The 132,759-nt window shown below is 58.7% G+C and overlaps 42 protein-coding genes and 1 non-coding gene across 43 annotated transcripts in view; 20 read left to right on the top strand and 23 right to left on the bottom strand.

The window, feature by feature from the left end:
• The window catches only part of PLICBS_008033 (uncharacterized protein), a gene marked incomplete at both ends in the record, with an annotated part of 4,425 nt that extends 3,883 nt beyond the window's left edge, over positions 1–542 (bottom strand). Inside the window, 2 exons of the mRNA XM_065601304.1 lie at positions 1–27; positions 84–542. The exon at positions 1–27 is cut by the window's left edge and continues 250 nt beyond it. Of these exons, the coding sequence (XP_065457376.1) occupies positions 1–27; positions 84–542 (486 nt within the window). The remainder of the gene's footprint in view (positions 28–83) is intronic.
• A 1,691-nt stretch (positions 543–2,233) lies between these two features.
• On the bottom strand, positions 2,234–4,046 carry PLICBS_008032 (uncharacterized protein; the record flags this gene model as incomplete). The annotated part of the gene is made up of 4 exons (XM_018324491.2): positions 2,234–2,656; positions 2,726–3,610; positions 3,891–3,986; positions 4,041–4,046. 4 exons carry the CDS (start codon positions 4,044–4,046, stop codon positions 2,234–2,236), a joined length of 1,410 nt encoding a protein of 469 aa, XP_018177670.2.
• Positions 4,047–4,675: 629 nt separating this feature from the next.
• Positions 4,676–7,498, bottom strand: PLICBS_008031 (uncharacterized protein; the record flags this gene model as incomplete). Its single annotated transcript, XM_065601303.1, has 3 exons — positions 4,676–6,877; positions 6,958–7,338; positions 7,391–7,498. 3 exons carry the CDS (start codon positions 7,496–7,498, stop codon positions 4,676–4,678), a joined length of 2,691 nt encoding a protein of 896 aa, XP_065457375.1.
• A 3,186-nt stretch (positions 7,499–10,684) lies between these two features.
• PLICBS_008030 (uncharacterized protein) lies at positions 10,685–11,254 on the top strand (the record flags this gene model as incomplete). Its single annotated transcript, XM_018324492.2, has 2 exons — positions 10,685–10,907; positions 10,965–11,254. 2 exons carry the CDS (start codon positions 10,685–10,687, stop codon positions 11,252–11,254), a joined length of 513 nt encoding a protein of 170 aa, XP_018177671.1.
• Positions 11,255–12,743: 1,489 nt separating this feature from the next.
• On the bottom strand, positions 12,744–14,369 carry PLICBS_008029 (uncharacterized protein; the record flags this gene model as incomplete). Its single annotated transcript, XM_018324493.2, has 1 exon — positions 12,744–14,369. The coding sequence occupies one exon, from the start codon at positions 14,367–14,369 to the stop codon at positions 12,744–12,746; it is 1,626 nt and encodes a 541-aa protein (XP_018177672.1).
• Positions 14,370–15,877: 1,508 nt separating this feature from the next.
• PLICBS_008028 (uncharacterized protein) lies at positions 15,878–17,359 on the top strand (the record flags this gene model as incomplete). Its single annotated transcript, XM_018324494.2, has 1 exon — positions 15,878–17,359. The coding sequence occupies one exon, from the start codon at positions 15,878–15,880 to the stop codon at positions 17,357–17,359; it is 1,482 nt and encodes a 493-aa protein (XP_018177673.2).
• Positions 17,360–19,247: 1,888 nt separating this feature from the next.
• PLICBS_008027 (uncharacterized protein) lies at positions 19,248–20,351 on the bottom strand (the record flags this gene model as incomplete). The annotated part of the gene is made up of 4 exons (XM_018324495.2): positions 19,248–19,496; positions 19,561–19,888; positions 19,950–20,194; positions 20,247–20,351. The coding sequence occupies 4 exons, from the start codon at positions 20,349–20,351 to the stop codon at positions 19,248–19,250; spliced, it is 927 nt and encodes a 308-aa protein (XP_018177674.2).
• A 3,135-nt stretch (positions 20,352–23,486) lies between these two features.
• PLICBS_008026 (uncharacterized protein) lies at positions 23,487–24,809 on the top strand (the record flags this gene model as incomplete). Its single annotated transcript, XM_065601302.1, has 3 exons — positions 23,487–24,087; positions 24,146–24,736; positions 24,805–24,809. 3 exons carry the CDS (start codon positions 23,487–23,489, stop codon positions 24,807–24,809), a joined length of 1,197 nt encoding a protein of 398 aa, XP_065457374.1.
• A 1,514-nt stretch (positions 24,810–26,323) lies between these two features.
• PLICBS_008025 (uncharacterized protein) lies at positions 26,324–26,622 on the bottom strand (the record flags this gene model as incomplete). The annotated part of the gene is made up of 2 exons (XM_065601301.1): positions 26,324–26,427; positions 26,475–26,622. 2 exons carry the CDS (start codon positions 26,620–26,622, stop codon positions 26,324–26,326), a joined length of 252 nt encoding a protein of 83 aa, XP_065457373.1.
• A 1,804-nt stretch (positions 26,623–28,426) lies between these two features.
• PLICBS_008024 (uncharacterized protein) lies at positions 28,427–29,260 on the top strand (the record flags this gene model as incomplete). Its single annotated transcript, XM_018324497.2, has 1 exon — positions 28,427–29,260. The coding sequence occupies one exon, from the start codon at positions 28,427–28,429 to the stop codon at positions 29,258–29,260; it is 834 nt and encodes a 277-aa protein (XP_018177676.2).
• A 1,935-nt stretch (positions 29,261–31,195) lies between these two features.
• Positions 31,196–32,404, top strand: PLICBS_008023 (uncharacterized protein; the record flags this gene model as incomplete). The annotated part of the gene is made up of 3 exons (XM_018324498.2): positions 31,196–31,325; positions 31,394–31,404; positions 31,514–32,404. 3 exons carry the CDS (start codon positions 31,196–31,198, stop codon positions 32,402–32,404), a joined length of 1,032 nt encoding a protein of 343 aa, XP_018177677.2.
• An 896-nt stretch (positions 32,405–33,300) lies between these two features.
• On the bottom strand, positions 33,301–34,200 carry PLICBS_008022 (histone H2A.Z; the record flags this gene model as incomplete). The annotated part of the gene is made up of 3 exons (XM_018324499.2): positions 33,301–33,489; positions 33,564–33,695; positions 34,093–34,200. The coding sequence occupies 3 exons, from the start codon at positions 34,198–34,200 to the stop codon at positions 33,301–33,303; spliced, it is 429 nt and encodes a 142-aa protein (XP_018177678.1).
• Positions 34,201–41,396: 7,196 nt separating this feature from the next.
• PLICBS_008021 (uncharacterized protein) lies at positions 41,397–43,321 on the top strand (the record flags this gene model as incomplete). Its single annotated transcript, XM_018324503.2, has 3 exons — positions 41,397–41,768; positions 41,833–42,400; positions 42,453–43,321. The coding sequence occupies 3 exons, from the start codon at positions 41,397–41,399 to the stop codon at positions 43,319–43,321; spliced, it is 1,809 nt and encodes a 602-aa protein (XP_018177682.2).
• Positions 43,322–47,065: 3,744 nt separating this feature from the next.
• Positions 47,066–48,369, top strand: PLICBS_008020 (uncharacterized protein; the record flags this gene model as incomplete). Its single annotated transcript, XM_018324504.2, has 3 exons — positions 47,066–47,263; positions 47,436–47,657; positions 47,752–48,369. The coding sequence occupies 3 exons, from the start codon at positions 47,066–47,068 to the stop codon at positions 48,367–48,369; spliced, it is 1,038 nt and encodes a 345-aa protein (XP_018177683.2).
• A 2,820-nt stretch (positions 48,370–51,189) lies between these two features.
• On the top strand, positions 51,190–53,294 carry PLICBS_008019 (uncharacterized protein; the record flags this gene model as incomplete). Its single annotated transcript, XM_018324505.2, has 4 exons — positions 51,190–52,212; positions 52,306–52,414; positions 52,509–52,650; positions 52,817–53,294. 4 exons carry the CDS (start codon positions 51,190–51,192, stop codon positions 53,292–53,294), a joined length of 1,752 nt encoding a protein of 583 aa, XP_018177684.2.
• A 364-nt stretch (positions 53,295–53,658) lies between these two features.
• On the bottom strand, positions 53,659–54,886 carry PLICBS_008018 (uncharacterized protein; the record flags this gene model as incomplete). The annotated part of the gene is made up of 3 exons (XM_018324506.2): positions 53,659–54,261; positions 54,444–54,647; positions 54,803–54,886. The coding sequence occupies 3 exons, from the start codon at positions 54,884–54,886 to the stop codon at positions 53,659–53,661; spliced, it is 891 nt and encodes a 296-aa protein (XP_018177685.2).
• A 734-nt stretch (positions 54,887–55,620) lies between these two features.
• PLICBS_008017 (uncharacterized protein) lies at positions 55,621–58,290 on the bottom strand (the record flags this gene model as incomplete). The annotated part of the gene is made up of 1 exon (XM_018324507.2): positions 55,621–58,290. The coding sequence occupies one exon, from the start codon at positions 58,288–58,290 to the stop codon at positions 55,621–55,623; it is 2,670 nt and encodes an 889-aa protein (XP_018177686.2).
• Positions 58,291–60,656: 2,366 nt separating this feature from the next.
• PLICBS_008016 (aromatic prenyltransferase (DMATS family)) lies at positions 60,657–62,267 on the top strand (the record flags this gene model as incomplete). Its single annotated transcript, XM_018324508.2, has 2 exons — positions 60,657–61,915; positions 62,099–62,267. 2 exons carry the CDS (start codon positions 60,657–60,659, stop codon positions 62,265–62,267), a joined length of 1,428 nt encoding a protein of 475 aa, XP_018177687.2.
• Positions 62,268–62,755: 488 nt separating this feature from the next.
• PLICBS_008015 (uncharacterized protein) lies at positions 62,756–63,946 on the bottom strand (the record flags this gene model as incomplete). Its single annotated transcript, XM_065601300.1, has 2 exons — positions 62,756–63,306; positions 63,400–63,946. 2 exons carry the CDS (start codon positions 63,944–63,946, stop codon positions 62,756–62,758), a joined length of 1,098 nt encoding a protein of 365 aa, XP_065457372.1.
• A 1,132-nt stretch (positions 63,947–65,078) lies between these two features.
• Positions 65,079–65,625, top strand: PLICBS_008014 (mitochondrial 37S ribosomal protein uS19m; the record flags this gene model as incomplete). Its single annotated transcript, XM_018324510.2, has 3 exons — positions 65,079–65,121; positions 65,226–65,241; positions 65,322–65,625. The coding sequence occupies 3 exons, from the start codon at positions 65,079–65,081 to the stop codon at positions 65,623–65,625; spliced, it is 363 nt and encodes a 120-aa protein (XP_018177689.2).
• A 370-nt stretch (positions 65,626–65,995) lies between these two features.
• On the bottom strand, positions 65,996–66,782 carry PLICBS_008013 (transcription initiation factor TFIID subunit 10; the record flags this gene model as incomplete). The annotated part of the gene is made up of 2 exons (XM_018324511.2): positions 65,996–66,415; positions 66,522–66,782. The coding sequence occupies 2 exons, from the start codon at positions 66,780–66,782 to the stop codon at positions 65,996–65,998; spliced, it is 681 nt and encodes a 226-aa protein (XP_018177690.2).
• Positions 66,783–67,391: 609 nt separating this feature from the next.
• PLICBS_008012 (endoplasmic reticulum retention protein) lies at positions 67,392–68,212 on the bottom strand (the record flags this gene model as incomplete). The annotated part of the gene is made up of 4 exons (XM_018324512.1): positions 67,392–67,885; positions 67,942–68,008; positions 68,072–68,130; positions 68,185–68,212. The coding sequence occupies 4 exons, from the start codon at positions 68,210–68,212 to the stop codon at positions 67,392–67,394; spliced, it is 648 nt and encodes a 215-aa protein (XP_018177691.1).
• A 7,594-nt stretch (positions 68,213–75,806) lies between these two features.
• On the top strand, positions 75,807–79,822 carry PLICBS_008011 (uncharacterized protein; the record flags this gene model as incomplete). Its single annotated transcript, XM_065601299.1, has 11 exons — positions 75,807–76,041; positions 76,097–76,330; positions 76,393–77,087; positions 77,139–77,301; positions 77,368–77,610; positions 78,036–78,084; positions 78,149–78,213; positions 78,265–78,449; positions 78,504–78,937; positions 78,994–79,074; positions 79,141–79,822. The coding sequence occupies 11 exons, from the start codon at positions 75,807–75,809 to the stop codon at positions 79,820–79,822; spliced, it is 3,066 nt and encodes a 1,021-aa protein (XP_065457371.1).
• Positions 79,823–82,282: 2,460 nt separating this feature from the next.
• PLICBS_008010 (uncharacterized protein) lies at positions 82,283–84,655 on the bottom strand (the record flags this gene model as incomplete). Its single annotated transcript, XM_065601298.1, has 7 exons — positions 82,283–83,321; positions 83,384–83,474; positions 83,551–83,736; positions 83,944–83,989; positions 84,041–84,095; positions 84,170–84,512; positions 84,586–84,655. 7 exons carry the CDS (start codon positions 84,653–84,655, stop codon positions 82,283–82,285), a joined length of 1,830 nt encoding a protein of 609 aa, XP_065457370.1.
• Positions 84,656–85,962: 1,307 nt separating this feature from the next.
• On the top strand, positions 85,963–87,918 carry PLICBS_008009 (uncharacterized protein; the record flags this gene model as incomplete). Its single annotated transcript, XM_018324516.1, has 3 exons — positions 85,963–86,033; positions 86,111–86,379; positions 86,450–87,918. The coding sequence occupies 3 exons, from the start codon at positions 85,963–85,965 to the stop codon at positions 87,916–87,918; spliced, it is 1,809 nt and encodes a 602-aa protein (XP_018177695.1).
• A 1,975-nt stretch (positions 87,919–89,893) lies between these two features.
• PLICBS_008008 (uncharacterized protein) lies at positions 89,894–91,231 on the bottom strand (the record flags this gene model as incomplete). The annotated part of the gene is made up of 3 exons (XM_018324517.1): positions 89,894–90,350; positions 90,419–90,530; positions 90,601–91,231. 3 exons carry the CDS (start codon positions 91,229–91,231, stop codon positions 89,894–89,896), a joined length of 1,200 nt encoding a protein of 399 aa, XP_018177696.1.
• A 1,071-nt stretch (positions 91,232–92,302) lies between these two features.
• PLICBS_008007 (uncharacterized protein) lies at positions 92,303–93,599 on the bottom strand (the record flags this gene model as incomplete). The annotated part of the gene is made up of 2 exons (XM_018324518.1): positions 92,303–93,241; positions 93,309–93,599. The coding sequence occupies 2 exons, from the start codon at positions 93,597–93,599 to the stop codon at positions 92,303–92,305; spliced, it is 1,230 nt and encodes a 409-aa protein (XP_018177697.1).
• Positions 93,600–96,577: 2,978 nt separating this feature from the next.
• On the top strand, positions 96,578–97,759 carry PLICBS_008006 (uncharacterized protein; the record flags this gene model as incomplete). The annotated part of the gene is made up of 1 exon (XM_018324520.1): positions 96,578–97,759. The coding sequence occupies one exon, from the start codon at positions 96,578–96,580 to the stop codon at positions 97,757–97,759; it is 1,182 nt and encodes a 393-aa protein (XP_018177699.1).
• A 353-nt stretch (positions 97,760–98,112) lies between these two features.
• PLICBS_008005 (uncharacterized protein) lies at positions 98,113–99,719 on the bottom strand (the record flags this gene model as incomplete). Its single annotated transcript, XM_018324521.1, has 2 exons — positions 98,113–98,982; positions 99,162–99,719. 2 exons carry the CDS (start codon positions 99,717–99,719, stop codon positions 98,113–98,115), a joined length of 1,428 nt encoding a protein of 475 aa, XP_018177700.1.
• A 1,585-nt stretch (positions 99,720–101,304) lies between these two features.
• Positions 101,305–101,376, top strand: PLICBS_008004. Its single transcript has one exon. It is a non-coding gene; the product is annotated as a tRNA-Asp (tRNA).
• Positions 101,377–101,633: 257 nt separating this feature from the next.
• On the bottom strand, positions 101,634–103,974 carry PLICBS_008003 (meiotic recombination; the record flags this gene model as incomplete). The annotated part of the gene is made up of 4 exons (XM_065601297.1): positions 101,634–102,577; positions 102,629–103,721; positions 103,780–103,907; positions 103,959–103,974. 4 exons carry the CDS (start codon positions 103,972–103,974, stop codon positions 101,634–101,636), a joined length of 2,181 nt encoding a protein of 726 aa, XP_065457369.1.
• Positions 103,975–104,396: 422 nt separating this feature from the next.
• On the bottom strand, positions 104,397–106,163 carry PLICBS_008002 (putative monocarboxylate transporter mch1; the record flags this gene model as incomplete). The annotated part of the gene is made up of 1 exon (XM_065601296.1): positions 104,397–106,163. The coding sequence occupies one exon, from the start codon at positions 106,161–106,163 to the stop codon at positions 104,397–104,399; it is 1,767 nt and encodes a 588-aa protein (XP_065457368.1).
• A 2,222-nt stretch (positions 106,164–108,385) lies between these two features.
• On the top strand, positions 108,386–109,107 carry PLICBS_008001 (uncharacterized protein; the record flags this gene model as incomplete). The annotated part of the gene is made up of 2 exons (XM_018324524.2): positions 108,386–108,850; positions 108,925–109,107. 2 exons carry the CDS (start codon positions 108,386–108,388, stop codon positions 109,105–109,107), a joined length of 648 nt encoding a protein of 215 aa, XP_018177703.2.
• A 930-nt stretch (positions 109,108–110,037) lies between these two features.
• Positions 110,038–111,489, top strand: PLICBS_008000 (uncharacterized protein; the record flags this gene model as incomplete). The annotated part of the gene is made up of 1 exon (XM_018324525.2): positions 110,038–111,489. One exon carries the CDS (start codon positions 110,038–110,040, stop codon positions 111,487–111,489), a length of 1,452 nt encoding a protein of 483 aa, XP_018177704.2.
• A 1,336-nt stretch (positions 111,490–112,825) lies between these two features.
• On the bottom strand, positions 112,826–114,097 carry PLICBS_007999 (uncharacterized protein; the record flags this gene model as incomplete). The annotated part of the gene is made up of 1 exon (XM_018324526.2): positions 112,826–114,097. One exon carries the CDS (start codon positions 114,095–114,097, stop codon positions 112,826–112,828), a length of 1,272 nt encoding a protein of 423 aa, XP_018177705.2.
• Positions 114,098–114,359: 262 nt separating this feature from the next.
• On the top strand, positions 114,360–115,442 carry PLICBS_007998 (uncharacterized protein; the record flags this gene model as incomplete). The annotated part of the gene is made up of 1 exon (XM_018324527.2): positions 114,360–115,442. One exon carries the CDS (start codon positions 114,360–114,362, stop codon positions 115,440–115,442), a length of 1,083 nt encoding a protein of 360 aa, XP_018177706.2.
• Positions 115,443–117,678: 2,236 nt separating this feature from the next.
• PLICBS_007997 (uncharacterized protein) lies at positions 117,679–119,247 on the top strand (the record flags this gene model as incomplete). The annotated part of the gene is made up of 4 exons (XM_018324529.2): positions 117,679–117,783; positions 117,856–117,991; positions 118,043–118,721; positions 118,779–119,247. The coding sequence occupies 4 exons, from the start codon at positions 117,679–117,681 to the stop codon at positions 119,245–119,247; spliced, it is 1,389 nt and encodes a 462-aa protein (XP_018177708.2).
• Positions 119,248–119,367: 120 nt separating this feature from the next.
• Positions 119,368–120,396, bottom strand: PLICBS_007996 (uncharacterized protein; the record flags this gene model as incomplete). Its single annotated transcript, XM_018324530.2, has 1 exon — positions 119,368–120,396. The coding sequence occupies one exon, from the start codon at positions 120,394–120,396 to the stop codon at positions 119,368–119,370; it is 1,029 nt and encodes a 342-aa protein (XP_018177709.2).
• A 629-nt stretch (positions 120,397–121,025) lies between these two features.
• Positions 121,026–122,606, bottom strand: PLICBS_007995 (uncharacterized protein; the record flags this gene model as incomplete). The annotated part of the gene is made up of 1 exon (XM_018324531.2): positions 121,026–122,606. One exon carries the CDS (start codon positions 122,604–122,606, stop codon positions 121,026–121,028), a length of 1,581 nt encoding a protein of 526 aa, XP_018177710.1.
• Positions 122,607–123,583: 977 nt separating this feature from the next.
• Positions 123,584–123,901, bottom strand: PLICBS_007994 (uncharacterized protein; the record flags this gene model as incomplete). Its single annotated transcript, XM_018324532.2, has 1 exon — positions 123,584–123,901. One exon carries the CDS (start codon positions 123,899–123,901, stop codon positions 123,584–123,586), a length of 318 nt encoding a protein of 105 aa, XP_018177711.2.
• Positions 123,902–125,759: 1,858 nt separating this feature from the next.
• On the top strand, positions 125,760–127,771 carry PLICBS_007993 (uncharacterized protein; the record flags this gene model as incomplete). Its single annotated transcript, XM_018324533.2, has 6 exons — positions 125,760–126,106; positions 126,218–126,368; positions 126,436–126,865; positions 126,922–127,026; positions 127,094–127,456; positions 127,536–127,771. The coding sequence occupies 6 exons, from the start codon at positions 125,760–125,762 to the stop codon at positions 127,769–127,771; spliced, it is 1,632 nt and encodes a 543-aa protein (XP_018177712.2).
• A 442-nt stretch (positions 127,772–128,213) lies between these two features.
• Positions 128,214–131,005, top strand: PLICBS_007992 (uncharacterized protein; the record flags this gene model as incomplete). The annotated part of the gene is made up of 2 exons (XM_018324534.2): positions 128,214–129,399; positions 129,456–131,005. 2 exons carry the CDS (start codon positions 128,214–128,216, stop codon positions 131,003–131,005), a joined length of 2,736 nt encoding a protein of 911 aa, XP_018177713.2.
• Positions 131,006–131,123: 118 nt separating this feature from the next.
• PLICBS_007991 (uncharacterized protein) lies at positions 131,124–132,332 on the bottom strand (the record flags this gene model as incomplete). Its single annotated transcript, XM_018324535.2, has 1 exon — positions 131,124–132,332. One exon carries the CDS (start codon positions 132,330–132,332, stop codon positions 131,124–131,126), a length of 1,209 nt encoding a protein of 402 aa, XP_018177714.2.
• Between the last annotated feature and the right edge of the window lie 427 nt (positions 132,333–132,759).

The raw sequence follows: 132,759 nt of genomic DNA, 5'->3' as shown, positions 1-132,759 counted from the left end.
CTTGTGCTCGTAAAAGGTCTTGGCGAACTGTCGGGCGCGGTCAGCATGTCGTTGAACAACGGACGACGAGATTGAACGCATACAGCGCGGCCCATGTACACCAGTCCCGTGGCTACAATGAGGAAGTAGCCCATCTCTGGCTTCTCCTCTCGCGTGTCGTCCATGTACTGCACCACGCGAAGCAAAAGGAAAGGCTCTGCGAGCTTCAATGCCGAAAAGCACAGACGAGGGACGACGCAGACCAGGATCGCCCCTCGGACGGCATGCAGCAACGCCCACACTAAAGGATACTTGCTATCGCCCTTGTTCTTGTTGATGCGCCAATACAAGCGCAGCCGGTCCAGCAGCGGCTCCGAGACCAGCTCATCATCTAGGTCGTAGAGCGACGAAATGGAGAGGTTCCCCCGGTAGCCGCTGGTCATGAGGCGATTGAGCCACCAGAAGAAGAGGCGATTGATGATGCCGCTTGTAGCCTCCGGCCCGGCATGCTGCCACTTTAGCAGGAGAGCCCCGCGCTTGGTGCGTGTCTCCAGGACGAGCATGGCGACCTTGCAGGCTGTTATAGCGGTAAAGACTTGCGCCGTGTTGCGCACTCCATCGCCTAGTAGCCAAAGAGTGCGGCATTGCACGATGTCCAAGGCAATTGAGGCGACGAGGTAAAGGGAGATGAGCGAAGACGGTCGAACAGAGCGGCGGTGGTCTCTAGAGCTCAGTATCGCGAGTGCCAAAGCCGCAACGACACCGAGGCTCGACGCCGCCGTTGCGGCACGTTGCACGGGGGACCACTCATCAGAGTGTCTCGTCCAAAGCACTGCAAGCGACAGCTGGAGAGCCCCAAGCAGGACGCAACATGCCTGGCCTTGTCAGCATTGAGGAGGTTCAAGTTCAAGTCAGACTTTGGTCTTCTCACGAGCTTCAGCACTGCGAGAGACGATTGATGATGCACTTTTGTGCCCTGCCTTGACAACGCTACCAGCCGCGGGGGAATTGCTACAAGAAGCAGGGCCGAAGGTATCATGGAGAGGAAATACTGTTCAAACAACAGCGTCAAGTCAAAGCGCCCACTGCAAGGCCCGGCCGCAGGCCCAAAGGCACTCTCGCAGCCGTCCATACCGGGCGAGAGCGACGCGATTCTACTGATGATGTCGCAAGGTTGAGAGCGGACCGCGATCGCGACGAACGCTCCAGCTGGGAAGAACTTGCAGCAAACTTCCCTCCAATAATTCCGTGCTGGCGCGACGGGAGATTCGATCTTCGTCTGACCGTCAGCAGTTGGTTGGTCGATTTGTCCGGGGCCTTCCCTTTCGGGCTGGCCGCTGTTCTGTAGCCTGTGAATAGCATCGGCGGCGACGGCAAGCCGGCACCGCTGGTGGGGGGCCGGAGCACTTTTGGAGTGCCATGTTGTTGGTTGTCCCGCCGTGCAACTTTGCGTGAGACACGGCATCTGGGAAAATGACACCGAGCGGGAATACATACAATCAGCCATTGAGCTACGTCGTGCAGCTAGGTATGAATATTAGTACCTGCCTGGGCTACCTGGAGAACCCACATCTTGTGAGTGATCCAATTCACGTCCACTAGCAGTCAACGCGATAGGTGAGGAATGATATCGTCCCTGCTGGGGTTGACGAGGGTCGGGTACTGGAAATGCTGTGCAGCGCTGTTTTGGCCGTCCCTACTGCGGTGCAACTACGAAGTAACCTTGGACCAGGGGTAATGTTGCAGAGCTTCCTAGGCCTACAGCTGCCAAAATACAGCCCGCGTGTCAGGCCCTGCGAGGCAATGAGCGGAGTCACCCGGACCCGACCTGTCCACGGGTGGTGCTGAGGTGGCCTGGGAGTTTCCACCTGTTTGTTGGAATCCCCCCCCCTCTCCACGGGACAACAGCGCCCTCGCCCTCGCCCCGCCATCAGTTCGCCCCGATGCTCTAGAAAGAAGCTGTGGAGCGCTGGAACTTACGCCCGTGCATGTTCCCCATGCACTTCGTACACCAACAACATGCCGATTCAGCGGATATTTGACTACGGGAAGTGCAGTCCGTCATTCTCCGACAGGCCACCTGCGATTTTACGTGGCTTGTTTCCGAGCCCAGGTTTCCCGGGAATTGGTACTACTTGACTTATTGTATTAGCTGGCATCTAACGCGTGTACGTACTCGCCTGCTGTCATGTCCGTCCACAATCACACAGCGACACCCTCCACTACCACGGCATAACGCATCAATTCACCACAGTCACCACTTGTCATCGACGCAGCCCCAGAGAAATAGAGGTCGCTCTCGGAGAACTTCCACGTCCGCTATCCCACCGGTCCACAGCGAAGCCTGTTCTAGAGAGGCGTCGACCAAGCGCTGCGCCAGAGGCAGGTGCTTCTCCTGGTACCGTCGGGATGCGTCCATCAGAGCCTCGGCGATGGTCGCGTTGGAAGCGTCTGCCGGCAGCTCTCCCGAGAGTACTCGCGGATTCCATTCCTCATGCAGAAACGTCGTGCAGCCTATGAACCCGCATGACATGGACCCGGCAATGTGCGGCGTCATGGCGTTCGCCGCGTCGCCAAACGTCGTCATGCAGAGACGGGCGTTAACTAGCGCTCCCAGCTTGCCCAGGTGTGACAGTTCCAGGCGCTGGCACCCTCCTGGCGTGTCCGTTTGCATGAGCTGCGAGTAATGGACCCTCGTCAGCGCCTGTCATACGCCCTCACGGCGGTAACGCGACTTGATACTCACCCTCAACAAGGCCTCTACCTTGGCGTTGCGTCCTGGAAAGTAGCCAAGCAGCTCGTCCATGGTCACCTTGCTGGCGCGCCCTAGCTTCCTCTGCTCTGTCTCGGTGCAAAACGCCGCCACGTTGGTCAGCGTGTTGTTTTCGATGGGGAAGATGAGCAGATGCCAGCCCTTTGCCCCGACGAAGCAGTACGACTCGCGGGAAAACCGCTCGCCCACCGTCTCCGCTACCTTGGCCGCGTCTACCTTGCCTCGGAACGCAAGGAAACCCGTGTAGCTCGGCGGGCGGTAGCTGTCCCCCTGAACAAGCTTTCGGCACATCGAGTTGACACCGTCGGCAGCCCACACCGCGTTGGCAGGCTCCCTGGTGCCATCGTCGAAGACAAGCTCGAGTTGCTGCGGACTGATGCGTCGCACATCTACCAGGCGCTTGCCGTATCGAATGTCGGAAGTGCTTCTCCCCTCCGGCAGCGCGTCATCCAGCAGGCCCATGAGCTCGCCTCTGCCCACGCGCCGGTATACCTTGCCCTCTGGCACCTCCACGTTGGCGATGAATCGGTCCTCGACGCCTCCGTGCCACGCACGCATCCACGTGCGCGATGTGTAGCATGTCTCCTCGAGCCGGCGGCCGAGCTCCGGGTTGAGCACTTTGGCTGCGAGCAACGTCTGCGGACCGACGCCATACCCAAACGATGGGCGGAGAGGTAGCACGTCGGCCTCGTACTGAACAATCTCGATGCGGGGGTGTGTTGCTGCTGAGCAGGCGAGCAGCTTTCCTATCGGACCGGAACCGATGATTGCTATCCGAAACTTGCTCGCAATGGCCGCGTCTGTCTGTGAGGAGTCCATGCTGCGTCCGGCAGAGTTGGTAGGGTAAGGCTGATGAGGCTGGCTCAATCGGCAAATCAGGTGGAAAGCGAACATGCACAATTATGTAAGTCAAGACACCAGCTCATGAATGGGTTCTGAAGTGGAAATGAAGTTATATCGTGTACGATCGATACAGTGGCCTGTCCTCTAGACGCTGAACCAGCGGCCAAGAACAGTCTTTGCCGCTTCCACATCAACCTGCTGCGAATCATCAGCCATCCACGTGACGATTCCATCAGGTCGGACGCAAGGCACACAACCCCCGTGTATCTTGAGCTTCCAGCTCAATGTAGTCGACCCGATCCTCATAGCCCCCATCGACTGTCAGCTGCTCCAGCGCGGCGCCGCGGTCGAGGTTGAAAAGCACTCCCTTGCCTGAGTGCATCTTGTCCTCCTACGTGTCAAGCAATGCAAGGTCCGTCTCCCCATTCTGAGCTTCTTCTCGCACCGTCATTCCAAGCCTCCATCCGAGATTCATGGCTTCGCCCAGGCCTAGGTTCAGGCCTTGGCCACCGAGTGGCGCGTGGATGTGCGCTGCGACACCCACCACCGGCACCCGGCCCTTGCGGTAGTTATTCGCCTGCCTGCATCGGTCCGTGAAGGCGGATGCGAGATGGACCTTGGTGATTACCACATCCGAGTGGCCAGATACACGGCCAAATATGGCCTCAAGATGACCCTGTAAAACCTGCTGCGTCCGATTATTGCTGGGAGGTGGGTGTGATAGTGCTGTTTTGTTGTTGTATGATGTATATATGAATGGAGGCCTCTTGCTTACCTATACTAGGCCTCCCGTTTGCCCCTGACTCGCTGGGTACTGATACATCGCGTATCCTACCTTCAACATAGACTTTTAGGGTCACGCACCACAGGGTTCATTGCTTGTCACTGGGCCGAAATACGTTGAACGCAAAATTCCAAAATTATCGTGACCTTCATTACTGTAACACGCCTCGTTGGAAGTAAATTGAAAGCGCCAGGCTGGTGCATAGCCCCGTCGCCTTGCTAAGCCACCGTAGTACATGTATTTATGAAGTTCCAGATCATTTTTGAAGCGTGTCTCTCAACCAGAATCTCAAAGGTTTAATGTTTGTATGCGATATTGAAGGGCTGAGACTCGGCCGCACAATAGTCCTGCAACTTCGAAGCATCGCCATACACACGCAAAGCACGAAAGACGAACTTATATCTCCCGGGAGGCGCGTATTCTCCGCTGTCAAGAGAGCCATCCCACACTATTGTCTGCAAGCCACGGGGAGCAAAACGCATAGGGAAGAGTGGATGCTGACCCAGTGTCTTATAGTTGCCGCCGAGCGGGTCCCTAGTCGCGTTCTTGGGCGCGCAGGTCGTCAGGGGCACGAGGTCGGCTCTCACCAGCTGTGAACCAAGAGCGAGCCTGAATGTGAGCATAGGCAGGAGGTCACGCGTGGTCGTACCCGGGCGCGGCAGCTTGTAGGTGTAGTTGGCTGGGGCGCGGGTAGGGTCCGGGTCCGAATAGCTTTCCATGGTCTCATTGGACCATGACATCCAGCCATATTCCGGTCCCAAAGTGGTTGATGTCTGCAGAGATCCGGACAAGCCTTGATAGGGCAAAGACAGAGCCGTTCCATCAGTGCCGTTGATGACAATGTAACCAGACCAAATGGGAAGGCGCTTATCGTCTATACCCGATGGGGGTCGAGCTGATACGCTAATGACTTTGCGACTTCCGGGCTTGAGATTGACTTGAATATCCGAAAAGACTAACGTAGCGTAGTCTTGGGAGACCTCGGGAGGGAACGGGGTAGCCCAGATACTATTCTTATCGAGGGCGTAGGCTGTTAGTGCCGGGGCATGGGTGATGCTATATGTGACCGCTGAGTGTCCCTTATTCGTAATGATAAAGTTAAGATGATCTGCAAAGTGATCCGTATCGTTAAAGGAAAGGCTCGAGGGGTCTAATAATGTAGTAGCATACGCAGCGTCGTAGGCCTGGATCAGTCCGGCGCCTTGCTGGGGGACCGGGGCTAGGACGCCGGGATAAGCATTCGTGCCATCGAACCAGATTTGGGGCTTCGCAGTAGAAGAAACGAGGTTATTTAGTGACCTTGGTGTCGTCGGTCCGCGGACTTGAAGAATGAGAGCCATGATTGCCCCTGTCAGCGGGGTTGACATGGACGTGCCCTGGGTGTTGTAGTACTCCCCGTCGGTCCAAGTCGAAAAGATGGCGCCTCCTGGTGCACCGACCACTGGCTTTGCATCCATTTCCCAGGTCGGACCCCAGGAAGTGAATGTGCTTAAGTAGCCGCCCTGTTCGGTTCGTTCCTCGTAGCCTAGATAGCGGGTCTTCTTTCTGGGATATTGCATCAGAACGGCCACGTTATGGCCCGCCTTGATGGCGTCTATCCACCTCTTGCCTGTACGGAAAGGTATCTGAGCAGCTGCCGTAACGTTTGCATCCCCAATTTCGTAGGTATAGAGTGGAAAGTCCGCCCACGTAAAATAAAAGAGAATATACCGCGCCCCCTTCGCAGCCAGATTCCTGGCCTTATCCTCGAAGCCACATTGGGCGTTATCTTCGCTGCTTACGAGAATAACGTGATTGCTCAAATCTGGCGTACTGTCCGGAAGGGGAGTGCAGGCGTCTTCCAGATTGATCTCCAAGCTAAGCGGGTATACAGGCATTGGTGCTTTAGAAATGGGTGTCCAGTTATGCTTGCTTGCCGGCCAACTGACAAATACCTTTTCCTGCCCGCCATCAACGTATACCTTGGAGGCGTAACCCAAATGGACGTATTTATCACTTTCAAAGGATGAGACGGCCGTTACCCCCTTGCCATCGGCGGCGGAGGTAGCGTAGAGGGCGCCTTGGCTGCCGTAATTAGCTGCCGCGAGGGTGCACATCACGCCGTGCTCTACGATGCGAGACACCACAACGCTCCAGGGAGTCTCGGACCAACCATGGTTGTCGGCAAGCGAGCATGTGATAATATCGGCGCCGGCCTCAAAGGCCATGTTAAAGGCAGCGATAAGCACGTCATTCGCCGTGTCCCCGTTTTTGCACCCTTCAGTACGATATACGCCGAGCGTGACATCTGGCGCAGCGCCAGTGAAGTGTAGCGCCTCGTCCTTGGCCGCAACGATTCCAGTGATGTGCGTGCCGTGGCCGTTACATGTGGATCTGGGATCAGGATCGGGCTCCGGCATGTTATACCCGTCGTAGTTATCGCCTACCAGATCATAACCGAACGATATGCGGCAGCCCTCGCCGAAACAACCGCCTAGAGCCGGATGCTTCCAGTCGACCTGCGGAGATGAGATTAGCTATGACGTCCCGAGGATACGGAGTTCGCTCGCGTGGCACAGGCCAAAATAAGGCCACTTACACCGGAGTCGATGACGGCTAACTTGATCCCCTTTCCAGTGATACCCTTAGCGCGAAGCTTATCAACTTGCGTCATCACATGCGGCGGCCAAGTATCCGTCTCATTCATGACATCGCGCCTAAGACGATCTCCATCAGCCTCTCCCCCAAAATCCATGTCCTTGAGATTTAAAGGCTTGCCGTTGCCCGTGATGTTAGGACGGCGGTGGATCTCAATAGGCCAAACATTCTTAATGCTTGGTGCGGAAGCAAGTTTAGCGGCTATCTCTCTATGGCCTTCGATATCATGCAGCTGCACAGACACGCCCTTGAAAAGCTTATAGTTGAAATGCATTCGTGTGGTGCCATGGCCGCCCACTGCTTGAACCACGGATGCCGCGTCCTGACCAGGTCAATAATTGTGGTATTCGACCCTCGAGATCAGTGAGACTTACATGGCCGTCCTCTGCTTCAAAGATATAACCGCCCGGGATAAAACGGCGGTCAGCTAGGGCGGCTGACACCGCCGCCAGGAACGACGTTAAGATCGACGCGCGCACCATTTTGAGTGTGCTTCAAAGATATGCGGGTCTCCCAGAAAGGGACCTGGTGAATTGGTGCATGGGCATGGGAACAATACTGAGCATCCCTACTGTTCTTTTCATGAGGAGATCGGCGTTTATATCGTGCATACCGAGTCTCAAGTGGGCTATCATATCGACGGCAGCGACTCCGCACCAACTCATGTTTGACGTTCTCATCGTATGCCCTCGCTCGCTGACTGAGGGCAAGGAGGCGGTTGGGCCTGAAGCAGTTGGTCTTTGGTGCCAATGACAGTTCATCCGGCTCCTCCAGGCTATCGCTTCACTGAGGAAGGTTCTACCAGCCTTCATTTCGCATTGGACGGACCGTACAAATGGGCTAGCTATCTCATTTTTTGTAAAGATGTAACAATAGTCTGTAACATGTGCGTAAACAATCCACCGATACCAAGAATCTACGCCCGCCAGATGCCGTTTTGTACACTTGCGATCAGACAATGTGGAGCAAGCATTCAGCCATTCTCAGACTCCGATGCCGCTCATTTAGCGTCCAGTGAGCCAATGTATTTGCCGGACAGACACCGTTGGACACACCTCGGTGCTCAACCAACAACGCAAAATACCCTTGCCAGCTGGTCCTGGCGGTGTCACGGAAGGTCTGTTCCGAAATCCCTGTCTATGTGGGCTTGAAGCCGCGCGAGGCAGCCCATGGTGTGGCAGCACACGACCTGCACGAGCTGGGCGTGAAGGGAAACTCAGTCTATTGCATATTGGAGTCTGCGGGAGATCTACGGAGTAAGTGGAGGCATTATGCACCGTCAAAACGCTTTACGGGGTAGACTTTAGGACACAACCTGTAAGGCCATTTCCAAGTCCGTTGGTCGGATCTATCAGTATACAACACGAGGTGTGGTATGCCCCGGCTACATCCGCCCAGACCTCAAGGCCGGCAATAGAGCACGGATCATGCCTTGCCTCATCACCAGCGTTGGTGCAGGATAACGGCTCACCAAGCCGTACCTATCATGGGGTAAGTTACTCCGGCATCTCTCGGTGAAAGCCATTGGTGGTTTCTCTTTTGCAACTTCTAGTTATGGAAAGGAACTATTTCCATCGGTTAGTTCGGCAAATAGCTGGCCCCCTTGGGCGTGGACAGAGGGGTGTGCATCTTCGCTCACGAAAATGTACAGTACCGGCTTCCCCGCAAAGCATCCTTGCTTTGCATGAGATTGGGCACATGAGAAGGTTGCTGAGTCTCCTGTCATCGTATATGTTGGGTGCTAGCCCAGACATGGGTAACCGGTGGGCACGGGGGGTGGCATATTCACGGTGCCTTATGAAAGCCCAGAGGAGAGGGGCTGGGGTAGTTGCCCAATGACCATCGAATCTCTTCCAAGCCTGGGTCCGGGCAGCACATCAATGGGGTGGGAGTAACCAACGCTTCGCGAAGCCCTGCACCATGAACGCGAACCATGTCGCGATCCAGTCTGTTTCTATCTTCCAAGAGTGGCATGGCCTACAAGTTAATGCCGTATATATGCGAGACTCCTCTGTTCGTGGGCCTAACAACGTGCTGCTCAGCATGTTATAACTCAATTTTCAACCAGCCAGGGTTTACACTGCGGCCATGCGAAGTGAGGCACAATCCGGCTGTTGTGCAATCATGCTCTCAAAGTTATGTCTCGCCGGTCGACACGCCATACCCCGGTGAATTGCTGCACACACCATTCGCCATTCGAATGTTGTTAGGCGAAGGTGCTTTTACGTCACTAAAACACCGCTGTTGCATACAAGCATGCGAGCCAACGCGCATGGGCGCAGTGTGCACGAGGGCCGTTGAAGCTCCATTCCATTGCCTCCATGTCGTTTGTCCATCAGTTCCAGTCGATTGACTTCAATGTTGCTCCATGGAGGTGAGGGGGATCCCAACATGAAGCTAGTACTGCGGGTTGTCGAACCCTGTGCTATGCGGACCTTGCCGCCGCATAAGAGGCCGGACCTCCTCTGGTTGCGGCGGAGCTGAGAATCACTGCAGCAAGCTGAGCCCAAAGATTTACATGACTATCTGGCATTTCGCCACTTGGCCTGCATCTGCGGGCCACGCCGAATCTACGATCAAAGCGTCGACCGAACGACCTAAACACGGGAAGCCAAGTTTCCAAGCTTGCCAAGGTAGCATCCGAAAGCACAGGCAATTGATCTTATCGAAACCCCGGGCATGAGTACCGGAGCTAGAGTAGCGTCGCTGCAGGGGTTGACGTCAGTGTGCGCCATTCAGCTGGAAGCGCACCTGCCCAGCTCATCCTTGACTTATTGATGCTCCTGCAATTAATAGCATGAGACACATGTAACGCCAGAAACCTGGAAGAGCCACGGAAAAAGACGATGCCGGGACCTCGCTTTGTTTACGGTACCAGCGAACGGTCGCTGGTGTTGCAGGTACTCGGACATGAGAGACTCCAAGTCATGACTCGGGATGCCTACTTGAGAACTACAGGCGGTCTTTGTTGTCTGCCGATAGCGGACCGGGCATCGTACTTTGGTCCAGTGTCTGCGCTTCCCGATTGCCATCCCGCGACCCGGCGCCAGAGTTCGGTAGCGGGTGGAGCTCCACGGCCCCGGACTACCCCGACCGTTTCTTCCATGGCGCCGGAGGAGAATTTCCTATTTCGGCACAACGCTGTGGAACCCCCTGTTCTGGGAGCGCCGCCGTGGCCCCGGTTTGATTGTGGGCTTTTCCAGGATCCGCTTGCAAGTTGATCTGGCGGCAAGGCAGCCTGGTCGGGCAGGCAGGCATGCAGGTTGATGGCGATGCGCATCTGACGGGACAGTACCCACGGACGGGGTACCTGAGGAGATGGGAGGATCTGGGAGGAGAACGAGGTACACAGTTTGCCACACAGGCCCTCGAGGCCCGAAAGTCTGCAGCCATGCCTCGGTCTTAGCGGCAGGACAGCGTCTTGTTTTGGGACGCACGACCTTGTGAAAAGTGGTGCTGATCAACAGTGCACGCGGCCGAGCGGCCGCTGGATTCAGCTGTGGATAGTCATGACTGTATAAGACATCCAGCGAGCAGAAAATCCATTCTGCCTGTTGGTTGATGCTCGCCTCTGTCACCCTCGCCGTCTTCTTGTACGAGTACATCGCGACCCTTTCGAGCTCATCACAACGCCAAACCGTCAAATCAGTCTCAGCTCAAGAGTCAACATGAAGTACACTGCCGTCCTCAGCCTGGCCCTGGCCACTCTCGCCGCCGCCCAGAGCCGCAGCGACCTGCCCAGCTGCGCTCTGCCCTGCCTCGACGATGCCGTCAAGGAGAGCTCGAGCTGCAAGACGGACGACTTTGCTTGCATCTGCAAGAACTTCGACAAGATTCAGGGTGCTGCCACCGGCTGCATCCTGAAGGACTGTGGCCAGGACGTCGCCCTAAGTACGTCGCTTCCTCCCTGCTGTGATCTAGTTATCCTGTACTGACCAGAATGCGCAGACAAGGTGCTCCCCGCTACCCAGGAGCTCTGCAAGAAGGCCCTTGCTGGCGGCAGCGGTTCGTCCGCCGGCTCGTCCGCCGCCCAGACGGACGCGCCCGCGACGTCTGAGGAGTCCAGCAACACGGTTGCGCCGACTGCCACCGTCGCGCCTACAACCAGCGCTGCGCAGCCCACGGAGCCTCCGTCCACCACCACTGCAGCGAACCCTCCCTCGGTCACCGCCGGCGCGGCTGCCGTTGGCCCTGCCATGGGCCTCGCCGTCCTGGCCCTCGGTGTCTTTGCTCTGTAAATTCCTTGACCGGGGATTCATCTCAGCGCCCAAGGGCGTTGCTAGTGGATACGCCTTCAATTGGAGCTCCAGTGGTGCGCCCTGGCACCGCTTCTGAAGGCATTGGCGCGATAAACTAGACAGCTGCTTGAGTGTGCAACGGCAGCAGGTCGCTATAGACCTTGGGGATACAGGATTCTTTGGACAGGAGTGGCGAGCCTTTGACAGGCGCGGCAAGTTTTTTTTACGGCAAAATGCCGCAGATGCGATTCTGCAGGCCGCTATTGCCGGCCACTGTAAATATCTTTTTCTTCTTCTAAACCTGTTTCCTCAAAACTAGAACGTAAGCGCCGGTAAAAACATCGATTCAATCGGTAGTTGAAGATCGCAATTTCCCAAAGTCTTGTTTGCTGTTGGATGCGCCGTCGACGAGACTTGGAGAACAAGACTCGACGCTACTGCGACTTACCCACATCTTTTACTTGGAGACGGCACCACCATGACCGCGGGTCACAAACAGCGGGAGGACAAACTCCCCAAACCCTTTCCCCAGCTTCCCCGGATGCCCAGGAAACACGGGTGCCCGTACGAGGCTGCGTCATCATCCGCCCATCTCCCCTCATCCTGCTCCGGTCAGCTCGGGTCACCGTCTCCACCCCCGGATTCGACAAGACCTGGGATCCTTTGCCCAACGTACGGAATCACATGCTGGCCCGAGGAGTGTTCCACAGGTTGTTCCCGGGGACGCGGTGTGGTTGACGCGGGCCTGGTGGGTAGCGGACGTCGTCCCCGAAGCGGGCTGCAAGCCAGCCACACGGTCGACTCGTCGACGTCGAACCCCCCATTCCCGCGCACCAGAGCTGACGGCGCAGAAGTGGTGGAACCCCTGCAATCTTGACCCTGGTCCCAGGTGCCGATCTGGCGGGGCCTTGCGCTGTGTTGACAGGTTTGTCCCACTCACACTCTCTGGCTTCCGCCGTGGGATTGAACCAAAGACCGAGCCGGCAGCCTATGGCACCTTGTTTTGGGGTACCGCAGAGCCTCGTCGTCGGATCCATCTCTGTGAACGCCGCTTACTTTGCAGTGGAAAGCCCATCACTAGTGCCCAGCTGGAAGTTGGTTCTTGCGCGGTAAATTCCATGCCTTGCTGTTTTGGTTGTACGCAAGGCGCGCTGACGCAACCCGAACGTGGGGTGCGAGCATGTGAAAGCTGGGCAGCGGCATCATCGTGATCTCCCCCGGCGCCCATGGGCAGCCCATGCTCATCCGGCTGTTTCAGTCCCCTGTAGCTTCACAGGGCTTCTTGAGGTGGTTCATTGTGCAATTCAACATCTTCTTCATGTGTGGTATACCTCGTGATGAACACGTCTATGCGTAGTACCGCGGCCGTAAGAGACACAGAGGTCTAGAATTCCCAACCCAAGCAAGATAACGCCCCGAAAATGTTCCATACCATGATCCAACGCCAAACCACATTGTGATGCACCGTCCGAGCAAATGGTCGACCTTCCTAGAGTGCCTGCTCTGGCTGCTTCGGTTCCTCCACTTGCTCATGTTGCCCGTGATTGTCTGATTGACCGGGTTGTTCCATCGGTTTCTGCTCTCCGCCTTGCTCGGGGGCCTTTTTTTCCTCCAGCTTGTCCGACTGTTGCTCCGGCTTCTGCTCTGGCTTCTGCTCTGGCTTCTGTTCCGGCTTCTGTTCCGGCTTCTGTTCCGGCTTCTGTTCCGGCTTCTGTTCCGGCTTCTGTTCCGGCTTCTGCTCCGGTACTGGCTCCAGCTTCTGTTCCAGCGGCTGCTCGGGCTGTTTCGGTAGTTGTGGCAGAGACTCTGGCAGCTTCAGTGGTTGTTCTAGCGGCTGCTGCTGCGGCGGAGCAGGCGGAGGCGGCGGTGGTTGCAACAAGAGCAGCCTCTCCCTGATCTTGTCCTTCTTGCCCTGCTCCGAGAGCTTCTCGAAGTCGGCCACATCCTTATCCCATTGCCTGACGCAGTCGGCGTTCCAATTGCATTCTTCAACCTGGCCAAAGGCAGGGTGGCTGTATCGCCGGTGTCGACTCGGCCAGTTGGATGCGTGATAGTGGTGTTTGACGAGGGCATTTCGAGATCCATGATTGCCTGAGTCTGAATGGCCTGATCCGGCGCAGAAGGCCTCCACTGTTAGGACGAGAACGCGACCGACGACCTTGGATTCCGTCATGCTGTGAAAGTCGTCCCATGTGACCTTGCGCTCTGGCGAGTTGTTGTTCATTTCCGCCATGACGGCCTTGGTGAACGCGGAGGGACCGGTGCCTGTAAGAACTTGGTCAAATGTGAGCTCGACCTTGTTGATTGGAACGCGCTGTTCCTTCGCGACGCCGTTCAGCCAGGCCATGATGTTCTCAATGAGTCGCATCATGACTGGATGCTGGGGGCGCGAAATAATAGTCCATTGGCAGAAGGATTCGGATTTCTGGCCTAGGATAGGGTGATCGCGGAATTGGGGCTCGTCCACCTCGACTCCGACGACGAGGTCGTACTCTAGTTCGTTATGTCGCTCAGGGAAGAAGCGGTGGAACGGCTTGAGCGCCTCGACGTCGATGTCGGTATAAACGCCACCTTCGGCGTATAGGATCATGTATCGCAGAAGGTCGGCCTTTATAATCGGAAGATTGATGCTATGATAAAAGTCGACAATGTCCGGGCGATTGAAGCCGTTTGGTCCATAATGCTCGTTGATGTAGGTCATTTCACTCGCATCTGTAATGACCTCGTATCTCATGTGCGGGTTCTTTTCCAACCAAGTTGTCGCCCTCACAGTCTCCTTGATCCCGAAGAGGAGCGGGTCAATCTTCCAGGTCTGCCATATCTTTTGCGGGAACGAGCTTCCCAGAAGACCCGACGTAGGAGGCAGAGGCGGAGGCGGAGACGCAGGAGGAGGAGCTGTCTCCTGCCGCTGCAGCACAGCGACTGGGCTCGGGACCAATGCGAGAAAGTCGAGATTGAGGAGAATGAGAAGGGTGAGGGCGCAGCCGACATAGAGCGGCAGCACCCTCTTGACGCGTCGTGGGAGCGCCAGGTCGCCGACTTTTGAGGAGAACCTGTCGCCGAGCTTGGTAAACGTTTTTGCTCTCAAGGTCGGCGTCAGCGGCGGCGTATCCATCATGGACCAGAAATAAAGCTGCTGTGCCGCGGGCTTTAATTGACTTTTGCGCAATTGATGCCAACCGGGAGGATAAAATCCACTGGGGGGAAGGAATCCTGGTCTTGCGTTTTGGGTCGCTTCACGATGCGCATGTGAAGGAGACTGGCGTTTGTCGCGCACCGACCAGACCGGGGCTTACAGCAGAATGTTTACACGGGAGAGCTGCGAACCAGCGCAAAGATATGCAGGACGGGATCGTTGGAGGCTCCAGTCACTTCCAGGTTTGGCAGCAGGGGCAGGCAGATCCGGTCTCCAAGCGACAGCCACCCACCGGCCCTGCAATCATACGCCGCCAGCAGTAGCACCAGCAAGCAGCAGCAGCAGTCAGACGTCGACAAAGATCCTGGGTCCTCCCCTCCTCCGCCTTGGAGCCGCCGCCCCAGTGCTGCACGCACGCGATCACGATATGGGGCCAGCCCGCGCTGGGTACTGCCGAGGCTTGGGCAAGGGGAGGAGAGGGTTGGGTGTTGTCACTTGCGTGTGGCCCTGACTCCAGTTCCTTCGCACTAACCCGTACGAGCGGCTAAGGACCGAAGCCCCCCTCTCCAAGACAGGCCCCCGTGGCGTCAAGCGTCAAGGGTCCGTGAAGTCCAAGCACATGGCAGCCACCTGGCGGGAGGACGGACGCGTGACAACTGACTCGAGGGGCGGAAAATCTGTCTGTCGATGCGGCGTCGGCAGCGGGCGGGCGAACCGAGCGCTCGGGAGCCGTGATGGCTGCCCAAACCCTTTGCATTTTGCATCTCGTCGGCGTCTTTCCGGCGGGGATGTCACCACGGACGCACCGTCTGCGAGCCATTTGCCTTTGGCCCGCAGGCAATTGAGTCGGAGAGGAGGGGTGGTGGGTTGTGGCTCTCCACTTCCATGCAATGCCCATCCTTCTCTCCCCATGCCCTGCCATTTGATGGAACAGCGAGCATGCAGCGTCGGCTGGGAGGGCAAGGGGGGTCCCGCGTCAGAGGCAGACACACTCTGCCCATTACCATCCAACGCCCGGTGCCGGACACAGGGAATCCCACACTCGCTCGGACAGCTTCTCGATTCGGTCCCCAATGCCGGCTCATGTGCGTTGCACTGCCGATCTTCCGGCAACCTCACATCCGCGGTGGCTTGCGCTAAGACTCCCCCAGCCCAGGGCAACTGAACTGTGAACGTTCGACCGCACGAGCACTTCGACGGGACCCGCTGGCCCTTGAAAGCCACCTCCACATGTGAAAGACAAACTGCAACCCAAATTGATGATGAGTACTGTGCAATGGCGGCTTGGCCATACGGTACATGCCGTAGGCGCGCACCGGGCGCAGCAGTCCATGTCGCCGGCAGCTGAAATGAGGACCGTCCAGTGTCCACATACACGCATCATCATCACAAAACCTCCCATGGCGCCAGCCAACTGCCGCGCAGCAGGAGTTGCATCTTTTTTAACCCTTTCTCCGTCGTGAGCCGTGAACTCGTCCTCCGGCATCATGGACGACACCATCCGCCAAGAGGCCAAGACCGCCTTTGATCCGGTCGAACTGGACCAGGAGCTCGGGCAGCCCTGGAGACCGGCCGGCACGAGCCGACCCCAGAACCGCATGATCCGCCTCGCCAAGTCGTGGGTTTGGCCGCCGGCGCGGCGGAGAGCCACCTCTGTCCGCCCGACCGCGTACCTGGACGGCCTGCGAGGGTTCGCCGCCCTCATCGTCTACTTCCATCACCACGAACTATGGGTTCACGAGAGGCTCAAGCAAAACGCCATTTTCGAGAACGCATGGGGATACGAAGGCAATTACTACCTCGCGTCCTTTCCGGGCATTCGAATCTTCTTTACCGGGGGCCACTATGCGGTGTCGACATTCTTCGTGCTGTCGGGCTACGTTCTGTCCATCAAGCCGTTGCAGTTGATCGACGCCGACGATATGGTCGCGCTGGGGGACCACCTCGCCTCTGCCTTCTTCCGACGCTGGCTGCGGCTATTCCTGCCGCTCATGATAGTCATGTTTCTATACGCAACATCCTGGCACATTTTCGGGCCCCCGACCGACGGCGCCACCCCGCAAGGCAGCTGGCGATCGGAGATGTGGACACTATATGCCGAGTTCAAGAATTTCAGCTTCTTATACCGGGATGGCGGCATCCCCTGGCTCTCCTACAGCATGCACCTCTGGTCCATTCCGGTTGAGATGAAGGGTTCCATGGTCATATACGCCTCCGCGCTGGCCTTTTCGCGCAGCACGGTGACTGCGCGTCTCTGGTGTCAGCTTGCGCTAATTGGGTACTTCCTGTACATCACGGACGGATGGTACTGCGCCATGTTTGTGGCGGGAATGCTGCTTGGCGACCTGGATCGCCTTGCCAAATCGGACCGGCTGCCTCGGCTTTTATCCCAGCTTCGGCCCTTCAAAACCTTCATCTTCTATCACCTCTTCGCCGTCAGCCTATATCTCGGCGGCATCCCGTGCGAGAACCGCGAGGTCGAGCAGCTCGCCCGCAACCGCGGCTGGTACTATCTCTCGTACCTCAAACCGCAGGCGGTCTTTGACTACAAGTGGTTCTACCTCTTTTGGGCGGCCATCTTCCTCGTGTCATCCGTGGCACACATCAGATGGCTGAAGCGCTTCTTCGAGACGCGCTTCTGCCAATACCTCGGCCGGGTTTCCTATGCACTCTACTTGGTCCACGGCCCAGTGCTGTGGACCGTTGGAGACAGGCTCTATCAGTCAATCGGCCTGACCGCACAAGATCAGGACTCCGCTCTGCCCTGGGCAAAGAAGATGGCGCTTCCGCGAGCGGGCCCCCTTGGGCTCGAAGCGTCGCTGCTTATGGCGCAGATCCTGTTGCTCCCAGTGACGATGTGCCTAGCGGACCTTGGCACCAGGGCGTTTGACACGCCGAGCGTGCAATTTGCGCAGTGGCTTTACCGGAGGACGCTGCCGAATGAGCGCGAAAAGAGGAGCAAGGCGTGATTGCGCTTCAGTGCTTTTACTTTGCCTTTGCGTGCTGGCATCCAGGGGCGTCTTGTTGTGATTGAGGTGTCATGGCAAGTTGTGTAGAAAACCTTGTACCTAGACTTGACAAGTGCCACGAAGCGATTGTTACAACATCCTACACTTAGGTATACATGCAATGAACATATGGGATATTGAACAACCAATTTCACTGCCGCAGGCCCAGATGGGCTATCGCATCCGGCGGGCGGTGGTCGGCGCAAGCGTGACACCAAAGGCCCCATCCAGGATTGCAAGGCGATTCCCCATACAGTGCAAATCTTATTAACCCTGCGCCTCGCCTGACTCTTGCATCGCTTCATGGTTTACTGCAGGCCACCCAGGCGCCAGGTCGTCTCGATCGTGGTGTCGAATGGGCCAGGTGCGCCAACAACTTGAAGGACTCGTACACCCACGCGAGGCGGCGGCAGCCACTTTCGCTGTCCAAACCGCCCTCTACGGACTCTCCGCATGGGGATTATCTTTGACGGTGGTCGGCCCGCTGCCACAATATTCGACACGTGCTCTCGGGCCGCGATAGTGCCACGGCCTCACATATGTCAACCAGCGCCGCCCATTCGTCAAGGTCACAGGACCAAGAGTTCGCGTCAATTGCTTCATCTATTTAGATAGCGCTTATTGGCTACACTTGTTCGCCGGAATGCGACCGCAACTTCTCGTTCGGGACCAAGGTCGCGGCTTGGTCAAGAACCAGGGTAAAGCCCTGGATGGTGACAGTACCTGCAGCGGAGATGGTGTTGGCAGTCGTCTTAGTACACTACTATAGTAGTGATACCTAGTAGCTCTTGCAGACATTCGAGCACATGGCCATATAAGACAAGATGGGGTAAGGGCGCGCGTTGCTGTAAAACAAGTTGATGTTGGATACATGGCCACTCAGGGGTCAATGCTCTCGCCCCTGCAACGTCTGGAAGCCTACGTAGGGATGCTCAGGCCGGGCCACTAGTCCCGACTATACGCCCGATTAATACTACGAAAAGCATCTGTTTCGGTGTAATGCTACGTGCGCTGCAAATATGCTCCTGGTCCTTTTCGCGTCCCCTTGAAACGACGAATTGAAGGCAGTCGGCAGGCAGGCGTCTATAAATTCGGGTGGCCGACAAACTCAATCCAAGTTCTGGTCGTAGACGAATCTCATCGCTCCTCGTATCAAACAGTGTGGCTATACACTGCAGACTATCAGCAAGGTATTTTTGTTGAATAAATCGCTCACGGTGTAAACGCTTTGGCTAATCCGTTTTCCATCAGATGCGGCCTATCTACGGTATTGTCGCTGCAATCCTGCCACTTGCCGTGTTAGCCCAGTCCAATCGTACATATTCTCTCGAGAAATTTGAGTTTGAGGGTGGCCCCGAAGCTTGGGGCAACGATTGCGAGAGCCTCAGCATGAACTGCGGAACAGCCGTTATCGAAGAGGATAACGATTACCACAAAGAAGGCAAATTGATGAGGTATTTGAAGGAGAAGCTCTATTCGCTTCCCCCTGACAGGGTCTACCCAAGTGGAAAACACATAGCCTGCTACCTGTATTCGCACGGGCCTCACGGATTTTGCCTCTTCTTCGAAAACCTGCCTCGCGGCACAAACCATACCGTCGGCGAAGCCTTCAACGCGCTTATGGCGCTCGAAAGGGCAGGAAAAAATGGCCACTGTAGTCATAGGTGCGGGAGAGGCTGGAATACCAAATGGGAGCACGGATATCTCAAGCTTGACTACGTCAGGAAGTCTTGCAAGGGCGTCTGCAAGTATTGAAGCGCACATGCGTAGATTTTGTCAATGTATAGATCTAGGAAAGAGCTTCTATGTTTTTTCTGCAACTGCTTTCGATACTGCGATCGCGCTCTGCTCATTTTCTATACTTGCTGAAAAACTCCCTGATGTTCAGGGGAGTGATTTCGGGAAACCTGCGGTTGAGAGATTTGTCGTCCAGGGCCAAGTCCACCAAGCCTTGAGCCATACCAAGGCCTGCACCTTTCCTGATCGTGTCCACTGCCTCCTTGGGCATGAAATTGTACGCTGCTTTGTTTCCGGGAAGCTCATCAATCTGTTCCCCAGCCTGGAGACGCTCGACGGATTGGTACACGACCTCAAATTTCTCTGTTTATTTGCTGTCAGCCAAGTTTAATTCGCTGTGGAGCGATATGCTTGCCTCCAGCAACGTCCTCTGCATGCTTGGTGAGCTCGTTCAGGGTCAGCCTATCGCCGACAATGACGCTTGCGTCATCCCATTCGGCAAGATCCAGAGACGCCGCCACAAATCTTCCCACGTCCGTGCTGTGGGTCAATACGACAGGCGTGTTTCCATCGCCAGGTATCACAGCTTTCTTGTTCGCATGATCAACAACAAGATATATCATCTGGAGCGTCGTCGGCGCCCCTTGGGGTCCAAAGTAGTCCATGAACGCGCCGGTGAGGAAGCGGGTGTAAGCCAGGCGGGATTTTCGGAGCCGCTCCACGGCAGAAACTTTAAATTCAGCAGCAGGGAATCTTAATGAAGGCCGTCAATAAGTATATCGGACTCCCCAGGCACACTTCTGTAGATACTCACTGAGGAGGAGCCTTGAGGTAGTCGATGCCGTACTCGCTGGGAGCAAATCGCCGGACCGTGGAAGACTTCTCAGCAGCGACAATGAGATTCACCTGCGCGGCGTTTCCTTCCTCACTGTTGAGGTTGAGACAGCTTATGATGGTGTCCACGTTGTTTGTGCTGAGAATGTCCGCTGTCGCGTCCGTTGACTCATAGTCGACCACCAAGACTGACACGCCTTCGGCTTCAGCGAACTTTCCAGTTTCCTGGATACTCTGTGAGCGTCACATTGCTTCAAAAATTTCTGGCCGCACTCACCTTCCTGGAGAGGACAAAGACCGTGTGCTTTTTTGTGGCGGCTATGGCCGCGACAACGGCGGAGCCAATGCTCCCACTGCCACCTGCGACTGCGACGGTAACCATGATTGTTGCGTTTTGTAACTGACTTTGCTGAAGGCTTGCTATATGATGCGTGCGATGATGGGTTGATGAGAAGCTCCATCAGTTCGGGGACTTGTGCCGCTTCTTATACTTCCCACGGAGCCTCCAGCTCACATTCACTAGAGCCATCTACGGGACATTCTGGACATGTAGTTCTCCTAGGCTAACAATGATGTCGGCGGTTGCAGTCGCCGACCTCCGATTTCCCGATGGCTTCGATTTACACGGAGTTTGCGACCGCTCTGTCCGGCGAACTCGATCTTTGTCATTCTAGTGTGCGTGGTCAAACAACCCCTGCGGGGTTGGGATCTCGGACGGACACGATGTGCGAGTGCCGAGCTAGCTTATCAGCCACACACCGGGCTGAATAATTGTCGCCAACGAAATCCTGCACCTTGGTCAATTACCCTTGCTCGTTTACAAATGCAAAATTGGGGCGACTTGAGCCGATGACCGTTTCCTTGTTCTACAGTAAAGGGGCGCGGGGCGCCGATAATAGGCGGGACATGTCAGTGAAAATGACCGCAGTATAAACATAAGCTATGCTGCCTGCTGTCGCGATAATGGTGCTAGGGGTACTTGGGCAACGCGGAATAATGCGCCGCCCGCGCAAGACTGCATGTCTCTGGGCGTATCCCGCGGAGTCACTGCGGAACAATCGCGGACAAGCGCAAGAGAAGAAGCGTTGAAACCTTGGCTTCTGCGCACGACATGGTCCGCGCGCTTGTGTCTGTAATCAGTCTACGCGTGATACCTGCATCGCAATTTTCTCTGCCCCAGTGAGGTAGTTACGAAGAGCATGCTGCTCGCCCGATGCGGCAGTGCGCGAGATCAAGCGGCAATCTTGGGCCGAGCCCACGGCAAACATCGTTACAGCTATCGACGCCAGAAACACCAACCGTCATTCTGCCAGACTCAGCATTGAGCTTCCCAGTTGAAGCTGCACTCACTCAATGGAGCCGCTGCGTCCAGAGTGTCGAAGTAATTTGCCTTGCCTGTCGGGAGTACTCAGCCAAAATTGCCTCGCCAATGTATGGAGGAGCAGATCTGACATCTCCCCTGTGCCACGCAGCAGCTATGGTTCTCTGGCCGTCCTGCGTCCAAGAGGCCTGACTTGCGCCCGAACCAAGATTCTTGATCGACTTGCGTCGCCCGAGCACCTCATACATGTAACTATCCAGCGCTCCGTATTGACAAGCGGTCATAGGTCATAACGTGTAAACCAATTTTGCCAAATAATCATTACATGTATATGACATGAGTCCCCCTGCGGCATTTAATGCTCAAGAGCAGCGATCTTGGCAATACAAGATGATGGCATGTTCTCACCAATACATAAAGTGTGCATGTTCGCTCTAGTATTGCACTCACTTATTCGCTCTTTCCCAATCAGCCTCACTCGTTCCTACAATCATGCTGTTCCAACGACTCATCGTCTACTCAATCGTCTCGTGGTATACGAACGTAGGAAGTATGGCGATGGACTGCGCGGAGGGTACAAAGCTGAAAGGCGTGAGTCCCGCCGAATTGCAGATCAAAGGAATGATACGGCGATTAACATTCTATTTGTTTGCAGGTATGCCAGCCTCCTGACATTTTACATGGAAGCGGGACCTGCAAGATCTACGGGCCGTGGCCTAATGGAGAGTATATTTCTTTGCCTTGTGATCTATATAAACCGGTAAGTGACCAAGTTGGAGTGTCTCCGTGTTTGGAGGAATACATATGCGGTCACAACGGATTCATGCTCTAATGTTCGCGGCACCTAGTGCACCGAACCGGGCCAAGACTGTTATTGGTATAAGGGTACGGTTGACGTTGACTGCGAGTGAAGGGTTCAGCCTGTAGAAGATGGTGGGGAGCTCATAGTGACGTGCGGAGGGCTTTCACATCTCATAACATGGGATAAGTGAGCGTGTTGGTACAGCCAGACAGGAGATACCGGGCAGTGAGCGAGCTCCTGGATGCGCCAGTTCCGGCCGCCAATAACGAGATGGAAGAAACGATGTTGGACCGGCTGGTGGCAGAGACTTGCGAAGTGTAGAAGGTGAGACAATTGAAGAGGAATCGCGTCGTTCGGGTGATAGCGACTGCCTTTTTGCAGCGACATGACGTGGACCCGCTCGTCGTCTGATGCAAGATCCAAGCTTCGAAGAGAAACTCTCAATTATCTATTGCTCCAACTTCCGGAAGTAGCAGAATCCTCACTCTGCGAAAGGTTCTTTTCCGCTCCCCGGTGTAGTGCAGTGTACTGTCTGGAGATCGCATAATGGCTGGAGCCATTCTGTTGACAGTGTCTCACCCGGCCTTTCGCGTGGCATCAATTGGTGCTGCTCGACAAAGGGCGGGCGAGACATCCCAGCCATGCAATGTTCCCCGTGCTCTGTTGCTACGTACTCAGTCGCGTTTCACCATTGAATGGATAAGCGCGTAAGTCATGATCCCGCCACACACCATGGCTGTCGAGCTTCCATGTCAAGCAGACCAGTGAACGGACACTCGAACATGTGACAGCCTGCGTCGCGGCCACCATACAAGCCTCTTTCGGTCAGAAGCCACTGCTGACACTCTCTGGAGAAGCAATGATGAACGCAATCGCTTCGTTCATCTGCCTAGTCGCGACAGCCGCGGCGACGTTAGACGGCGCGCCGGTCGCACACGTCTCTGCAGGGTCCGTCCACGGCTCGCGCTGCAGCAACCAGGCGCAGCTCTTCCAAGGAATCCCTTTTGCGCAGCCACCTGTCCATGAGCTTCGTTTCATGCCACCGAGGCCCGTCAGGGAACGGTATCACAATGGACGCTGGGACGCGACACGGACACCGCATCCGTGCATTCAGCTTCACTCGGCATTTGAGGTTGATGATCCAGAGCCGTCGGAAGATTGGTAGGACATCAAATATTACGTTTTGTCTCGAGTAGAGTCGTTTACTGAGTCATGGAAGCTTGTACCTCAATGTGGTTGCGCCACCAGATGCGACCGCCCGTTCTGCTCTCCCTGTCAAGATCTTTGCTTACGGTGGGGGAAATCATGCCGGTGCCATCAACTATCCCCTGTTCGACAGCTGCAACCTTGCACATGACGATGCAGTGGTCGTCTCGTTCAACTATCGAGTCGGCATGCTGGGGTTTCTGACACTCGCATCGGCCGGAATCGGTGGGAACATGGCCATCCAGGACTACCTCGCGGCGTTGCGCTGGACCAAGGACAACATTGGCGCGTTTGGCGGCGACCCCAAGAAGACCATGTTATTTGGACAGAGCGCAGGCGCTGTCAATGCCTTTGCCGTGGCGTCACTCCCAGAAGTGAAGGATTTGGTCGCGGCCGTGGTGTTGCAGTCCGGCAGTGGCATTGACTTGACGCCAAACGAGACGGCTCAGTATACAGGAAAGAGTTACGCTGCTGCACTCGGATGCGCGGACCACGATGTAAGTGACCAAAGCAAACAGGTATACAACCGTAGTGGGTGGCACGGTGTCGCTGACTTGTCGCAGCTGAAGTGTCTTCAGTCCAAGCCGGTCAGCAGACTGCGAGCTGCGTACCAAAAGACTGCAGCTCTGAAAGAAAAGGTCATATTCAAGGGGCATAGGTCCCTCGGCGGAACTTTTGGCCTCAACTTCCCTAATCAGACGAATCTTAATGCGGCGGTGCTGGATGGCGTCGTCATCAAGGAAGAGCCCCTCAAAGTCGGCTCCCGAGTGCCAGTCATTGTCGGTTCCAGTACGTTTCGCCTCATTGAACTTGAGTTTAAACACTGCCCCTGCTAATGCGCTGTCAGACGGCCAAGACTCGTCTCTATTCACTCACAAGGCCTACAAAGCCGACAACTCCAGCGCTGAAGACGCCTACGCCAGGTTCCTCGACGCTTGGGGCCGCGTGGGGCCCTCGATCGGGAACAAGTACCCCCTCAGCGCATTCAACAACTCCATCAACGCAATAGTTACGCGCATCAATACTCTTGCTGGTTTCAAGTGCCCAGCATACAAGACTCTGCGTGCCACGTCCGCTGCGGGCGTGCCCGCCTATGCCTACCAGTTCAACCACGTCCCGTCGTGCCCCTGGGTCTGGATCAGGGGCAAGAAGTTCCCGCCGCGGCGCTTTGTCGACGAGTTTGGGGCCACGCACACGGCCGAGCTGCCCTTTGTGTTTGGAAATCTCGACAACATGCCCGTGGGGAACGGGTCGTGTCACTCCACGGCTGCGGAGCGCGACATTAGCCGCGGGCTGGTCGCTGCGTGGACGGCCATGGCGGCGGACGGTGACCCTTCGACACACGGACGCAAGTGGCCGCGGTTCGACGAGTGCGACCCTCACGGGATGCTGGTCCAGGATCAAAGCATGGCCGTAGCAGCATTGGACTACGAAGAATGTGATTTCTGGGATCAAGTGTGGGCGGAGTTGGGAGGGGTCAGTATCTCGGTCCCGTCAAGGGAGAAGTGTAGCTTACTCTTGCACGAAGCACACGTTGCCGAGGGCTCTAAAACTCCCAAAGCAGCCTCAGCAAGTCGGCCTACGGCAGGCGCTTCCGGCTGGCTGATGTTTTGTGTGGGAGTCTCAATTGTGGGCTCTTACCTGCAATAAGTCACACTTTACGGCTTGTGCCATCTGCGCGTGGTGTGTTAGGGTCTTTTTGTCCGAGCTCGTCAAACTCTGCCCTTCACTTAAAGCAGAGTAGTAAATAATTACATGTGCCTAATGCTTTCTTCCACTGCCTCGATCGTGGAGTCGACGTCGGACCAAGCGCGGAAGCCCGTGTCCAGTCGACAACCCGTTGGGCACGAACCAAGCTCGTCTCAATGCCTCTCACCGAAACAAATCACGGACACAATGTACATAATCTTTGAGGCTCTCTCTCTTACAATTAGTGGTATCTTAAAATGGTCGTCCATGTGACTGTATGCGCTGGCATTGTATTACATGTGTTATGTTTCCAGTTCCTTGATGGCCAGCATCATCTGGAGGGGTCACTTGCAAGCGCGGGCCGCGGGCCAGTGGTTCTCGCCTTGGAGGCTCGCTGATCCAAGGGTTCAAGGCCAGCGGGTTCCACCACGATCTCCTGCGGCCCGGCTCGCCCTGTATTCCGACTGCTTTCGTCCCGACAGGCGTGACCTTGGCGGGACCAAAGTGGAAGCCAAAGGGGTAGGATCGGGCCTCCATCGTGTCGCGCACGAGCGGCTCTCCCATGTCGTCTAGCGGCTCTCGCGTTCTCGCTGACCGAGAGGGAATGGGGATATGCAGCTTATCGGCGAGTCGCTGGACGCCTGATGGCCATTCCTTCGTCGGGGCGAAGCTATCGGGCAGGCGGTGTCGTTCTTGGCGTCGCCGACGCCGCCGAAAGAACAGTAGAATGGCCAGAGCAAGGAGACCAACTGTCACTGCCGTCGTCATTAGCTTAACCAGCAAAAATAGAAGATAGGTCAACTTACAAATGGTCCCAAGAGCAATGGCGGCCTTGTGGCCGCCCTTGAGATCCGACCGACCGCCGTCAACGTTTGCAATTGGCGTCGGATACAGAGGTGTCCTCGTAGCTGCAGTCGCAGGCCTCGTTGTGGTGAAGAACGAGCTCGTCGGAATGCCTTGCGGAGCCGCAGCAGATTGTGTGGTGGTATCTGAGGAAACAGTCTGTATGGGTCGAGGCGTGGTCGGCACCAGAGTGCTCGTGGGTGATGTCGATTGCGGCTGGGATTGCGGCTGGGACGTCGACGCCGGACGCGTTGTTTCGACACTGGTGGTTGTTGTTTTTGGGGATCCCCCTACGGGACTCCGAGCTTTCGTTATTGACGACGTGGGTAAGATAGCAGTCTCGGAGGCAGCAGGTCCTGCTGGTTGTTGCCTGATAGGCGTGGTTTCACTAGAGCCAGACGGCTGTGATGCTATTGAGGAGGGCGCGTCTTCTATTGTCGTAGTCGTAGTCGCAGATGTAGAAGAAGATGTCGTTGTTGAAGTGGTTGGAGCTTCACTGCTGCTGGCTATCGGCGTTGGGATTGTCGAAGTCGGCAGCGTCGTCTCTTCGGATTCTGTTGTCGCCGGCTCGCTTGGCAAAGGGGAAACCGGTAGCACCTCTGTCGGCACCGTATCTGGCGGTCCCTTGCTCTTCCCATCCGGACCTGGGGGGCCCTTATCCTTGGGCCCTTTGATCAGACCGCCTATGAAGTCCTTCCCAGCCTTGCCCAACTCCTCCGGGATGTCGAGCAAGCCCTCGGCGAGGTCCTTGGGCTTCGGGAACTTTGGCAGCTCATCCCGCGGAAACCACATTGCGGCTTTCCATAAGACGGCAGCGAAAGGGTCGGATGTTAGTTTACACGCGCGCGTGAATTGATGTGTTCGGAACCAGACCAGACGTGAAAGTGGGAGGCGGGCACGTATAAGTGAGGCTATGCGCGCGCGCTTGTGTGTGCTCCGACCAAGCGAGGGACTGTGCACCCGCAGCGTTTCCAGTTCCGCCCTGCTGCGGTGCTCAAGCCATATTGGAGCAGTTGCGTATTTTCAAGTTGGGGCATCGCGTCTTGCTTTGGTCCTACGGGTGTGTCCTCGGCAAAGACGGAGAGACCGTAGCAGAATGGGCCTTGCGCGAGCATGTGAGGCCCGGCCGGCGGGCCTCCGACGGAACGGTTCCTGGTGTCAAGTGGTGGATTGGCGATCTACCGGTGAACGACAGCGCTACCGGAAAGTGATACAGTCTTTGGAGGGGCGACGTCGAAACGGATTTGCAATTGGAGGGAGCCGCGTACCAAGATTCGACTTGGCAGTGAAAATGAAAGTGTCCTTTCGTGACGCAATTGCCATCGTAGCGTATCGCAGGTAGCCTCATCTAGCAATACAGACCAAGTACCCTTGCCAATTTCGATGCATCTCCAGCCAAGGCAAAATAGTAGCAGGCAACCGACCAAGATCTCTCATGCATGCATGGCCCATCTCCGAACGCATCAGACACATGCAGTCATGACATCTATTCCCCCAGCCCCCCGTCCCGCAGGTGGTGGTCACTGGCACTCGTGCTGCTCCCGGTACGCAGGAGGCCGGCCACCAGTTTCACCAACAGCCCCCATGAAACCGGCACGACCACCCATCTGGCCAGTGCGAAACCGCCACCCCGGCGGCCAGCTGATTCGTCGCAAAAGGCGCCGGAGGTGCGTCCTGAGACGAACGGCCCCCTCCCCTCTCGGACGCACACAGGTCGTTTTTTTCCTCGTGCTATTTTAGTGGGTTGAGGCGGTCCTGCAACATGCTCCAGGTACGTGCTATGAGTGTCTGGACTCTGGACTGACTGCCGGGGCGCCGGACCCCAGGGTGGCGCAGGCCCGGGCCGGACATCACATGGATGTCACGGAGCGGTTTGCGGCGCGGCCGCGGGGCCGAGGCGTCGAGCTGTTGTTGCTCTGGAAGAGTTCTGAGAGTGTGATATGTGCGCGCGTGCTCGAGAGGGTTGAGCTTCAAGCTGGAACAGCTTTGACTCTCTGAGCAAGGCGATTGAGTCGAGCGCGCAGCTGTCACGGTTCCAGCGTCTCAGCGCCAAGTGGATGCGCTGACACCCGTGACCCGAGGAGTTTGTTGTAAGTTGCAACATGACCTCGATACAGTTTCATGCTACGAATGCACGCAAACATACGAAACGCTGCGAGAAAGTCCAAAATGCAGAGGTTCCTGACATCATGGTCTCAGCCGGATACGACCTCGACAAGATGCTCGGAAGCAACAAGGCAAAAAGGCCCGGAGCCTAGACAGCTGCCGGTAGCCAGCTCCGGAGTCCGGCCTGGCCCCGCGTTGGCTGCAGTTGAGCCCCAGCCTCACTCACGCCTTTCACGCTGCACGGTTCCACAAACACGAACTTGACAAGACGGGCTAGCAAACCTGGCTAGTATTTCGTCTCGTGCAGATCATGGCGCATACAAGGCAGACGCCGTTCACGATGGACTTGCCTTGACGTAAGCGTCAGCATTATTAATTGAATTGCTGCATGTGCTGCGTGCTGTCAAAAACATGCCAATGCTGCTGTTTTCGCGCCTCTCTCCAAACTTCATGAGTTCTCCGCCTCGCAGACCATCACGACAGTGTCACCATGAGCCACCCTCCAGCAAGAAGCATTGTTGAGTCGTGGGCGGATGCCCTGTCACGGCGCGATTATGACGCCGCACGCGAGATGCTGGCTCCCGCATGCAACGTCTTGCTCAATGGTCTCTCACTCGACAGAGACAAGTACGTGAACGACCTCAAGGTTGCGCTCAGCCAGTCGCCAGTGCGCGTTGCCGTCGATCTCGTCATCATCGATGGAAACGACCCCAACCGCCTGGCAGTGCGTTTCATTCATCGTGGCGAACACCAAGATGGAGCCTCGCAGAAACAGGCAGAGCACGCCTTCGTCTGGGTCAACCAGAGCGGCAAAATTACGAATATCGTGGCCATTGTGGACGACATGACACACGAGGACTCGGATCGGGACGTCGCCTCGTCACCAACTTCTCCACAGCGCCAGGCACATCACGGTGGTGATCTCACGCAATTCTACCGCGACTACATCCACACCATCAACAGCCTGACGATGAAAGAAGGCCTGGAAGAATTCTGCCAGCCAGTCGTGACGCACAACGCGCGCCGCCTAAGCATAGACGAGTACCGCCTCATGATTGAGTCCAGCTTCGACGAGATCCGCGGCCTGCACTTTTCCATCGAGGACATCATCGTCGACGACGAGACGCAGCAGATTGCGGCCCGCATCAGCTTCACCGGCGTGCCTGGCAAGGCGTTCCGCGGCATTGCGCCCACGGGGACGGAAGTCCGGTTCGGCGAGCATGCGTATTATCGACTCGAGGACGGCAAGATTGTGCGTGTGCGGTCCGTTCTGGATCTGAGCTCGTACAGGAGGAGCATCCTCGGCGACGACGGCGAGACATGAAGAGTTGGTGGAGGACTGTGCCGCCCGGTGATGGCCGAGGGATGTTCGGCACGTCGAATATGCTGTGTTACCACGCGGCGGGTTCGCATCCGAGGTCGACTTCGGCTGGAGTGGTAACCAGGCAAGTACACTTGCAGAAGATGGTCTCCTCCGGGCACGATGCAATGTCACCGCGGGCAAGGATGAAGGTGTACCGTCATGGCCTCGGAGACTTCCAATGGCGACGCCTATATGCTTTGCCGCACACGCGCTTTGAAGCCATCTTCTGGGCGACTGTCTCTGGGGACATGTCCCATCCCTGAGAAGTCATCTAGGCCTTTGACGCGTCACGATGAGACGAGCTGAGAGGAGGGCGTCACACCAAGTAAAGAGCAGAAGCAGGCCTCACTACTACTCCGCCAGCAGGTCCGAAGCCATTCATCGACGGCCAGCATCTCGCAGCTTCGTACGTGCCGCTACGTGTCGGGAGGCATAGCAGCAGTCGGCAAGTGCGGATGCGGACGCCATTGAACGCGTGTTCCGTCACCCTCCCTAAATACTACCGTCCCTATCGGATTCGGCGCCAAAGGACGGCAAGTTGACTGACAGCCCTTGCCGAGTCGACAAGGACGGGGGACCCAACGGTGACACGGGCCACACCGAGCCGGACACACACACCGCATCCCCAGTCCCGGGCGGCATCCCGGGCGGCACCATCCCCCCGAGGGAGGGGGTCCAGCACCGTTTGGACACCTTTTTGGGTCGCCGCCGCCGTCGTCGTCGTTGTTCGTCAGCCATATAGTCAGGGTCGAGCAGAGCGCGCAGACAACGACAAAACAGAAAATACCAAAGACAAGGACATGGGAGGGAAAGGGAAAAAAAAGAACGGGCCTTCCTTGCGCCATGGCGGCATTATTAATTCCTCTCCAAGCACGCCCGCACGCACGCCCGCACGCACGCACTTACCTTTGCGCATGCCGCCCCATCACTAATAGGCCCCGACTCAGGCACCCGCCGTCCCCTTCGCAAAATTCGGCGATAGCACATTAGCAATGGTCGATTTCGGCGTTACATCCCAGCGCCGCGGTGGGGTCGGAGACCACGTTTCGCCTGCTGGCCCGCCTGCGCTGCTGCCCGGGGGGCCCGCCAACTGCCGGCGTGGCCGTCATGGCGCCGCCCCTGCCCCCCCCCCCCCCCCCCCCCCCCCCCCCAGTACCGGCCGTTGCGGCTCTGAACCTTGAAAATCGCCTCCCTCTTCCGGGCATTGGAGCCACTAACGACACAAAACAAGGTGAAGAGGGAGGACCCCGGAGGGACCAGGCCGAGGCTGGAAAACACTCCCGTCGTCACTAATCTATCCCCTCCGCCACTACTCCGTACGCATCTCCATCCTGGCGCCGTGTGCCTTGCTGCACCGCGGACTTTACAGCCGCCTCCCGGCACAACTGTTCCGCAGTACCTACTACGTACGACGGTATCCATAGTCGTAGCACAGTCAACGGGAGCTCCATACTTTTTCTGTCCCTGTCCACTCTACCTGCTGTCGCAATGGAGCTGAACACCGAGGCCGCCGAGATGGACACCCACAGCGCCCGGCACCCAGCGCATGACGTCAAGAATACTCCGTGGGCTCTGCTAGGTTCTTCCCGGATTGATAAGCTTTTGTTGTTGGGTCGTCGATACAGTACATTACTGTAGTAGTATATATAAAACGCGCGCTGGGGAGGGGTGGGAAGGGCAGAGCGGCGATCCATGGTAGATGCCGAGCGTTGAGATCTGACAGCGACACTCTCACACTCACACACTCACCAACTCTCTCCGTTTCTCCTTCTGCGTCCCTCTTCTCAACGGTCGAAACGAACAATACCGGCGGGAGTAACCCAACTCGACCTGACCCGCTCAGACTCGCCGCCGAATACGATACGCGTACCGAATTGGGGGTGAAACACCATAAAAATGCCGACTTTCACAGTGTTCAAGGGCAACGACGCCGGCAAGCCCAAGAAGAGCACCACGACCAAGCCGGATGAGCTCGTCGGCGACAATGTCCTCGTCAAGGTTACCGCGTCGGGCGTGTGCGGCACAGGTATGTTGACGACTCAATGGCATCAACGTGTCTCGTGGTTGACTCTGACTGACCTCGTTCTCTTACAGACTTGCACTTTGTTAGTACCACCTTTCCACTCAACCCGCACAAGAGCCCATGATGAGCTTCCTACGCGCAACTCTCTCTCTACCCAGAGCACACTCAGCTAACCAAGGGGAACAAAACAGCTCAAGCAAGACATGGTCCTCGGCCACGAGGGCGTCGGCATCGTGCAAGCCACCGGCCCCGAGGTCAAGTTCCTGCAAAAGGGCCAGCGAGTGGGCTGGGGCTACGAGACGGACAGCTGCGGGCACTGCATGGAGTGCCTGCAGGGCGAGGAGACCTTCTGCCCGCAGCGCGTCATGTACGGCATGCCCGCGAGCGCCGACCAGGGCAGCTTCGCCACCGAGGCCGTCTGGCGCGAGGCCTTCCTGCACCCGCTGCCCGACTCGCTGAGCGACGAGGACGCCGCCCCGCTGCAGTGCGGCGGCGCGACCGTCTTCACGGCCCTCAAGGGCATCCGCCCCGGCGAGACGGTCGGCGTCATGGGCGTCGGCGGGCTGGGCCACCTGGCGATTCAGTTTGCGGCCAAGATGGGCTGTCGCGTCGTGGTGATTTCCGGGTCGGAGCGCAAGAAGCAGCAGGCGCTGGAGCTGGGCGCGCATGAGTTCATCGCCACGGGCGGCCGCGCCGAGGGCAAGAGCAATGGCGAGAACGGCGCCAACAGCAAGATCGAGACCAAGTCGCCCATCAACCGCCTCCTGGTCACGACGTCGGCCCAGCCGCAGTGGGACGTCCTCCTGCCGCTGCTGGCGCCGCGCTCGCAAATCTACCCGCTGTCCGTCGACGAGGGCAACTTCGAGTTCCCCTACATGCCCATCCTCGGCCAGGGCATCCGCATCCAGGGCGTCATCGTCGCCACGCGCGCCGTCCACCGCGAGATGCTCGACTTTGCCGCCCTGCACGCCATCAAGCCCATCATCGAGAAGTTCCCCATGACCGAGGACGGCATCGCCGCCGCGCTGGACCGCCTCGACAAGGGCCAGGTCACGTATCGGGCTGTGCTGATGGCCCAGTGAGGAGAGTTCCAGACCGGGGGCAGGCATGGAATAAGGGGCGGCGGGAAGGGGGGAGCTCTGCGTATATGGCTGGTGGTGCTGGGGCAGTGCCGCCGCCGCGAGGCTCACGTCGATCGGATTAGGGTAAAATTGGAGTGTGCACAGGCAAGCCATGAGATATAAATTCCACATTACACCAAGTCAAGCATCAAATGTGCTTCCGCGAAGTTCTAGTGATTCAACAGCCGTGGGTCGCTACGTAGGATGGGAGCGCCAGCACTCGATTTTCAAGAGAGCACCATGGTACCTGAGCGGCATCGAAGTAAAGCGGACAGCCATGTAAGAAGCAGGCCATACGGTTGCCTGGTATTGGACATTTGTTGCACCCGTTCTCTTGACATGAGGGGACGAGCCGTTGCAGGGCCTCGCCGTGGCAAGCCCCCAGCACGAGCATGAGGTCACATACACACGCGGGCGGCTTCCAGGAGCGCAGAGCAGGCAAAGCACCCGTATCTTGTCCTCTACCAGTCAGACCCCCCTTTCCATCGTGGCCCATTGTGTGTCCCCAAACAATTACTTGTACACGTGTCTGGCCGCATCAGGCTCAAGAAAGGAGCCCAAGCCCGGCCAAGCTGCCGCCTGTCCCAGCTCCCTCACCCAAACCGAACCAGCCCGACGACACCCATATCCCTTCCATCGCAGCTATCCAAGGCTCTCTCTCCAGCCTGGAAGGCCCCAGCTTCTGCGCTCGGCGCCTCCTACCCCGCGGGCGGCGAACCAAGCCGAACAACGAGCCCGCGTATCCCTTTCCGTACGTAAAACGCGCATCCCACGACCCAAAAAATAATAAAGAAATACGAACAGCGACCGGAGCAAGCAGAAAAGGCAACGAATGATCAAGCGCGCGAGTCGACGGCTTACGCCTCGAGGGCCTTGGCCTTCTTCTTCTGCTCGACCTTGAGCAGCAGTGCGCGGTTGATGTGCGGCAGGACACCACCAAAGGCGATGGTGGCGCGGATCAACGTGTCGAGCTCCTCGTCACCGCGAATCGCGAGCTGGAGGTGGCGCGGCGTGATGCGCTTGACCTTGAGGTCCTTGGCGGCGTTCTGCAGGCAGCCGTCAGTAAGCAGGCAGCGGCGGGGAAACGTGAGTCATGGGAGAAGAGACGGGGAGAACGTACGCCTGCCAGCTCGAGGACTTCGGCAGTCAGGTACTCGAGAACCGCGGTTACGTACACGGCAGCCTTGGCACCGACGCGCATCTTGTTCTGGGTGTTTTGCTTGAGGAAACGCTTGACACGGCCGCAGGGAAACTGGCGAGAAGAAGCTGGTCAGCATGGCGACACGTTGCGCGAAAAGACGGGCGAGACGAGTCGAGGCGAGAGTCGGGATTCCGGGGCTTGCGCGCATCGAGTTCCGCTTCCCCGCCAGCGGGACACGCGACCAGCGTCGAACGTCGCTCGCAAGGCCAGGTCGCCGGACGGCGCAGACGCGTAGTCGATGCGAGTCGTCGCGATTCTCGGTGCTCGTGCCATCGGAGTCTGCTAGGGGGCGTGGAAAGGTCGCTGACGCGTCGAATGTGTCCGAGTCGCGCGGCGCCGCATCGCGGGGAGGCTGGGCGGAGGGGATCGCGAAGACCAAACGCGCGCACGCCGCCGGAGTCGTCGTCGTCTCTCGTCGTGCATCGCCGGGGGAAGGGCGCCATCTTACCTGCAGACCGGCGCGAGCAGAGTGGCTCTGCTGCTTCTTGTGGCCCTCGACGCTCGTCTTGCCGCCCGAGCTCTTGCCACCAGAAGACTTTCCCTTGCCGCCGGGCATTTTGGATGCGAGTGTTAGGAGTTTGGGGTCGGATGAAGCGTCGTCGAAGAATCGGCGGTTCAAGCGTCGTCGCGTGGATTCGAGTTCGAAGATGCGTGCGATGGTGATGCAGGTGGGCTGTGTGCGAACGGTCGTTGAGCTTTGGGGGGGTGGTGAGGAGGTGGTGTGGCAGAAATTTAGCTGGGGAGGATGGATCCAATGTTGTTGTTGTTTGCCGTGCTGCAGTTCGCCAGGCGGCCGGGTCGCATGGAGCGGGAGCAAAGGCGTGCAGCAGCAGCGGGCGCGCGGCCGCAGGAACGCTGATTGATGACGCCTAAAGGGGGGGGGTTGGTTCGCGGGCCAGTGGACGGCGCTGAGGAGCTGCGCGAGGGCGCTGGAGGGGGGGAGCCTTGGGGACCTCAGCACCTCAGTGCCTGCTCTGCCAGCTGGTGGGCGAGGAGGGGCTCCAAGGGAAGCTCTGGGAGCTGAGCGCGCAACACCTCGCCACTCCAGAAAGGGTGCTGTGGCCGTGGGCACCTGGCGCAGGCTGCCGCCTCCCGTCCAGCTGTGAATCAGCACCCAGCCCCAGGCAGTTGCTGAGGTGGTGAGCTGGCGAGCTAGGCTGGGCGGTCCAACAGGCGCCCGGCGCGCTAGGGCGCTAGCGGGCCTGCCGCTGGAACGGGCTGTTTGCGGCGCCTCAGTGGCCACCTAGCCGGGGCGATTAGGCTTTTGTTGACATCAGCAATGCCAGGCGAGGATCGCGCCCCCGGAAAAATGCCCATTCCGGTCAGCCCGCCCAGTCACCTGAACGAGGCTTCGCTCCGGCGGGCGGCGCAGACCACGTGCGCAGCCATGGCGGGCGGGCATCGTCAAACAGCGGCATCGCTGGCGACGTCGTGCAGGGTCGGTGTCGAGGCCCCGGGTCCGCTGATGGCTGGTGTCGAGTCCGCTTGCTTGCATGGGCCGCTTCGAGTGATGATGCATCTATCCGTAGACCGTCCGTGAGCCACGTCTGCGGTCCGGCAAACGGCGACGTGGCCGGGGGGAGGCCGATGTCATTGTCGAGTCAAGGCAGGCTGCTGCCGTCCCACGGTCAGCCTCCCTGTCGGTCTGATATGGCGCCGTGCCACGGCCGGCAAGCAATGCAAGGGGAATGAACAAAACTTACCTCGAGACATGTCCGGCTACAGGAGCGCGCCCAGCGGTGGGCAGCTTCCCCTCCGAGAGACGGGGGGGCACCGGGGCGGGCATCGTCAGCGAACGGTCTGCAGATGTCGTTCGTCCATCTCTGTGTGCCCGGCGGCGAGACAGAGGAGCACAGGCACAGAGTCGAGTCCAGGCGTGGGGACAGAGCCTCGAGCTCCACCGCGCCGTGCCAGAAGTCGCAGCAGCTGGGCTTTGTTGGTGTGGCCGTGTTGGTGGCTCGCCGCCCGTGGCTTGCACTGGTGGTTGATGCGGGATGGTGGGGGGTCTTGGTGTGGCTTGACGTGGCTGAGGCCCCGCCTTTCTGGCTCATACTGCCACTGAGTGTTCTGGGCACTTCAGGCAAGTTCGCAGGCTACGCAGTTCACGCCTTGACAGCATCGCATAGGGCCCATGACGAAAATAAGGGCTTTGTACGAGGCACCGGCACGGAGCGTGCACTCCAGGAAATCGCTCACTTGTGCCGGTCTGGATACAGCAGTGTTCCCCCGGCTGTGTCATTGTGGTCAACAAGTACTTCGTACACCAACCGAGAGCACCATTCTCTGGCTAGACGAGATCGTGGCTGCTAGTATTGAACGCAAAGGTGCTTCGTGCGCTCCCGCGTTCTACTCAGTAATCCTTCTCAAATGAGCCAAGTTATCTTCCAGAGTATTTGTAATGATTAGCCCTCCTTCCCCTTCCTCGAAAGCCATGACATGCTTGCCTTGCGTCGTCGCATTCGGCGTCCTCGATCCCGGGTAGGTCGTGGCCGCTTTGCCTCACCGAGGCGCCAGCCAAGTTGCCCAACCACCCGCATCCTCATCACCATTCGAGCAACAACAATTATTAGAAGCGCAACTTCTAGACTTCCACCGTAGCCGCTGCAATCTTCCAGAACGGCCTCGTCTGTTGCTATTTCTGCGCGCCCCACGCAAACCGGCGCGCCAAGCGTTGCACTGTAACACAAAAATCACAAAAACAGGCGAAATGGTGGTCCCCGTCATCTCGTTTGCCTTCTTGCTCATCAGTATCGGACCGGTGTCCCCCATCACCAGGGTCTCCGCCGTCGACGGGGATGCCAGGTCCCTGACGTCTCGCAGATTCACCTCTTTCGTCCCGTCCAACACCCTGGTCCATTGAGGGGACGCGCGCACCGCACGCCTTCGATCCGGGGATTCTGGAACATTTCCGACTGCGGGTAGGCAGGCAGCCGCGGCGGCTCCCTCGGAAATGAAGCGATAACAAACTGTCACGCTTGGCGGACCTAGAGGGACCCGGCCGGCCGGCCGGCCGTCTGCCCGTCCCGTCCGTCCCCTGGCCCAAAGGGGGCAAGGCCATGGGGGCACAACGAAAGTGGGAGCCTCAGATATATGACCACTAGACGCGATGAAGACTTCTTCAACTGGCACCAGACGGCGTTAAGCCACGGCATGTACAGGTGCAAGTGCAAGTGCACGGAGCTGGGTTGGCAAGGTAATGCACTGTGCGGCTCGCGCATCCAGGGTGCTGCATGAGCACAGAGGCAGGGCCGTGGCCATGGCTGATGCTGTCTGGTTCGACCTTGACTTAAGCCCCTGTAGTTGCCCAGTCGGCGGTGCCGCCGTCGACTCGAGCACTTAGGTAGCACCTCAGATGGCATCAAGCGACGAACGCACAGCATCTCGACGTGCAGCATGCAGGAGTAGTGTGCATGCAGGCGGGTGCAGGCAGGCGGTGGCCCGGCCATGGTAGCCGGGGGTGGCCGCCCGGAGACGAGCTGAGCACGAGCTACCGCGTATCTTGCGTGATCCGGTTCCCCGCGCGATGTGGCGTTTGTTCGAGTTTGCCCCGAGTACGTACGAGTATGCTCGATACGAAGTACTCAACAGCTGCAAACGCGGCGATGCTGTCGAGTCTTATCTGAGTGGCCCGCATATCCGGCTCAGACAATTCAGGCGTTGACGCGCCGGGTCCTGGACCGTTCAAAATGTTTACCTTTCCAGTAGTACGTGCCGTGTCCAACCCGAGGCTAGACCGATCGGTTTGCATATTGAATGTCGTCAGTCTTTTTTTCGTGTTCTGGTGGCACAATAGCTCGTCAGCAGCAGCCCCATTGCAGTATCGCGGCCGACAAAATCATCACGGCCGTGCCCTGCAGACGAGGGGTTGAAGGAAGACCCGACCAGGACACGCTTCACCCAAGTGAGAAGAGACGCGTCTGATGGACGTGTCTGGTGACAGGCGACGCGGGGGCGGCGAGCGAGAGGGTCTGGTGATGAGGGGTCTGGTGGTGGTGAGAGGGATGGTCTGGTGGCCCCCCTTCTCGTGCTCTTCATGCTTTGGCGACACGAGATTGTGCAACTGGGCACGGCACAGTGCGGACCGACGATCGTATCGGATCGTGCATGGTGCATCCGGAGGCATTCAATAACAATGATACCTGCATCTGCTTCGTACGTATGTACGGACTGCGGAGCACCCGCACACTCGCGCGCTTGAGGCACGGCAACATGGCGGTTGCCAGGGCCAGACGGACGGTCCGCCGCCGCGGGCGATGACGATGAGATGATGGCGGCACTCGAGCCCCAAAAAGGGGTCCAGCAGGCCGCCGCCGCCAGACAAGGGCCCCCCCCCGACGGTGCCCGGGCGTTGGGTCCCAGGCCAACGCTGGCCCCCCTGTCCGGGAGACGACGCCGTTGCCGAGCAAGGGTTCCGATTCGCCGCGCCGGGTCCAGACGCCGGTGGCTCATTACATCTATTCGTAACGCAGAGACTGAGTGAGCGCGCGACCCTCGTTGTGTCGTCGTGTCTCGCTTGCGTTCTTGCTTGCATCGTCCTCGTTCGAGCTGTGCAGCATCGCGCGGCACCATCAGCATGGGCGCTGAGGTGGTGGGCGCTGGCCGTTGGCGGACAAGGGAGCCTGTCGAGGGCATCATCATCCACAGGGGCGGACTGCGTGTCTTGGGGCCCGCCGTTGACGCTCGCTCGCCCGCCCGCCCGTTACTAGCGGCGACCAAATGAAGGGCCCTTACATCATGGCCCGCGCGGAGGCCGTCATGGAAATTATTCTGAGAGGGGCGTGACGTTTCCAACGCCGGCCGGGATCGTGAGGCGGCGGCGGCTGTCCCCGTGGGTGAAGCCGGCGTTAATCAAAGTTAAAGTGCTAATCTGTCGCACGCAGGGAGCCCGCCAGCCAGGGCGGTGTAAGGGCTTGCCGCCGCCCGGCGAGCCGCAACGTGCCCCGAGAACTGGACCGTCCGTTGCCGTCGTTCGTCGTTGGCGCCTCTCCGTCGACGCTTCACCCGGACCCGGCCAACAACGGCGACGGACGCTGCTACTGCCGCTCGTTGACGCCATAGCATTGCATTGCTCGCTCTGCCGTGCTCGCGTCCCGCCGTCGACGAACGCTCCGGCCGGCTCGAGACGGGCCAGTGCTATCTTGTCCCCGCGGGAGTCTGAGACGGCGTTTCAAGTGCGATATTGTGCGAAGCGAGCGTGGGACGTGATCCGCCGAGACACCTGGACACGCCTGGATTATGTGAGGGGCCAACCGTCATCTCTGGCACCACACATCACTTTTGGGGGGGCACCTGCTTTCGCTTATTGCCATTAGACTCTTGCTCTGTGCCTCGCAGGGCGCGCCATGCCGCGGCTGGCCCACCGTACTGCGTACGGACGATCCGGACGAGGCCACGGTTCCCGTGTGTTTGTTCACTCCCAGCTGCCACGGCCTGGGCATCCAGCCGCCATGGGTGTGGAGCGCGCAGCTCTGTCTCGGGGCGGGCTGCGAGTGCGTGTGTGGTGCGTGCGTGTGTGTGTGTGTGCGTGTGCGTGCGAGGGACTGCGGCGTCGTGTGCTTGCTGGTTGACCCTTGGGCCCTGGCCCTGGCCCGCCCGGCCCCCTGGTCTCCAGGTCGACAAATGACCGCCATGCGTTCGTTGCCTCATCTTCATTCATCGGCCGGCGTCACGAGGAGAGGGTCGCGGACGGGGGCTCCCGGACGTCGGTGCAAATGAATGAACGAATGAGTGCCCGTGGACGAGGGATGGGAGACGCTTTGGACGGCTGGGGAAGCGGAAGGAGATTTGCGAGGCCCGGCGAGGCGGCCGGACGGGCAGGTCGAGCACTGGAGTGCTCCAGCTTGCTAGGTTGCTTGCTTGCCTCCTGTGCTTGTCTGTCTGGGCGCGGGAGCAGCCATGCGCACTGTGCCAGTCCTGTGCGCCGAATGGCGGCCTCCAGGGTCTGAGTCTCTGAGGTCGGCGGGTGACGGAGGGCCTCAGCTGCCAGTAGCGGTCCCACGGCTGCGGGCCAGGAGCTAAAGGCACTGGGCTTTGACTTTGCCTGGTGAGCCTGGAGCGCCACAGCCCGCCTGACTTTCCAACCCGACGTGCCATCGTTCGCCTGCCGGGCCTTAGCAGCGAACCAAGCGCGGCCCCGCCCGCCGCCGCCCAAGGTCAGTCTTCCAAAGTTGGGCTGAGGCTTTATGGTAGGTTGACTGACGAGGAGCGCAGCGCCTCGTGGCCCGCACCGGTATAGTTGCGGCAACGGTAGCAGCGGCGCCGACGGTGGCGGCGGTTGTAGCAGCAACGACACCGCCGCCGGAAGGGGGGGAAACCTGAACCCAGCGGCTGGGCTGCAGCAGACGGGCCTGAAGCTGCTGCGATGCAATGTACCTGGAAAGGCAACGTGCGTGCCAGTCCCCAGCCAAACAACATGGACGGGTACTTTGCAGCTACAACAGCCCAGGCCCCTCGCTCGACGCTGTTGACAGTGAGGTGACTGAAGTCGCCGCGGTGAGGCACCTCCCTCGCCGGCTGCTACCAGCTGAAGGACCCCCCCCTTCCAGCCCAGGATCTCCCCCAATATCCATGCCCCCACAGTCCCTGGACGTAGGGTTTCCGCGCGGCCCGCACTGTACGGGCAAAACGTCCACAAACAAGCACAAGCACGGCAGCGCCAGCAGTTGAGGGGGAAAAACCTGCCCTCTGCCCACCCCATCCGATGGTGGAGTTCCCCCCCGAGTAGCGAGCGACAAGAGGCCCATCCTGTCGTTTTTTTTTTATTTACCACGACGATTCTCTCTCCCTCTCCCTCTCCCCTCAGCCACGACCGCAGCCCTTTCTCTCTGCCTCTCGTCCCTCCCCTTCCCCTTCCCCCTCGTCTTCCGCCCCCTCTGGCCCTCGAGAGCGTTTGACGTTGACGACGACGACGACTTCCACGACGACGACTGCGGCTCCGAGCCCGCCCGCCCGCTTGCCCGCACGACCGCCACCCAACCTCGCTGCAGCTACGCGACTCGCATCTCCCCGTCGCCCAGGCCAGATCGTCCCGTCTCGCCTGAGTCTCCCTCCCGCACGTCCAGTCCCCATTGGCAGCCGCCGCCCCAAGCACCACGCTACGACGCCACCGCGCCGCTGCGACCCCCCGACCGCTGCCACTGAGAGCTTTGCCACGGCTCTTCACCTCGCATCGACTCGTCCTCATCGTTGCTGTTGGCTGAAGGCAATCGTCGACTGGCCCCTCAGTCGACCTGACGATAGGCAGCGCGTCAAATCGCCCGCCTTCCGCGCTCCCTCCACTCACCCGCCTCTGCACACCTCCCTGTGCAGTCCAGCTTTTCTCGTCGCCGTTCGCCAGGGGCGAAACACCATCCACTGCTCCGCCTCCCGCGTGCCTTCTTGTCCGCGCGAGCGTCGCCCTGCAGTATTAAAGCGAGCCTGTCGCGACCTCTGCCCCCTCCCACCTTCGCGGCCATCGACTGTCCGCCCGTCTCGCCATCACACGGCAGATTTTTTGACGTCGGGCGACTCGTGTTGATGCCGTCTGCTTGACCGCAGGGATAATCTCCGACGCCATCCCACCCTCTCACGGCAGCCTGCGTGCTCTCCCTGACCCGTGCAGAAACCCGTTGGCTTCCCGACGCGTTTCCTGCCCTGTCCGAGTTGCAACCCCCCCTTCCGCTCCAGCCACCGGCCTCGACCGAATAGAAGCGACAGAGTGGTCTGCTGTGTGAAAACAGCTGCTGCTCACCGCCGTTGTGCGCCATTTGCAAAATGAGCCAGCAACACCACGACATGGGCTATCTCGACTATTCCGCTCCGCCGAACCGGTCCCCCAACTCGTCCAGGCAGGCGTACGGGGCCCCGCCCGCCTTCGGCGCCGGCATGTCCCTGCCTCGCCAGACGCAGCGGCCCTTCGACGCCCCGCTGGGTTCCTCGGCCCTCTACCCGACCGATCGGATAAGCGGCGCCTTCAACCCACGGGCCATGGACGGCATGCCCGCGCCCGGCGGCATGCCCGGCGGCTACATGCTGGACAACGGCCAGACGTGGAACTACGGCGCGTCCGGGGTTGCGACCGTCAACGGCGCCGTGCACGGATCGAATCGCCAGCGCAGCGTTAACCGCCGCGCCGCCCTTCCCCAGGTACGTGTGCCCTAGTCGAGGCGAATTGTCTCCCGAGTCACGTTGTGCTGACGCTTGGACTTAGAACTGGACCGAGCACGGCAGCATGGGCATGCCCAACCTCCAACAGTTTGCCGGGGGCCTCAACGGCGGACACCTTGCCAACGGTGGCCTGCGCGTGGACCAAGGTCCGGCGCACACCTCACCGGACTTGCGATCCACCGCCTCCGATGGCGACCAGCTGATACCGACGGCCATTGTCATCAAGAACATTCCCTTTGCCGTCCGCAAGGAGACGTTGGCCACCATCATGCTTGAGATGAATCTTCCCCAACCCTATGCGTTCAATTATCACTTTGACAATGGCGTCTTCCGCGGCCTTGCCTTTGCCAACTTCCAATCTGCAGAGGACACGAGGGTTGTCATCGAGGCCATGAACGGCATGGATGTGCACGGCCGAAAGCTCAGGGTCGAGTACAAGAAGATGCTGCCCGAGGCAGAGCGAGAGCGCATCGAGCGGGAGAAGCGCGAGCGACGTGGACAGCTCGAGGAGCAGCACCGCGCCCCCATGCTGCACCAACAGAGCTCTATGCAGTCTCTGGGGGGCATGTCCCAGTCTGCTCAGCAAAGGGGCACCCCGGCCGGTCATCTTGGTATGTTTCAGCCCCTGTCTTGACGCTATGCTTCATGCTAATCTAGGCCCAGGTGATGTCGACCTCAATGATCCTCAAACCCTCGATTTCTACACCGAGCTTGCTATGTTCAAGCGCGACGAGACGAGGGAGATTCTCGTGTTCCCGCCCACCATCGCCCCCGAGCACCGACGCTCCATTCACATCCTTGCACATCACATGGGGCTGGAGCATCAGTCCATTGGCGAGGCCGACTCCCGACAGCTGACAGTGCTGAAGCGTTCTCAGCCCTCGCCCACCGCCAACGCGCAGAATGCTGCGGCTACACTCGACGTGCACAAGCGTGGCCTGAGCCGCGCAGCCACGTTTGACTTTGCCGCTGATCGCGAGTCTCGAGCGGCCAGCAGCAACTATGCCCACATGATGGGACGCCAAGGCCCGACCCTCGAGCTCCCTGGCAGCCCCGACGGCAGTGGCATCCCCAACAATCTGCGAGCAGCCAAAAGCTTCGCTGACTTGCGGTCCTTCACACCAAGCCCTTCGCAGGCGTCCTCGAGCTACCTGGCGGCGCCCGGCGCCGGCATGAGCGGCATGGGAGCAGGGTCGACCGCACGATTCGGCGACTACATGGGGCCACAGCAAGGCCACCAGGGCGGCTCGGGCACTCCCGGCCCCAAGGCGGACAACGGCCTCGTCGCCGGCCTTGGCGGACTGAGCCTTAGTCCCTACGACTCCAACACGCTGCAGACGCAGGCGCGGACGACTCCCGGCGCCATTGGCAGCCAGCGTCCAGGCGCCGGCAGCAGCGGCGTCAAGGGCGCTCCCGAGCGACAGCCCCGCGGCCCGGAGTGGGATCACGGTGCCGGGTTCGGCGGCCGAAGCCGGGCGAACGGACATATGCAGCGCGGCAGTGGTACGCCTCTGGATACCACTACCGAGTAACGGGACGTACGTCGACTGACTACGTGCTATAGACTCCTCCGACAATGGGGCCCGCGTCGGCTTGAGCTCGACTGGCGGCTCGAGGTATCACTAGGCGTTGACCTTAGTGGACGCCATTGTCGAGCAGTGGCGCACCGAACCATGCGCCACACCAACGGACATCACTGGCGGCGTCACTGGATCGCCGTGGCCCGTGAAGGAGAGCAGATGAACTGCTGTCGCTTACGCGTTGCTTTTTTTTTTAACGACTTGTAATAAGAAGTGCTCCATGGCAGGGGACACACCAGACGCGTGTCGCCTGCCTGGATACTTGCGCACATAGTCATTGGACTTTGACGATGGCTGCCGATGGGGAGGGGACGCGGCCGGCCGAGCTGGCGGGCCGCGTCGAAGCCGTCGGCAGTCTTGATGATGACGCCTACCCTATGAGAGTACGGGATACGGATCTGGATACAGCATTTTATTCAACACACATGGGCGACCATTTTATGAAAGATGACGACTCGCTTCCACACCAATCCGCAACCCTCCGCCACGGCATAAGACGAAGCCCGGAGCGTACCGCTCGGGGCCGAGATGCATGATCACTTGCTTGACGATTACGACGTTTTTACGACCTCACGTCTAGACAGCCGCACTGACTTCTCTCGTCATGCTGCTCGGCGCGTCAGCAGTGGAGGGAGTTGCTGCTTCGGTGACGAGCTCAAGCATAATACCCCATAATACCACCCTCTGTCAGGAGGCCCAGACATGACGTTGACGATGACGACCCGAGAGCCCCCGTTGATCTGCGGGAGACGGGGCTCGCGATGCCACTGCGGCCAGCGCCTTGGAATGATGAAGGAGCCGAGAGCATACCTTACTGTTGGCGGGACGCCTGCGACGACCGAAAAGGAAAAAAAGAACGAAAAGGCTGATTTTGTTGCTGCGTTTTGTTCTCTGTGTTTGTGCCGGACCCGCTCTCGCGCGTCTCGTACCAAGGGTTGCAGAAGGCCACAAGTGCGGCAAACTTTGGACGAGAGGGTGAGCGATGCTCTTGACGGCAGCCGACTATATCTGCGGCGTTGGATGGCAGCATTGATTTGGATACCGGCCGCGGTTGGTTGCTGGCACCCAGTTGCATGTCGCGGAGCGAGCTGAGGTCGAGGGGAGGCTGTGGTGAGAGGAAGGAGGCAGGAGAGAGGGATGGCATTGCGTGGCATGACGACCACGGGCAGCGAGGGCGCATATGTAGGCGCAGGGCACCGCCTCGCCGTGTATAGCAGATGTTTTGAGTGGGTGCGAAAAAAAATAATAGGTTTGGTTCATTTGACATTTGAATCTCCCTCGAGTTGTGAACTGTTTCCGTCCCACAGCCCGACCATTAGGCAGAAGATTTTGTCGGCAGAAGAGACGTGAGTAGACTTACATGGGAAGGACGTCACCGTGGTCCGACGCTAACCAGCGTGGAACAGGAGCCCCTCGGCCAAGTGAGCCTGAAAGTATCGCGGATGGGCGAGGTTTTCAGGGTGCTGGTCGGCCATGACGTACACGGCCATCGAGTCATCTCATCACCATGCAAGTCGCCGACGATCCCAACCATAGCGGCTAACTGCACGGAAGGACAGCGAGCGGGTCGAGCGGGCCGCGCCGGCCTTGCGCATTCCGGAGAACGAGATACCGCGGGGAGGCGGATCGTGGTGGGAGCCGTGTCCAAGACGTACGTGGTGAGGGACGGACACCGGTTCCGAGGCACTGGGGTGTGTCGTGCAACAGACAGGTGAAGGATCTTGATCCATCGACGAGAGCGGCCAATCTGGCGGATGAACCACGCAGGCATGCAAATCATCCGTGCCTAGCACCAAGTCCAAGACGCTGGCTTACCCTCCTCGGCCGAGACGATTCGATAATCGATACCATTGGCGCGTTGCCGAGCCGCTCTGCGTGGCTGGCCGGCTGTTTGCGAATGTCTATTTCAAGATACGTATGTCAGTTGTCGTTGTGAAACGGGATGATGGGACGGGGGAGCTTGTGGTGGTGTCTCACGCGGCGGCGCATGGCGGTGAGACAGGCCGCCGGGCCAGCAACCTATTTTGAACGACGCTTTCGCTTGCAGGCCAAGCCTCGTCGATGCTGTGCAACAACATATACCTGCGCAGCACGGCCGGCGCGGTTTGCTCGTTAGCCAAGCACTTCGTGCATGTAGCGGTAGCCAGCCCAGGGCGTGCGCAGACTTGGCAGCAAGGGAGGCAGCGGAACATGGAGTCACTGCATGCGCCGAAGTAAAAGCCGACGGAGACGGACACTGCGAGCTCGGCTCTGGATTAAGCGCCACTTGACGTTGCTCCAACTCGCATGCCAAGTGTAGTGGCGGCCATAAATATCGGACGAATCATGGCGCCCAGGGCGCGTGCGCATTGATGGATAGCTGGGGCGAGATGGGGACAGGTGCATGCGTGTAAAAGGGGGATTCTGGGGAGGAGCGTGCTCCGAGGGCGGGTGTGAAGACTTTGATGTTCCTGATCCGGACGTGGTTGGTTGACTGAAGACAACGGCTAGGGCGACCACGTCTGTATGAGCAAGTACCGACCACCACAACCCTGGAAGCATGCAGGAAGGATGGAGAAGCGCCGAGTATGCCCAATGACCTCAATGACAGAGTGGGCATCGTTGAGGGTGATGGAATGCTGGGTGGAGACCAGTAGCCAGTCCCCTTCGCCAGGAGCTGGACCAGGGACTGACAGAGACGCGGAACCATGCGCCGTCGCGTCCTGAGTCGAAGGACAGGAAAAGGAAAAGCTTAACCTAGTATTGTTGGTGTTAGTCCGATATCTGCATGACGTCCCTTCTGCCGTTGGTGGTTGAGCGAACTCCCCATCCCATGAACCTTGGAAAGTTTAACTCGTGAAATGGCGCGGCATATATGCAGTACTTTATGCGACGGGCTCGGATCCGACAGTTTGACGGGATCGTTGGGACGGGGCACGACTCCGGCTCCGTATTGGCATTGACCTTGTCGTGACGGGTCCCTTGTCATGGCGAAGGGGCCGTCGTATCGAGGCATGGACGATATTGAAGGGCCAACGCCGGGATTGTCCTCCTGCGATTGGCAAAGGGGCGGTACATCAAGGCGCGAGAATCCTCCCAAAATGCAAGCCCGATAGGCAGGGCGAAAACGTGGCGGCCAATTTCCTCATTTCACTTGTTGTTTCTCCCTTCGGACCCCACGACGGTCCATCCCGCGGCGACTCCGAAACAAACCCGGCGACCTCGATACGGCGCCGAGCCGCGAAGCGAGGCGGCTCTCCGCCGGAGGCAACAGCACCTGCGCTCGCACGCGCGACAACGCACGAGGACGAGTGCCAGCAAGCTCGCCGGCGGAACGTTGAAGCGAAATCAGCTCTCGTAAGATAGGGGCTGAGTTCACTGCTGGCATGCTCCGCGGTCCACGCTGGGGTCCACTACGTTATATCTGCCAGACGCTTGTGGACATCGCCCTTGAGGTCGCCGCCGCCGTAGGTCGGACCACTGCGGCTGAAGGTCAGACCACCGGGGCTACCCGCCAACTGAAAGGGAGCCTGGAATCTAGTTTCTGTACGTCGGCGCCTCATCACATACCAGAGTTATGTCGTGCAAGGCGTCGTCGCCTTAAGAAAGTAAAAGGCGAGCGGCTGCAGCCGAGACAAACCACGTCCGTGTGTGGTCGCCGTGTCTCGTCCTTCCCCGGCCGATGGGAAGCCTCTGTTTCCAAAAAATATAAAAAAAATGTCGCTTCTGAGGAAATTCGCAAACGGCCCGAGGGTTGCCTTGGCGGTTCCTCTGGTCATATCGCTCTTTCTCGTCACGTACTGCGTGTACGTCTCCGGCCTGTCGACATTTTCTTTCCGGACGGGCGCGCGGGTGGCGGGGTGGTACGGCGACAGGAACCGGATGCGGAACCTGCGGAAGCCCTCTGGGACTGTTGTAAGCGGGTTGGTGTTTTACGGCCGCCGGGACAGGGCGTCGTGTCTGCGATGCTACTTGGATGTGAGTACATTACTTGTGGTGGTCGCCTACCTAGCATGGCGCAAAAGGTCACGGCGGCTTTGGTCGAGTCTTTTGCGAAGGGAATCTTTGCTTATTATCTCATGTGTAGCGGAATTTGGTGGACAACGGCGGGTGGCTGGACGAAGTTGTCTGGCTGACCAACACGGACGACAAAGACGACCTCGAGTACCTGGAAGAAATCATCGCCAGCAACCCGAAGCGATACAAGAAGCTGAGTGTCCCCGGCGAGACGCTGTCGATCTATACGCTGTACAAAGCATGGGAGCTCCTGGAGCGTGGAAGGTACTACGTCAAGATTGATGACGATATCGTACGTGCTGGCTTTCCTTTCTATGTTGTAGTCCACGGACAAGGGGACCAGTGTCGTGTGGGCACGGCAAGGCATAGGGCTGATGAGACTCTAGGTGTGGATGGCGGACGACGCGATTCCCCGTGTGGTCACTCGCAAGATGCAACACCCCCACGACTTCGTCGTCTCGGCCAATGTCATCAACAACCCCCCGCTGGGCTTCATGCACTACCACCTCGGGGCGCTCCACCCATACTTCCCCGACGTCGAGGCGCCGGCGGACAGCAACAGCGACACCAGCCTCGTCTCATGGAAGCCGTCCCAGCAGCGGCCCTGGAGCGGCCCGTCCAACTACACCTGGCCGCTGGACCGCGACCCGCCGCACAAGAACCACCGGTGGCTGCGCGTGCGCAACGACACCATGATGGAGCAGACGCCCGCCGCGCAGCTCAAGTACGAGCTCTGGGGCCCCAGCTACGACAGCTGGGCCATCGCCACGCAGATGCACTACTCGCTGCTGGAGAACGTCGAGGAGGACGGCCTGCACGCGTACAAGTTCCGCCCGCCGTGGGACATGGGCGGCGAGCGCATCCGCATCAACTTTATATGCGTCTACGCCGACGACGTCCTCGACACGGACCCCGCGAACTGGACCAAGGGCAGGGGCGACGAGGACATGCTTGTCATTGACCTGCCCGCGAAGCTGCGCCGCCGTGAGTACTTTACCGGATAATGCTGTGCTGCGGGAGGAAGCCCCTTCTTTGCTAACGGACGGGGGGAACGGTGCAGCTGTCATGATCGTGGGGGACGCCCTGGCTGCTCATTACAGGTACGGCGACCAGGGCAAGTTGGACGATACGGATGTCCTGCCGCGATACCAAAGCCTCGCCAAAGACCGAGCCTGCCTATCACACTGACCGTCGAAATACATAACCACTTGGTCAACACACCCACATGCGAGCGGCGACGTAGACGCGAATCTCTCGTTTGCTTGTCAAAGCGTGGCGGAGAGGATCCAGTGCGGAACGCGGCTAGGGCAGCAAACCGATCCAGTCCATCCGAAATACGGACGACGTCGAAATGGCGGCTGAGCCATCGATCCTTCGCGGCTCAGACTGACTCGTTGGAGAGGGTTGGCTACGCAGACGGCCGTCTCGCAGTAAACATATTGAGCCTCGTACCACCCCACGCGGAGAAAGATGGCAGCTGTTGGGACGGCTGTGACAAACGCTCGCACGAGGCCGATGCCGGAATCTGCAAGGAGACTCGAGTCAACCGGTCTGTTATCCAGTACTACCCGAAATCCTGGGGCGTGGGCATAGTTCGTGGCCCCAAGACCAGCGAAAGGGGAATGCAGCGCCGTCGAGGCAACAGGCTCGCGGGTTTACTGCATCGGCGGCGCAAACGCGCGGTTGGCATTATGCTGATATCTGCCCCCCTCGGGAGGTTCGGGACGGGAGGCAGCTGATGGATGGAGCGAAGGCCGCAAACCGCAATGCGAGGGGGAAAGCTCATGCCCGAGACCATTGAGCTGGGCTTGGCCGACATCTGGCAACAAGAGGATGAACCATGGGTGTCGATGTGTCTGTCGCAGCTGCAATCATGGAGCCTAGCCGTGCACAGTCAAGGACTGTTTGCAAGTCCTGCTTGCAAGCCGATGCGGAGCTACCCCAAAGAAGAAGTAGTCAACTACAATACAAACGAAACGTCTGATCGACGCCCTCTCATCTGCAGCGAGATAGCACGCAGCTATCCTCCCGGCGGGGATCAACAGGGGACCGACCAGCCGGCCGGCATTCGTACCCGTCTCCTGACGGATTGGAGCAAGCGTCGTAGCTACCCGCCTGGGTTGTAGCTTGGCGTCACGGCTCCGGCTTGTGCATGTACGTACTTGGCCGACGACGCGGACCCCATGGGGTTCCAACACGGCCATGTCGTCGAGCTGGCCGACGACTAGTCAATTGATGTGCCAACGAATCTGTATCTGCAATTCTGCTCTGCCGACGCAAACCCGTGCCGTGCTCATCTAACTGAACGAGAACGATGCAGGACGGATGGCGTGCTGGGTGTCGCCAGAAAGGAACAGGCAGGTGGCTCGCCTTGACGCGGCTCATCCAGATGGAGATGGGGATGGGGATGGCCATGGGGGGCAGATCCAGGGTCGGGGAATCGATAGTGTCCCTGAATGTACGAAGTACTCTACTGTATCATGTATGTGATGTGGCCAGGGCTGGACTGATTGTGCCTTTTGCTCATCGGCATATTTGGGCCGCCGGGGGGTTTGCGGGGAACTTTGGGGCACGCGCGGCGACATTGCTGCAGGCCGGGAACCCGCCCTGGTCCATGTCCGTTTGCTAGACAGATGGACTGGGAAGCAAGCAGGTAGGCAAGCGTGCGTCTTCGGAGCTACGGGCAAGACGTGACCGCCGCCGACAGCCCGGCCGACCGGCAGGGGGTCTGGTGTATTGGGTGTATCTGCGGGCACCTGCATCGCATGCATATGTACCTCCTCCCATGCAGGGCGGCCGAGGAACCGTGGGTGGGCGCAAGTCCAGACACGAGAGTGTTCTCCCGCCTTCTCTCTCTTTGCCTTCCTTCTCGGCGCCACATCCGGGGGTAATGCTTGGCTCCGGCGTCGGCGGCGGGACGGGCGTGAGGAAGGAAAAGCAGAAAATCGGGCGCGGCGACAGCAAGCGCCGGCCGGGGGCCCGAGCCCGGCTCTTCCCGTTCCGGAAGGTCGTCGAACAGGCGGGCCAGCGCGCGGTACCACCATCCTCTTCCAGCGGGCCTTTTTTTTCTAACACTCTTGTCTTTGGTCTCTGTGTGTGTGCCTTGGGGACGAGTTGGAGAAGGGGTGGAGAAGATGGGATCGCCGTTGGGGAAAACCCTACCAGAAGGACTCGAGGCTCCTTGCCAGTCAGTCCTTGGGGGGGGGGGGGGCCGGGGCGCAAGACAAGGCAAGGCAAGGCAAGGCTCTTTGGGCACCTTTGATGATGCGGCTGCGCAGCGCCCACCCGTATAAGCCCCGTGTAAGACGGGGGCGTCCATGTCCCCCATGCTCCCAGCCGTCGTTTGAGTCGTCACGCTCTCCACAGCTGACAGGGGGGCGTGGGCTGCACTGCCATACGCCACGGTAGCTGAGCCGACGATCTTCAGCACGAGAGCCGCCAAAATGCACGGACGGGGACGGGCAGAGAGCCAGGCAAGGCAGGCAGGGCACACGCCACGGAGGAGGCATACCACTTTTGATAATAGTATCTACGTAGGTTCTGCAGTGTAGCATCTCCATATGTATGTATGTATATATATCGTGCCCGGCCGGCGCGGCCGTCGGGTGTCCCTGGCCCCCTCCCCTGGCGTGGCACTTGCTCGTGGCATCAGGCACAGGACAAGGCAGGACACGCTCGTTGTCGTTGCTGCTGCTGGTGGTACTGCTTCTGTCGTCGTTCGTCGTCGTCGTCCTTGTTGCCGTCGACGCTCTAGAAGCCAGTTGCGGAGAAAGAAAGCACACACACCTCCAAGTACCCGTTTCGTATCGTGACAGACCTCAGCCATGCGGAGCTTTTCCCTCGCGGCGGCGACCGTCCTCGCGGCGGCGCTCGGCGCCTCGGCCTCCACGGCCGCCTACAACACCGACGGCGAGGACATCCCCATCCCGTCGCGCCACATGGCCCACGGCATGCAGCTGGCGAACCCCCTACTGGGCCCCGTGCCGAACCGCCCGCCCGTCCCCGACGACGACGAGTTCAGCTACGAGCTCACATCCTCGGGCGCCGTGGTGAAGCGCGCCGCCGGCCCGCAGATCAAGACGGAGGCGGGCTTCTTCGAGCAGCTCATCGACCACGCCAACCCGTCGCTCGGCACCTTCACGCAGCGGTACTGGTGGAACGCGGACCACTACGCCGGCCCCGGGTCGCCCATCATCCTCAACGCCCCCGGCGAGAACAACGCCGACGGGTACCAGGGCTACACGACCAACCGCACCATCCCGGGCCTCTTCGGCCAGGCCACCGGCGGCGCCGTCATCCTGCTCGAGCACCGCTACTGGGGCGGCAGCTCGCCCTACGAGAACCTCACCGCCGAGACGCTGCAGTACCTGACGCTCGACCAGTCCGTCGCCGACCTCATCTACTTTGCCAAGAACGTCCAGTTGCCCTTCGACAAGGACGGCGGCTCGCGCCCGGACAAGGCCCCCTGGGTGCTGTCCGGGTGCTCGTACCCGGGCGCGCTCGCCGCGTGGACCAACGTGCTCGCCCCGGGCACCTTTTGGGCGTACCACGCCTCGAGCGCCGTCGTCGAGGACATCTCGACGCTGTGGCAGTACTACGTGCCCGTCGAGCAGGCCCTGCCGCGCAACTGCAGCGCCGACTACCGCCGCGTCATCGCCCACGTCGACAAGGTCCTCGCCGAGGGCACCCCCGAGAAGCGCCAGCGTCTCAAGGACCTGTTTGGCTTTGGCGACCTCAAGCACGACGCCGACTTTGCCAGTGCCATTGTCGGCGGGCTCGGCGCCTGGCAGAGCCAGCAGTTTTACTCGGGCTATGGCCCGATCCAGCGCATGTGCGACTACATCGAGGTGAGTGACCGGTCTCCGCTCTTTTCCCCCAAAAGCTGCGTGTATGAGGTGGTGTGCATGTTAGCAGGTTACTGACTGTGTGTCTGATGATAGAACGTGTGGCCCGGCAGCAACGCGACGGCCCCTGGCGCTGATGGTGTGGGCCAGTGCAAGGCCATCAAGGGCTTTGCCAAGTGGTCGCGCGAGATTTTGATCCCGGGATGTAAGTCTGACCATGTGTGGTATATAGCCATATACATCGTCGCGACGGGACTACCGGATGAAGAGAGAAGAGGCTAATGGATGTGCTGAAACAGCGTGTGCCTCGTTTGGCTACTGGAAGGACAACAACACGGTCGCTTGCTACGACTCGTACAATACCGAGCTGGCGTCGTACACGGACACTTCGGTCAACAACACGGTCAACAGGCAGTGGATGTGGTATCTGTGCAACGAGCCGTACGTTGATGACCCTCCTCTCCCCGTCTCTGATGATATACACATTCTCCCTCTCAACACCACCATCACCATCTTCAACAAACGTTGACACCCCCCGTTTCACTCACCCCTGACAATCACACAATCTTATCGTGGGGAAAACAACTAACACCTTTGGCACCCACAGCTTCGAGTGGTGGCAGACCTGGGCCCCCGAGGCCACCACCGGCCTCATCCCCAAGCTCTACGACCGCGAGTACTCGCGCCGCCAGTGCGCCCTCTACTTCCCCCCGGTGGGCGACCACACGTACGGCCTCGCGCGCGGCCGCACCGTCGAGCAGGTCAACGCCAAGACGGGCGGCTGGGACCACGTCAACACGACGCGCCTCATGTGGGTGAACGGCGAGCTCGACCCCTGGCGGCCCGCCACCGTGTCGGCCGAGCTGCGCCCCGGCGGGCCCCTCGCCAGCACCGACGAGGCCCCCGTCTTCCTCCTCCCCAAGGCGGCGCACTGCAACGACGCCATCGTCAAGAACGGCGAGGCGAACCCAGAGGTCGGCAAGATGATGCAGCAGGAGGTGGCATATGTCAAGCGCTGGGTCGACGAGTTTTACAAGGAGAAGGGCGGGAAGCCCAAGAAGACGGGGCGTGCGTTTGAGGCTTAGACGAGACGGATGGATGGATGGATGGATGGACGGGGATAGGACTTGGGCTGGTCGCAATGGAATGACTGCCCCTTTTCCGTATGAATAGCGTTACACGATAGACGTATAAAGCCATTGTGTGTTTTACATGTACAGCGAAGTGCTTGCCTGCCGAGGTGAAGAGTGTATGCTGCGACTGGACCATCTATGTGTCTGAGTGAGCATGCTGGAACCTGGGCCGTTCAAGACGTGATATGCATGCCCGACTGAGATGGAGGAACCATCACGGGATATAATCCTTGCCTGAGAGCCTCCCGCAGAGACACGTCCCCGTCTTGCCTCCCCGCCTGCATCTCACGCCGCCGGCGTCATGACGCAGCGTCAACTACAGCACGCCCGGGATAATCGCCCACTTCTTGCCAACCTTGTCCGCGCCAAACCTCTCCACGTACCAGCGCTTCCCGTTGACGGCCCGCGGCAGCATCGACACCACCTCGTTTACGAGAAACGCCCACGCAGGGGCGCACGTCCACCCAGCGGCCATGACGAAGCCCAGCCACTCGACCCACTCGCAAAAGTAATGCGGGTACAGCATGTACCGGAAGAGGCCGGCCTGGGGGATCTCGTAGTGGTGCTTCGCCGCCACCGTGCCGCCACCGTTGGCGACTTTACCTTGGCCGTTGGTGGACTGCTGCTTGCGCTGCTTGGCGGCGGCGCGGCGGCGAATCTCGCGCAGCTCCTCGTCGTGGAAAAAGTTGCCCGCCAGCCCGACGTAGAAGAGCAGCATGCCGAGGGCGAACTGCGGGAGGGGCGACTGCGCGGCCCAGGCGTCGGCGGTGACGGGCCCGTAGGCGGACAGCCAGGAGCCGAGGCAGGTGGCGTTGAGCAGCTGGAAGCACAGGGCGGCGGCCCAGACGAGGGCGTGGATGGGCGCCATGGAGGGCTGCAGGAGGGGGAAAGCGATGGCGCGGTACGAGTAGTGGATGACCTGCGAGGCGCGCGTCAGACGAGGGGAGTCGGGGGGTTCGGCGGGGTGTTACATCGCGGCATCTGAGGCACAGGCGGAGGCGGGACGAGGCGAGGTCTGGGGAAGAGAAGGGGAGAAGGGTTGACAGAGAGGGGAGAAAGGTGAAAGGTGTGAGGAAGTGAGGAGGGAGGGAAAAGACTTACAAACAGGCCGCCCAGCACGCGATTCTGCCATGGCAGGTCGTCGATGCCGTGCCGCTCCGGCATCGTGCTCATCAGGTACAACAGCGTCAGGAAGCCCGGCGCCTCCATCGTCATCCAGGCGACGCGCCCCGGCAGGTTGAGCCTGCTGGCGACGCTCGTCTTGCCCATGGGGTACCAGCGCACGAGCCACTGGATGGACGCGAGCTGCGCTGCCGTCAGCCTTTGGGGTTCATCATCGTCGTCACACAGAGGGAGGGGGGGGCAGGCGCGTGAGAGGGGCACGAGAGGACGGAGAACGAGAACAAGGCGTATGAGAAATGAGGAAGAAAGGAACTGCAGGAAAGGAGAGCGTTGCGTACCGGCGGAAAGGCAAACTGCCACACCCGCAGGATGAGGTCGTAGTGTGCCCGCGTGGGCGGGAGCCAGCCGTCGATGATGGCCATGGCGGGCTTGCTGCTGCTGCTGCTGCTGCTGCTGCTTCTGTTACTGTCGCCGCCGCTGCTTCACGACCGCCTCGGTGCGCTTCGCTTCCTGTCCTATCCCGAGCTGCGACCGCCGGTGCGTTCCTCCTTGCCCGATCTCGAGGACGGCGCGTCGTCTCCAGGATTCACAGCCCGCAGAAAAAGTATAGCTGCCAGAGCGGCGCGTGTCGGTGGGAGCGCGTTGCGACGCGAGAGAAAAAGCCACACAAGTTGGGGAAGGATCAAGGTTTGGAAAGAACACGCGAGGTCGTACATTCGTGAAAGTGAGAAAGAGAAAGAGAGAGAGAGTCGATGACATGCATGCCGCGATGTGTCGAGCCCAGCCCCTGGGCCGATTTAATGTGGAGACGCGCCAACTAAATTGCCAACTGCTAAACCACCAGCAGTTCCCCCGCGGCACTGCTCATAGCAGCGCTGAATAGCTTCAAGACTGATTGACTTGACTTGGCAATGTACATATACACACATCACACTTCCAGTCCCGAGATAATTACGTCGTACATGCCATATCCCATGCTCGTCGCAATGGTCCTGCGCACTCGCCACAGAATGTACAGAGTAGATAATCCATGCACTCGGCAGAAGTAGGTGATGCTCCCCAAAACGCCATGCCCCGCTCACATTGTCATAAAACGCCCATGATGCGCATAAGTGCAACGACATATCGGCATCACACTCGTTGCTCCTTCATCACATCACATCACCACGCAGTCCCGGTCACGGCCCTGGTGCACCGCCGGCGGCGGCCCCGAGCTCACAGGCACCCGCCTCCCCGTTGCCGGAGACCCCATGCCCATCGGGCGCTGCTGCTGCTGCTGCTGCTGCTGTGACGCCTGGCCGGTGGAGCTCGTCCTCGACGTCTGCCGCGACGCCACCGGGCTGCTCCCCGCGTGGCTCGGGTGCCCTGCCGGCGGCACAAACGCTCTGTCGTGCGCCGCCTGCTCGTACGACGGTGGCGCGTCATCGCCCTCGGCGTCTGCCGCCCGCGACACGGCCTGCCGCCGCGGGGGCACCAGCGGCCGCACCTGCTGCGCCACCGCCGGCGTCGTGTTGACCGAGAGTCGCGGCTGAGAGTGCGACGCCGACAGCACCGGAACGTTGACGCTGTTAGAGCTCCGTCGCTCCGGTGCGATGCCCGTCCCGGCGCCCGACTGGGTGCGCCGGTGGCCTCGGCTGACGGGCCCCGGCCGCTGGCCCTGCTGTTCGATGTACTGTTCAGAGAGTATGCTCTCCCTCCGCCGACGCGCCTGCTCCTCGCGGTGGCGCTGGTCCTCCTCTTCCTGCAGCTGCAACGCCAGCGCGAGGTCGCGGTCTTCCTGCTCGTGCTGGGGGCTCATCGGCGCCTCGTCCTCGTGTTGCGGCGCCTTGCCTCGCCTCCCCTGCACCGTCGTCCATTCGCCTCCATGGTCTGCCGTGGCGCCGCTGGAGCTGCCGGCAACGGTGCCGCCGCCCCCAACCACCCTGAAGTCCCCAGACAGGTACTCCGTCTGCTCGCCGTTCACGTCCACCAGGCTCTCCCAGACTACCTCGTCGTGGCTGCCGTAGCCCGCGTCCGTCACCAGACTCAGCAGCTGCATCGTGTGCGGGTGGCAGTAGAGCGTGCTAAAGTGGTCATTCCGGAACAGTATGGCAAACGTGCCTGGTCGCATGGCCTTGCCAATCACCTCGATCCCCCACGGCGTGAGCTGCGTCGCCGACTCGTGCAGGAAGATCTTGATGGTGACAATGTCCTGGTATAGCTGCTGCTCCGCCTCGGTCAGTCCGGCCTCGGAGTTGGACAGCTTGTCCTCGAGCTCCTCTTCGCGGAACAAGAGGTTCTGCACCTCCTCGTACGACGCCGCCTGCCGCTCCAGCGCCTCGTACACGGGCTCCGAGCGTGCGGCGAGCCACCCGTGAATGAGAGGGATGGAGAAGGTCGCATACAGGCTCATCTCGGCCGTGTTCTCAAAGGTGCCCGGAATCAGCTCGCCACGCTCCGTCGGATGCAAGTGCGTGAGCGACGTGCGCTTATACGCAGTCACCATCTCGGGCGTTGGGATGAAGCGCGGGTTGACGTTCATGCCCGTGTGCAGGCTCTGCAAGAAGCCGTACAGGTCGCCCACATCGGGCAGCGCATCCTCGGAGCTGGTCCGCCGCGGCGACATGAGCTCGTCGAAGACGGCGTCCAGCAACAGGTTCAGGCTGATCTGCTCCCTCGACCGCAGCACCTGCACCAGGGCCGTATCCGGGATGTCAGCGGGCGTGGTCAGGGTCAGGGCGTTGACCAGGGCGACCAGCGGACACGGCCCATTCTTGTTCTGTATCAAGATGGGCGACGTCCGTGGGTTCTTGGCCGAGGTATCGTCGTGCCACCGGATGTTCTTGACTTGGTATGTCTCTGATTTGCCGTCCACGGGCTCTCTGGAGGGAACCCAGCGCGGCCGCTCGCTGTCCCTCGGTGGCAATGGGGGCTTCTCACCCGTGTCCGCGGTGTCCTCTATTTGTTCAGGTTGTTTCGGCTGGTCGGATGACGAGTCGACATCGATCAGGTTCCAGTCATCCAGCTGGGCCTGCTGGTTTGGCGACGCGGCTGCGGCCTTGGACTTGCCCTTGTCCAGGGAGCCAAGGTCGTCCCAAACATTCGGTTCTTCCAGGAGGTCATTGGACATGGCAGCTGCAGGCGCCGGAGTCGGGGGCTCAATCACAATCTTGGCCTTTTCGGGGCGGACATCGTCGTTCCAGGCAGACCCTTCGTCCGAAGGCAGCGACAGCAGTGCCGGCGATTGCTTCGCCGGTGGCTGGGGCGGCGGAGGTTCGCTCGCAGTCCAGGGGTCGTTGTCGTCATCGAGAAGCACTGGCTGCCTCTGGGGCGTCTGCCGCCCGCTCGACGCCTTTTGCGAATGGGACTCGGCGGTGGCGTGCCAGGGATTGCTGGTCTGATCTCCCGAGTCGAGGTCCAGCCGGGCGAAGGAGTCGGTTGGTGGCGTTGGTGAGGATCCAGAGGGCTCGTCTTGGGTTTGCGGGACAGGTTTCCTCTTGAGGAACGGATTCGTCTCGAGACGGTTGGCGCCGCCGCCGGGCTTGAGAGCGTCGGGGACCTGTGCCAACCTGTCTGCGTCGCTTGGTTGCTGGCTGCGCGCCTCGTCCCAGACATTGCCGTCGTCGTCATCGGCGGCGGCGCTCAGCGGGCCCCGGCCGGGACGCAGGGCCGCCGGAACGTCATGTCGCCTGCTGACATGTGCATCTACAGCGTCGGCTCGGGGGCCGACGTCTTCCCAGGTGTTGTCGTTGAGCGGGTCGTCCCAGCCATCTCGCGGGGCATCGTTCGGTCGCGGTGCGGGAGCCGCAGCGGTCGGGGGGTCGCCGGGCAGCGGTTTGGTGACCATGATGCGTCAGTCGGCCTCGGGAGGCCACCGATGTTTCAGGTCCACTGGTAAATGGCTCTCGACGCTTGGTCGACGTCAATCAGTCGAGCGAGCGAGCGGCGGCGGGGGATTGAGTTGAAGCTCGAGGCAGCTGGCGGCGGATGGCCAGAGCGATGATGTAAGCGGTGCGTTTAGTGGCGTGGGCGGGCGTGGGGAAGCCTGGGGTACGACGGCGACGATGATGATGATGATGAGGAAGTGGTTGAGGAAGAGAGCCGCCGACTTGATGCGACGCGCAGCGTCACAGGGCCGGGCTTTTTCTCGTCGGACCGTTGGCGAATGCTCCGATCGTCGTGTACAGAGCAGAGTGTGGCGGAAGCTGGAAAGCAACGGAGGTGATTTGACAGTGTCGAGATGGGGCCGGCATGGGCCAAGAGGCGGGCGGTGACGACGGTGCAAGTGGACGTGCCCCGAGCCGCAGCGGATCCAGGCACCAGCCAGTCGAGCTCCCGCGGCGGCCACACCAGCTGCACCCGCCTCCACGTCACTCCCCACAGCGGGCGGGCGGGCGCTGGGCGACGACCTACGTTCAGCGGGGCCTTGGCAGCACAACGCAGCACCTCACTGAGACAGTGGCTGTGCCAGTGCAGTGATGGACGCTGTACTTCACACACGCGGACACTGGCTGCCAAAGAAGACACTTGATTCAGACAACTGGATAGCAGTCCCCAAAGACATTGCAACTGCAAATGTCACCAATTTGTACGCCGCAAGGGACGCATACGACGCGCTTTCGTCAACGCTGCGCACCAGAAGACTCCAAACAGCTCTAGCGCCCTCTTGATTGCGCGTCCTCGACACGAAAGCAGTCCGCGCCGACTGTCCGCAGCGGCAGCGGTCGGGTCATCTACCCAGCCATGGACTGCCCATCAGCTCCCGCCACAGGCCACGCAACTCCAGCCACGTTTGCGCCAGGCGGCTGGTGCCACTCGCCACACTGACGCTGCCTCATTTCGCTGCCCCTCCGGCCGCTCACTGGGTGCCCACACTGAGCCTCAAACTTGACCCGACTTCCACCCGCCGAGCATCGATCGATCCGGGCGAGCAGCCGCCAGCCCAGCGAGGGTACACCGCAACGCAGCAACAATCCCTCATCAGATGATAAGCGATGCCGGGGTACTATTTCTCTTACTCCGCTTATTCATCATTCACTGCAATGCATTTGGGTAAGCGTCGGTTGTCGCTGAAATGGGGCGGCTCACCACGTGCAGACGCTGGCGAGCCGTCCAACAAGATCCCCTGACATTGAATCTCCTGGCTGCAGGAGGCCGGATTCTGCTACCAAAAATCTAATCATATTTTCCTCAGTCAAGGAAGTTCCTGGGGGCCCTTTTCTATCCTCGCAGGTGATCACATTCTCGCGTCTCCGCGTCTCACCATACCATCCCCTCGACCAAACCGCCTGCCTTCTAGAAGCATAGTCGTGCGTCGATCGTGGCATTTAGCATGCAGCAGCGCCATCCTCCTTGGCAGGGTTGGCCATCCTATCCAGTCTTTGTCGCCACTGCCCGGCCGCCCTAGGGCTGCTCTAGAACCTGGCATCCGCGGCACGGCAAGCGACGCGCCTTGCTTCCGCCGCCTTAGCCTCATCTGGCTCTAGGACCAATACAGCAGAATCTGCGACGTCGCACAGCAGCGGCTCTTCGGCCTCCCGCTGCCATCGCGGACCCGAGCATCGAGCGGCCCGAGCTGCTGCGTCTGTAGACAATATGTCTCCGAGCACATATCACCCGCGTCTCTCTTCCTGATTGGCACGCCCCCGGAGCTTGCATAGGGCAAGATGAGCATCGCGCGAGTGACTCGTCGGTTCGAGATGCAGGCGGCGACTTGCCGTCTCACCAAGACAGTCAGCAACTCATTCCTTGGGGAGCTTAGACTAGGCCCGCCTGCAACGCCAGTCCCTGGCGGCGGTAGACGCTCCAGGCCACAAGCCAATGGCTCGTTCGACCCCAGAGGTGGTGTTGCCAGACAAGACACCAGGGACTTTTGGCTAACGCTGCCGCCAGCCATGGATGCGACCAAGGGCCGGCATAGGGGAGCGTCAGATAGGAAGGAGCCCTCGCATCTCGCAACTCCTGTAAGCACTACGACGCGCTGAGCGATATACTCGACCCCAGGACCCTTGGTGTTTGCCTGGCAGGTCGAGCAGGAGCATGGTCAGCGTCTGATAAGTCAGGAGGAAGCACATGTGCAGTTTGGCCGTGTAAGTCTGGAGGAGGGTATATATCACCAGACTCTCAAGGCGCTTTCTCGGGAACGCAACTCGGCCGCTACCCCTGAAGAGACACCCTTCCAGATTCCTTACAGCGAAGCACAGCGACGCAGCCATGCCCGGAGCCACGACCACCGCCGCTGCCACCACAGACGTGGTGTCGCAGACACATGCCCAGGGCGCGGCAGCCAACGGCTCACTGGACTCAAAGGCCAGCAAACTTCAGCAGCCCCTCGATGTCGTCAACTCCGTCATCCGCTTCCACAACCGCGACCACCAGTTCTGGTGGGACAAGTCTGGGCCTCACCTCGCCGAGCTCCTCGCCCAGGCTCGCTATCCCAAGGCCGACCAGTACAGCGAGCTGCTCTTCTACGCGCTGCACGTCGTCCCCGAGCTAGGCCCCTCGCCCGACCCGGAGACGGGCGACATGCGCTGGCGCAGCCCCCAGACCCCCGACGGCACCCCTATCGACTTCAGCTGGGAATGGGGGCCCGGCGGCCGCGGCGTCGTCCGCACCTCCTTCGAGCCCATCGGGCCCCTCGCCGGCACGCCCGCCGATCCGGCCAACGCCCGCGAGACGGACGCCTGGATCCGTCACCTCGACGCCCAGGGCCTCGTCTCGGGGCTCGACCTCCAGTGGTACCGCCACTTCTCCGCCGCCGTCCTGCCCTCCGACGTGGGCCGCGTGCGCCTCGACGATAAGCTCAACTTTGAGCTCGCGCCCCAGGCCGGTACCTTTGTGACGCGCGACATCAGCCGTCGCGGCGACCCCATGGTCAAGCTGTACATGTTCCCCGGCCTGCGCGCGCAGGCGCTCGGCGCCGGCGTCTCCAACCTCGACGTCGTGACGCGCGCCGTACAGACCCTGCCCCCTGACCAGCTCGAGCACCTGAACGCCGGCCCGCTGCTCGACTACCTCCACGAGGCGGCCACGCGCTGGGGCATGGAGACGGGCATCTTCTCCTTCGACCTCGTCGACCCGCGCGCCTCGCGCATCAAGATCTACACGCGCGCCCCCGCCACCACCGTCGAGTACCTGCTCGACGCGCTGTCGCTCGGCGGGCGCTACGACCTCACCGCTGCGTACTCCCCCGAGGCGCTCGCCGACGTAAAGGACTTTTGGCGCATCTTTATCGGCGAGGACGCGCCCGACGTGATGCCCTCGGGCGGCAAGGAGCGCGACGGACCGGGCTTTTACTTTACCGTCGGTGGAGGCAAGCCCGCGTCGGCAAAGGTGTACATTTCCCCCATGTCGTTTTGTCGCAGCGACGCCGAGGTCCTGCAGCGGCTGAGGCAGTACTTTTCCACGAGAAGGGACGCAGAGGATATGCTCCCCCAGATGGACAATTACGAGCGGGCACTTAAGAATATCTAGTGCGTGCCTCTCTCTCTCCCTTCTGCTCTCTTCCTCTCCCCTCTACTCTCCTCGCCTCCCTTCTCATGTATACCTGAGTTACCCCCGAGAACACTCTCACTCCAGCGCGGACTGGTTCCCCCCTCCGCTTCCTGTTGAAGAATGACCACATGCTAACAGGTATCAACCTTTACTTCGCACAGTGGCACCGAACTCCTCGAGTCCCACGTCGGAAGCCACTTTTACGTGAGCTGCGCGCTGCAAAAGGACCAGCTCCGCATCGTCACATACCTGTGCCCCCAGATCCTGGCTCAGGAGACGGCCGCCCGCGAGGCCAGAAAGGGCCAGCAGCAGCAGCTACCGCAAGAATGATGATGGGCGACGTTGCGGAAGAAAGAGAAAGACGAGAGGGAACCGGAGTATATACGACGCTAGATTTGGCAGTGATAGAGAGAGCCCTTTATGATATCATGTACTTTGTATACGAAAGCGTAGAGCATGCATAGGAAGCCATTGGCAATGTCTTGGCATAGTAACCCACAAACTTGTCGGTCAAGCGGCCCCGTCTACTACCACAGGGCACACATACGACCCATCCCACGTCGTCACCATCGCCATCACCGTCGCAGTCGACCGTCTCGGTGAGCCTCAACATCATTATGCCATGTCATTGCTATGCAGTGCTGCTTGCCATGCGAGGACCAAGGCTCGACCAACAGGGGAGGGAAAATAAAACGCCGACTCCAGGCCCCATCATCGTCCCTTCTTACAACAACCTGTCGACGCGCACACAGGCATCCTCTGCAGCCGTTCCATCCGACGTTCCCAATCACCGTCAAGAAGTGACCAAAACCGTCGCGTCACCGCGTGGGGATGCCCATCTTCTCGAGCCTCTCGCACGACGGCATCTTGTACGCGTTGGCCTTGGCCATCTTGTCCGGGTCCTGGTAGAACCAGCCCATGGCGTCCTCGCGCAGCCTCCGCTGGTACATCCTCTCGTTGCCGCACTCGTTGCCCAGGTGCCGCACCAGGTTGTTCTCGGCGGTGCGGTCCAGCGCGCCGAGCTTGGCCTTGCTGTACGACGCCACGTCCCCCGGGTTGACAAAGTAGTGCACCTTGAGCTCGGGCGTCACCCGGCCCTGCGTGTACGGCGGCTGCGGGTTGTCGTACACCATGCGCGGCGTGGCCGACGCCGACGACGAGCCCGAGAAGAGCGACGACAGGAGCGGCAGGATGAAGAAGAAGAGGATGGGCAGCAGGCCGATGAGGTTCTGCAGCCCGCCGTTTTGCTGCTGCTGTTGGCCGGGCTGGCCGGGCTGCGCGTCGCGTGGTCGCCGCCGTGGCCGCGCGCCGCCAAACTGGTGCACTCGGATGCCGGGGCCGCCGCCAAAGTTGAACACAAACTGCGGTCCTGTGTCAAAGGCTGTCTCGTTAGCAAAACGTGCCGCCCAACAAGAAAAAAACAACAACCGTGTCAGTGAAAAGGATAGGAATCATGTCTCACCTCCAAACGGCCCTCCGCCGAAGCCGCCACCGCCGCCAAAGAAGCGCGCAAACATCTCCTCCGGGCTGACCTCCTCCTCCCACATGCCGCCGCCGCCGCCGCCGCCCATGCCGCCCGAGGGCGCCCTCCTGGCGAAGCCAGAAAAGGGGTTCTGGGCCTGGGCGCTCTGGAAGCGGCTGTCCGGGTCGCCGCCGAAGCGGTCGTACCTGTCGCGCTTCTCCTTGTCGCCGAGGATGCCAAAGGCGCGGCTGACCATCTTGAAGGCCTCATCGGCGTGCTCGTGGCCGTTCTTGTCCGGGTGCGTGAGCAGCGACTGCTTGCGGTAGGCCTTTTTGATGTCCGAGTCGGTGCACGACGTCTTGACCGACTCGAGGCCCAGGATGTCGTAGAAGGCCGTGGCGCCGCATTTCCGGATGCGCAGCACCGCCTCCTTTTGCTCGACGGTGAAGGTGCGGTTCTGGTTGCCCTGCTTGTGGTCGCGGGAGCGCGGCGCCGACGACGAGTCGCCGCCGCCGGTGCTGGCGCCGGACGCTGTGGCGCTCGGCATCGAGAAACGAACGAGGACTGGTGCTTAGCGGCGAGATGGGCATGCAACGGTTTTTTATGTCGGGTGTGTCGTGGGCTGATCGACGCCGCGGCGGCGTGTCGTGATGGCGGGAGCCGTCGAGCGGGATCTTCGAGCGAGCGAGGCGGCGTGGTCGTTGGTGGTGGCCGTCAAGTGAGGTGACTTGAGAGGTGCTGCGGAGTTTTGGCTCCCGCACGTGGCAGCAGCAGCAGCAGCAGCAGCAGCAGCGCGTCGTCAAGGGCCCCCTTCGATGGCAGCACGCACGCTGATATGCTGGGACCGGGCTGCTGTCGGGGATCCTGCTGTCGGAGCAAAAGGTGTTCCTCGAAAGCGAAAGGAAAGCGCGGCGATGTAGGTCGGTATGTGGAATGATGATGATGGCAGGCGATGGGACAAAGTGGACGAACTCGGTGCTGCAAAGTGGCCAGTAAATCGATTGGAACGGATTGGATGGACGGGGGATGGGATGGATGGATCGCTCTCGTCGGCAGCGGGTTGGTTCGGGGTCCGCGCCGCTAGTCAGTGGACAAAGGGCGCCGCCGCCGCCACGGAACACTTTTCCAGGGGTCTGGAACAGACGCGAGCCAGGCCGCTCCAAGATCGCCCGACTAGCAGTGGCTTACCCTGTATCGCTCATATTTTTGCGTGTAGAACCGTCACGGGTGCTTCTGCCGGCAGGATCTCTTGACGGAAAGTGTATATACGCGTGTCCAGGTATAACAAACAAGTGTTAAATGCGCTCTTGGGCCTCATCGCTACAAGTTGTCATTGTCATTGCTGATGTCACTCTGTAGCGCTGATGACAACGGACAACGATCCAAGTCAGCTCAAGCGTTGATGCACTGCCAAAGACCAGACGAATTGTATTGCAAGTCCTTCCCAATTCTCTGTTGAGGGCGCGAGTGCCACCTATAAACTATCCAATCATTACCTAGATTAGACATACACAAGCCTCTGCTCTAGCAGACCGCAGCTTCCTCAACTCCCAACTTGTCACTCACCCGGCCCATCAACCCAGTCACGTGACCTCCAATCCGGGCAGTCTTTCTTCAACCTTCGCAGCGTCACTCTCGCAAGCTTCCAACCCCAGAACGCAGACATCTCGCGACCGACAATGCAGCCCACCCGCCTGCTGCTCAAGCGCTCCGTATGGAAGGGTCAGTTTCCATTTCCGTCCCCCCCTCCTCCCCCGTTTTCCCCCAATCCTCCCACTCCCTCACGAGCCTCAATGCGTCGCAAAAGGGCTAACACTTTCTCGCAGGGCCGCACCTCGTGCCGTAAGAGAAGCACCCACCACCCCTCCCGCCCGAACCGTACTCGCAGACCTAACATGAAAACTTTTCGAACCGGCGCGCAGCCTTCCGATCGTGTTCCCCAAGAAGCAGGGCGACAAGGTGCCCCCCGTCCGCACGCAGGCCCGCTCCGCGACCATCCTGCCCAGCTTCGTCGGGCTCAAGTTCGAGATCCACAACGGCAAGGACTACCACCAGGTGGTGATTACCGAGGACATGGTCGGCCACAAGCTCGGCGAGTTTTCACCGTACGTTTCTCTTCCCCTCCCCGCTACAACTGGCTCGCCGTGTGCGGCCGAGGACGAGGTGGTGGCCCGGCCAGGCCAGAGGACGCGGGTTCCAAGCCATGGAGTGGAGAGCGCGCGCTGACACATTGCGGTGATGCAGAACGCGGAAACCAAACATTTGGGACAGGAAATAAAATGGATCGGCGGCGAAGGAAGGCAAAGCGGAGGAGCAACAGGGAGCTGCGTGCGCGATGCGGGCTCCGGATACCCTGTACAACAGCAGCATTTTGTACCAACACGAAGCATAATGACTATACAAGCGCATGCATGCGTGCTCACGCGGGATATCATCAATTTATCAAATCTAGGGTGCTGCCTGTATTTGCGAGGCGCACCGCCGAAACGCCATTCCGGAAAACCATCCCTAACGCCATGCATGACCAGAATCGTCCGTCCATCCATCCATCCACCAAGCCGTATCCAGGGCCCATAGTGCGTTGCGCGAGGCGTCTTTATCGGTAAAACTCTCCCCTCTTGACGTTGACGCCGTACTCCCCAACCGCCATGCCCAGGTCCTCCATGGTGAGCACCGTCCGGTTCTGGCTGCCGCCCTGGCCGCCGCCACCATAACCAGGCCGCTGGATGCCCAGGGGTGCGCCACCCGCGCCGCCCTTGCTCTGGTCCTTACCGCCAGCCTGGCCGCCGGCCTGCTGCCCGGGGATCGGGAAGCCGGCCGCGGCGCCGAGCGAGCCCATCGGGTTGTTGGTGTTGCTCGCGCCGCGGATGCGGCTGTACTGGTACGCGTCGGCGGCGACGTCGGCGACAAACTTTTGCGTCGCGAGGGCGAGGAGCCGCGCGAGCCGGGGGTCGGTCTGCGGGGGCGGCGGCAGGCCGGCCTTGGTCATGTAGTAGTGCGTGACTGCGTCGGGGATCTATACGCGGGGTGAGATGGTGGTTAGCGTGATGTCCCGTCGCGCTCGCTATTCCCTCGGCGCATCTTCATCAAAGGAAGCTGCACACGGCGGGGTGGGCACGTACAATCGGGGCATAGTCATCAATCTTGTGCAGGAACTCGCGCAGCGAAATGTCCTTGCGCGTCGCCAGCCGGGGCTCGGCGCCAGTGGGCGCGGTCGGGGTGGGCGCGGTCGGGGCGGGCGGGTTGGGGCCGTCGACGATGGGTGCAGGCTCGGCGGGCGGTTGCTGCTGCGGCGGCTGTGATGGCTGTTGAGACGGCTGCGGCTGGCCGTTCACCGTAGGTGCTGCCTGGGAGTCGGCGTTTGTGGGCGTTTCGCTCGCCATGGTGATGCTCCGATGTGTTTGTTGCATGGAGTTGGAGGGCGGCAGTGGTCGCGCTGCAACTGACATCAAGAGGTGGGTCGGGCGAGTGCAAGTAAGCATCACGTGACTGGATCCGTGCGGCTCTGACGCGGCATTGCAGCTCACTTCACGAAGTGAGGGCAACACATGATTGTCAGACAGGGGGCTTAATCAACACAGCAAGCCTTTGTACAGGACAGCGTCTTCGATAAAACCAATAAATTGCACAAGATATTTTTCTGTCGTTATTACACATCGATCCTTGAAGACGCGCCTCCTCATGGCCGTTGGGCCTGTACTTGTACAAGTACACCACCACACCGCCTGCGGGAGGCTCATGGGTTCATCGCCATCTATATCGCGGCACATTCCAAGTCAAACCAGAGACACCATGGTCATTTTCGCCTCTCTTAGTTTGCCGCCAACGCCGTCCGTGCCGCCCCGTATGCTGGGGTTATTTTTTTAGCCGCTCAAGAAGACACCCGCGGTGCCGTGCCACGTCCAGCAGGCTGCATTCGCCTGTGGTCACCTTGATATCCATTCGTCGCGTCGCGTCGCGGTGCGAGCGGTTGGTCGGCCCATTGCCGGTCTTTATACAGGAAGCTTGAACTTCTTGCCCTTGAGCACCTTGTTGTAGTAAATGTAGAAGAAGTCGCTGTACAGGACGGTCTGGACGAGGCCGGCGATGATGGCGATCCAGTCGGGCTTGTGGTCGGGCTCGGCAAAGTAGCGGTAGATCCAGTTGGGGATGTAGAGCGCACGGTAGCTGCCGAGGGCGAACAGGTAGTGGGTGGTGATGGTCTCGGCCTCGCCGGTGCGCTGCAGCATGAAGAGCTGCGGCAGGATGGCGACCGACTCGAGCCAGATGGAGAAGGCCCAGAGGATCTCCGAGATGGTGTACTTGTACGGGAAGAGGATGGCGAGGACGGCCGCGCCACCGAGGAGGTATTGGACGCGGAACGTGTCGACGTTGGGGTCGTTGGTGGGCTTGTAGGCGTTGGTCATGAGGTAGATGATGTAGCCCTGCGAACCGATAAACATGACTTTGAAGACGAGATTGTAGAAGCTATGTGTCGAGAAGAGGTCTGCGCGAGGTGTCAGCCTGGATTGACGCAGCGAGCCATCAGGGGTGGCGGCGTACCGAGATATCGCGTGACGTAGACAAAGAGATAGAGCGCTTGTGACTTGAAGGAAATGCCGGAGCAGCTCTGCGCCAGTTAGCCGGACACGCTCTGGATAACGAGGGGTGGCAGCTGGAGGCGGCGACGTACGTTCATCTGCACCATCTTGTGGAGGAGGATAAAGATGCTTCCCAGATGGGAAAGATCCGCTGCGAATCGTCAGCATTCGCCCTCAGGTCGCGCAGCAGCGGCAGGAGACGCACCGGCGACGCGGAAGACGTTGAGCGGCATCGTGTTCAATTAGCTGCTCGGCAGCTCGCTTTCGCTATAGCAACGGGGGTGTTGTGGTCCTGGTCGAGGGGCGCTGCGGGAGCAGCCGGCGGGAGGTTTCGATTCGATGGCAAGTCGGTGGGCTCGAGGGAGCGGGCGGCTGGGCGCGACCTGGTTCTTGTCGTTCGTGTCGGAGCAGAGTTTGGGGCGGCCGCATGCGGTGTGACGGGCGAGGTTGGAGCTGGAGAAATGGAAAGGACACGATCGCGACAGTGAGCTCATTGGGCGGGCGCGCCGCCCGTAGCGCGAGCTTGCAGGGCTTTGGCTGCCGCCGTCGCGGGCGCTGTAGCGCCAGGAACTGGCCTGATCCGGCTTAGCGGCCGCGTGCAAGGGCATTGGACGCCAGCGGCTCCAGAGGCTGGGCTCCAGGTCACTTCCTCTCCCTGAAATGTTACATAATCACACAGTGCATCACAGACACCGGAGGGGCCAGACGGAGCCCGAGTGACAAACAGCCTGGAAAGATTTAATTCGCACTTGCCAAACTACACGCGCGAAAGCAACGCCAACTTTGACCAACATACCGCCGTTGTGCGTCAAGTATAGCCATTTGCCGGGTGTGCCCGCGCAGGCCCCGGCAGAACGCGGACTCTGAAGCCTACCAACAAGTGCATGTCCAAGACTTTGGCCAAGTACATGGAAACCCGCGCCTCATGACTGGCCGTCTCGACCAAATCCTTGAAGCTTGGGGAGCACAAGATCGCCGGACAGGCAATCTGCCAACTGCGCAGGCTTGGAAGTCCATTCGCAAGGCGCGAAGTCACGTCGACACTAGCGGGTTCGTATCGATGATGAGCATTCCGGTTTGCGCCCCACGGATCAAGAAGCGCATGGTTCGGGCTGGCAGTACTCACACTGAGTCGTGCGTTGCAGGGGATCACGAAAAGGAGAGGCACGCCCAACCGCTGTAGAGTGAGATCGAGCGAATGGTCGTTTAGCCTTCTCCGGACGTCATTTATTTCGCAGCCCTGTGACTTGATGCTGCAGAGCTGTACAGTCGGAACAGACCATCAGCATCAGCCTCTTGCAATGCAACGCATCACTTACTCCTGTGAAGACGAATTCAGTCGGCGCATCCGCCACCGATTCCGCCCACGCGGGTAGGATCACTTTTGGAGGGTGCGTGGGCCGAGGGCTTGTTGCCTTAGAGAGCGTCATTGCAGTCCTGTTCGGGGTGTAGGAGCCTAGCCAAAATCACGGCAGGATCCCGAACGCCGGCAGGGAGCGCTCATCAGTTCGCTTTATAGGCAGGCCACGGAAGGTGATGACGATTGCCTAATAGTTCCCCAAGAAGGCTACCACGTGCCAACGGCGAGACACGACGAGCGAATTTCACCACCGAGACTTACCCAATCGTATCCGATGGATGAAGTCCATTGGACTTGCATGCTTTGAATGGTCTGCCCGTGCAAAGGAGACACGGGAAGCTTAGACTCAATGACAAGAAGCTGTGGGTACACTTGATACCGACGACGGGCTCTATCTGCAGTTTCTCTGAGCAATCTGTTTCATGTCCCGCGCAGCGGCGTCCACGTGGAACGGTACACGTACTTCTCCAACGCCCAAGCTCTTGTATCCCGAGCACCAAATCACGGTCATCTGGGTGGCTTTCATGGCCACTTTGCCCTGGAGACTGCCCAATCGGCCCAAGGACGCGGTAAATTTTGCTTGCGCTGTCGCAACCGGAGCACCTCGACATCTCATGCACGTGAAGCTCAAAATGATACATTGTTGTATTTTGTAAGAACTGCTATACGATCGACTGAGCAACAGAATCTCACCCCAGCGACGTCTGAAGTGGCCAAGTGACTCAAGTCGATGGCAGAAGGGGCAATATTGTGCAGCAGAAACATGAAACCACATGCGATGCGAACGTCACGACTTGAACCAATTTGTTGATTTGACTCGGTAAATCTGTCTGAGATTGAGACAGCGGTCATGTTACTGCATTTGCTGATCACGGTAGAACTTGCAACAAACAAAATTACTGCCCCCAGGACAGACGGGATCTTCATCAGATCGTCAGCGCACCGAAACTGAGCACATCTGGACACAAGGACGGCAACTTACCCCTCAGAACCCGATAGGGGCACTTGTCCTTCCAGGCACAACCCGTGGTCTTGTCTTTTCCTGGGCAATGATCCGAGATCTCGCATCCCATAACGTTGTTGCCGTCATAGGGGCAGGGCCAGTTTCCCGGACTACCCCTGATGGGCTTTCCGCCATAGCTGGTGCAGACGCCCTGGTCGAGGCAGATGCACAGCGTCTGATCATACCCCGCGGCGCAATGGCCGCCGACTGCGCCCAAGACGGTGGCAGGCAGGTAAAGAACAAAAGAGGCCAGAATGAGATGCTTCATGTTGTCAATGGGTGCCGTGTGCGGATGATCAGGTTCAATGATTGAAGATGTGGGCAATACAAATCGTGCTGCGTTTCGAACGATCGGAACGAAAGACCTAGATACACCCGGTGGCCTATATATATTTATATTACAAACTCCAGCGTAGTACGTGAACACGAGTGCCAAGTGACCTTCCTCCATATAGCTGTAAGATCGGTTGCACAATGCACCGCTCGACGGGCAAGAGGGTGGTCGGCGTCGAAGTCTGCCTTGGAAAGACACGATACTTAGCTGCCTCGTTGGCGAGTGGCCAACCTGAGGTGATTGAGTACATCACAGCCTCATGCCTGGGGTGCGTAAAGGCTCCCCGGTCGCAGCTTCTAGACCACCTGAGGACCAGAGATAGCCTGAAAGCACTGGAGAATGCGGGGTGCAGCGCCATGGGTCTTTCGATAAGTCATGTTATTGAATGTTGAGTATAAACGAGCTTCCTCAAACAGAAGGGCTGAGCAGCTGCAAGTCTCACAGGATTGGACCGGTAGACGAACAAACACGATTGTTCCGCTGGGCGGAAACTCGTATCAGTAGACGAAATCCGATGTCACTTGCTGCTGGCGTTCCAACATACGCGAATACGCATTGGCATGTTCGGATTCAATACGGGCATCGCTGGAAGATCGATTGGCTGTGCTTGTCACTCAGGCGAACATTGGTCTGGGCGCCATTGCGTATTAGCTGCGGAACGTATTTCGCATAGCGGAAACAACGTCTACTGCGACATCCCAGCTAACACGTTTCCCTCGCCTTGTTGGGAGTCTCCAGTCTCGTGAATGCGACATTCTCTCGTCTGTCGGCACCGGGCCCATTCCGTTCGTGTCATTCAGAGCCGTGATTGTCACGTTCGTGATGCTGTGCCGGCAGAACTCGGCTTATTAGGTGCTGCTCGTCGGTGAACAGGCTGAAGTCTCGCGCCTTGTCTCCATGTCATTTGAGATCAGAGGAACATGTCGTTTCCATGTGTGCATATAGACGAGTGCCGCAAGCCGGGCTTCTGCAGTAGACAAGGCATGGTACAGACTCATCCTGACCTAGTTGCCGCTGAATGTATGCACTGAGTCTGAATCGCCAGCCACAGCCTGCTCAAGCAATTCCGCACCAAGGACATCTACCTGCCTACGCGTGTATAAATTAACTAACATGGTTCCCGCGCGGTACCGGGGCCGAGTGTCCCTTGAGTTCACTGATCACAACGAACTCGATTGCCCTGGTAGTGATACGAACAAGTACCCTTACGGCACTATGAAGCCAGCCATGGTTAGTACTTCCACCGCCGACGGCAAGCCTAATTCCCTGTAGGAAGGATAGCAGCAGCGGAGAGGCACGTACCGGCTCATTGGGAGGGCAGGCTTTCTCGAGCAGCTCCCAGATGACATGGTCCCGGCAACATGAGCCTGAGTCACGTACCTCCCATCTGCAAATGTTGTCTCCCGCCTCGCATTTCTGATGAAATGTGTCTATTATGGTCAACCCAGGAATGTTCTCAATCCACGCACTCCGGCGACTATGCCTGGAATCCCCGCGGCTGACGCAGCAGCGATGAAGGCTAGGATGGGTGCAAATCTCATTGTGCCTGAGGTGCTCGAAGGATCGAGCAACGAAACAGCGATGGACGCGACGGCAATTGCCAAACGATTCTGAGCTTTCGGGCCTTCGAGTCGTCTAATGAGCCAGCAAGCAGCGCGACAGCCAGTCCTCCTTTCATACCGACCGTCGTGTAGCGGGGATCGCGGCCTTTATGCGACATCTGGATCGATGGATCGAGAATCATAATATTCATGAACCAGGCAGTCGCATAATTTGTCAAGGGAAGTAATCGGGATGCATCTGGCCTCTTGAACTGCTCAATGGCGAGCAGGAATTCCCCAGCCCACCCCAAGGATTGTCATAGTAAGGCCACAGTAGCCCTGAGGCGGCGCTGTCGAGCAGTGGCCACACGTGCCGTGCTGTTTCATCCTGTCCAGGCATGTGCAGCTGACGCCCGGTTGATTCGTTCAAGCGTCGTCAGTGCACTCTTATGTAATTGTATGAAAATCAGCATCATGTTGAGCTTGCGACAGAAAGCGTTGACCGACGTGCTTACCGCGCGACATCAATGAAGACGTTTGGGGCAGACGAGTGTGCAGCTATTTCTGAACATTCTGCCGGGATCCGTCTGCGGGTAGAGCCACGCACAAAAGACTCGTGACGCGTCATAAATATGCAGCTGGAGCTACAGTCTGGCGATGTCTCCAGCAAACATCTCAAACTGAGCCGCAGCAGTGGTTTTGTCGAGTCTCTCCAATCTGCCATTTACCCATCAGAGGCTCGTGGGTCGCAATCATGCGCTTCGGTCACCTCGCATTCGTCGTGGCGGGCCTCAATTGCATCGTAAATGCGGAAGACACTTCTGGACGTGTCGATGTCAAAACCGCGGCGCCAACTTTCCCGAGGAGGTGTATAAGGTACGAGGTGCAATGCACTGGAGACATCGCGCAGCATGGCGATTGCATGCCACCAAACTTTTTCTGCCACCGGCGGGCGTTGAGGGCGAAACGGGCTGTAAGAATGAAAGACGACAACAAAGATCGCCGACGAGCCCTGTTCCGTCAATGCCGCAAGGACTGCCGCTGCGTCCCAGTTCAGAGGGCTGTCCAGATTGTAAGTTTGCCATTGTACCCCCGCGGACATGCACTAACAAGCCGGGTAGAAATACCATACACGACGGTGCAAAGGCAGCCAGCCCAGAACGCGGCCAGTTTCTCTGCCAACTCCAATGCAAACATCATCGCAGCGAGCTCCAACCGCAACAGTGACGCGACCCCCGCCCATTTACAAGCCACCAAAGCCGACCGCGACCACTCTTTTGAACGATGAATTCCACTGGGACTTGATTGAAAAGTGTCCTGAATGGGACGTCGAGCGGGGCTCTGGCTGGGACTGTCAAGGATGGTTCGACACAGAGATGGACTGCGATGAGGATGACGCTTGGTATGAGGATTGACTCTACATTCTAGCGCGCTCAAGTTGCAGTAACAACACGACGATGCTATGGCAAAACGGTCAAGTATGCACTTCAACCTCTTTTGGCATTTGAAGGGCTGCAGAGTCCCTATGCCAAAGTCGGGAAAGCCATATCGGCTGTTGTCGACGACATACAGACTGTTTGTTGGCGGGTGTAAGAGGATGGTCCCGAACTCCCGGTGCATCCACAGAGGCACATTGCAGTATTGTTGGGCGAGCGCCATGGTAGCCAGCATCGGGGAAGGGCATCGCGCTGCGTTCAAGCGTGTTCGTGTCTTGATGCCGGACACTGTCTTCTGTGCAATGGTCCCAACACACTTCGCGAACAAAGCAAGCATCGTGCGTCCAACATACGAGAGATGAGGCTTGGCAATCCGCGCTGCCTATGGGCCGGCCGCTGTCTGCACACAGTTTCCATCGATTCGACCGCACTGAGATCATCAACAGTGAAGATTAGGTAGCAACACTCACAGCCATTGAGCGTGCAAGGCGACAGGCAATATCACGAAAGTTATAGATTGCGCTCCGTAGAGACACTTGCTTGCCAAATGCTCCGGTTGCCGCGGCCATGGTCTCGGTGGTCTATGCCGAAGCAACTCAAGACGGTGTCGTGCGTCTCGCAGTCGTCATAGCAGGGTTCAATCTTCGAGCCGCTATCGTCGCTGGTCTGCAAGTTTTCTCGTGTTCATTGGGTTTGCTGACCGAGCGACCGGTTGGTCGCCTGACAACGGCAAGCCCACCAACGCCTCAATGCTGGTCAAGCAGAACCAACCGCGCGGTGATCATCGCCGGCCCACGATCCGGTCGGCGCCTTCCCGCTTCGTATTGACGTGCGCACGCCATACTTAGCCGCATGCATCCCCTGAATATGCGGTTAACCGTGTAAATGGCATGAACTACTTCTGCAGGAATGCCGAACAGCGTTTTCTTACTTCCTTTAATGTTGGGACCAGGTGCGGGATTCCGGACTGTAGGTGGGCTACGACAATGGAGCCTCAAACCTGTGAGCCGGCAAGGTACCTGCTCTTTGTCGAGCTGGGCGCATCTGCGCTCTTCCTTGCCTTGCTCCCTCTGCGACTTTTCTCACTGCACAATGCTACGGCGAAAGGGTCACCCGTGTGGCAAGGCCGCATGAAGTTGGTAGGGCAGCGCCTCATTCTCTGCGGCGGCCGAGACTGGTCGTTTGGCTCTGTTGTGTTAGCTAACGAAACGCAATCAGTGTGTGGGAGTTGCATTGTCGAGCCTCTGTCTCGTCAAGTTGACCAGTGTTGCATCACGCGCTCAGGCCACAACATGGCAATTAGCGACCTCGACCAGTTCATTCCTTGGCGCCATGGGGTTGACCTGGCTTTCTGTGTCCGAGCACAAGCTGTCAATCAGACCATCTGACATGGCCACACTCTATCTTCTTGCTAGCTCTTGCTACAATTCTTTGGATGTGCTCTTTGCCGCCTCGACTGCGGTCAGCTGGAGCTTCAGTGGTATCACATGGCTGCCTGTCTCGGAGCTTGCAGCGAGATTGGCTCTGCTCGTGTTGGAAAGCCTCCAGAAAACTGGCTCCATGGGCCACGACGGTGTCAGTGGCATGGCCCCAGAGGAGACCGTGGGCCTGCTCAATGCTACCTTCTTCTGGTGGATAAACCGTATTATATTGAAAGGAAGCCATCGCATGCTGCGCTTGGATGATATCCCACCTTTAGATGCCGCGCTGAAGCCAGAGACGCTCAGGGCTGCTGTGCTACGCGCCTGGGATCGTCGAGGTACGCATGTCGTAACTGTATGTGGCTTTTGTGCGCTCAAGCGCTCACTAATATACAGACAAGCCGGAGAACAAAATGACCTTGCCAAAGGTCCTGGTGCGCTCACTCCTCAAACCGTTTCTCTCGGTCATTGCACCCAGGCTTTTCGCGACAGCCTTTCGGTGTAGTCAACCGCTGCTCATTTGCGAGACGATTCGTTTCATCTCGCAAACCCAGGTTGAGTCGGGCGCCAATTGCGCCAAATATTGGCTTGTCTTAGCCGCCGTCCTAGTTTACGTGGGATTGGCGGTACGTTTCCGAGCATCGAGAGGTACATGTGGTGAATCTAGGTACTGACCTTCTACTTGAGATCTCTTCTGCGATTCACAGGCACCGCCTCAACAGGCTAGAGGTAATGGTACGCGCCTCGCTTGCCGCTCTCATATACAACAAGGCTACCGAACTGGACTCAAAAGCCTCTAACGCCGGTCGTGCTGTCACCTTGATGAGCACTGATGTCGACGGTATCGTCGACGCCGGAGAAATGTTCCACGAAACGTGGATGCAGCTCGTCGAACTGACTGTGGGCGTCATCATTCTTGCAAGTCAAGTGAAATGGCTGTCACCTTTGCCATTTGCCATCATGTTCGGTAAGCATGGGTTCCAAACGCAATACAAATAGTGACATGCTGATGGGGCGACAAGCTTGCTCGAGGGTCAGCCGATATCTTGCCCAGAATATTCGTCCCAGACAAAAGGCATGGAACATGGCAACACAGGATCGCATGTCCGCCCTGAGCTCGGTGTTGAGTTCCATGAAGGGACTCAAAAGCCTAGGTCTGACTGACAGGATGATTGAACATGTTCGAAGTCTTCGAGAGCGTGAGATTCAGGCCTCCAAGCAGGTGAGGTGGATGAGAGTCGTCTACAACTCGAGCGGTCAGTAGACAGGCCCCCGTCCAAAAGGCTGGCGACGCACGACATAATCTGACCAACTCAAGCTAATGCACTCGGCATATTTGCCCCTGTTCTTACTATTGTGCTCTATGCAATCATCGCAGAAGCCCAAGGCGGCAGACTCGATGAGGAGACGGCGTTCACAACCATGGCGACATTGTCCATCGTCACGCATCCCGCAAACATGATTATGACGATCATTCCACAAGCCGTCGCTTCCATGGCCAGCTTTGAGAGAATCCAAGAGTACCTGCTTGAGGAACCCTTTGCCGATCAGCGACGAGTAATCAAGTCACCAGCAGTTGATGATCGAGCAACAGACGAGGAACAAGGTGTCGGGTTAACCAACGTCACTATACACAAGCCCGGCTCGGCTATCCCGATACTGGATGATGTATCGTTGGCCATGAAGAAGGGCACGCTTACGATTTGCTCGGGGCCCGTCGGAAGTGGTAAAACTGCGCTAGCAAGAGCTATCCTGGGCGAATTGAGGCCGGCTTCAGGGGAAATCACGCTTTGTTCTGAACGCATCGGCTACTGCGACCAGAACCCCTGGCTGCCGCCCGGAACCATCAAACAGATAATTTGTTCCTTCGCCGAGGACGTTGACGATCGAAGATACCAGGAGGTCGTCAGTGCATGCTGCTTAGCACAAGATCTTGCCAGCCTGCCGCAACGAGGCGAGACAAGTTTTGGCAATCAAGGCATCAACCTGTCCGGCGGACAGCGACAGCGCTTGGTAAGTCAAGAGCCTAAGTTCTTCCGACAGGTGGTTCGCTGACGGGATAAGGCTCTGGCACGACTGCTGTACTCTCGCCCTGAACTTGCTATCTTAGACGACCCATTTACTGCCCTGGATGGCACCACAGAAACTCATATCGTGGAGACCCTGCTTGCGACGAATGGATGGTTCAGGAAGCAAGGGACCACTGTGTTGCTAGTCACGAACTCAGGTCCGCCTTTACGCTACACCAAACTCAGAGAATCGACTAAGCTGCTGACTTTAATGCTGCCATTAGCCCAGCACTACCACCTTGCGGATCAGATAGCTCTCCTTGACGAAGGCCAGATCAAGTCTATTGGCTCCTGGCAAGACTTTCAAGGCCAGCTAACAGAAATTCGCAAATTCACGTTTGATGGTAACGATACGGAGAAGGCCCATGTTGTTCACGGCGAATCTCCTCAAGAACAAGCAAAGGCCCTCAGAAACCGCGATGCGCAGCAAGACTTGCATCGAAAGACGGGCGATTTTTCACTATACGGTATGTTCCAAAGGCTTATGTCTTGGATATAACGCTCATCTGGCCAAGGATATTACGTCAAATCTGCTGGTATTTGGAGTGCCTTGCTTGTAATTGGCTGCACTTCTACTTATTCATTCTTCATCACAGCCCCTACATACTGGCTCAAATGGTGGACGGGGAGTGAGCGGGGTCAGCTTCCATACTATGCAAGCAGCTATGTTCTCCTCGCCGTCGTGGCATGGGCCGCTACAAGCGGGACCATGTGGTGAGTTGTGGCCGCTTACTTGTGCCGGAGGCGGTGGCTCAACTCTAAACTAGGGCCATGTCCATGCAACTAGCGATACTTTCGGGACGAATCATGCATCAGTCACTACTCACGGCAGTACTTGGGTGCGTTTCCCTTACAACAGATCAGCCGTTCAAGTACTGATGTTGTTGAAGAGCTCCGTTGTCATACTTTTCCTCCACCGAGATTGGAGTTACGATTAACCGGTAAGAGCGAGCTCCTTCGTTAGTCATTCTGATGGCGGTAATGTGGCTAATTATGGCGCCATAGGTTCAGCCAGGACATCACTCTGGTAGACAGGCATCTGCCATACTCGTTTATGACTCTATGCAACCGTACGTCCAGCCCTAGGGATCTCGGTAATGCTACTCTAACAACAAAGACAGAGGTCTTCAAACTGGCGACGCAAATACTGGTTCTACTCAAGGTACAAGGTCTCTTGATTGCATGTGTTCCACTCTGCGCAGTCGTGGTATTCGCTGTACAGAGGTACTATCTTCGGACATCACGCCAGCTTCGGGTCATGGAACTTGAATCGCAGGCTGCACTCTTCTCGTCATTTCTGGAGACGGTGAGTTTTGTAGTACATCTCTCTGGCCTTCCAAATGCTGATCACTACTTTGAGGTCTCCGGATTGGTATCTATTCGGGCCTTCGGATGGCAGTCGTTGTTCCAAGCCAGGAACTCGCAGAGCTTGGACGAATCACTTCGGCCTCTCTATCTTTTGTTCTGCTTGCAAAGATGGCTCAGGCTTGTCCTAGATCTGATCATGAGCACCATTGCCGTTAGCATTATTGGTCTTGCTGCTCGACGATCCGGTGCGATGTCTAGCGCGGATGCAGGCGTCGCCCTCAATTTGATCCTTGTTGCGAACAGTACACTCATCTCACTGGTACACTCGTGGGCCGGGCTAGAGATGTCTCTTGGCGCGGTGGCACGTATTCGAGAGACCGACCTTCATGCTCCTCGAGAGGACATGCCCGGCGAGGACATGGTGCCAGATGCGGCATGGCCAAGGAAGGGCGATATTTCTCTGAATAATGTCACAGCCTACCACGGGTATGATGAGGAGACATCAATAACATTCTTGCTCACTGCTGACAGTCCCTCCATAGCTCGGACCACGCCGTTGTGCGAGGCGTGAACCTTCACATTCATAGCGGCCAGAAGGTCGTGATATGCGGTCGAACAGGAAGGTAAGATCTGCCTCAATTTACAGTTCCAGGCCGATCTTGTGACTGACCGATTTCGTTTTGCCAAAGTGGCAAGAGCACACTTTTGATGGCATTGCTGCGCCTGACGGGGTACACCGGCTCCATTGCTGTCGACGGCCTCGACATTTCGCTCATACCGCGGTCTGTCCTTCGTCAGCGATGCTTCATCACAATTCCTCAGGACCCTTTCATGATTCCGGAAGCGTCGCTGGCGTTCAATCTTGACCCGTCTTCCTTGGCCAACGAAGAAGTCTTGCGCAGGGCTCTGGTCAAAGTGTGTTTGTGGCAGCACTTGTCAGCAGACAGCGGTGACAGCGAAATCGATCCTCTGGACAATAAGCTGTCCGCGCTTCCGGCTCTGTCAGTCGGTCAATTGCAGCTCCTGGCAATGGCCCGCGCAATCGTCCAGAAGGAAGGCCCTCGCGCGGGTGGCTTTTTCGTCGACATCGAGGGCATGCATGGAGCCAAGCCGATTGTCCTCCTCGACGAAGCGACGTCTTCGTTGGATCCTGCCACGGAGGCGGCCATCTACGACCTGATCGAAAGCGAGTTTGTGGAGGCTGGGCACACTGTCATTATTGTTGCACACCGGATGAGTGCACTTTCGGGCAGAGTGAGACCCGGCAAGGACGTCGTTGTATTTCTTGACAGCGGACATGTTGCTCAGGTTGGAAGCTACGACGACTTGGCGGAATATATTACCGCGATGGAAGAGGTATCGAGGAGATAGGGCGGCTCCTCTGCCACGCGACATGGGTTCTGCTCGGTGCTGTGGTCGCGCTCGAGAGACGAGACCTCTGTAGGTCTTGAGAGGCAGTGCTGAACCTCAGTTTGGCATGCCCTTCAATCGGACGTCGGAATTCTGCGTGTAGCGATTGGTGGAGAAGGCTTTTCCGTAGCGTCGAGTGAAGGTCCAAGCCTCCGAGGGTCAGTTGTAGGCCACGCCGGGTCAAAGGACCCGCTACTTCTCGGAAGTCGTAAGAAAGACTTATAATAGCCGACCGGCCCTTCTTTCTTTCCCTTCCAGAGTCATCAACGACTGTCTTCCTCGTGATAGTCTGCTGAGGTTTCTCCCCAGACAGCCGCCAGTCCTCCCATTGGGTGGCTCGCATCGTCGGCGGCGGCGAAGCTGAGGGTGAGACCGGCGACTTTCACCCTCACGATGATTCCATGGCGGAGTGGGGTCGCAAGACATGATTCCATTCCGGTGCCGGGGTCCGGGCTTTGACACCCTTGTCAGGTCGCCGAATGTCACAGCCCCCGCATGGTGGGTGCCATGGCCTCACCTGGGCCCGGCTCACGTCTGCTGTAATGAAATAATAATTCCCCATGAATGTATAAGAATCGATGTTAAAATTCTATCTTGAGCTTTACTAGCTGAAAGGTGCGTCTAGAAGTTTTTCAAAGGTGTATTAGGCTCTTAAAACGCATTGCTATTTCTAATGCAATGACCGGAGCGCGACATGTTTTTCCTCCCGTCACATTTCCACTATATATTTTCACAGGCCTGCCGGTTTCGTCAGTTCCTTTATGCACTTCTCGAACTTCCATGCCTGTTCCTTTGAAGGCGTCTGTTTTAAATATGATGACGGCAAGTATTTCTTCTGGCACTCCCGATATATTTCTCGGCACAGTATTGTCATTCGGTTATCTTTCCAACATTGGTCCGGTAGATTGTGCCTTTGGTGTGTCCTTAGTCTTCCTCGACTTTTGGCGTCAAGGTCTTTGTCGTCGGAGATGCCGCCCTTAGAGTTGTCAACTTCGCTTGACAATTTGGAGTTATACATGGCAACAGCGATTTTTGCTGGCGCGGTGATGGCCTGTCCGGTTTTCGTCATCGCAGAGCTGGTCTGTCCCATTATCACGGGAGTGGCGAGGGCCAGCCCTTGGATGAGAGCGACAATAACAATCGTGGCCTTCATGGTGTGTTTTTGATAGTTGCGTTTAGTGCAGGCCGGATGAGACTGATGAATGGGAATATGCAGGATGCACGAGACTGTAAAAGAATCCATAAGCCGGTTTCGACTGTCTGTTATATAGTAGGGTGCTAAAGCATCGTCGCAAGATACTAGAGTCACACCCATAAAGACCCATCCAGTCGAGATAACATTCGTTCATGCCTGCTTGACTCATTCTGGACCGAGGACATAATTCAAACGCTGGGCATAAGCGCGGACAACGCCGAGCAATGGGACTTGATCAGGGTACGGATCGACACACTGTCCAGGAATAGGAACACATAGGCCTAAATCTACGATGTAGGCGGCAGGATTCGGGGAGCCCGTCCTTGCGGGGCCAGACACGGTGATGCGCCCACCACATTACGGTGGGCACAGGGTTATCACGGTGGGCGCAGGTTCCAGGCTCGCATGACTACCTGTGCCGCTCTGCTTTGCTACGAGAAATAAGGCTCATCGATCGCATGCATGCAGTATGTGTGCATACTACACACCGCGGTCATGAGACAGCACGGCTCTCGAGACAGGGCGCCTGAGCGCAAGACGCGTCTCTGCTGGCATCCCTACACACCGCCGCCTGTGCCTCTGTTTGCGAAATTGCCGTCAATGGGATCTCGATGGTGAGTGGGAGTGGCAAGCTCGGACGGCTCGTCACCCGCACCACGGATTGGCCGCACCAGACATGGCTCCAGTGACCAGTACAGGCTCTCAACGCACAGGGAAGCTTGGTCGCTGGTAGCGCTGCAAGGTGACGTCCATGCCGGTTAGCTTTCCTTGAAGGGTCCTGTAAGCGGCCCGCCCCGGTGGAGTGCTGATGCATGAGCATGCATTTACCCAGGCATATCAGCCCTTCTTGCAAGACATCAGGTCGGCCACTAGGGTCGTTGAAAAATAGGAATCATCAGTAAAATAAGGGCCGTTTGTAATAACAGATAAGTACCGGTGAACAGGATGCGAGTAATGTTCGTAATCGGTCAACGCTGTGGTGGCGGTCCAGCACACTTCGCAAGCATGTCAAAGCAAGAAGGCGGTGTCACTTGCAAAGTCACTACACTTGGTCGCAATTCGAGAGACTTGGAGTCAACGTAGGTGTCCGTGAACCGTAATCATCCGCCGAGATCGAACACAACGCTCATTCTACATTACACCCCGAATCTTCTATTTCACAAAAATGATCCTGACATTACAACAAACGCCAAATGGACGCCGAAAGGCGGCGTTTCCAATCGATATTACAATGCAGCCGCAAAGACTGCTGCCACTACTGCAAGGGCAAGGCCCCTTTGCTGGCTGAGATGCGAAGCCGCCGCGGTGACAACAGGGGGCGATACAGAGGCCGATGCGCCGGGAACACTGCCAGTCACTCCTGGGACATTGGAGCCTGACCCCTCTGGCGTAAGTGTGACGGTTCCCATCTCCGTTGTAGCGCCGTTGATGACAACGCTGGAGCCAGAAATTGGCAAGGAAATCGTCGAGTCTCCCAGCGTCACCGCCGGACCGCCAGGAAGGAGAGTTGTCGAACCAACAACGAATTGAGACTGCGAGTTTGCGGTGAGAGTGGTTGAGCCCACTGGGATGACGTGAACGGGGGTGAGAGGTGCGCTCCCATCACCGCCGGCGGGCGAAGATGCGCCATGATTGCCGTTGTTGCCGTTGGGGTCACTCCCAGTCTGTCCGTTGTTGTTGCTGCCGCCGTCATTGCCGTTGCCATTGCCGCTCCCGTTATTGTTGTCTCCCGGGCTACCGTTGCCTCCAGTGTTGCCATTGCCGCCGCTATTGCCATCCCCACCGGTGTTGCCATTGCCACCAGTGTTGCCGTTGCCTCCATTATTGCCGTTGCCTCCGGTGTTACCGTTACCGCCAGTGTTACCATTGCCACTGTTACCATCTCCTCCTGTGTTGCCGTTGCCGCCACTCGGGCTAGGCTGAGGGTTCTGCGAGGAGCCTGCTGGGTCCTGGGTAGGAATACCCTGAGAAGAGCTTGGAGGATCTTGCGTCGGAACGTCCGGCGAAGAGCTTGGCGGGTCTGGTGTTGGCGGTGCCTGCGAAGAGCTTGGCGGGTCTGGACTTGACGGTGTGTCGGTTGAGCTTGGAGGAGGCTGAGTCGGAGGCTGAGTGGGAGGAGGCTGCGTGGTGGTCGGGACAGATGGAGGTGTAAGCGTTGGGGTAGTCTCGGACGGTGGGACCTGTGTTGTCGCTGGTGGCGGCGCGCTGGTGGACGTGGGCACCAGAACGCTCACTGGCGTGAGAGCCGAGGGCGGGTCGTAGAACCTGATGTTGAGTGAGCACCGAGTTGAAATGAATGCAAGGATATTATTTGCGCGACCACTTACCCTCCGATTCTGTCCGGGACACATGACACCCACGCCGGGTCCAGACTCCGAATCTTGGACGGCAAGATGATTGTAGGGTGACAAGCATCGGCTGCAATGGAACTGGTCAGTACATCACGCCAAGGACCAGACACTTTCTCTTGCAAGGGATCAAATGGAACACATACGAGTTGAGTCAAAAGCCGCGGACGGGGCGCCTGGGACGTAAGTATAACCCGAATTGGTCGAGCAATTTTGGGCCACATCGGCAAAGTTGAGAGGCGCCGAGCCAACGACCGTATACCAGGTGCTCGTGATGACACTGATAACGGGGGCGCCACCCGTACCAACATCTCTCGTGTAAGTGCTGGTGCCTGTTGGCGAAAACACCACGGTCGACAACTCAGTGGGATCAAATGCGACCGTAGTGTTGTAATAGGCTCGACCGACCTTTCCGCAGTAGTCGTACGCAGACAGTGCAGAAAAGCCAATGTAAACGCTGGGAGATGTACTGCGGTGAACACATCTCAGTCAGTTATTTCTCCCATGAAAAAATACCTCCATGTCGCCAATCTACGTACAAAGTATATCCATCTGATACAAGGGTTGAAGCATGAGGCGCTGTAACTGGAAACAGGTTAGTGATGACTGAAAGGGCAGTGATTTGTGTATACTTACTGCTTGCCCAGTGGACCAGATGAACTGTCGACGCTTGAACGGTGCACGAATAGCACTGAAAACTGTCAGTATCCTTGAGACGGGAGGAAAGCTATGGACCGCACGCATGGAGGTTCTGCCGAGCCGTACCACTGGTCGGCGTGTATTCCAGCACCGATACCATTCCCTGTGACTGTTATGGTGAAAGTACTCAGGGCAGCGGTTGTTCTGGTGGTCGGCGTTCCACTGATGGTTTCCGTGATTGTAGTCGCTCCGGTAGCATCGGTTCTCGTGATTGTATGTGTGCCCGTGTCGGAAACCCAGTCGTTCAGAGACTTCATGCACTGGCATTGCAAGTCGGGCGAGGTATACAGGCCCTGATACAGGCCACCCACGATTATTGGGATGCTCGTGCCATCGCAGTAATACTGCACATCGCCGGGAGCTACCGTTGTAGAAAGAGTCGGCGCGGCTGTGATGGTTGCGCTGCTGTCTTTCGTGGCACGGCGGTCAGCACCTGTACCAAGACTGAACCGAACCTGGAGGGATCCGCTCGGAAAGCTCACTTATTGCGGCAGAGTACGCGGTCTTGCCCAGCGCAAGGGCGACAAGCAACTTCGGGGCTCGGGCACCCATCGTGATGTCTCAGTACGTTCCACGACCTGCGGCGCTGGTGTTTTGGCAGAAAGCGCACCGACAGTGAGGTCAACGCGAGGAACCGAGGGCATTTCACACCAACTTCTGGGAGCCGACTTCGCTGTCTCGCTTTAATATCAAGGCCTCGTAGGGCTATGCGAACCGGACGTGGCTGAGATGCGACTTGGGTATTATCCGGGTTAGGCCCTGGGCCCACGCAACTAGTGGTGTACCGGGGCCCTATTCAGGGCCACATCGCGTGCTCCAGGGTCGGGTTCGAAGTCAGCAAGCAATGAGGCTTAGGGCCGTGAGGCCGGCCTGACATTGCAGCTTGTATCCGAACGGAGAGGCGTTCCTGATCTGGTTGGCACGGCCTGGACCATGATTGCGTCTGGCCCCCATGAACGGCGACTCCGTTGCGGACCAGTGGTCCATCGCAAGCTAGCTGATGTGGGCGAGCCCGGCAGTGTGCGCTGACCACATGCAAGATGGGGCATGTGGTGGCGTTATGACCGAAATGCTCCCTACATATGGTCAAGCGAGTGTAAGCTGCGCAGTGTGCCAGAAGCGAATATCTTGCATTCTGAGACTTCGTGCTGGTTCTCCCTTTAGGTGGTCGATAACCATCCATCAGCGTCGAGAACAAACAACACCGGGCGGCGTCAGAGTTGCCCTTCCCGTCCGTGCCCGTTGCTGACTCCCGCGCGGCAGGCCGCGGCAGCGGGACTTGCTGTCAGAGCAGCTTGTTACGGACGCCACCTGGGGAACGCTTGCGACGATTCTTTTGGCAAGGGTCTTGAATCTTGATTCCACGCGCGCGGGTCCGGTCGGGCGTGGTAAACCATCGCTAAACTTCCCCTTGAGTGGATCCCGAGCGCTTGGGGCTCTTTTGCGATAGCGTCAAATGAGCAGCAGGGGTCTTAAGACTTCTCAACGGTCCTCTAAAATCTCACCGGTTAATTCCATTCCGTGAATGGGGGGACTGCGAGCCCACGGTCTTTCATGTGTTCACCGCGGCCTCCAAATGCAGAGTCCATGGCGACGAGTCTCATAACGGGGCCCCAACATGAATGCATATGACAATGAGCTTTGAACCCTGGCGCGCGATGGAAGGGAAACATGACCCCGCCGTTGCCCGTCACCTCGGCGATAAGTGAGCAGTCCACCCTTTGGAACTGTGACAGCGCAAGGTCGCTCTTAGACACGATCGCTGTGGGAGCCCTCTGCTGATGCTGGCCTTGGACGCTCGAGTTTGAGCTTCACGGCAATGCAGAGGTAGTCTCGCGTCAGGCTGAACCGAACTCCAAATGCGCATCCCTTCGTTGCGCGCTCGGGCGTCGGACCCCGCGCCGGTTGCGGTGTCGGCGAGTCAATTCTTGTAAGTAGTTCTCGTCTTGAGCTCTCCTTCAGCGCATTCAGGTTGGCGGACCAGGAGACGGCTTACACAGAACGCAGTGAGGGCATTGACGGACCATGGTCGACGTTTGAGCTGCGCGTTGGCACTCCGGCGCAAAACATCCGCTTCCTGCCCGGTACCTCGTCGACGTTGACGACGGTTGTTCTGCCAGAGGGATGTCAAGGGCAGTCGAAAGACTGCGCCGAGAACCGAGGCGGAGTGTTCAACAAGACGGCGTCGACAACGTGGAGCGAGATCGGCCTGTTCAACCTTGGCTTCGAAAAGGGCTTGGGATACAACGACAATGGCGACTTTGGCCACGACACAGGTACGTGGCGCCTCCGCCATCTACAGACCCTCCACGAAGTATGCGCAACCTTCTGACAGGCTGCATCCAGTCGGGCTTGGATATCTTGGTAGCGGCGGCCCTGTGGTCAACAATTCCATTGTCGCAGGTGTCGCGGGATCCGAGTTTTACCTGTCTGTTCTCGGTCTGAAACCGGAGCCAACAAACTTCACGACACAAAATGACCCGCAACCAAGCTTCATGGAGCTGCTGAAGAAGCAGGGAAAGATACCCAGCCTGTCGTACAGCTACACGGCAGGAGCACCGTACCGGCTCAACAAAGCCCTCGGCAGTCTCGTCTTGGGCGGATACGACACCTCAAAGTTTGAAGACACCAACAAGACACACCACTTCTTCAGCGACCAGTCCCGCGACCTCACAGTCGGGATACAGTCCATCACAACTAATGCCACAGGCGATGAGTCCAGCCTCCTCCCCTCGGGCCTCATCAACTCTTACATCGACTCCTCGATTGCCGAGTTATACCTTCCACTCGACGCTTGCCAGGCGTTTGAGAAGGCCTTTGGTCTCGACTACAACGAGACGGCCGGCATGTACTTTGTCGACGACAAGCTACACAGCAAGCTGACAAAGGACAACCCATCCGTAACGCTCTCGATCACGACAGCCGTCGAGGGCGGAGACAGCTTCAACGTGACCCTCCCGTACGCGAGCTTCGATCTACAAGCCAAGCCGCCGCGCGTGAAGAACGAAACGCGGTACTTTCCTCTCAAGAGAGCCGACAACGATACACAGTACACTCTTGGACGCACCTTCCTTCAAGAGGCGTACCTGGTTGTCGACTACGAGCGCAGCAGCTTTGCTGTTCACCCTCGCGTGTGGAACGCCAGCGCTGTGTCGCACGTCGTCGCCATCTTGCCCCCGAGCGATGAGACCTCGGCGCCAACAGCGCCATCGGCCGACATGGGTAATAGTGGTCTGAGTTCGGGTGCAATAGCCGGCGCCTCGGTGGGCGCCATTGTGGCGTTTGTGCTCCTCATAATCCTTCCCTTGTGGTTCTTCTTGATCGTGCCACGGCGGCGTCGCGCAGCTGAGATGAAGAGCGCGAAATCTGAGCAGGCGGCTGCGAGCTCGACTGACGGCGCCGAGGGTGCCGCGGCCGCGGCAAGCTCAGGAGAAACTCCGGAAGATGAGAGGACCGCAGAGATCGAGGGTGACACACCGAAGCCCGAAGTCGAGGGCGATACACCGAGACCCGAGGTTGAAGGCGACACGCCGACGCCTGAAGTCGAAGGAAGCAAGCCGACACCCGAGGTCGAGGGCAGTACACCAACACCTGAGGTTGAAGGAAGCGAGCCAACACCAAAGGGAACAATGAGCGAGCTGGGCGCTGGGACAATGAGTGAGCTACCGACGCCTTACAGTCCGCAGCCCGCAGAGCTCTTTACCCCACCTCCAGAGCTCCTGGGTGTTGAGATACACGAGATGCCTGGCAGCGATGTTCCGGAGTTGCCTGGGAGCGAGGTGCCGCACACAGAGAGGAAGGAAGATGGAGTATAAGACCGGAGGTATGGAGCTCAGAAGCATCATAACATTTAATTTGGCCAATCTGAGGGAGATGAACGGCATGGCATTGGCGTTAGGGAGCATCGCCTTCAAGAGCTAGCAGACCATGGAATGGGTGAAAGGAAAGGGCATTCAGAGGGGAAATTGCACCAAACGACAGACATCTTGTTTAGCATCGCATAATATCCAAAGTAGAGGGCCTTCATTGCCACTACTATGTACGCTTCATGTATCCCAGTGAAGGGACGCGTCTAAAATATTTCACCTGTGTGGTCGACTGCTCATCCTGTTGTCAATAGATACCGATCTGACTGCATGTGTTGTCCATTTCAGGCAAACACGCTCTTGCTGCAAGCCCTGATGCCCAGGCTTGCAATCTTGCCTACCCAGACCCGATCGCTGTCATTCTCCAGACCATGGGGCCGGGGTCCGAAAACCCGCGACACAGCTCATGAAGTCTACACGATACGAAGAGTAAACTCATCTCGTAGCATACCCCACTCCAGCGAGGATCGGGCAATGCGGTGTGCCGGTGTCTACGCGGAATGACCTGCAAGACTTGTGACCCTGCGATGGCCTCGGATGGTCGCTCCCGATGTCATTGAACCAATATCACGCCTACTCGTCCGTCATCATTGGCAGACTCGGGTCGTCGGCACTCAATCGCCTCGCCTCCGAGACATCTCTACTGAAGCAATGATGCCCTTACGAATAAGCTCCCTGTGGGGAGGGCGGGACAGCTCGGTAATTCAACCCGATACACATATGCTAGTGCAACGCTGCATCCTGCACAGCAACCATCACAGTAGTACGAACGATGGCTGAGCTGACGACAATTCAACTTCGGGCATATGCTCGCATGAACACTGGGGCGCACTATTGTCGCCAAGACCGCGAGTTCTAGGTCAAGCCGCGCTCTGCCGTGGTGGACTCCGTAGTACACGGCTCGTATATGCGGGCGCTCCAGCATTGCGATTTCCCGATTGTTGCAGACCGGGTGTAGGCAACCGACAAAGCGCGCGATCAAGAAGTATATTAACTTCAGTGTCCGCCCAGTCTCCGGCTCTGTACCTCACCAGACATCCTTCAGACATCTTTCCTGACGCAAAGTTCACACAGTCAGCAAAACACCAACAGAACCCCTCTTCACAGTTGCCTGCTCCAGAGCACACAACCCAGCAATGCATTTCAACGCCATCGTCATCGCCCTCGCGGCTGCCCTCGCCCCCCTGGTCGTGGGTGAGACTTCGGGCTGTTACCAGATCGACAATTTCGGATCTCGAATCCACAACTGCCAGCAGTGCAAGGAAGGCCACTATTTTATTGCCGGGGGCGGCTTTTGCGATATTGGCTTCCAGTGCTGCAAAGGCCAGTGCTGCAACTGAGGGAGGAGCCAGAGCGAGACGGGAGCGTTCTGGGTGCGAACATGGAGCGCCGCGCTGCTGGGCATAACACGAATCAAAGGGTGACACACCTCCGTCAGAAGAAGCTCCATTTGGTCGGTCTATTAGGGCACTGTGGTCTAGGGAAACTGGAATCTCGAAATGTGTTGTTGCGTGGTGCCTAGTTCTAGTCATCAACCACACTTTGCGAAGGACACCTGATACATCGCCGAATTTGTCACTGTTTGTGCTTGTTTGAACTAGTTCGTTCTCCGCGTAAACAATTACTGCTGCGGGTTTGCTTGCACCATCATGTTGTGTACTCGCGTGACATGAATAGAGAGAAGGGTCGACGATTGCGCTTGCGAGAATGTCTGCGTGTGCCAGGTTTTCCCTCTCTGTGAGCCAAGTGCATGTCGGGATCTGTCTTGCTGCATCGTTGTTCGCCGACCTGCTCCAAGGCGACTGACTTGCAAAACCACTTTCAACCTGCCTCCTAATACCTAGCCTGCTACGGTACTTGCTCCCCTCGGGCCAGCCAGCAGCCACAGTCCAGAAAGTTTGCCAATAGAACGACCCTGGTCAGCTCACTCAGCATGGGTCAGCGTCTCCCAACCAACAAACAAGGTGTTGGCGCCGGCAGGCCTGTGCTTCAAGGTGAAGTTGCCAGACCACGGCATGCTGTACTTGTGGTGCATGGCATTCCAGCCCGGCTCCGTGACGTCCTCAAGGTGCAGCTTCAGCGTCCCGTCGCAGAGCCACGACGGCGCTGCAACGGCTCCGCCCTTGGGATCGTACTTGGACTGGAACTCGAGCGCGTACCGCAGCCGAGTGCCGACCTCCTCGTTGTACAGGTCCCGGCCCTGGATCTTGGACGTCTCAATGACGTGCGAGACAGACGCGATGCCGTAGCCCGTGTGGGTGAGGTCTCGGCAGATCTCCATGGCGATGCCGTCCTCGAGCCCCCGTGCGATTTGGCCATTCCACCACCAGTCCTGCTTCTCGTCCGTCATGCCTGCGGGCTTGACAGGTCGCGGGCCGTCGCTGTTGCGATGAGAATTACCGTGGTCAGCAGAGCCGACGACACCCCGTGAGTAGATAGCAGCACATACCTCTTGAGATAAAAATACTGCGCTGCGCTCCTGAGGAAGCGCGTCATGGTGGAGTCGTACGTTGCTTTGTCATTGAGGAAGACGGATATGCTAATAGCTGCCTCGTTGAACACTGCGCGGCTAGGTCAGAACACGACATCGTTCGGCTCCCGTGTCAATGTCACAGCAACATGGATACATACTCAGCTCCCAGTTGTTGGGATTCTGGGACCCTGGCTTGACCAGAGGGAGATAGACATTCCGCAACATGTTCTCAAAGGTGGTGATGTCGGCACTGCTCCATCCGGCGTTCGTATAGCGGATGATCTCGCCCGCGCGCGCCCAGTCTGCGGCTGCCCAGGCGCCCTGCAGAGGCGCATTAGAGTTGGTGTGCGACTTGACCGTCTTGGCCCAGGCGTTCATGAATTCGATGGCCCGGTCCGCCTTGGCCTGGTCCTTGGTGACGGCCCACATGAGGGCGTTGGCGTACGCGGCCATGGCGTCGGCCCTCTCGTCCTCGCATCCGACGTTAGGGGTCGAGTACGGGCCGCACTCGACCGTCGGGTACGGCGTCGGCTTGGTCCGCGTGGCGTACTTGTGAGTCTTGAGCGCGCTGTAGGCATCGGCCCACGGCTGCTCCGCGGCGGCCACCTTGGACGCCATGAGCTTGAGGCGATCTGAATCGACAAAAATGCCGGGGTGTTTGAAGACTGCGCGCTTGGCAGTATCGCCTTCAACAGTCCTTGTTGGGGCGTTCTCCCGCTGTGGTGCGCCGTGGACCACTGCCAGGTGCATCATGGCCGCAAGGGCCGGTAGGGTTGTGAGGAGCTTCATGATGGCCAACGAATTGCGCTGAGGGGACTTATTTAGGATGGGCTATGAGGCTACAGAATAGAGCGGCTCTTCACGGACGACGATTCCTGGGAGGAATAGCTAATTTATAGCAAAAGCACTCGTAGCATGACGCTACTACTAGTGACGCTATGAAGCTCATGATTGCGGGTTTACGCTCGCCATCTTGTCGAAACCCCCCCTCGTCCTGTGTACCAAGCTTTGACTTAGTCCGGTAGCAAACCTGTCGGCAGATGCACTCAACGTGGGCAGACTAAACCAGTCATGGCACTGCTCGGGCCATCGCGATTCGCCGAACCCCCCGCGCCGACGATCATTTTCCCTGGCCAATTTGTATCGTCCTGGGTGGAGAGCAACACGCGGCGGTCCGCCGCGCCCCCGGCAGTCAGGCCAGTCTCGGTGATCGGGCCGGGGAACGGGGGCGATGCGGGGCGCGCCCCGGAAGTTGGAGCCCTCCCCCTTGCGTCCCACGTTCTCAACGGGCTGTTCGTCCGAACCGTCGCATGACCGCGTTCCCACCGCCGCGGGGTCCGGCCTTGGGAAGGGAACCTATATGGTTCGGGAAGGAGAATATTCGTATGTAATGTGAATGATACGTGCCGTAATTGTTTCCCATGGAACGTATGATGGATGGACTGTGGAGTTTGCAGCCCCTCGCAACCCCTCGCGTCGCATGTAGAGCGCTGCGGAACTATAACGCCGCAGTCCATATTTCTTCGACCCCAATCCTGCGAGAATCAAGCTACGGGAGCAGTTATCGGCAATTTGATAGCTTTACTCTGACGTCCGACCGCGTATAAGTGGGCATGCTGGACCCTCCCGACGCGTGGCATATCATGCCAAGATCACGATCATCAATAGCGCCGGCAACGTCACTCGAAAAGGACGGAATGATTCTATTCCTTTACAAGAGGCTACCTGGGTAAGAATACTTTATAGCACTGGGCTTGCGACATCAGACCTCATCCGACTATACATTAGAAGCTTACACGTAGGTAGTGCCGTTGGACTCAAGTCCTGGCGAGACTCTGCCTGTCCTTGCCTGTACAGCACTTAGTTGCCCAGGTTGGCCATGCGGTTCGGGGAGTCGTAGATGGGTCCCCGGACGACGTCCTGGCCAGCGTTCTTAAGAAGATGGTCGGTGACAGCCTGGGCGCCCTGGACGCCGTTGACAGTCATGGCATACAGGGCCATGCCGGCGACGTGGGGGCAGGCCATCGAGGTGCCGCCCATGATCAGGCTGCCCTCGTCGTTCTTAAAGCTGGCCGACTCAATGTTGTCGCCGGGCGCGAAGATGTCCAGGACGGCGCCGAAGTTGGAACCCTGGCCGTTGTCCCAGTTGGTGACAATCTCCCAGTTCTCGTTGACGGCGCCGACGGTGAAGGAGCTGGGCGCGGAGGCAGGCGACGTGTCCTTCGCGTCAACCTTGTAGTTGCCGGCGGCGACGACGCACAGGACGCCTTCGGAGAAGGCCTTGTCGATGGCATCGTTCCAGGCCTGCGTCTTGGGGCCGCCAAGCGACATGTTGATGACAGCGTTGTTCTGGCGGCCGTTTGAGATGATGTCGCTGACGGCCCAGTCGAAGCCGGCAATGATGATGGAAGTAGCGGTCTCGCGTCCCTCGAAAACCTTGACGCTGATGAGGTTTGCCTTCTTGGCGACGCCAAAGGTCACGCCGCCGATGGTGCCGGCAACGTGAGTGCCGTGACCGGACGTGTCCTCCACCTTGCCTTCATACGCGGTCCAGCCGTTGGAGGCGCGGCCTTCAAACTCGCGGTGGGAGACTCGAATACCGCTGTCAACGACGTAGGCGAAGGCACCCTCGCCGGCCGCACTGTCGTGCGGGTACTCGGTAGCGCCTGGCTCACGGTGAGTGATGGCGGCGAGGCCCCAAGGCGCAGGGCTCTGAGTGGTGGGCTCCCGCTTCGCCTTGGGCTTGGAGACGATGAAGTCGTCAAGGTACCACACCCTGTCCGGTTCGACGTAAGCGACCTAGGCAGCCTTCGTGTCAGTACTGCCCCAGTCAGAGTTTCTAGCAACACGTGTGATGAATACGCACCTCGTCGCTGGCATCGATCTTGGCAATGGTGTCCTTGTCAAAGTGGCCAGAGTAGCCGTGGAAAGAATGGCCCTTGAACTCGCGCAGGATGCCCGAAAAGTCGTCCTTGCCCGCGCTGCGGGCATGGATGCCGTTCGCCCACGACAGGTGGGTGTCGGTCTTGACGTTGTCCTTGAGCCTGATGATGTAGCTGCCCGGGATGACCTCTCCAGAGGCACGGTGGGCGGTGGGCGCTGCCGCAGACAGGGTCGCGAGAGACGCCGCCGCGGCGACGATGGACTTGAAGAACATGTTGTCGAGAAAAGAAGAAGAAGTAGAAGTAGAGAACGTCTGAAGAGAATGTGAGTTGTGGTTGAGAGTCAAGACACCCGTCGGCCTCCTCGTGGACGACCTTGGTATTTATACATTGTCGTCAAATCGTTGTCGACTCGAGGTTTGGCAGAAGGGCCTGAGCCAGCTGACTCGCTACCACACCTTCGGTACTTGGGCGATCATCAACGGGCTGCGACTCCGAGGCCGCTACGGAGACGCTGCCCTGGATAGGCAAGTACGCCTGGTATGCTTAATTGACCCGAGTCACCCGACGAGAGGCTGGCTGTTGTGGCGCCAGCTTGTGGGAGCTGCCTGGTGAGCGTCGAGAACAGCCATCCAGGTCCATGGCCTCAACCATGCGGCGCTCGGAGCGATGCCGAAGATGGAAGAGACTCCTGCCTATTCTAGCGGCGTCGTCAATTAAGGAGGCATTGGAGGAACGACGGACGAAACCGAGGCTGGACATTGGCCGTGTCGATCTTGAAACGGCGGAGCCTGCCGAGCGCGGCTCTGCGTAGGACCTTCCGAAGTGGTCGGCAGTCGCGGGCCCGTTGGCATCCAAGGCCTACGCGCAAATACGGTATGGGACGTTGTGGTTCGTCTCATGTTTTGGCTGGCGCTGGGGTAGTCGAATTGGCAGTGTTGGAACGTGGGGTTTGATCGTTTGACACATATTAACACAGCCTGATGCACTTGTTTGCAAGTGTTCGCCGCGCCCACAGCAACAGGGGTGCCTCTCGTAGACCGACCCCTAGTTACGCCGCTTGCAACTTGTGTTACCGCCGCCGGTGCCATTGGGGGCGGCTACCACCACTGTCTGCGACGCCCGCGCCGGGCTTGGCTTGAGCCCTGTACAAATTAGTGTGTGTGACTCTGCGGTCTCGCCAAGATACCTCTGACGGGCTGAACCACGATGGGGAACATAGGGTTCCGCCTGTGCCCCTGGACAGATCCGGCCCCTTGGACTTCGTACTTCGTACTCGTACACCCACACATGGCCTGGAGGACCTGCTTGACTGGGATTACCAACAAAAGACGCGTCCAGCCTCATGGTCTGTCGTCATGTCTTGAGTTGAGCCACGAGCATCACGGAGACGCAGCCAAGGCACGAACAGAGCCGCATTTCTTTCGACCAGCCTATTGGGCTTCGGGAGCTCGCTGAAAGGGGCAGTCCAGGGCAGTGCTGGAAGTTTTAAGGTTCAAGTTCAAGACGCGGTGGCGGTGGACCTTGCTAGTCCGTGAAAGGCAGGTCCCCGTCGCGGCCCTCGGTGAGCAGTCAGCTGTCGCCCTGTGCCATCAGCGGATTCCCAGGAACAAGGGTATAACGTGACCTTGTCCGCCTGCACACGTGGTGGAATATTTCACACTGACGCCCTTTTCTCGATACCTGCAACTTCTGGTTAAGGCACGTATGAAGTGCGCAGTAGTTGCGAAGGGAGGGCGTGTTTGCTGATGCAGGTCGCCAGGGCAAGCTGCGGAGCTGTTACCATCGTTGAGCAAACCAGACCCCGGGTTGCTATTAGGCCGGGAAGGGCAAGAGGGCGAGCAGCAGCTGGACGAAGCTCGCGCTGGGCTGACGCCACGGGTCGATCAGCCGATGGGTGATGGGTAGCGTTTCAGGAGTTTGCACACCGCACCCGGAGCAACATTGCCGGGGCAGGGTTGCGGGAATGCGCTCTCGGTACTACTGCGGATAGAAGCGACGGACTGGCGTGGTTTGCTTCGTTGGCGATGAGCCGTTACGCCGTCGAGGTATGGCAAGACTGAACGGCGGTGGGCATCATTCGCCTTGTTCCACAAACGCTCGGCTTGTACAATCATGGTATCCTCAAGACAGCAATTATGAGCCAACTTTTGTCATGCTCAACCCCGTAAACAACGAGACTGAAAGCCTATCGTTTGTGGAACATTCGTCTCTGCCAACTACACAGCGGCACGTCTCGGTAGTCAGTCGGAGTAGCATTTGGAGCTTCACTTGTTGTGTCGACAATGTCCAGGGTAGGTAATTCTGTTCGGCTCGACGGCGTGGGAGCACCAGGCGGAGAACGCGACGGATGTCATGCGACGCGCCGAGCAGGATGACGAACTTGCTGACATGCCCATGCGGTGAAGCTCGTCTAATGCATATCTGCATGAAAGGAGGCAGCGTAGTACTACCGTCCTGGGATCGACACCTGCACCCGAGGGAATGCAACTCTGCACCCCGGACCGGGCTCGGCACTTGAATGCCCCGACGGCCAGGGCGGGAATAAGGTAAGAAGGGTCTCCTGTCCCCGGCGGAACCCGACTGCTCGCTGCTGCGCCCCACGTGGAGAGACTTTTCGCTTCCAAGCTTTGTCGCGTGTGGCGCAGCAGTGCAGCCTCGAGAACCATCTTCCCACTGAAAACCGCGTTCGACCGCCTAAACGCACCAACCACCAGCCACCGCCAAGCCACCGACCGCCACAGTCAGCAGCTGCGCGACAGGCAGATTGCCGGTGACGTATTACCAAGCAGGCAATGGACGGGTATTCGATACGTGCTGTTCTCGTCAGGTGCTTTTCTGCTGCTCCCCCTCCGTCGCCCTCCGTCTCTCCGCCAAGCTGAATTAGACCTCCGCCATGGTCGGTGCTTCCGCGCGTTTCCACCAACCGACACTCGCACGCTCGGTATATATTAAGGCCTTTGGTGGCGCAATCTCCTGGGCCTCGATTGTTCAAACGAAAACGGACATCTAGTCTGATCATCACTGAACTTGACGTCGACGACAACCAACGCAGCGTGCCCCGGAGACACAGACCCCCCCCGCTGCGCTGCATTTGTAATCGCCAGAACCTCACTTATACCACCACCCGCACGACTCGCGCCCGCGGCGCTGCTCACGCCACTGCGTCAGCGTCAGCGTCACCAACACCACCACCATCACCACACCACCGCCTAACAGCAGCAACATCATCATCACCATCAAGTCCACCATCATGGCAGACGACGGCCGCGCAACAACACCAGTATCGCCAGCGGCAGCGGCGGCGGCGGCGCCAGCCACCCCGTCCGCCGCCTCGGACGTAGCCACAGACGCAGACGCCGGCTTCCTCACCATCGTCGTCTCGCACCGCAAGCACAACTACTCGTTCGAGCTGCCCGACGACGCCACCGTCGCCGACCTCTTCGACGACGTCGCCGCCACCCTCGACATCCCCACCTGCAACCAAAAGATGCTCGTCCCCCGCGGGCCCCTCCTCAAGATGCCCTTCAAGGACCCCGCCATGACGCTGCATTCGCTGCAGGGCAAGACGCTCACCCTCATGGGCACCCCGGCCGCCGAGGTCCAGGCTGTCAACACCATGGCCGACCGCGTCGCCCGTCGTAACGCCGCCCGCGCTGCCCAGCGAGCAAAGGCACACCACGGCAGCCACAACCACAACCACAAGCCGCGCTCCGTCACCGCCGCCGACGACGCCCGCTACACATTCCTGCAGGTCCGCCCGCTCGACGGCCTGCCGCGGCCTGAGCGCAGCCTCGCCCTGCTGCACCGCCTCAAGGAGGACCCGGGCATCCGCGCCGCCATGCGCAAACACCGCTTCGTCGTCTCCCTGCTCACCGAGATGGAGCCCCTCGCCCACACGCAGACGACGCACGAGGGCACCTCGCGCACCCTCGGCCTCAACCGCAACCGCGGCGAGGTCATTGAGCTGCGCCTCCGCACCGACGCCCACGATGGCTACCGCGACTACAAGACGATCCGTAAGACGCTGTGTCACGAGCTCGCCCACAACGTCCACGGCCCCCACGACCGCAATTTCTGGGACTTGTGCCACCAGATCGAGCGCGAGGTCGACGCCGCCGACTGGAAGACGGGCGGCCGCACCATTAGCGGAGACACGTCTCGGTACACCATCTCGGGCCAGGCCCGGCACGCGTACGAGGACGACGAAGACGACGTGCACGAGGACGAGGGCGGCTGGACCGGCGGCGAGTTTGTCCTCGGCGGGGTGAGCAGCGCCGCCGCCGCGGAGCCCGGCATGAGCAGGAGAGAGGTGCTCGCGCAGGCGGCCCTCGAGCGCCAGCGCAAGGAGACGGGCGCCGAGCGCAAGGCCTGCGACGCCCTCGCCAAGGGCTGGCGGCCGTGCCAGCGGCCAGACCCTGATGAGACGAAATGAGCCATGAGGCGCGGGGTCTACGATGACGTCGTCTTGTGTTTTCCAGCATCGCGTGGAGTTTTATTTGGGATTGGACATAATGGGCACAATGGAAGCATAGCGAATGAGTGACTGTGACTTTGGATAGCACGGCTCAAAACGTTGATTTGGATAATAGCGCAGCTCATGAAAATACTTGAACTTGATTTCATGTCGGCTCTGACTGACTGACTACCTACACAAACACACACACACACTACTTTCGTACTGCACCATGGCACTACAGTTACAACACATTGCACACACGTCCCACTCTGTGAACCCCGTTCGTGACACAATCTTCATCGGAGGAGAGAGACGCTCCTGTAGCTCGCTCAATACGGCAGGGGGTCCATGTCCAGCCCCTGCACCGTCAGCTTAAACGCGTCGTTGCGCGAGTAGCTGCCCGCGGCATCGAGGTCGAGCCGCCCGCGGATGCAGTCGCGCAGGTCAATGTCCGCGTAGATGATGCCCTCGTCGTCCTCCCACTGCGGGCCGGCGAGCACGTCGCCAAACGGCGAGACGATGCACGAGCCGCCGCGCGAGGCGAAGGCCGGTGCTGCTGCCCCAGCGGTCGTGCCGGTGGTCAGCTTGGGCAGAGCGGTGCCGGTGCCGTTGACCTGTCTGGCGCCATCGACGGCGGCGGGAGCCGCAGCAGAAGGAGAAGTGCCGTTCTCGTCGTCGGCGTCGCAGCACAGCACGATCTCGTTGCCGTCCTCGTCGAAGACGGACTTGCGGCGCTTGTGTCGCTGCGGGCTGGGCGGCAGGGCGATCTCGAAGCCCTCCTCCGTGATGGTGGAGCTTCTCCTCGCCGCGGCGGCGGCGCCGGCGCGTCCCAGACCCGTGCCCTGACTGCTAGTAGGATGATATTGCGTCTGCGTCTGCGCGGGGCTAGCCTGCGACTGCGACTGCTGCAGCTGGGGGAAGTGGTCGCCGTCGCGCACGCACATGTTGCTGCTGACGACGAAGCAGCGCCCCTCGACGCCGATGGTGCGCATGAGCCCGAGCCAGGCGTCGCGGCCGTCGGCCGTGGGCGCGAGGTACAGGTTGACGTTTTGCGCGTAGAGGCTCTGGCGCAGCAGGGGCATGTAGTTCTCCCAGCAGATGGCGGCGGCGAGATTGACGCGGGCGCCGCGGATGGTGGTGCTGACGGCGCGGAGGGTGGAGGGGGAGCCCTGCGCCCAGACGAGGCGCTCGGTGCCGGTCTGCCAGGTAGATGTCTCCAGTCAGCTTTCTTTTGTTTCTCATCTCGTTGTGTTGTGCAGCATTGGGGGGGAGTGGGTGATGGAGAGTGCTTGTTGCGTGAGGCTGGATGGAGGATGATGGGGGACAATTGGGGAGAGAGAGGTAGGTAGGTAGGTTGTAGCTCGAACGCCTGACTTACAGGCAGGACCTTGCGCCGCTTGCCGATGATGCCCTCGCGCGGGCACACGTACACGACGGAGCAGTACAGGCTGCCGCCCGCCTTTTCGATTACTCCCGTGACGACAAACACGCCCGTCTCGCGCGCAATGCGCTCCAGCTCCTCCCTCGTGCCGTCTCCCCTCGCCGGCGGCGGTCCCCCTCCATGATGACGATGCGCCGCACCATCCGCGTGGTCACCCGCGCCGACGACAGCCACGGCGGGCAGCTCGCGGCGGATCCAGCGGTCGCCGGCGCCCGCGCCGCCCTCGCCGACCGTGTCGCCCAGGTCGACGGCGTCGTCGTAGTAGCGGGCGTACTCGTCGCGGCCGGCGGCGCTGCGGTCGCCGATGACGCAGCCAAAGGCGCTGCCGCGCGGGTAGCCGCCGATGAAGGCCTCGGGCAGGAGGAGCAGGTCGGCGGCGGTGGGAGGGGAGGCGGCGCGGCGGGCGAGGGCCTCGAGGCGGGAGAGGGTGGCGGCGCGGGAGGGGCCCGTGCCGGGCGAGGCGGTCGCGACGCGGATGGTGGTTGTTGGGCCCATTGTGCTTGCTTGGAGGAGCGGGAAGAGAGAGAGGATGGATGGATGGATGGATGGATGTGTGTACCGCTGTTGAAGCGCGGTCGGGGGGCGAGCTCTTCTCAAATGGAGAGCTTTGGTAGCTGCTGTCGAGCTCGAGGTAGGTAGGTAGCTAGCTGTCGTCGAGAAGCTGACCGGTTGTTCTGGGCGCCCGTGCTGTGCTGGCAGACTCGGGACCCTCGCTTATACGAGGATTGAGACGATGCGGGAGCAACAGAGGGCGACGGAGTTGCAGGAAGACCAAGCGCAGCAGCAACAAGCGGCAAGCAGGCAGGCAGTAAGCTGAGCTGAGGATGAGGGGAAAGGGGAAAAGAGAGGGGGATGTGGGGGAGGAGGAAGAAGCGGATGAGGGGAGACGGACTTGGTGGTGGTGGTGGTGGAGGAGGGGTTGAGAGTTGGAAGATGAACCTAATGGACGGGATGGAGAGCACCGGGACAGAGGGCGCTTCTACTCCCCCCATCTATCGCCTGTCGTCTGTTCGTCACGCCCTTGACAAGGCATGCCTCGGTGTAAGAGTGGACTTGTCTGTATGAGCTGTTGCTTGGCCTCCCCCACGGACTCGGAGCCTCTACAATATACAGGACTCTTAGGACTGTGCTCTACATGGCCCATCGCGGCTCCCGTCTACAGCTCTGCTCGGCCCATCCGGGGCTCCCCCATCTTGGGCACCTACTGTTGAAGAAGTCAAACTTGCCCCAACCCCAGTTCAATGCCCGTCTCACTCAGCAACACGCACCCTATGATCACACGTACATCCGCTTCCAGTGGTATAATTTGCTTCGTACTTATGCACGGTACTGTACCTGATGTAGCACCTTGGTCGGCATGCTCGTCCGCCCAAGGAGGGACTCGTGTAATACCCCCGCAGCGGCAGCAACGGCAACAACGGCAGCGACGGGTTCAAGGCGGGCGGGCGGGCGGCGGCGGCGGGGGGAACCCTGCTGGGGGCTCCTTCAGTGCGATTCCCGAAGCGGCAATTGTTAGCTTCTGACCACTGCAGCTGGAAGCCTAGAAGCCCACTGCACTTCGTGGTGAAGCGCGAGCTGGAGGTTCCCCGGCGCCGCCGCCGCCGCCTCCGCCGCCCGGCACTTTCAGCAGGGAGGTGTTCCCCCCCTCCAGGCGGGCAAGCAGCCCAAAATGCATGGGGTTGGTTTCACATGCGCTATCACCGTGCGTATGGCTACAATGTGCATGCAAAGCCGATCCTCTTGATTTTGGGAGGAGATGCCCCTCCGCTCGATTGGTAAAACCCCGTGCTCTGTACCCTTTTAAACACCCGTGCAAAATACTCGTATGATTCGGCTGCAAAGCTCCCCGGGGCATGCTATCGAACTTGGCGGCGGACCCGTCGCCCACGGCCCACGGCCCGCTGCCCCCACGCACGCATCCAACCTTGCCGACTCACTGGACTCCATCCATTCCCGCCTTAGGAGCCAGCGCCAGCCAGCGGGTCCACGGCGCAACGGCGTGTATAAGAAAAAATAACGTAGCGCCTTTCCAACGAGCTGATCCACCTACGACAGGCGCCACACGCCTGCTCCAGTTCCATCTTCCGTAGTATAGTGGTCAGTATGCAAGCTTGTCACGCTTGAGACCCGGGTTCAATTCCCGGCGGGAGAGCTCGTCTTTCATTTTTTGCCATTTCCGCCTCCGAGTTGCAGACATCCTCGAGGTTCGCGAGAGTTGGACATAACCGATTCTGTGCGTCCAGTGAATGGTGCTTTACTTTTTTGTTCATTGTCATTCCCATGATATTCGCTCGGGCCGTAACCACCGCTCAGCGGCCGATCCTCTACTCTCAACGTGCGATACAGGCAGCGACGTAGCGACCGCCTCAGCAAAGCTCTGGGTATATTACCGCCCCTCCACCAGCACGCCTACCGTCGTCGCGTCCTCGTCGCAATCGGCGCCGGCTCAAACGCGTCCTCGCCGTCCGATACCTCATCGTCGCTAATCTCCAATGCCCTGTCCTGCGTCGCCCCACGCTGGGATGCAAAGTCGAGCTTCGTCTGCTTCGTCTTGGCTGCCGCGCCCCTTGCTGGCCGCTTGGGCGCCGCCTTCGTCGCCGCCTGCGCTTGCGTCTGCCCGCGCCTTGTAGTTCGGCCAGCGGGCTTGGGCGGCGGCGCCGGCTCTTCCTCGTCCGACTCCATGACCACGTCCTCTTCCTCGTCCTCGCTCTGCACCGCCTTCCGACCGCGGCCCCGTGCGGCCGGCTTCATTGCTGGCGCTTTCTTTGCTGGCGCCTTGGCCGTAGTAGCCTTTGTTGCTCGTCCGGCTGTCCGTCTCGTTGTCTTGGCAGGCGGCTCGTCGTCGTCATCTAGCATCTCCTCGTCCTGCTGCGCGCTCCGCCCCGGCCGTCCCTGAGTCGTCGCTGGTGTCATGTCCATGGACACGCCCTCGTACGTCCACGCGTCTGGCTCCTCCTCCCAGCTGCCGTCAAAGTCGCTGTCCCACGTGTCCGGCTTGGGCCGGAGCACGCGTCTTCTCTCACCGAGCGACTGCCTCGTACCGCTGCTCGCCATTTGGTGTTCGATGCGCGTCCGGTAAATTTCCATGGCGCTGTTGAGGTCCTCCTCGTCCGATTCCAACCCGAGAAGCTGCTTGACCTGCCCAGTCAAGTGCTCCGACACAAACAGCTCCATGGCGTGCTTGTCATCCTTGGACACAAACTGGTTGACGGCGTCGCCGAAAGGGCCTTGCGGGAGCACCTTGAGGGACTGCGCCGACAGAAACTCCTGCACCAAAGACTCGACTTTGACCATGTCGCCCTCGTCCGTGATGGCCTCGAGAGCGTCTGCCGGCGTCGCTGCTGTTGCCTTGCCTGCGTGTTGTTAGTGAGCATCTCTCAACGAGGCATCTCCGCGGTACTTACGCTGCGACGACTTCTTGCGGTAAAAGTAGACAACGTCGTTTGTGTTGGCCACCTTGCCGACGAAGCGGTTAGAGAAGCGCTGAGGGTTCTCGCACTCAAACAGCCCGCCTTCGGGCGCCGTATACTCCACCTTGAGGCGGATCAAGGGAAGCGGCCGCTCCTCCAGCGCCTCCTCGTCCGTCTGGATCGCCTCCCAGTCGGCGTTGGCCTCTTCAATCATCTCGTCCACCACCTCCATCAGCCGCCTCGTGACCTCCTGCCTGTTGTCCTTCTTTTTGTCCAGCCCCTTGAAGCGCTTGTCCTGAGCGAGCACCAGCTCTCTGGTGACAAATGGTCGCACTGTCTTCAGCGGGATCTTGTCCACCTTAAAGTCCTTGCCCGTGACGCTGAGGATGGCGACGTGTTTCTGCACCGCCTCGCCAGGAACAAGTGACGTTGCCACCGAAGATCCCGGCTGCATGACGTGAAAGCCCGTCTCAGGGTTCTTGGTAGGGTCTATCAGGCACTCGTGCTCGTGGCCCCAGACAACCAGGTCGAGCCAGTCCGGCAGGACATTCTCTGGGAGATACGACGTTGCCGTGTGAGCGTGGTGGTTCTGATGTACCGCCAGCAGGTTGAACCAGTCGCTCGTCTGCACATTGGGCCGAAACCACTTGACCTTGTGGTCTCTGAATGTGCGAAACATGCGCTCGTCGCGCACATTGCTCAGGCCAAAGAGGGCGAGCCGCGTCTCCCCCTTCTGCAGCAGGATGGGCTTCGCCTCGATGTTGTCGGCCTCGGCCACGCGGCCAAAGTAGTTGAGCAGTCCACTAGCCTGCAGCAGGTCAAGAGAGCAAAAGTTGCCGTCGCCCGAGGGGTCGTCGTGGTTGCCGTGAATGGAGAAGACGGGGATGGAGATGTTTATGTCGGGGTCTTCGTAGTTGACGTGCGTAAAGGCACCCTCGAAGACCTCGGCGGCGTCGGATAGGAACTCTAGGGCACAGGGCTTCATGCCAAGGCAGTTTTGGCGCAGCGTGCGCATGACTTGGTAGAGCGACTTGCGCGAGGGCTTGTTGTCGTGGAAGAGGTCGCCGGCGAGGAGCACCATGTCGACCTGTGTGCGCAAGGGCTGTCAGGGAAGTGAACCTTAGGGCATTGAAGGCAGAGCGTACGTCTTCTTTCCGGGCGACATTCATGACCTCGTCAAAGGTACGCCAGCTGTCGTCTTTCCGGATGGCATCGCGCTCCTCGTACCCGACGTGGTTGTCGGTAGCCACGAGGATGCGGATCGTGTCCGCCTCTGGATAACGCTGATCAGCTCAAGCCTCCCTTGAACCGTCGTCGTAAATACCTGTGAGTTCCGTCATGGCTACGGAACCTGCACGATGCCCGTCGATGATATAGCGGCACGCAAGACAAGCAGGTTTGCCCCAAGGCGCTCGAGTCGATGGCGCCGTCGAGGAAGTGGGGAGCGTGAATGACCGGCCATGTCGCGGTGGGACGCGCAGCCGAATCCAAGGGCCAACGCGAGATCACGTGGCCACTTTGTCCTCATCCCGCCCAGCTTGGTCGAGGCCATCTGCACCATAATGTCACACAGTATTGAGCATTGAGTCAAAATGGCTAAATGCCCTTGATAAATAGATTTCGAGCGAGAATGAAACACCGGCTAACTCCCAGTGGTCCGTCAAAAAGTTAATGTGGTTACAAACGAGACCCAATGCCTGCGCCATCCCTATGCCTTTGTGTATGCCCATGCCATCTAACTTGCCACATCCACCAACAGACTCTAGATAACGATGCCGCGCTGCTGCCAGCCTCCTTTGCCCTTCCAAGCCCACAGTAGAAGACCGCATGCCACCCACACGCAGATACCCTCGGCCCAAAACGTGGCCGAGTAGCACTGCTTGCCGTAGCAAAAAATGTCGTCCTCGCCCTCGTTACCCACCGACTTGGACGCCTTGGCGCCAGCTTGATACACACCCGAGTACACGAGGCCCCAGAACGTCGAGCCAAGCGCCGGCAGCATGGCGATGATGCCAAAGTTGGTCGCGAAATTCTCCACGCCCCAGATAATGGTAACGATGAGCGGCGTCAGGCTGAAGACGGCGCCGTAGCCCGCGCCGACAAGACCCGAGACGACCCAGAAGCGATCGGCGTGGTTCTGCGCAGCGCCCGACGCGAGGAAAAGGAACCCAATGGACATGAGGATGCCAAAGAAGAGCATGAAGACGACGCGGGAAATGGAGAAGCCCTGCAGCGGCGACCGCCGATGGCCCCGGTGACGCTCGACCTGCACGTGCTGCGTTTCGGGTGCAGGCGCAAGGAGATCCGTCAGGCTGCCGATGAGCAGGCGCGCAATCGTGCTGGTGATGCCAAAGATTGACACGTGAGTCGCCGCCGACGTCTGCTCCCCGGACCCAACTGTGGGAGGCGTCAAGGTGCCAATAACGGTGCCCAGATTGTTGATGAAGGCCTCGCCGGGGCCGATCATGAGGAAGAAGGCGAGGGCAAACGGATACATGGTGTGGTCTGTGAGGAACTGGCGAGTCTCGGCGTTGAGGACCCAGTTCTTCTTCCACTTGACATCGTCATCCTTGGACGGGTCTAGCAAGGGGTCGCTTTCGAGGTCGGTTGCTGGCGTCGTCGGGCCCGCGGTGCCGTAGCCTCGCTCGGACCGGCCGAGGAGAGAGCTGCCGTCCAAGAAGCCGCTGTTCTCGAGTTCTTCGATGGCCTCTTCGATCAAGTCCTGCTCGTCGACAATACGCAGCAGGAAGACGCCGAGTATGCCAACGATGACGAGCAGGATCGCCAGAAAGACGAAGAAACGAAACACGTCGACCTCGCCCTTGGAGCCGTCGGGGTTCGTCTCGTACAGGAATTGGCTGCCGATCTGGCTCAGCCACATGCCGCTCAAGCCAAAGCCGGTGATGGGCATTGCCAGCGCCAGGCCGCGGTATTTGCCCTTGCCAAAGTTCTTGGCGCCAGTCGAGACGGATGCGATGTACATGGCGCAGGTGCCGGAGCCGATGCAGCAAAAGGCGAAGATCATGAGCGGGTAGGACCACTCGTTGCCGGGTTGGTGCAACTTGCCGAGGACGTTGTAGTCGATGTCGAGCTTCCGGTAGATGTACGCAGCCAGGCTGTAGCCGACGCCGAAGAGCAGCGATGACAGCAACGACAGGGGCGCGACGCCGACCCGGTCGCAGACGTAGCCCATGACCGGGACGGGCAGGTACAGGGAGACGGAGCCCGCAATGGCCACGCCGTTGACCTGGAACTGGGTGTAGCGCAGACGCGACTGGAACTTGGGCGCGTAGAGAGAGAAGACGACGATGGAGCCGGCGCAGAGGGCGGCGATGGTGGCGTAGACGAGGGCGACGAGGCGCACGACCTGCTTCCTGCGAACCTGCCGCCTGCGAGCGGCGCTGTCTACGCTGCCCTCGTCATCGTCGCTGGCGAAGTCGCTGGCCGCGGGCTCATTATCGCTGTCGTTCTCGGGCGTGGGCGGGATCGCGACGAGGGTCCGGTCGTCGGCGGCGGGCGCGCCGGGCATCGTCACTCGCCGCGCGGCAGCGGTCGGGGTCGGGCGGAGCGCTTCGTTTGCGGTCGATGCAAATGCGAGCGTGCAGCAGACGATTATTACGCAAGTCAAGAAAGCATGACGAGAGGAAAGAAGAGGAGGGAGCGCAAGAGGTCGGGAGGGGGAGGGAGGCGGGAATGGGATGGATGAGTCGACGACGGGAAGAAGGTGGGTAACTCAATCGCGATGCAGGAGCGGCAGCACCTCATCGGCTCCTGCTTGTGGACACGACAGTTGCGTCAGTAGCGTGACCGGTTCCGTTCAGACCGAGGCGGGGACTCCCCTCCACTGGACCTTCCAAGTCGGGAAGTGTCTCGGGAGCCGGGAGTCACTCGGAAAGTCCACGGGGCCGCCAAGCCAGCCCTGCCCTGGCATCTGGCTTGTTTGGAGAGGCGCCAGCGCCAGCGCCAGCGGCTGCGGCTGCGGGGGCCGAAACTCCCCTGTAGCGAGGCCGCGACAGTGGAGAACCTCCCCGTCACTGGCCCATCCCGCTGGCCTCCAGGGCGGCCTGGAGTGGCAGGTGTCCCGTCATCGTCCACGGCGCCATCACGAAAGTCCCCCGGCTTTTCGGGTTGCGTACCCTGAGCACCTTGGTATGGTAGTTAATTGCTCCCCAAGTTTCCTTCTCGGGGCAAGCTACACTTGGTCCGCTAACTTTCTCTCACGCCAGACAAGGCATTTGTGCTTGAGTGATAAGGTAAGGTACCTGGTGCGTATCCCTCTCCGTCCGCGTGGTGCCTTTGATAAGGCATCGCTGAGGGGTCTTTGGGCGGCTAGGTATGCAGACTGCACAGTGCACCATGGCCACCTTGCTTCCGTCGTCATGTTGCAGGGCCCCCGTCCATTTCTTCCCGTCTCATGTGGCGCATTTCGTCACCTGCGAGTGATCGGATCCCGGGACTTAGCAGCTCGTGCGACCAAGTCACCTCTACTATTCCATTGCGAAAGCTCACCAGCAACCTGCACGCATCCCCTGCTGTGAATCTACTCAGCACCGTACTTTAGCGTCCTTGCAGACAACTCTTTCTTAGGGCAAATGGCGTTCCGACACGATGCCTTATTGATCTTATCGCGTCAATATTTGGCGTAACCCAGAAGCAAGAAGCTCGCATGCAACCGCGGCATGTCGACGCTGCACGACCTGCTGTTACACTTACACGACTGGTCACTACTATAGCAGATAGGCGCAACTGTCTGTACCACCCGCCCCGACGAGAACGCGAGGCATTGGGTTGAACCATAAGCCCAATCTTTTTAGTCCTCGATCAGCGTCGAGATTGGGCCGTGAATGGGCTTGGCCATGTTCGGCGCGTGAAGTGTTCAGCTAGTCGATGCTGGCCGTCCAAGGCAGGCAGCGCTGCAACAACACTGGCAGTCTGGGCAAGCCTGTGTGATTCGTATGCGACGCCGCCATGTAATATACATGCAGAGGATCCCTCCACAGCAACCTAAAATGATGCCATTACTACAGGCCTGGATCCTGCAAGGCATAGCTAAAGCTCCAGCGTTCTCGTTGCCAATGTCATGCGCGAATGAGTGTCACATCTCGCGGTGTTGTGGATCGAAGACTGCAGTATCATCTGCGACTCTGCGTAATCCATGTCCCCGCTTGCTGGCTTACCTGTTGTCAATACCAAGGCATATAGCATGATGGAATCCTAGGACATATTGAGTGTAGCTTTGGTTTATGAGACTGAGAAGAAGGTACGAATTTCCGCTTGGGGCCTTAGTGCTCTGCCGCCAACACTGAGCCATCTGCATTGAGCTTCCAGGCCACAGTCGCGTAGGCTTGTTCGCCCAGCACACCAGCTCTATTGCAACCTCGGGCGAACGCATTGCTACTGTTTCTTATTCCGTTTAGTTAGACTATACGAGGGCCACCATGTCAAGTCGCGAGCAGAACTTCGTCTCTCTGTTGAAACGAGCCATTCTGGCTGGGTCATGACATGGACTCTGCCCAGGATGACTCCAGCGCAATACATGTACTCGTGTAGCCAAACATTGGCCGAATACGCGCAGCAGGCGACAGGCATTGAACGAAGGCTATAAAAGGAAGCCATATTCTCCGTGATGTGGCCAACATGCGCAACATTCCATTGCTGCTGGGACACAACCTCATAATCTCAGTGAACGAGGCCATATACCACACCACCTCTCCTTTTCCTCCCTCATCTAGCACACTCCATCTCGTCACCATGCACGTAGCGCATTCTTTCATAGTCATCGCCACGATGGTGCTGGGTGCCCTGTCCCAAGGATCACCCGACTCGCTCCAGCCGAGGGACCCAGACGCGCCGTCGGGTCCTGATGTGAAATGGACCGTCCCTCCGGAGGACGTCGAGATACTTCAGTGGACAGAGCCCGCCTTCAAGGCCGAGAAAAAGGCAAAGTCCGGCGGCCTCATCGAGGATGTCTTGGACAAGATGCTCAACGTGAAGCCCGACTGGCGGTACGCATACAAGCTGGACCGCAAGAGGCAGCCCAAGAAGATATCCTCGACCGTACGGTGCGGCGGGTGGCGCTCGGGCGACATGCACCGCATCGAGCACCTTATCTCTGTGCTTCGCCGGCCCTCGGCTCCCCCTCGCTATAGCCTCAACGCCGGGAAATGCGCCCGGATTGCGTGTGAGGAAAACGCAAGCATCACGTGGTGCAACGATGTAAGTGGGAATTGACGCCCCGGGCATTCGGTAACGGGTGACCGCCCGCTAACAGCTGCTGATGTGGCGTGCAGACCAGCGAGTCGGAGAGCGTGGAAGACTGGCGAATCGCAGACAGTGCGCAGCACCTGGTGAATATGTGTCGTGGTCCTGTGAGGGGTGTCTCCGGAAGGAACATTGAGGTTGATGGCTGGAGCACCTACATAGGAGGCGAGAGCTGCAACTGGCTGTCTGACACCAGACCTCGTGAGCTTTGACGCCAACAAAAGAATCGCTTTGGTTGCTTCATGTTGCCAAGTCCTGGAAAGACTGCAAGCTCATGCGGACTGGAAGCGCCCCTCGATGGGCAGAGGCGTCTCCAGCTGGGGAGATGGTCCTGGGGTGTAGTGGGCGGGATTGAAAGATGACTGAACCGTCCGATGCAAACTGAATGTCCAGAGATGTGCACTGGTGATTCTCACTCAACTGTCCGAGGAATAAGACGGCTGTGTATCTGCCCAAACGGTGAACCTACAATGTCCATGTCGTAGTGCAAGACTCACTTGAGCTGAATCCTTGCTATAACCCCAAGCAGCGAAATTAAAAGCATGAAATTCTTATATCAAAGACCTTCCCGTGTTTGAGGCACACAAACTTCTGTTGCAAGACCCCGTTGAGGCTACGTACCACCGACCCATCTCGCGACAACAGCTCTGTGCTGGCTTACATCCGGGCCTCACACTCATAGTCAATCCTCGCCACAACCAGGCCTCAAGCAACCGAACAGGAGCGCAAAGATCTCATCCCCCAAGAGCTTTTACAATCGAGTGCTTATCTTGTCGTTTCAAGTTCCTTTGAGGCTAAACGGGCTTGGTTCAATGCTGGCGGAGGGATGGTTTATCCGTGCTTCACCGTGGCCGCCCCCATGTCTGTCAGGCGCTGGACGGCCTCTGCCGGTGTTTCGGGGAGCAACAGGACACCGCGAATTGTCCAGATCTGCGGCGTCAGGGTCTCCACGGGGCCTTGGCGGGGTGGCTGGCCTCTCGTTCCCTCGTAAACACCTGACGAGCTGAACTCTGTACCAGACTTGAGCCGCTGATGTGAGCCTTTAAAGATCAATTGGGATCACATCTTGTTTTCGGTCAGTGTAGTCCATCTACCGAAGTGGCTCCGTATGCGCAGTGGAAATTCTTCTACGTCCACTTACAATGACTTCGCTCTTGGCCCCACTCGCCTTCATCTTCACCAAGATCCCCCTGCTCGTCAAGACCGTCTTCAACCATGTATTTTCCCTCAGCCCTACCGCGAAGAAATGGGACCTCCGTACCGCCCTCACAATTGCCTTCATCCGCACTTTGCTCAACGATGGACCACCCACAACCATCTCCGAGCAGCAGGCCATGTTTCTCAAAGACCCGGGCGTCAAGGGCAAGATGTGGGTAAGCAAGGTCGCCTTCCCACCGCCGCCTGAAGACGACCTTCGACAGCAGCTGCGTGAGGCCATCGCGGCAGTCGGCGAAGGCGGGGAGGAGTACGCGACGCCGCAATTGGAGCCTGTGGGAGCGGAATGGGTCGGGCATCGGGACGGCGTGTCTGACAAGGAACCTGAGCCTGTGACCATGTCCGAGGAGGACAAGTACGACAACCTGGTACGCGAAGCGAGGAAAGACATGACGATTTTGTACTTTCATGGCGGTTCCAACTACTTGATGGATCCGGTCTCGACTCGGCCGGTGGCAGCCAAATACGCTGCCCTTACAAGAGGTCGCGTTCTTTCGGTGCGGTATCGCGTGGCACCCCAGGGTCCATTTCCAGCGGCCCTGCTCGATGCTCTCGTTGCATATCTGTCCCTCCTGCATCCGCCTCCGGGGTCATTCCACGATGCGATACCCCCAACATCCATCGTCGTGTGCGGCGACTCTGCGGGCGGCAATCTAGCCACCTCATTCCTTCAGACACTTCTCCAGTTCCACCGCGCTGCCTCGGCTGGCAATCGAAACGCTACAGTTCTGTTTCATGGGGTCGAGGTGGCTGTGCCGCTGCCGGCCGGCGTGGCTCTCAACTCCCCTTCCATGGATCTCACGCGCTCCATGCACTGGGACCCGGACGAAGCGAGCCGCACCTACGATTACCTCCCGCCGCCGACTTTTTCCCCCGCGCAGTCGCCGCCCTGCAAGGTGTGGCCGACGGACCCCCCGCGCGTCGACCTCTTCTGCGAGGGCAGTGCCCTCGCGCACCCGCTCGTGTCGCCTCTGGCTGCGCCATCGTGGGCTGGCTCGCCACCCGTGTTCCTCGTGTGCGGTGAGGAGGTACTAGCGAGGGAGTGCAAGGTGTTTGCGCAAAAGGCGGCGAGACAAGGCGTGCCCGTGGCGTGGGAACAGTACGAGGCGATGCCACATTGCTTTGCGCTGTTCCTGGACTGGACGCCCGCAGCGGCCAAGTCGTTTGCGGGCTGGGCCAAGTTTGTCAACGGTGTCGTTGCGAAGCCAGACGAGGTTGAAACTACGGGCGAATACATCAGTGCGAAAATGTTGGAGTCAAGACCGGTGGATGTTTGCGAGCTTACGCACGCGAGCGACGAAGAAGTGTTGCATTCCATGCACTTGGCAAGGGACAATATCGAGAAGAGGTTCTCATATTTACTCAATAAGAGGGCATGATGTATATAACATTGTTAAATCAACATATTGGCACAGTGAAGCATTTGCTATGGGAGGCAAAGGCATTCGACTGCAGTGAGTTCATGCGATTTGGAGAGAAGGAGCAGCGAATGCACCAGATGAATATAGGAACCCTGGAAGGGCTTACGCAGAGGCACACAGGACAGTATGTCACAAGACCACTTCGCACTCCTTTAATCGAAACATGGTAATCGAGGCTCGACTGACTGGAGGCTAGCTTTCTCCGCTACCCACAGTGTGCAACTTGTTCCGTCAACGGAAGCGATTCATTGATTGTGATGAGACAATCGAGCGGCAGCCTATTCCTTGGCGGCGTAATGCACTTTAGTGGATTCGAATTAGTCCGTCTGGTACATGGGGTGCAGGTGGCTCGGCGCTGGCATTACCTTGGTAGAGGGGTGGCAAGGTGTAATGAGGATCTCGCAACCACGCCGAATGGCCCAATTGCAGGTATTTTCCCTAAAGTCGCAAGTCTGGTTTTCGATAGCTTGAGCCTTTGTAATCGAACTTCAACGGGCTTGCAAATCTTACACCGCGGATGACGCCGCTGTCGGGCAGTCTGTCATCCCACCACTTCGGTCGGGGGTTGTTCTTGTCCCACGGTCTGTTCGTCTTTCCGGCATGATCCCAGCCGTAAGCTGGCTGCACCTGTGCCGCAGCGAGTTGGCAAAGTGCCGGGGCGGCAAAGACTGCCGCCCAACGCATTCTGGTAGGCTTGAGGGATGATCTCCGTTGTCGGGAATGGGGCGGCCGCGGGTACGGTGCTAGGCTATTGTACTTGGCTCTCGTGGGAGTCCGGTCGTTATAAGTTGCGACTGTCTCGGTTGCAAAAAAAAAAAACAGCTCAGAGGTGTAGGCAAAGCAATCGACGTACGTCATCCGTCGCCCGTGCGTTGCCAACATAGCTGTGCATTGGAACATGAGATGAAACTTGAGTCGACGCTGCACACGACAAGCTTCGAAACAATCCGAGGGTTCTTGTAGACGCGGAGGCCCCATCTGCTTTCTTGCCGTGAGGACGCGTGGTGGAGGGACAAACTCCATCGGGCGGCGAGAGGCGGTCCGTGGGCAGCGCGCGGACATGGTCAGGGAGCTCGCGTCATCACGATGTATATATATACTCGACGGACTGAGTCGTGGATTGTCATTCGTAATTTGATGCCTCGAGAAGCGACCGACGGTGCTCAATTAGCCACTCTGAATCCATGGTGCTGATTATGCGGCAGCCTTTCTCGCCGTCGGAAACTCGCGCTCTTGTGAATGTGCCAACGCAAAGGGCATATGCAGTAAGCAGTGGCGGACAAACGTATCCAAGTCATCCCTCAAAGTCGTCCAGGTCTTCGGCCATGGCGGCCTCCATCTGTGCCCACCATTCCTTGATGCCCCTCACGTCGCACCAACCGAGCTCCCACGGCTCCTCGAACCACCAACGCTTGCCTTCCTTGCCATCGCTCGCGTACTTTTTCAGGCTACCGCCGTCGAAGCGATGGTTCTTAACACCTGTGAGCAGTACCGCATTGCCGACCTTAGGAGAGAACGCCTCCGGGTCAAGGAAGACGGTCAGGTGGACCTGCTTGGCCGTGGATGGGTCGGCGAGGCGTGCTGTACGCTGGCGATATGGCGGTAGGTTAGAGGGCTCGACGGGGGAGAGCTCGGCGACTATAGCTAATATATTGACGGACCAGTTCTGCGGGTATGGGAGGTGTGGGACGGAGCGAAGAGTGGTGAGTTTGAGCGGTACTTGGGGATCGTGCCAATCTCGCGGCAGGGGTATAGGCGGACCGGTCGATAAGGCTCTGGACGCTTGGTGACTAGGCGTGGACGGCCGGGACCGAGAGGGAGTGGGCTTTCGCTGGGGAAAAGTATGCGCCTCGATGGAGTCAAAGGCATCTTCGAGGTCGGCGTCAGAACCGTCTTCAAAGGCGTCTCGCTTGCGGCTACTCGGAGTTTGCGCAGCAGGGTTGGCGATCCTGTGGGTTGTTGGTGCAGGCCGGTTGACGACCCGCGGCTCAAGGATTTGATACGGCAACTGGGGCTCTTTGGCGAGAACTGTCTCGTCGTCTTGAGAGGCAGCCTTCTCTTCCGTCTCCGAGCCCCCCTCTGCAGAGTCTAATGCATCCGCCGTCTCGGCTAGGTGCAGCGCTCTGACGGAGTTGTTCCAACCAATCGTCACCAAGTCCCTGACGAGAAGATATACCATTCTGTCGTTGCCTTTCGCCTCCTTTTCCTTGGCCTTGCCCTTGGCATCGCCGCCGCCTTCGCCCTTTCCCTTAAGCGTTACCCAGCGTAGCTCGAAGCTCTGCACGCGGACGTAGCTGCCCACGTCAACGGCCCCGGTCCGGATGAAGCGGTGCATTTTGTCATCTAGCAGGGCTTGCACGCATAGCTCCCCGTCGCCGAGCAGCAGACGCGCCGCCTCCCACGAGCCCGAGCGGCCGACGCGATGCGCATCGACACCCTCAACGAGGAATATCGACCCTGGGATTGGGTACCGCGTGCGGAGCAGGTCGGCGATGACGGGGGTCAGGCTGAAGGGCTCGACGCCCTGGGCGAGCGTCACGGCATGGGGATCGACGTCCAGAGCCATGGCGAGTGCGCGTGCGAGCTCATGGTCTTCGGTCCCGGCGACACGGCAGAACAGAAAGCGAGGGAGTTGGTTGATGAACGAACGAAGCGCTAGTGATGCGTGAATGCTGAGCTGTAGATGACGAGGGCCGTGCGAAGATGAGCGCACTGTACTTGCGGCGTGAGTCCGCCCCACAGCCACAGTGTCAACACCACAGCGCGACAGCATCGCTAAAAGTTCACTGCGCGAAAATCATCTCCTGGCGTTCCTCAGCCCCAACACCATGGACAGCCCGTACCAGCGGGAGCTCGCCCTCGCTTTCGCGGCCCTGCAGGGCGCCGCACGACTCAGCCAATCCATTGTCTCGTCGGCCGACAAGGGCGCCATCTCCAAGTCGGACCTCAGCCCCGTCACAATCGCCGACTTTGCCGTCCAAAGCCTGCTCATTGCCACCTGCAAGGCAGCGTTCCCCGACGACACCTTTGTCGGCGAAGAAGACGCCTCCGACCTGCGAGCCAATCCCGCGCTTCTGGAACGTGTGTGGCATCTGCTGCAGGGCGTCAAGACGTTCCAGGAGGAGGCCCAGTTTGCCGTGCCGGAAACGAAAGATCAGCTATGCAACCTTGTCGACCAGGCGGGCAGCGGCAAGCCTGGCGGCGGCAGAACGTGGGTGTTTGACCCAATCGACGGAACCAAGACGTTTATCCGCGGAGAGCTTTACGCCATCAATGTAGCGCTGCTCGTGGACGGTAAGCAGGCCGTGAGTGCCGTGGCGTGTCCAAACATGTCGATGAACGCTACGGCTCCGCTGAACAATCCCGACGTCGACCCGTCCGGCGAGGGCTGCATTGTCTACGCGGTCAAAGGCCATGGTGCCTGGGTTCGTTCTCTCTCGGGCAATGCGGGCAACGTCCAACATCGACAGCTCCCACATGTGTCTTCCGTCACAGCCCCCGAGGATGGCCTGCGCTTCATCACATCTGTCGCCATGGCAGATTCAGCCCTCGACGGCGTGCACGAGGCCGTCGCCCAACGTCTCAATGCCGCATATCCGGGCTGTGACTTGTTGCCCTGGGTCTTGCGCTGGGCGGCGTTGGCCATGGGCCTCGGCAACACGACGGTGTGGGTGTACAAACGGCGGGATCGATATGCCAAAGCTTGGGACCACGGTGGTGCGATGCTGTTGTTTGAGGAGACAGGCGGCAAAATCACAGACGTTCACGGAAAGGATATCGACTTGGCGGCCGGCAGAAAGATGAGCGCCAACTTTGGCTTCGTGGCGGCGCCGGAGAGCTTGCACCCGAGAGTGCTGGCTGCGGTGCAGGACGTGTTGCGAGAGGCCGGACACGAAGAGTTGCTGAGGTGAGGCCACAAGCTTGACGAACTGATGATAGAACATAGACCAATCACTTTTTGGACGACCCAAACTCTCACCCTGGGCTTTGTTTTCGGCGTGAACCCGTGTCGCTATGTTGAGCATGGTGTGCTCTCTTTCGCTGCGCGGGACTGTCAGAAGCTTCGGGTATCGACTGGTCCAGAGCTGAGGGTACAATTGTCTACCTTCGAGTACCAGCTGCGCGTTGGCAGATATGAACAGGACCGGCCTAACCGCTGACACGACCAACCGGCCTGTGGCCTCCGCAAGGACGGCATCAACCGTCACAGCAATTCCGTTTTCGATGCGGGACTGTCGCGGCACGTCTCCTGGTCCCATGTCGTACAGGCTCAGGCCACGGAACCATGGGTTATTACCCCAGATTTTTCATCTCGTGGTAGCCCCTCATTCTGGCGGAGGGCCGCGCGGAATGGTAGACGGAAACAGAGCCGCTGTGAACACGAGGGGAGACTGTCGAGGACGGAAATTTGGAAGTGGAAGCATCTCCCTTGGGTCGTCCTCGGCGGCACACCGGTCAAGCCACAAACATCGAAACAGCCACACGGTGGGAACGACAGCGGCAGGATTCCGCCAAACTTTTGGCAGACTCCGTCGCGGGGCGAAAGCTTGTCAGTTGCAAAGTCTGGCGGCGCCGTGCTTTGCACCGGACACATCCAGGAACCAGCTTCAGGAACCGAATCATCTAACTTGACACGCAGGCAATCCGACTCACACCCTCTATCCTATACACAGAGCCCATTGAGATTGCCATTCAGCACGACCATTACCCCTCGCGACGCACCAAAGCCCTCCCACGGATGTGGTTGCCGGCCCGTGTCAGTTGTCTCCAGGGACCGCACATACCGCAGATCAATCGCCCTAAAATGGATTCAGCTCCGGCAAGCCACATGTCTGCGGCGGGTCACCGTTTCTCCATTCACTAGCGACAGGGCTTGGTCTCGACTTTGCGCGGCGAACTTCCCTTCTAGAACTAGGCGACCACGTGTGAAAGCCCCGTATCGCCTCTGCGAACTCGCCGTGCGGATGCGCCGCTGACATTTCGCGACATCGCAAGGGACGCCGTGAGCCACAGGATCGCGCTCAAATGGGCGCAGTCAATTTGCAAAGTGAGATTCTGGCCACCGACCGACTCTGCAGGGCATGTCCACACGCAAAACTTTGGGAAGCCAGCTGGACGGCTTGACTCAATACCCCTGCAGCCCTGCCGAGGCTCGTCCCTTCTGATGATGTGGATGATGTGCAGGCCCGTGTCGGAGCCGAGCGCCTGGCAGGCAAGAAGTCGACCATTTGTTCCCGCTGTGGGCCCTCGTGTGGCGGCCCACTGCTGGTCTTGATGGTGATGCATCCCCTGCACCAGGGGACACACACACGACCACCACCTGATACTCCATCCAACGGCGTTTATGCCCCGATGGGCCTGCTTGGAAGTCTCTTGCAACTTTCACAAGCTCGCCGGCTGGCCACCAAGCACTCTGGAGCGCACCTTTGCCGACTGGGCAACTGACATGACATGGCCCGGCAAGTTGAACGGGAACTATTTGGTCGTTGCCGTCCACCGTCCGCCTACTTGACCTTATTGCTGCTCGGGTCGATAAGTGGTTGCCCCCACACTTGCCGCGCTTCTTGGGACTCTTCGTTACCGCAGAGTACTAGTGTGGCTCCAATGTCGATAGACCGATATGGTCAACTTCGCGACGGGCATGGCGTTTTGGCTTGTGGGGATGCCAGGGGCGACAGCTCAGACGGGTTTGAGGCTCTTGATTAGCCGCTGCGAGATGGACCGCCCATCGTGACTCGCGACCACTTTGAGCAGGGAAGGCCATGCCACCATCCTTGCCTGCCAGAACGCCGGTGCCCACCGGGCAGATCGTGCATGCCTGACATATATTCCCGGCGTCCCGACACTCTGGCTCGCCTCCGCCCCTGTCCGAAGCCTACTGCCCGTGCCTTTTCGTCTCTTGGCACAACGTGGGTGCTGGCTCATCCATCTTGACGGCACCGCGCACGCGTTACGGTAGCCATTCAGTCGCCATATCGACCCATCCGAAAAAGCTCCGACCGCCTACCGGACGGCCTCAGACTTGAGGGCGCTCAACGGCCGGCACTGGGCCACCTCTCGCGCCTCGCCGGCCCCTAACGCAGCTCTAATTATTATCAAGCTACCCCAGGCCTCATATCCGGATCAGAGAGTCTACCTATCGCAGCGATGAAGTATTGCAAATTGTTATTGTCGGCCGCCCTCCTGGCTCTGCCAGCCTTGGCCGAAGACGTGTCCCTGAACAACACGCTTGCCCTCTTTCCGAAGTGCGCGGTATGGAACAGCCTCCTCGGTCACCGGCCACCACGATAGTCGTCGGGAGCCAAGTACTGACATTGGCTCCAGGCCCCATGCTTGCCACTGATCGTGGACAAGGCCAACAATGTCGCCGCCAACGAGACTTCACTATGCACCAATCAGACTGTCCAGGACACCGTCATGTTGTGTGTCATGGGCAGCTGCTCTATAAAAGAGTCCATGTGTGAGCAATGAGTTTTCTCCGGTCTTCACAGACGTAGGCTAACTTCGGCAGTTTCCAAGAACCTCACAACCACAGCTTGCAACGAGCCTATCCGCGATAGATCGAGTCGATACATTGCCATTTCAGACGCATTTTCCATCATCGCTTCCATCTTCGTCATACAGCGCTTCGCGTACAAGTTCTGGGCCAAGTTAGATTTCGGATTAGACGATTTATTCACCCTCATCACCCTCATCGTCAGCTTCCCCGTCACTTACTTCAATGCCTACACCCTGGTCTGGAATGGCGTTGGCCGCGACAGCTGGACGTTGTCCCTCGATCAAGTCATTGGCTTCGTCAAGTACTTTTACATCATGGAGGTTATTTACTTTGCCGAAGTCTCTATCCTCAAACTCGCTCTCCTCTTCTTCTATATCCGAATCTTTCCGACTACTACGGTTCGCCGGCTGCTCTGGGGAACCATCGCCGTCGTGTCGCTATTTGGCGTCACGTTTGTGTTTCTGGCAACGTTCCAATGCATCCCCATCGAGTATTATTGGTGGCAGTGGGCTGCGGATGGCGTGCATCACGGCACGTGCATCGACATCATGGGCATTGGCTGGAGCAATGCCGCCATAAGCATTGCGCTGGATGCGTGGATGCTTGGCATTCCGCTCTGGCAGTTGAGAAGTCTGAACCTGGACATGAGGAAGAAGGTTGGCGTGGCGATGATGTTCTGCGTGGGCACTTTGTGAGTCTCTGCTATCTGTCCGAAATAAGCACAAATCGCTAATCTTACTCGATCTAGTGTTACCATCGTCAGCATGCTTCGGCTTCGATCGCTGGTCCAGGCCGGCGCCAGCACAGTCAACCCAACATGGGACTTTTTCGAGGCCGGCGTTTGGTCTACCGTGGAGATCAATGTCGGCATCATTTGCATTTGCATGCCCTCCCTGCGACTGCTCCTCGTGAGATTATTTCCCGGTCTACGTGGAATGTCGGCGCGATACTACGGCAGGTCCACAAACGGACAACATCGATCGGGGACCGCGGGCGTGGCCGGCCTCCCGCTCGGAACTGGCACAAGGTCGCATGCGGAGCGGTCGAAGCACCGTCCCGATGTCAACGAGAACCAAATCACCTACCAGACTACGTACACTGTCGAATTTGGCGACAAGAACGCAGACAAGTACAACGACGATGTACAGCTGGTTCGCATGCGAGACGGTGACGCAAAGAGTGCAAGGTCGGCGAGCGGAGCTTCCAGCTTTTCATGACCTCGGCGTCGCGGGGATGATGTTGCATATTAGCCATATATATACGTTTCACATTTAAATACTATCGAAATACCCAACAACTTTTACCCCCCGGCGCATGGATGTCTTTGGCGGCCGGGCTCATCGCTTGGTGTAGACGCCCGTGCTCTCTGCGTGATACCCCTTCTTGCCGACCTTGCCCGTCAGCTCGCTCCTCCACGCCTCTCCTCGTGCCAGCCTCTCAATCGTCTTCTCGAACGTATACTCAGGCTGCCAGCCCAGCTCGCGCACCGCCTTCGTCGAGTCGTATACGCGGTCCACCCGCGCGAGGTGCTTCCACCCCTTCTCCGCAAACACCTTGTTGATGGTCTCACCAGCCGCATCATCACCGACGGGCACCGCACGGAACACACCTGATGGGTCGCGGTCCAGCGTAGCCAGCGTCTCCGCGTCGTTTCGGAACGGCGGCGGCGCGCTGATGATGTACTTTCCCCAGCCAATGTCGCGCGCGCGGCCCATGGCACAAACCGCCGCGGACACAATGTCCGCGATATCGCACCGCCGATACGCCAGTTCCAAGACCTTAAGGTTCTCATCCGTCATGGCCGCACGACGATCCTCATCGTCATCCTCCTCAGGAAAGAAGCGCGACGTGCGCAGCACCAGCGTCGGCATGCCCGTCTGGCGCTGAACCAGCGCGCACATGTCCTCAGCAGCGACCTTCGTGACGCCGTAGATGTTCTTAGGCACGGGCACGACGGTCTCATCGATCCACGCCGCAGGGGATCCAGGCTTGGGGCTGAGCGCCATGCCAAACGTGCTGGTAGTGCTGAAGAAGATGAAGGCGTCGACGCGGGGGAGCCTGGCGGCGGACTCCTCGAGGAGGACGAGGGTGCCGGTGATGTTGGTGTCGACGAAGGACTGCTTGGGGTGGCTGCCGACGTGGGGCTTGTGCAGGGTCGCGGCGTGGAGGACGCGCGTGATGGAGGGGTGGGCGGCGAGGAGGGAGGCGATGAAGGGCCGGTCGGAGATGGAGCCGACGTGGGTGGTTGTCGGGGAGGGGAGGATGTCGATGCCGAGGGGGGTGAAGCCCTGGGAGGGGAGGCTCAGCATGAGGGCGGTGCCGAGGTGGCCCGATGAGCCGGTGACGAGGACGTCGTAGGGGGCCATGATGATGAGAAGCAGATGGATGTGTGTGTGCGCTGTGAGTGTGGTGGTTGTTGTTGTTGTTGTTGGCCGGCGATGAGTGGGCGTGGATATGAGGCTATATAGACGCTCAGTGATGAATGATCGTGAGTTGAGGAAGTTGTCGCGGCTAAGCGGACATTCGACGACGCGACTAGTAGTCTTCTGCCTTGCGTGTCGTCAAGTATCACAACGGCGTTCAAGCTCAGGCAATACGATGATTCTCTCACCGCAAGGGGGGCTGCAGTAGGTGGTGAGCCGACGCCGCAATTGCTGAGTAGCCGAGGTCGTTGTCGTGGTTTGTAGTAACTCGCCGATCGCCACACAGATCTGGTGTTCCGACCGGATAGCTGTAGAGTCACGGACCGAACTGGAGAGCCGCGAACACTAAACACGGCTGGCGAGAGACGCAAAAGTCGAGAAAGCGGAGTGCCCTGAAAGAACCGGAGCCGCCGCTGTGGGGCGACTGGCTCCGGCGTGCGTCGTGGTGTTTCTCGACCCCGTAATGGTCGGCGTGACTCAGTGCCCGCCTCTTGGTCGGCAGCCTCCGAGGGCCCTATTCTGTACCAATTGTCCTTTCAATTCACTCCTCAAAACTCCATGACTTTTTTGCATCAATCCTCGTGCGTGCCGACGAGGCGGAATCGCGGCCCAAAGTTGGCCAGCCTCGTCGCCCGCGTCTCCATGCGCTCAATCTCCTCGCCGAGCTCCTCCATCTCGTGCTCGGCCTCTGCCCTGTCCGCCTCGTCCGTCTCGCGCGTGCCGACCTTGCCGACATCGCCGCCAGCCGCTCCGTGTCCCGCCTCCGACGGCTCTCCCGCCTCGGCACCTTCCCCGTGCAAGGGCTTTTCGCAGGCGACGCGTCGGTCGTGCTCGCGCTCCAGCGCCAGCGCCGCCTCGACGCGCAGACGCATCGCCTCCTGCGCCGACTCCTCCGTCAGAGCCGCATAGTGGCACCGCCGAAACACGCCGAGCGTCGTCCAGAACAGCCCGCTCACCTCGTAGGCGAACAGGATCGGCAGCGCGTAGTGCAGGTGCGGGTTGCAGCCGCCCGACCACACGTCCGTGAGCGCCTCGTAGGCCTCGTGCGCGGGCAGCGCGTACGCCCAGCGGTAAAACGGCGACGACAGGTCGAACGGCAGGATGATGGACGTGACGTTGAGGACGACCCAGCTGATGAGCGCCATGGAGATGTACTGCGGCGGGATCCAGATGGTGAAGACGTCGAGCGTCAGGAAGTTGACGTGCGCGAACAGCCACATGACGAGCCAGGTGAGCGCAAACTGCGTCCCGGACACGTCCCAGCTGGTGCGGAACGCCCAGATGGCGCACGTCAGCAGCAGCGACCCCGTCATGGTGAAGACGGTCGAGATGGCGTCGCGCACCAGCACGATGCGCCCCGGCGAGATGCGCGTGTAGATCTTGAACTGCACGTACAGCCCGTTGATGATGGCCAGGTAGAAGAAGTCCTGGATCAGCACCAGCACGATGACGATGGTGTTGTACACGGCGCGCGGGCCCTGCGTCGTGCGCTTGATGTTGTACGAGGTGAGCGTCCACGGGGTCGTAAAGGCGGCCATCGCTGCGCCGTCGTTGGGCGGGATGCTCGCGAGCGCAGCCGTGCCGTTGAGTGAATAGTACGCGACGCGGGCGGCCTCGGAGAGCGTCTGGAGGTTGCCGGCGATGAGGCCGTCCATGACGGTCGGATACCGCACCTCGTTCCAGATGAACGAGAGCACGTTGGACGCATTGTAAGGCGAAGAGCTGGCGCCCGAGATGGCATCGGCCAGCGCCGTCGACGCTCCCTGTGTCGTATACAGAGCGGCCCAGTAGTCGGTGTTGCAGACGGCTTCTCTCAGCGCTCCCGTCGTGGGATAGTCGGCGACGGCCTTTTCTATCAGAGTCGGGAAGCCGCTCGACTTCAAAGACGCATAGGCCTGTCGCACGGCGTCACCAATGATGCCACCATCGTAGTCCACCCACAGCACGGTAAGGCTGTGGACGCGGGTCTCCTGCTGGTACAGCGACCCGAAGAGGTAGCAGAACAGGCTGAAGAAGAGCACCACGATGAGCACAAAGTTGAGTCCCGCCGCCTTGAGGAACTTGATCCGGTAGGTCCTGACCTCGGGGTGCGACAGGGGCAGCCGCGTGTGCCACGCCCGGGGCCATATGTTGCGAATGGCCTGGGGCGCCATGATGATGAAGCTGCGAGTCGCAAGGCCGTGAGCTACGGGCCAGCAGGGCGTTGATGAGCTTCAATGCAGCCGTATCAATATTTAATACCGTTGAGCCCCGGTGACGCACCCTGTCTCAGCCCTGTTATCGGAGGCTGGCAGCAGCCATCCCGGCGCCCGGCAGTATCGGATCCGTCGGCTTCAGCGCCGCGCCGCGAACCCTGCCGAACTTTATTCAGCAGGCTGTTCTCGAATGCCTCCAGGTGCCGGCGGGCCCCGGGAGACCCCCACCAAGTGCCATCGAGGCGCCGGGGCCGCTGTGGCACGCCCTTCGTCAAGCGGCCGGTTTGACAGCTGGGTGGTGGACCGCCCGCCGTGTCTGCTGGCTGTAATTCGTCAGCGGCAGTCTCTTTCTCTGGTTGAAGAAGAGGCATTTAATAATCGTGGCTCAAGTGCAATTTGCCGGGGGCTTGCCTTGTAAAAGTCGTTACAGAGCCAGGCACAACGGCTAACAAGGAAGCTGGACCTGCAGGCGGCATCACCGATTATTCCCATGTTGATTCCACATCCCGCTTTCTAGCAGCCAGATGCGGGAATAGCATGCCGCGGTGGTGAAATTGTTCCCGATGCCGGACCAGGTGGTTCATGTTACTCATTTACACCGGCATCTGCCATCTAGTCAAGGCGGGATTGCCAATGATCTGCGTAGCGCTTACTGCTAGCAGGCGATCACAGCGGGCGACATCCAGCGTGGGGATAAACTGTATGCATAACACTAGCTGTAACGAGAAATCTACACGAGCGCCTCTCATCCTGCCCACAACCAGGGACATCCCCATAACATCTGCTGTTTGAAGAGTTCTAATTGCGTTCAGAGGAGTTTATAACAGCAAGTTACAGCCCACATCCCTCACTGCGCCCTGCCTGGTACGAGTTAGTCTCAACTCATCCAACGTACTCTCCGTGAGCTCTTACCATCTCATCCATCTAAGCAAAAATCACTGGTAGCATCGGTACGAGTCAATCGCCTCCCAGGACGACGCATCGCACGTTTGTCCGGCGTTGCAGTAGTAGGTCGTGCCGAACGGGTTGCCGCACATGGTGGTGTAGAACTCGCAGCGGTCGGTGCCGGGCGGCGGGACCTCCACCTTGCACAGGTTATCCGTCTTGAAGCCACTCACGTTGGTGCAGTCGTCGCCGTTGGTCTGCGTCTGCTGGTTCTCGCCACCGCAGCCGTGCCATCGCACGATGGTGCTGGCGGCCTGGGCGCCCGAGACGAGAGCCACGATGATGGGGAGGGCGGTCTGGACCTTCATGTTGTTTGATGTTGAAGAGTGTCTTGTTAAGTGGAATTCGTTGGCTTGTATAGAAGATGTGCTGCTGCTGTGAGATAAGAAGACGAGCCGACTTGATGGAGGCAAAGACGCATATTTATATTCCTCCAGTTCTAGTCTTCTCCTCGCTTTCTCTATGCTCTCTTTCAACTGTGCTTGAAGCATCGCCGCCTAGTCACTGATGCTTCATTAGGCATTCCTCTGCTTTGGGACGTCGATCATCTCTCCTCCTGTAAGCGGACAGCCTTACAACAGCCGCATCGTGTTTTCGTATACCTAAACTCGTCCATCTGCCGTAGGGCCAAGATGATCGGCAGTCGCCCGGCCGCCAATCACTTTGGCAATGGCTTCCATGCAGGCCAACGGCACATCGCCCGCGCCCCACCAGCTGAAAAGCCGACATTGTCAGCATGCAACGTCAATCGGCCGGAATCACCGCGATGTCTCATACCAGTCGCCCAGAAGTCTGCCCGAGGATCACCGGCCGTCTGAACAGGTGTCGCTCGCGCTGTGGTTTCGAGGCTTCTTGTGCCTGGTTTGGGCCAAGGCAGACCCGGGCGAAGAGGCTATTTTTGACTCAGGGGCCCTCAAGGCACCGAGATTATTTGCCCTATTGGGCATCGGGTCGTCGCCATTGGCGATACTCGAGAGCGCCTCGTCGGTGAAATGATGGCCGAAGGTAACGCCTTCATTACATCATGCTATTCTTGGCTTTTGTCATGGCCGCGCCCAACCGCTGCATGTACGGAACAGGCAGAGGGCCAGGTATGGCCGGAATCACGGCCGCGCTCGCGACCTGTTCAGCATGCCACTGGGAAAGCATCTTTGACCATAACAAGCAGTCGACAAGCCCCCAAAATGCCAATCGAGTGACTTCTGTGGACATGGCGCGTATACGACGTTTCTTCTTCTCATTCTTGCAACCTCGATAGAGTTAATGTCACGTTGACTATGTGAGATATGTGGTCTGCAAGGGCTTACCCCCTTGGCAGGGCATAGGCATGTAGACACCAAATCGCCTGTGACATCACATCTCCCCTTTGGGAGGCAGAAGTGCATTCAATCCGGAGCCCCGTTCTCCGTGCCGTAGATACGTGATCAAGTATTGTGTCCACTTGTACTTTCCCGACGGCTGGCCCGAAGTTGCCGAAGCCTGATGCAAGCGGCGCTCCCTGTCAGCTCGCCACGAGATGTTAGCTCTCGTGCCCAACCCGGGGCTTCAAGACTCGCAAAGCCTTCCCCGCACTTGCTCGGGTATCAGCGGTGAAACTTGCGCTTCAGAGGCAGATTGGCATGGCCCGAGCTTTTGGTGTTTGCCACGGGGATGGAGTGGTCAAACATATGAATCAGAGAAGCCTAATCTACCGAGGAAGTCCTCCTCATCACTATCTCGTGTGCGTTGGTCGAAAATGATGCATGGGAGGCGCGTCACTGGAACGCGCGGCGGCAGCTTCACGTTGCTCTCGACGCGAGATCTCAGTTCTAGAACCCGTCTTCTCTATACAACCTCTTAGTAACCGCACGAGATGCCCAATCAGGGCTGTCAACATTTCACCACTCAGCAAGTCTACACACGGGAATAACAGTCGTTGGTCAATGGACACACAGGCGCCCAGCCAACGAAGTGGTCACAGCTTTAGAGTTAAGTTGGTTGTGCACAACTCATGTTTGCCAACAACGAAGCGTGGGGGAGATAAAAGAGGGAGACCTTCCGGCTTTCCTCTGCTTTCTTCTTGTATCTGCCTCACCACCGGATCTGGTGCTCTGAGGGTGTGTCTCTTGGCCAGTGTTGTCCCGCCGTCCGTTCCGTCGATCCATACGTAGTGAGAACCAAGTCAATATGGCGGACTCAGAGGAGAAGGAGCACCGTGTAGTCATGGGCCCGGCTACTTTTGTTACGGGACAAGAGACGGACGGGGAGGAGGAAGGGCGCCATGAGCTCAAGCGAGAAATGAAGCCAAGACATGTGCAGATGTTCTCCATCGCCTGCGCCATTGGCACGGGACTGATCATTGGCAGCGGAACTGCCCTGGTGCGCGGCGGTCCCGGGAGCCTATTCGTTGCTTATGTGATGGTCGGGTTCGCCGTCTTCTTCGTGATGACGTCGCTCGGCGAGATGGCTGCCTTGCTTCCCATGAACAAGGGCTTTGCAGGCTACGCTAGTAGGATGGTAGATCCTGCCTTTGGGTAAGTCTCGGGCTCACATGGATGTGGCTACAACTCAGGATCTTGAAACAGAGTCCGGATGTCGCAGTACACCAGGTCAAGGTTGGAATGCTGATCGTTTGTCCCGCCCAGATTTGCATGCGGATGGAATTACTTCTTCAAATATGTCCTCGCGACACCTACCAATTTGACCGGCGCAGGACTCATCATCCGTTACTGGAGACCGGACCTCAACGTTGCCATTTGGATCACAGTGTTTGGCGTTGCTATTGCCATCATCAACGTAAGTGGATTTTGAACCGAGGGGGTCCCGATTGCGAAATGGCATGCTAATCAGGGTACGCTGGCAGAGTCTGCATGTATCACGCCTGGGCGAGACAGAGTTCGTGCTCGGGTGTGCCAAGATCACCATCATGACCATCATGATCCTGTCCTGCTTCGTCATTTCCCTCGGCGGCGGCCCAAACCACGACCGGTCAGGCTTCCGGTATTGGTCCGATCCTGGTGCCTTTGCTGAATACTTGGCCAAGGGAAACCTGGGTCGATTTCTCGGCTTCTGGGCATGCCTGTGCCAGTCATGCTTTTCGTACCTCGGAACTGAAGTGGTCGGCATGACGTTTGGCGAAACGCCGAACCCAAGGAAGAATATTCCTCGGGCCGTCAAGCATACTTTCTGGAGAATCACGCTCTTTTACGTCATTGGCGTCCTGGTGCTTGGCATGGCAGTGAAGCCTGATAGCAAAGACCTCAAGGAGGCCACCACGAAAACGACGAGTGCTAGTACGTCTCGAACCTTGTCCCTAATCATCCAGCACCCTGTCAGCTCACACAACCAGGTGCTTCTCCATTCGTTTTGGCCATGACTATGGCCGGCATAAAGATTTTCCCTGATTTCATCAACGCGTGCCTGCTCTTCTTCACCTGCAGCGCTGCCTGTACAGGTAAGTGGCCGTATGCTCCTTTGACTGCACTCGCGAGTCGGCGAGGGTTAACGAGAAGCTCTCGCAGATGTGTATTGCGCGTCACGAACGCTCTATGGTCTGGCTCGGGACGGACAAGCCCCCAGAATATTTGGCAAGACGCTCAAGAATGGCAACCCGATCTGGGCAGTCATGGTGTCGTGTCTTCCAGTTCTTATGGGCTACATGAACGCCAGAACATCCTCGGCCGTCGTGTTCCAGTATTTCGTGAGTTTGACTACGATCTTCGCCGTCCTCAACTGGATGTGCGTACTCTTGTCATATATCGCGTTCCGTCGGGCGCTTAAGGCTCAAAACTTCAACTTCGATGATCTGCCCTATCGGGCAATGGGGCAGCCATGGGGGGCGTATTACGCTCTCTTGATAACTCTCGCTGTCTGTCTGTTCAGCGGTATGTATCTCAGTCCCCCATCACAACTGCGGGGAGTCGGTGCCGCGGATGTGATTAATTACTGACGCCACGCAAACAGGCTATGATGCGTTTTACCCGAAATTCAAGCCGGATCAATTCGTGCTGAAGTACCTGGGAAATGTATTGTTTGTGCTCAATGTCCTGATCTGGAAATACTTCAAGCGCACCAAGAGGATCAAGTCGAGCGAAGTGGACTTGGTCACTGGTCGCAGGGCGTTTGAGAAGACGGAGACAGACGAGCCTGGATGGACCAGAAGCATCCGAAACGTATTCGCTAGGGGCAGGGACAACTGAGGACCATAATGAAGTGGCTGCGGCACAAAGTCAGAATGGTTTGCGGAGTGGCTGCCTTAAACATATCTTCCCAGGCTTCAATACACTACTAAGTGGTTTCATACCTTTCCTCGATCAAATGACATTGCGATAATAGAGCAGCGCTGCACTGGAGCAGACACCTCATTTATCGACAGCCGGTTTTTCCTGCAGCCCTGCAAGGCGATTGCGGGCGCACTAGGACAGTTTGCGGCAGGTCAGCTGAAGTGCAGGTTGCCAGGGTGTCTGGCGGCTGATGGGCGCGTCCAGGGGCGCGTCGAACCACGTGCAATGTCGTCTTCAATATTCCGATGCAGCGTAACAAACCTCCTCTTGGTCTGGTGGAAGAGGTCGCCCGTAAGAATACTTCACGGACCGTTCCGGCTGGGCACGCCGCCGGCTCAACAACGCCCGAGGGACAGCCATGTTTGGGAAAAGCAGACCCAGCAAAGCCGACGACGACCGATACAGGGGCTATCCACTGGAATGGCCCACGAGCGACCGCTGGAATCCGCACTACGACGTCCCGCGCAACTCGCTCGAAAACCCAAACTCAAACACGCCCGCTCGGCGGGAGACGACAGCCACACCACCAGAATGCTTCGACACAGGCTCCAGAAAACAGCCGTCGGCCACTGCGAGGGAGCTGCCGATAAACGCCGAGGATGGCGTTGAAGGGACCGAGAAGCGACAGCATGCTGAGCTCGAAGCCGAAGAGGAGGGTCTGGCAGATTTGTCGCACTGGCTCGAGACGCTGGGGGAGATATACATGAACAATCTCGACAATCGCGCTCGATGGGACCCGCGCTGGCTAAACGTCACTCGTCGCGAGCGGTACGACGGCCTCCGATCCGCCTCGATTACGATCCTCGACTATGTCGCCGGCGACACTGGCCCACGAACGGCGCCCATTGCGGGGAAGAGGCACCTGGCTGCTGCGCTGCAATCACGACCAGATAATTCCGAGGTCAGGGTGGTCATGGTCACCGATCTGAGCCGGTTCGTCATGGGCGCATTAGGTCAACTGTTTGACATTGACCCGGAATTCTGGTTCGAGCATCTCGCAAACTCGGGCTATGCGGCGAGCGATAGCCAGCTCAAGGTGGCCAATGCCGTGTGGATGAACTGGGCTGAACGAGAGACGCGATTCCGCCATCAAGCCCTCCCTGGCGTTGGCCAGCGCACAGAGTGGAATTCTCGGCGCCGCGCGAAGGGCCGCACCTGGGCGCATCTGCGTTGGGGCCGTCTAGGCTTGATGCATTACCTGGGCAAGAAGGGCTTCCACGAGGATGAGATTGAGAGAAGGCTTGGAGACGGCCGGTGGATTGTTGAACGGGATATCACCCTGGACAAGAATGGCTTGCTGATGACGGAGAGGAGACTTGCCAAGGCGAAGAGAGCAAGCGAGAAGCGAAATAAGAAGCAGCCAGCGACGACAACAGCGCCGGAGATGCCAGGAAGAGCCAAGTCGACGAATGTCTACCGTTCGTATAGCACGTTCGAAGGCCTTCCCAAAAATGTTTCGGCGTGGAGGAATCGGGATCTGAGAGTCGTCGCGCCCGAGGGCGTGAGTTACTGGTCGGGAATGGATCATCACGGGAAGAGAACAGGTGAGCCTCTCTCCGCCTCGTCGACTTTGCAGCTTCGGGACTCACATATTTGCTAGTTGTACTGCTGCTTGACCCCGTCCGGCGCATGAAGCATACGAAGACGGGCGAGCTTACCCCCGCACTTACTTTTATGCCCAGAGCGGCGGAGATCGAGTCGTACTCGGACGAGGAGCTGTGGCGTGGCCCTTCTCCCGAGGAGACTTATCTCGACCCGCCACCGCCCCCCTTCTCCAAGGCAGACCTAAAGCGACAAAAGAAGGAGGCAATCAAGCAACGGCTAAAGAGCAAGAAGCTGCGGACCGACCCCGAGCAGGAAAAGGATGCATTCGCTGCTTCCGCCCCGAGGGAATCTGCATTCGACGACGAGTCGGTATCTGCCTACACCAGTGACGAGGAGTACGACGAAGACTATGAGAAGGAACTGCGAGAGGATTATGCCGACCCGAAGCCGCACTCTCGCGATCGCGACTACGCCAGGAAGTATTCTCTGCCAACCGACAGTCTGTTGCGTCGTCAAATGAGCACCCTTTCCACGGAGGCAATGAGTGACGATCAATCCCTCGTCACTTCAATCCTGGCTCGCCTCATCCTCGACGATTTCCTCCAGCTTCTAGCTGAAATCCGTCTGCAACTCGACCACTTGGACAACGACATTAGCGCAGAGCTCTACGGTCAGCTAGTCGAGTCAATCGGCAATTCGACAAGACAGAACCTCAGTTGGATGCGGGCCACGCTGCAAGAGCTGCGCGACTGGAGCGACCATTTGTCGTCTACTGTGCTCATTCATGCGCACCCGGACATTACCGCGGAGCTCGCAGAACTCAGCCTGGACGTAAAGGCACTCCAAGCCCGCGCCGAGCAAACACTGAACCTGCTCCTGTCCTCTATGGGTCTGGCTCAGTCTTCCATGGTCATCGACCAAACCTCTGGCATCAATAAGCTCACCGAGCTAGCCTTCTTTTTCGTTCCGATCTCGTTCATTACCTCAGTCTTCTCGATGCAGGTATCTGAACTGACATCCACGCCTCCTCGAATCTGGACATGGGGTGTGGCACTCTCCACCGTCGTCCTGAGTACTTACTTCATTCGCTCGTCCCTTCGTTCCCCGTCTGTTCGCGTGGCTGTATTGCACTGCCGCGCGACCATCATCAACCGATTCTCCTCGTCACAGGCCTCATCCGCGTCGCGCCGTCTCAACACCGTCGGCAATCGTGCCATCGCCAAGTTCCTATTCTTCTTCATTTGCGTTGTCGGCATCCTGACCACCCTCGTGGTGGTGCTCAGCATCTTGTTCATCCTCTTATTTGGCGGATTGTGGTTGGGAACCATTGCGACAGCTCTTTACTTCATAATCACCCGATGGCCAGAACCAGCGGTACTGGTGCCGTGTTTCCTCAGCCTGCCGCTATCTGGGCTCGGGATGTACGCTACGTGGTACTGGTATGATGAGATCACGGACTGGGGAGAGGCGGTCGTGGAGGGCTCCGCCTACGTGATGAGGAGGATATTCCCGGACAAGTGGACTTTAGAGAAAGCTGACGACGAAGACTTGGCGAAAGAAGGCGTGAACACATACGCCAGACAGGCTCTCATTTTGGCAACGTAAGAATGCACCACATCATTTCGGCTGGATACAACTTGCAACGGTCGAACAGCTAGGATACCGAAAGGTAGTCAATCGCCATAGAAGTAGACAAAATTAAGCCTATCCAGCAAAGCCAGCTCTATGAGTGTGTAGGGAAGAGTAGCTGGTCGATGTCGGAGTAGTCGAGATTATAAAACTCCCCGGCGATGCTGTCCAGCCAAGAAGTATCCTCGGGCCTCCACGAGAGAGGCTCATCGGTGATCGCGTCGGAAGCGAACACTGGAAACAACTTGGTCAACTTGTCCAGCTCTGAGGCCCCCTTCTCCTTCCATCTTTGATGCAGCAATATGAGCAAGGAGGCGGTAGTGAGCGCTTCCCTTGTGGCGTCAGTTTTGTAGATGGCCGCGACGTTGCTCAGGCACTGCATGGCGTCCTTGAGCTGGGCTATTGACGACAGGCTGTCAAAGGCAAGAAGCACGCAGACAATCTGGAAGGGCACGTTGGCCATGTGATGCCACGGAGATCGGGCGTCCAGGATATCTTGAGCGGCGCTTATTCCCTTTGCAGTGAGGTTGAGTATCTTGTCCATCATGGCTCCAGTGAAAGAGACATTTGTCGACTGCAACCGGCGGCAGAGGCACAGGGCCAAGTTACACTGGGCAAGAATAGACGGTGGACTTGTGTGGGTGCGCTCCATGACGGCCGACAGAGCAGCTATCAAATCCGCGGCCTCGGGTGTCTTCTGCGGGTCGAGCTCTGCAGAATACGGAAGCAGCTCCATGAGCTCGCCGGTCTTATCTCCTTCTCGCGCAGCCGGCACCATCATGCTCTCGTTGTATAGTGAAACCCTGGATCGGCCCATGTCGAACGACATCCAGATGTTCAGGTGCTGCGCAACGGCCATGAGTCTCCGACGTGTTTCCGGATCGACTTGCTCCGCCGGTATTGCGAGCACGGACTCGCTTGTTGGTTCGCAATGGAGGCCAGCGGCTTCTAGCATGTGAACAACGATGCAGCTCGCCATCCAGGCGGCGTGATGGGTCCCCGCAACTCTTAGGTATATGGCCCGGAACAACCAGGCGGTGATGCTAGTTGCCGAGGGGTTGTCAGACATGGCTCGCTCAAGTGTCGCTCTTGCCGATTCCACCAGGTTGAGCTCCGCCCTTGTTGGTTCAACCTGAGAGAACAGGTAACCCAGACTGGCTATGCCGCAAAGAACAGCTTCTTCGATATTGTTGACCGTTGATGTGGTCCACCTTCGCACAATGAGCTCTTCCACCTGCTGGCGGTCAACGAACCCATAGACAGGATCGACCTTGCTAAAGTAAACAGACGCAAGTCGTCCCATTTCGCCTTGCGACAGTATGTCGGTGACTGGCTGCACGACTGGCGCACTCGTCATCTGCCTGGCACCGAGAAAGGCATTCCAGGCAAATGTATGCATACGAGGCGCATTTTTGGGGTCCAGTCTCAGGGCCAGTCTCCTCAGGAAAGCCGATCCCGAGTTTGCTTCCACAGAACGAAGATTGTTGGACGGATTCGCGGCCGATGTGACCCGGCCATTGAGCGGGCTCCAGGAATCTTGCTGCGACGAGACCGATGAGTGGGCGGGTTCGCACGGTTGCGAAGCGCCTCTCTTCCGCTTGCCGGCCGCCTTCTGGTACGTGCAGTCGTACTCGAATCTCAGACAGGCCCCGCAAGGCTGAGCGCCGTCGCATTTACGTTTCAGCTCTCTGCAGGGCTCACAAGCGAGCTTTGAGCGCTTCCGGCCCTGC

The sequence above is a fragment of the Purpureocillium lilacinum genome, assembly GCF_023168085.1.
Source record: "Purpureocillium lilacinum CBS 284.36 DNA, scaffold_6, whole genome shotgun sequence".
NCBI lineage: Eukaryota > Fungi > Ascomycota > Sordariomycetes > Hypocreales > Ophiocordycipitaceae > Purpureocillium > Purpureocillium lilacinum.
The sequence above is the reverse complement of the archived record's forward strand: the minus strand, read 5'-3'. Positions and strand labels throughout refer to the sequence as shown.